We start from the raw sequence: 144,179 nt of genomic DNA on the forward strand, positions 1-144,179 counted from the left end.
TTTCAGGAGGGAAGTTTCTGGAGCTTCTACATTCGCCAAATCCCTCACTCCTCTAACCATGTGTGGAGATGAGACTAGGAAATATAAGTAAGGGGACATTCATGGGATGAAACCGTACCAGCCCAAAGAGAATTTTTCCATTGGCGGTAGGCGTGGCTGGCCACAATGGGAACAAGATGGAAACCACCCTGAGACAGCCAAGCCAGAGCTGAGTGAGCAGAGCAGACAGTCAGCATAGGAGTGGGTTAGGTTATCTTCAAATGGAGCTGGCAGTCAAGAGCCCAGTCAACAGTCAGTCTGAGTCACAATGCACAGGTAAGACAGACAAGGCAGTGGGTCTGAACAAGGTAGGCAGTTCAGAAACCAGAAGCTCAACTTTGGCCAAAAGGCAGAGAGGCAGTGTGGAATCAGGAAACCCAGTCTCCTGGGTATTGAGGATTAGTTTCCAGGTCACGGGGGCACTTATTTATTCACTCACACAAAAAAATAGGTCCACTAGGGGCCAGGCACCCTGCTAGACCCTGGGATACCATAGGAAAGAAAGAAAAAAAGAACACGGTGCCTTGTCTTCATGCACTATGTGCAAGGAAATTGCCCAGATTCCAGAAAATTCTGGTCTGTAATCCCTCTTACTTCAAAGATACTTCCTGTGACCAGTGTCTATTGAACTTCACTTTGTGAATTACACACTTTAAAAGAGTGAATTTTATGGTATGTGAATTATATCTCAATTAAAAAAATAAAAAAAACCTAGCTGGGGCGCCTGGGTGGCTCAGTCAGTTGAGCGTTCGACTTTGGCTCAGGTCGTGATCTCATGGTTTGTGGGTTCGAGCCCCATGTCAGGCTCTCTGCTGACAGCTTGGACCCTGGAGCCTGCTTCAGACCCTGTGTCTCTCTCTACCACTACCCCATTTGCTCTCTCTCTCTCTCAAAAATAAATAATAAACATTAAAAAATTAAAAAACAAAAACAAGAAAAATAAAAAACCCAGCCCTGTCACTTTCTATCTGTGTGACAGGAACCAAGTTATTGAATCTCAGTCTCCTCATCTGTAAAGTGGGGATAGTAAGGACACTTATCTTACAAGGTTGTTGCAAGAGTTAAATAACTTATTACATGTAAAGGGCTTATAAGAGTGCTTGACACATGTCAAGTGCCAGATAATTTTGACTTTTGTTAGTATTAGGAGAAGGAGGAAAATCTTTTACTTAGTTTGTAGCATGCAGCAAATAAAATTATATTATTAACATTTCCCATAAGAACAACTAATCTCGGTAAATACCATTTTATTATTTTTTTTTAATTTTGGACATTTATTCATTTTTGAGAAACAGAGAGAGACAGAGTGCAAAGAGGGGTGGGGCAGAGAGAGAGAGGGAGGCACAGAATCCCATGCAGGCTCCAGGCTCTGAGCTGTCAGCACAGAACCCAGCGTGGGGCTCGAACTCATGAACCGTGAGATCATGACCTGAGCCGAAGTCGGACGCTCAACTGACTGAGCCACCCAGGCGCCCCCATAAATACCATTTTAAATGATGCATCCTGTTTCCTCAACCACTCCTTTCCTGCTGGATCTTGAGTTTGTTTCAAGTTAATAGCTGTTTAAGTTAGGCTGCCATAAGCGTGTTTGTGTGCAAAGGTTCGTTTTCTAATCATTCCCTTAAAGTAGATGATCAGAAATGGCATTACCTCTCATGACATCTTAGAGATTCTGTACAGGGACTGCCAGAGCCTTGTTGAGAAAGCTCCTTCTAACATACTCACACCACCCGTGAGTGAGACCACCTGTTTCACTGCACCTTCACCCACACTCACTGATCTCCTTTCTTACACTCTTTGCTAATTGTACCCCACTATTCTTTCGAATTGCACTCAGCTCATTGTTACTGAGCTCAATGTATTATTTTCCAACACTCTTTTGAGTTTTGTTTCTGTTTTTGTTTTTGACCATTTTTCCATCTAGGTCTTAGGAAAACTAAAAACTTAAGGTTTTTTCTTAGACCTCCAGGCACACCTTATACACTATATATCTTGCTATTTCATAAAATATAGTTTGAATAGAAAAAAAAAACCTCCTTGGTATAAAAATGAGCTGAGTGCAGCTTGTTGTCATTCATCACTTAGGTAGGTTAGATTCTCCAATAATTACAAGTAACTCTTCTTCTTAAAAATCAAGTTCTGATTTCTACTTTTCTGCCACTCTTCTTCATTAGGAAGTGGCTCTTGAACGATTAGACAATGCCTTGTTGATGAGAAATTCTAATCATCAAGAAGTAAATTTTGAGATCATAGATGGTCTTGTATTTTAATGAAAGGGCTACCTGGGGCAAAGAAACTGTTGTTGTTTTTATAGAAGCATTTTTCAGAAGGCATTCTGCCTTCAGTACAAAGTATCCAGGTCAAGATTCAAGAACTGCACCACTCAAAGTCCATGCCCCCATGACCTTGACCTCTCTCTCTTTTAATTTCATAGCTGCCTTCCCAGGAATCATCCTAAAATGTGAGGTGAATACCCTCACCTTTAATCACTCTTGAAATAAACCTCATTTGGCCTGGCAGCTGCAATTTTAAAGAGCTTGCATGTTTTCATACTGTTTTATCACTGCAAAACTGAAATGTGTGAATAGCAAACCTCTCTAATACAGCTGCACCCTTTTGGTTGAAACCTTTGCTGTGTTTTATTGAGCAAGGACTGTTTAGCAAATCACAGGACTGTTATGAGCTATGATACACAGTTCGATACCATGTAGCATATCCATGGACTTCTAAAGGCAAAGCTATCTTCAAAAAAGCAGAGGGCCCCTGAGTTTGTTTGGAAAGAAATATAATTAACTCTTAACACAAGACAGCATTTAACAGGGGGACAGGCTTTGAGAGCCGGGTGTGTTTCCTGTAAATGGTGGTCCATTTTATAAAAGCAAAAACACTATTTTGTTGGAGCTGAAGCTCTGCTAATGGATTTTCCTCCAGAGTTGCCTTTTTGGTTTTGTTTTGCTTTGTTTTGTTCGTTTCATACCTAGTCTATCCTTATTGAGGATATAGTGTAGAAGTGGGTAGGGCTGATGGGGGGCGGGCACTGATGGGGTGTACTTTGTTCTAACGACAAAGGTAAGATTGTCAGAGTAGTTGTATAGACTAAATGAAAATTCAATGTACTCCTTTTTCAGTAGTTGGAGAGGATGGTAGGACTGAATTTGAAATTACTTAGATATTGATTATAGCCCTTGATGTAAAGGAATGGATACTGTTCGTTTAAAAAACAGATGTAGCATCTAGAAACAAAGAAGTCATAATTCTGCTCATTTGGCCTACATATCTGACAACAGCAGGCCCAGCACTGTGCTACGTTAGAATACGATGTTGAAACTCAGGTACCTACTTTGAAACATTCAAATCTATTTATTCCTTCCCCCCTTCTCTTTCTTCTTTCTTCTTTCTCTTCCTTCCCACCATCTTTCTTTCCTTCCTTCCCTTCCCTTTCAATACGAAAAAGGCAGTTATTACAGAACGGACAGAGGGCTCTGGGAGGGCAGGGGAGGGTGTTCCCATAAAACCTTCAACTCCTCAGACCTCCGGTTTGGTGAAATGGAAGTGAAATTACATAACACTTTAGGGGGATCTGAGAAGTAAATGAAATGTCTTCAAAGCAGCCCATGCTTTGATTCAACATTTTGTCGAATCAAATTCAAATGTTGAATGATCGACTCAACATTTTGTCTTGCTAGACAGAAACAGGGAGAAGGGGTTTCTAGGCACACTGAGTGTCCTATGTAAAAGGTAGCAACATAGAAGCTTTTGTTTAGAACCGTTAATGTTTCCTTACAGTCTTTGCCCAACAATGAGATGGTGAAGGTAAACATGAAGAAGTAAACTACTCTTGGGGCTTTGTTCTCCCTGCCGAGGAGCTTCCAATGGGATCACGGAGAAGGAGTTCCAAAGGGAAGGGGTATGACTGTGTGCCCTGGAGATAAATGAGAATAAAGCCAGGATGACCAGTGGGAGCCTGTTAGAACAGAGAGAGCCAACGGAGACTAAGTTAGGAAATATCACAAGGGATAGAGATTTGTGGATATTTCAGGAAAAAAGCTAAATGAGCCTTGCATAAAATAGGTGTTCCAGAAATCTTACTTCCAAAAAAGGCATGACCACCACTATGTGCTGAGCGTCAGAGTCCCCACTGACCCCCTCACTTTCAGTGTCCCCTCATCCGCAGGAGGGACTGAGAAATGCGAAAAGGTTATTCCTGTTCTGGTTGGTTCACTAGCTCAGCTGAGAAAGGATGGTTCCCAAATTCCACTTTTATTACAAGCCTGGTGTACAATGTATCCACGTCACAGATGAGGAATCGGAGGCTCAGAGAGGTTTGGTAACCTGGCTGAGGTCACACAATTAGTATGTGACAGCAGCAGAATTCAGAGTCAAATTTGTGTGACTCCAAGTGTTAAAACTCTTCCATCAGAGGATACCACTTGAGCATTTGTCAAACTTTGGTTCTCAACATTGTCTCAACATCAAAATCGTTAGAGTTTTTGTTTTTGTTTTTGGGTTTTAGTAGAGCTACCTAGGTACCAACATAGATTTACCAAGTCAGAAATTCCTGGGGAAATAGTAGGTCCATCCATGGTTTGTTTTTTGTTTTTGGTTTTTTTTTTTTTTTTTTTTTTTTTTTTTTAGATATCTTGAGAGAGTCTGATGTGGAAGCTGAGTTGAGAAGTTACTTGATGAAGATAAGAATAAAGTTTTGCCCACAGCAGAAAGTTAAGTGGAATGAAGGAATTCATATCTTTGTGTATTGGCTGGGAGAATTATGGATTAAGCTTCTGTCTAGGCTTTGTGTCACCCTTCAAACGGATCATACAGTATAAGAAACAGTGAACTACAGTAGGGTCGGAAAAATTAAGTCTCACACCCTCTCATCCCAGATTAACTGATAAGTAGATGGGGTACGTAGTACGCCAATAATTTTCAACGCGGATATGAATTGATAGATGGGAAAGGAAGTCAACATTTCAAAGAGAAAAACAGAAATGTGTGTGTGTGTGTGTGTGTGTGTGTGTGTGTGTGTGTGTAAATTTCCTCTATATCAAGGATCCAAGCTAAAAGGTGTGCACGTGGAGTCACGATCTTTCCCTTCTCTCTATCCAACTTCACTTGCTTATCGTCTGCTCAACCTCTATGAATGAACTGAAAGGAAGCCCTACCTGACCTCCATGTTGTCATGCCGTTCTATGATGTTCTCTCTCAGTGTCCTGTGTCTACTGCTATCGTGGCCTTAAACACACTGTATTACAACCATTGCTTGCATTACTAGTATCTGTCTCCTCTGTAAGGTCCCTGAGAGGGACCTTATTCAACCTTATTCTTACGCAGCCCTATATCCTCAGACCCTAATACAGCATAGCATAGAGTAAACAGAAATATTTGTGGAATTAGTGAATAAAAGACTGGAGGGAGAAAGGCAAAGGAAGGAGAGAGGCAGAGGAGAGAGAGAGAAGGTAGAAGAGAAGAAAGAAGGAAAATGGGAAGAAGGAAACTAGAAATTTCCTTGGGGGATGATCAACACAAGTTCTCTCCAACCTCAGTGGCTGAAAGGTTAAAAAGTATGGTGCAGGGGCGCCTGGGTGGCGCAGTCAGTTAAGCGTCCGACTTCAGCCAGGTCACGATCTCGCGGTCCGGGAGTTCGAGCCCCGCGTCCGGCTCTGGGCTGATGGCTCAGAGCCTGGAGCCTGTTTCCGATTCTGTGTCTCCCTCTCTCTCTGCCCCTCCCCCGTTCATGCTCTGTCTCTCTCTGTCCCAAAAATAAATAAACGTTGAAAAAAAAAAAAGTATGGTGCGAAATAACTACTGTAATAATTAAAGATAAATAAGCAATAGGCAAATAAATTGCCTCAGATCCCTAGGAATGTAATAAAATTGAAATTCCTTACAAGGTTTCCTTTATTATTGCATATGAATTACCTTTTATTTCAGCTAAATAATTTATAGACATCAATGGGTAAGAAAGGGCAACAATGCCCCCCCCCCCCAGGCCAAAGGCAAGCAGCCTGGGAAGGAACCAAGATTCCCTTCCTATTGGCAGAGTGCTCAGGGAGATCCAAGGGGGAATGACTAAGGTAAAAGGCAGGCTTGGTCCCAGAATGGTAATTTGAAGGCTGAGGGCAGAGGGCACACAATAAAGTACACAAGAAGCTTTTTTTTTTTTTTCACATTTCTTGTTCACTTCTAGAGGACTAAATGCAGTTTAGTAACCCATAAAATGTAGTTTCAGTGATTGCAATTGGGCCACAGCACCCAATGTGCCCCCCAAACCTAAATAAAATAGAACAAAAATATTCCATGTGGGTTCTGTTATAAGCGTGTAATATTTACTTTTAATATTAGAATTCAGTACACTTAGAGTGGATAAAATCCCTGGGTCTACGTCCACTGAATCCTCTGACTACCAGAGTGGCTGACATAGAGCAGTGAATGAATGAATGAATGAATGAATGAACACATATGCCTATACGTTTCGTTAACATGAAACTAAGCTGTACAGATAAGTGCACTTGTTTACTGACAGGTAAAATGCTTCAGCTGGCTAACAGGCATCCACAACATCTCAATTGGAAGACTTCGTGCTGAGCCTTCTGTTCTCAGCATCATTGTTTATTATGCCTTCTTATTAAGAGGTTAAAACAGCAAAATAGTATTAACAGTAATTAGCCTCGGAAATGAGAGTAAGCCCAAGCACAATTTAATGCTTACTAACAGCCCATGATGAAAACAGGAATCATCAGAAATAAGCAACCCATTAAGCTGACAGTGTAATTGTAAACTGCCAGGCATTAGTCAGCCAATAGACTTTAGCTCTGCCATTCATGTGTAGAGAATATTCCAGTGTTTCACTGCCTCGAATCTCCTACACGATCTTTGCTCCCTTGAGCTCAGCACATGACGTTACCATGTACTTCACTAAGGAAATACAGGTTGGCAAGAATGGCCTTGCCTCCTAACTGTGCTCTACAAATGCCCCTGAGTCTCGTAAGTCGTCTTTTCATCTTCCCCTTGGTCCCAGAGGAAGATGAGTTCCCTCCTTTGACTGAGCTGCCGTGTGGATCTCATTCATTCCTCTGCAACCTCCTTACGAAGACGCAAAGCCTCTCACACAGCGTTATAACCATACTTTCAGCCCGTTGGGCTCTATTTGCTCATTCCTCAACACTGCCTAGGCTTTCTGCATCCTTAAGTCTTTCTGTCTCCTTTGCCTTGCCTAGTCATTTTCTCTCCTTCTCAAACTTTCCAAATGAGAAGCTAACAACTGAGCTCCTCTTCCACCCCACCTTTTAAAAAAAGTTTATTCATTTGTTTTGAAACAGAGACAGCATGAGAGGGGGAGGGGCAGAGAGAGGGAGAGAGAGAGGATCCCAAGTAGGCTCCGTGCGGCCAGTGCAGAGCCCAAGGCGGGGCTCAAACTCAAGACACTGTGAGATCATGACCTGAGCCGAAATCTAGAGTCAGATGCTTGACAGACTGAGCCACCCCAGCTCCCCTAACACCCCTTCTAGTCTACCGCTCAATTCATGGCATCCTGGTCTTATACCCACCATCCCACCAAAACTACAATGATATATATTGTCAAGGACTTCCAAGTCAATAGGCCAGTGGACTGATTACTCAGTGTTTATTTTTATTAACCTCACCCTCCACGGCTACCGCTGTTGCCTTTCCTCTAGCAGTGCAGCATTCCGGAAAGGTACATCATACAATCTGCCTCTCGCACACTACTCTTCCAGGTAGAGTGACTCACCCATCTATATTGACAAAATTTCTGCCTATGCGCTTTCAAGCTAAATTCTAATTCATTTGTTTATACTGTTGCCTTCCTTTTCAGTTTATGAGATTCTTGCAAGCAGGGAGAAAGTGTGATTTATTTTTGTCCCACAAGTGCCTGGCTCAATACTAGGGCACATGGAAGGGGACCCACAAAATTTTAATGAAAGAAGAAAGACAGGGAGGGAGAGAAGAAAAGCGTATAGTTATCTAAATGTATCCAGAGGAGGCAGGTAAATTTATTAATTTATAATGTCTGCACAGAAATGCAAAGAAATAAAGTACTCTCCTATATCAGAGATGGCTCTGTGTTTTAAAGATCATAGAATTTCAGGGCACTGGGTTACCTTAAAGATTATCTTTGAGCAAAGAAGGAGAAGGACGGGAAGTAAAAGCTATTTGTCAAAACCCACACAACTAATTAGTGGAAAAACTAAATCAGGAATCCACAACTCCAAATCCAATGCTCTTTTTATTATGCCATATATTTACTTACTTAAAAATTAATTGGTTAGTCAACTAATTAATAAATATTTTTTTAAATGATTGAAAGCTTACTAAGTATCAGGATTGTCCCAAGGATTCAAAGAGTAAAGCAATTGTGGTCCCTGTTCTCATAAGGACAGACAATATACCAACACAAGTAATAAGATGTCAGACAATCACTGTTAAGAAGAAAAATAAAGCAATGTAAAAGGCTAAGTAGTGACTGGGGAGGCAGTATATATTTTTTCAGATGGGCTGGTAATAAAAAGCTTCTCTGAGGAAGATGATATTTGAACACAGAATCGAATTATGTTTCGAATAATTTAAGAGGCGCGCCATGCAAAAAGATCGGGAAAATGCGGGAATAAAGGCCCTAAGATGCGAATGATCTGGGTGTGACTGCAAGAGAGTCATGGCAGCTAGAAGTGAAGGACGATGCCAGTGACTCTGACAAGGCTCAGGTCACAGAACGTCTTGGAGGCCGCAGCAGACATTTGGATGTTCCACTCCTATTGCAGGTTTGGTGTCGGGGATAATGCAGTTAGCTTTCTATTTTAAAACCAGGCTAGCTGTTGGGGGAAGAGACGAGAAGCAGGCAAGAGAAGTAGAGAGATCAGGGAGGAGGCTATTGTAAGAGTCCTTGTGAGAGATTAGGGCATGGGTGGGGCTGCAGAGCTGAACAGGTCACAGGTGGATGCATTTTGAAGGGACAGCTGACTTACTACTCTCTTAGATCGTTTGGATGGAGGATGGAGGAAGATGGGGAATCAGGAAGGATTTCTAGGGGTTGATCCAGAGAAACCAAATGCACGGTGGTGCCAGTCACTGAGAGGAGGAAGAACAGAGGAACAACAGGGTTGGTGGGCATGGAAGGCAATCGTCAATTCTCTTTGGGACATGGGCAGGTTGAGGGGTTTTTGGACATTTAATCAACAGGTCGTTGTACCTCTTCTATCTATTGCTGCTGAGAGTGGCTCAGTTTTGCGGGTGTTTTTAACATTTTCCTCCACGTTATTGACTCATCGAAAGGGCTCAGAAAATGAAAGCTGGCTTTCCAGAAGTACTCTGCCAAACGAAGCCAGGGAAATAAGATGTATTCAAAAACAAGCCTCGGATCAACATCTACAAATTAGTTCACACCTCAGATTACGATAAAGGTAACCCCGCAGTGTAAAACACACAGTCACTTTTGGCTCCCTTGAGCCAGGCAAAGGCTGCTCTATGGGGGCTGGTCCCCTGTGCCTCCTTTCTCAGCCCTGGGGCAGCCACCAGCCCACCACGTGCTCCCTGTGGATTTCCCGACGGGAGGGAGTCAGGCTCTGTCCAGAATCCCTTTCAGCTTTCCAGGCGTAAGTTGGACACCTGTCGTCTGTGTCTCCCCAACAGAGGATCCGTTTCATGGTTCTCTGAGGGGCCCCCTGAAGTCCATTTCTAGACTAGGGTTTGGATGACAGAAACCCCACCATCCCACTACTAAAGTGAAAGTGAAGGAGGATGGGGACTAGCAGCAGGCTACACATTCAAAAAAAAAAAAAAAAAAAAGGACCTTTACCAATCTCATAGCCACAATCCCTTGCCAACACCCCCTCTCATCTCCAAACTTTTTTTATAACCCTGGTTTAACCTCAGTGGCCAAAGGTTTTGGATAGGTTCTCTTTCAGATCATTTCCATTGTAAACATTGTAAAGGAGAGCAGCTTTACACCCAGTTAGATATCCAATACCTATTTGTATCAATGCTTCCAAGAACCTGTGTATGCGTGAACTGTTGTAGGAGACGCATCTCCACAGGAAGTGAGGGAGAGAGCCGCTGTCTGGTCCTTCAGAGATCGGGTCCCAATGAGAGTTATCTTTTCTTGTATGCCTTTTATGATCTGCTTCCCTTTCCTTGATTCGCCCAGTAATTGCCAACTTTCATCAACCGATTTTCAGTAGGTGAAAAAACTCAGCACAAATATACCTCCTCCCCAAAAGCATTCAGTTATAAAGGCGGTCTATAAAGTGGCATCGTTTCCATTTAGGTCTGTGTTTTCGTTGGTTTGTTGGCTTCAAGGTCATCTCTGTACCTGTTCCCTTTTGCCCGTGTAATAGCTGGAATAATCTTGCCCTCTTGTGGTGAAGTCCAAGTTCTGCAGAGTAGGAGACATGCTGTCCAGCTTGTGGACCATTTCCCATCTATGTTTTGCTCCCTAGAGGGTGTTTGAATCTGCCTTATTCAGAGTGAGTCTAAAGTTGAGTGGTCTGAGTGCTATCAGTGACTTTTAAGTCTACATACTTCAAGTAGGTTTTACCACGTGAAACAGCTTGTCTGAAATTAATGTTAACATTCAATCTCAATTTCAAAGCCGTCAGACACATTTGCAGTTTATCTTCTTATTGCTGGCAACGTAAGACATTAAAAAGTAAGCCATTCTCCATGTTCACTAACTGCTTTACTTTTTTTCATTAAACTTTTCATTTTGAGGTAATTATAAGTTAACTTGCAGTTAGAAGAAATGATGCAGAGAAATCTTCTGTACCCTTTACTCAGTTTCCAGCAAAGGTAACATCTTAGAAAACTATGGGGTAATATCATAACCTGGATTATTAAGATTGCTGCCGTTAGAATACAGAAAATTTCTGCCACAAAGATACCTCATTTTGCCCTTTTAGAACCACAAGGATTGACCTCCTCCCCCACCCACTCTGTGGAAGCCATTAATCTTTCTACATTTCTGTAATTTTGTCATTTCAAGAATGTGACTATATAACTGGAATCATATATATATATATATAGCATGTAAGCTTTTGGAACCAGCTTTTTTTCCCACTCAGCATAATCACCCAGAAAATCATCCAGATTGTTGTGCAGACCAGTCTGTTCCTTTTTATTGCTGAGTAGTATTCCCTGATATGGCTATACCACCATTTCTCCAACTATTTACCTAGTGAAGGACGCCTGGCATGTTTCCAGTTTGGGACTGTCGAAAATAAAGCTGCTATAAGCATCTCTGTGCAGATTTTTGTGTGAACATAAATTTTTTATGTCTTTTGAGACTGCACCTTCTGGACTGTAGGGTAGGTAGACGTTTAGCTTTTTAAGAAACTACCAAACCGGTTTTCAAAGTGGCTGTACCATTTCACCTTCCCACTGGCAAAGTCTGAGTGGTCCTTTCTATGCATCCTTGCCAGCATTTGATATTGGCACTATTTTTTATTTTAGCCACTTTGATAGGTGGTCAATGATATCACATTGTGGTTTAAATTTGCAATTAACTGATGGCAAATGGTGTTGAATTGACAGGGTCTTTACAGGGAAAAAGTTGTAAATTTTGATGAAGTCAGATTTAGCACTTTTTACCTTTGATGCACCATGCTTTTGGTGTCGAGTCCAAGAACTCAAAGGTTTTCTCCCATTTTTTTTCCCTAAAAAAATTATATGGTTTTACGTTTCACATTTAAGCCTGTGATTCATTTTGAGTTAATTTTTGTATGACATCTGAGACTTAGGTCGAGGTCCACCGTTTTGGGCTATACATATCGGATTGCTCCAGCCCCATTTGTGGAAAAGGCTATCCTTCCTCCACTGAATGCCATCCGTGCCTTTGTCAAAAGTCAGTTGGGCAGGGGTATAATCAACAAGTGAAAAGATAACTCACAAAATGGGAGAAAATATATGCGAATCGTATATTTAAAAAATGTTCGTTTATTTTCCAGACGGAGGGAGGGAGAGAGAGAGCAAGCGGGGGTGGGGCAGAGAGACAGAGGAAAGAATCCCAAACAGGCTCTGAGCTGTCAGTGCAGAGCTAGGGTGGAGCCTGACATGGGGGTCAAACTCACAAACCTCGAGATCGTGATCTGAGCCAAACCAAGAGTGGGATGCTTAACTGACTGAGCCACGCAGATGCCCTGCAACTCACATATTTGATAAGAGGTTAATATCCAGAATATATAAAGAACTCCTACAACTCAATAGCAGAAAACTAAATAGTCTGGTTAAAAAAATGGGTGAAGGACTTGAATAGACATTTCTCCAGAGAAAACATACAAATGACCAAAAAGCACATGAAAAGAGGCTCAACATCACTAGTGATTAAGAAAATACAGAACAGGGGCGCCTGGGTGGTGCAGTCGGTTAAGCGTCCGACTTCAGCCAGGTCACGATCTCGCGGTCCGTGAGTTCGAGCCCCGCGTCAGGCTCTGGGCTGATGGCTCGGAGCCTGGAGCCTGTTTCCGATTCTGTGTCTCCCTCTCTCTCTGCCCCTACCCCGTTCATGCTCTGTCTCTCTCTGTCCCCAAAAAAATAAATAAACGTTGAAAAAAAAAAAAAGAAAAGAAAATACAGAACAAAACCACAATGCAATACTACTTCACATCCATCAGTATGATTGTTATTAAAAAAAAAATTAAAAGAAGTTGAATGTGTGTGCGTGTTTTGGTTTTTGTTTTATCGTTGTTGGCAAGGATGTGGAGGAATTGGAAGTCTTGTCCACTGTCAGCACCAGATGAGATTGGAAAAATGGTGCAGCCTTTATGGAAGGGAATATGCAAGTTCCTCAAAAAATTACAAATAGAATTAGCCTCTTCTGGGTGTATGCACAGGACTGAAAGCGGGAACTCAAGCAGATATGTGTGTACCCACATTCCCAGCAGCATTATGTGCAATAAGCAAAAGGTAGAAGCAATCTAAGTGCCCCCCAAAAAACGTACCCATCTCTAAACTTTGAGGATTTTCACCAATTTCTTTCCTCCCAGCTGCTTGTTGTTATCTTTTGTTTCAAGACTTCCAGACAAATTCAATAGTCTCTGTCACTGTTAGTCAGTAACTTGAAAAACAAAAATCTGGGGTGCCTGGTGGCTCAGTCGGTTGAACATCCAACTCACGATTTCAGCTCTAGCCATGATCCCAGGGTTGTGGGATCGAGTCCTGCATTGGGCTCTGTGCTAATAGTGGAACCTGCTTAAGATTGTCTCTCTCTCTGTCTCCCTCTGCCCCTCTCCCCAGCTTGCGCTCTCTCTCTCAAAAAAAAAAAAAAAAAAAAACAAAACCTTCCACAACCAATTAGCAAATAACTTCTGAAATGTATTTGTCCTTAAGAAAAAAAATAGAGAATTATATGCATCTTAATTTTATTTTTAGTTTCCTACAGTCTAGGGTCACCTGGGTGGCTCAGTTGGTTAAGCGCCTGACTTTGGCTCAGGTCCTGATCTCACAGTTTGAGTTCAAGCCCCGCATCAGGATCTCTGCCATCAGTGCAGAGCCCGCTTCAGATCCTCTGTCTCCCTCTCTGTCTGTCCCTCCCCCGTGCATGCACACGCCCTTGCGTGCTCGTGCTCCCTCTCTCAAAATAAATAAACACTTAAAATAAGCAAACAAACAAATTAATTAATTAATGTCTACAGTCTATATACACAGAGCGTTAGACTGGACAAGGCAACAGCCAAAAGGTCAGTCTCCTGAGCCAAGCTGTCTGTGTCTGAAATGCAACTCCTCCACGCACTAGTTTCATAGTCTTTCCTTTCTTTTTAGTTTATTTTTAAGTTTAGTTATTTTTTGAGAGAGACAGAGAGCATGAGCTGGGGAGGGGCAGAGAGAGACAGAGAGAGAGAGAGAGAAAGACAGAGAGAGAATCCCAAGCAGGCTCTGCAGGGTCAGTGCAGAGCCCCATATGGGGCTCACGATCTCATTTTCGAGCTCACAAAACTGAGATCACGACCTGAGCCGAACCAAGAGTTGGATGCTTAACTGGCTGAGCCACCCAAGTGCCCCACCTTTCTTTTTAAAATCGAGGAACTCTTAGTACATCCCTTATGAAGCTACTGAGAGAACTAAACGCCACTTCCCAATCGCAAACCCTTCCCTCCCTTCAAAAGCTACCACTATCCTCGTTTTTATTGTAACCTTGTTCTTGTTTTTAAAATGGTTATATCACTAAATGCACGTATATAGGCACTGCAGTTTCATTTTGCCCCTTTGAAGATTATGTTTCTTTTGTCTCTTTTAATTAAATGCTTTATTTTATAGTTTTAGATGCACAGAAAAATTGCAAAGGGAGTAGAGAGAGTTCCCATACGTCTTGCACCCACTTACCCTGCTGTCAACATCTTGCATTAATGATACATTTGTCACAACTAAGGAGCCAACACTGGTGCGTTGCACGGGTCATTCAGATTTCCTTCATTTTTACCTAAGATCCTTTTTCTGTTCTAAGATCCTATCCAGAAGCCACATTACAGTGTGTTATGATGTGTCCTTAGGCTCCTCTTGATTGTCACAGTTTCTCCAACATTTCCTTGCTTTGGGTGACATGACAGTTTTAACGATTACTGGTCAGGTATTTTGTAGAAGGTTTATCTTATGTTTTTCTCATGATTCTCCCGGAGTTATAGGTGGTGGGGAGGAAGACCACAGAGATAAAAATCACCATTCTCATTACCATACATCTAGTAGATATACTATCAACCTTACTCATCACTGATGATGGTAACCTTGGTCACCTGGCCGAGGCAATAATTGTCAGGTTTCTCCACTGTGCAAGTATTCTTTCCCACTTTCCGGACTGTGCTCTTTGAAACGAAGTCATTCCAGTAGCCCCTACTTACAGAATACACTCTACATCCTTGAGCGCAGAGTATCTACATGATATATTTGAAATTCTCCCCCATGTTATTTTTGCCTTGTCTCTCCCATTCATTCATTCATTCATTCATTCATGTGTGTATTTATATCCATTTGGATTCATGAAGATGTATTTTATACTTTGAGTTATAATCTGAGACTTCTTTATTTTCGGTATCAGATTATTCCAGCTTTGACCTTGAGAAGCTCTTCCAGTAGGCTCCTGCTTCCTTTTGACAGACCCCCCCCACCATCTTTGTGGGGTTTCTGTTGTTGCTGTTGCTGTTTTAGCGCTTCCCTATTTTTTGGCACCACGGGCTCATCTCATGTATTTCCTGCCCCAGTCCTAGAATCAATCATTTCTCCAAGATTCCCTAGATCCTTTTATTGGAAAAAGGTATTAAAAACCAACACCTAGGTATTGAGTATGCTCATTGCTAGTGTGCTATTATGGCTCCAAGGCCCTCTCAGCTCACAGGGTAAGGTACTCTATGTGTATATACTACTCCATGTACTAAGTTTATCTATAAATATGTCTATGAGTATCCATCTGTATCAATATTAATGTAAACTAGAGTTCCAGCTCCAATTTTTTACTACATGGATTATTCTAGCCTTATCCCTGCTTGCCTATAAACTTGCACTCCAATAGTGAGACAACTGGCTCTTCTGGGGATTTCTTTACTCATCGATTCCATAAATAATTTTGATCGCCTACAACATGCCTACTATTGCCTACACTCTGCTCTAATTAGAAAAGATAGAGCTGTGAACAAAACAGACACATTTTTTTTCCCTTGTGAAGCTTATGTTCTAGTAGCCAATGGAAGTAAATATAAATCCACTTTAGAGGGCACATCTTCAGCCCAGGCTTCAGATTCCACATTTCTTACTTGCTTGCTAGCTCAGTGACATCTTTTTAAAGACTAGTTTTTATCTTATCCAATGCTGTTTTCAGCAAGAGGGTTGTCCAGAGAATCTGATCTGCCATGTTGCCAGAAATCAGCAATTATTTTAAGAAGTTAATTTCTAAATTTTTTTAAATGTTTATTTATTTTTGAGAGAGAGAGAGAGCGCGCACAAGTTGGGAGGGGCAAGGGAGAGGGAGATCAGAATCCGAAGCAGGCTCTAGGCTCTGAGCTGTCAGCACAGACCCCAATGCGGGGCTCAAACTCACAAACTGGGAGATCATGACCTGAGCTGAAGTCGGAGGCTTCACTTGCTGAGCCACTCAGTCACCTCAAGAAGTGAATTTCTTTTGAAGCTCATTTTATGAAATAACCTCTGGATTTTAAGATCAACATATATTTAGATGTATTTACTACCTAATATGATATGTTAATTTCTGTGTTTTTCCTTCTCTCATTTCCGTGTATGCGGCCTTTTCATTACTCTCTTGGAGGCATTCACAATGCCTAAAATAAAAGTAATATTAGTGGAGCAAAATAAAAAGAGGAAGCAAGAGAAAGAGTTTGTACTGTTAGGTGGAGGGTGTGTATAGTTTTATTCTAAAACAGTTTTGGTGGGGGGCCTGGGCGGCTCAGACGGTTAAGCGTCCGACTTTGGCTCAGGTCATGATCTCACAGTCCATGAGTTCAAGCCCTGCGTCAGGCTCTGTGCTGGCAGCTCAGGGCCTGAAGTCTGCTTCGGATTGTTTATCTCCCTCTCTTTCTGCCCCTCCCCTGCCCCTGCTCACATTCTGTCTGTCTGTCTGTCTCTCTCTCAAAAATAAACATTAAAAAAAAATAAAATAAAGCAGGCTTTTGGTAATCAGAAGGGAAAGTCTTAAGGAAACTCAGAGATTGCATCATAGCAGAAGAATGGGAAAAAGAATAGGGAAAGAACCAAATCACTTTGCTCTCTCTGTCTCCCTGACCCTGGAGAGGAAAAGTAAGTGACCTGGGGGGTGAGGGAAATGGAGGAGGGTCACTTGGGGAATTTTGGAGGCAGTACCAGGAGCCTGTTCTGCTGGTAGCTTGGGCCAGTGAGGCCTCTGGTCAGTTGCCTACCTAATGCCCATGGAATCTAGTGGAACATTTCCCCTACCCCAAGGCTTTGCTAAAGCCTACCCAGACTGTTCTCAATGTGTGAATTACCACCACCCTTTTTTCAACGGCACATGACATGTGAAGTCAAACGAAGAGTGGGGCCCTCGATACCTAAATGAACAGTGGGAATGTCAAAATGGAACAGACCATGAGTGACCGGGTGGAACTGGAGATACACATATGTATGCTATTTAACATACATACAGAGTATATGTGTGTGTGTGTGTATGTGTGTGTGCATATACACACAAGAGCACACACACTCACACATACACCTTTTTCTTCATTTAGTCATAGAGTAGAGATGTGTACCATCTAAGTGTACCCATTTTTACTTTATTTTATGTTAGGAAACGTTATTTTTTAAATTTATTTATTTATTTACTTATTTATCTATTTATTTATTTATTTTTGAGAGAGAGTGTGCGTGTGCACAAGCTGGGGAGGGGCAAAGGGAGAGGGAGAGAGAGAGAATCCCAGCAGGCTCTATACCCAGCACAGAGCCAGACCCTCCATCTCAAGACCGTGAGATCATGACCTGAGCCAAAATCAAGAGTCAGGCGCTTCACCGACTGAGCCACCCAGGTGGCCCAGTATGTTAGGAAGCTTTAAACCAATTTTGCAGCCATGTGTTATTTGAATGAGAGTGAGGACAGACCTGGAAGTTCAAAACTAGTGTGCTTTCTACACCGTGTTCTGAGCCGACCAGGGAAGTCCCGTGGCAGGCATTTCCTAAGATGGACAAAAATCCACATCCTTTAGAAACATCCTTAACTGATTTATTTATAATCGTAGTCTTTAAGGTCAATTCTTATGACAAACTACACACTGAACCTTTTGAGGAGCCGGGAGGTTCCTGGTAACACAGGCCCACGTGCAGGCAGCAATCCCAGCATCAGAGTCAAGGGCAGCGGGGGCAATCCGTTAAAATGGAAGCAAGGGACTTTCACAGGAAAGATGTGAAATTTCAGATTCAATAAAAGCCAACCTGCTGCCGTGTCTACTTTTGCTAAGCATGGGATAAAAATATCAAGTGAACATCAACAAACCCAAACACCTCATCCATCTCTGTCCTCAGAGAAATACCAGCAACACCGCAATCCCTCTAGGGAAATGTCTGACCAGAGAAGGCAGGACTCCAGGCAGCCAGGAGGACGGGAAGGAGGCTTGGAGATCAGCCCAAAGATTGTTTTTGGAGATGTCTCCGACAATTTTAATTGTCTGCCTTTGAGTCAGATATCTGCAAATGCTTCCAAAATATGAGCATCTTAAAAGGAATCTCTACAGCACCTTTTCATCGCAGTAGAAGAAAATGTGTGGCCAATTTAAGAAGCATTTTACATGCAGAGCTCTCAGCTTACCAGGTGAGACGATTACTTCTTTAGTTATCCACTTAAACTTAAGATAGTAAGAAATGTTAGAGGAGTTTCACTAGAGATAGAGGATTTAGGAGCTCCAAAGACACGCAGGGGACAAACCACTGATCATACATCCTTTCCATGTGTATCAAATGCTTAACACATGCAATGCACTCTTTCCGTAACTATTTGTACTCTTCTTTCCTGCTTGAGAACAGAGGATTTACATGTAAACAGTTTGCAGTAATAGGCATTTGTACCCAATGTAATGAAAGAACAGAAGGCCTAATTAATTCTGCGGAGAATAGACTTGGATTGGGGGTATCAGGTAAAGCTTTCTTTAAAACATTAGTTTCTTTTTTTAGGGGTGCCTGGGTGACCCGATCGGTTGAGCGTCCGACTTCGGCTCAGGTCATGATCTCGCAGTTCATGAGTTCGAGCCCCACGACGGGCTCTGTGCTGACAGCTCAGAGCCTGGAGCCTGCTTCAAATTCTGTTTCCCTCTCTCTGCTCCCCCCCGCCCCCCGCCTCCACTCACGCTCTGTCCCTCTCTCTCTCAAAACAAAAATGAATAAACATTAAAAAAAATTTTTAATAAAAAAAAAGAAACATTCGTTTCTTTTTTAAGATAACTTTAAGGGGTCTTTATTTCCTGCCTGGATTTTTCTCATTTTTCATATCCAACTTATCTTCTGTTAATTCCCATCTACCAGGGCTAATTACCACCCCAATCTAAGAGACTAATGCCATAAACACCCTCAGTTGATCATAGCTCAGCCAATTCAACCATACCTTTTACTTTAGTCTGCTGGAACCACTCATCTGACTAGACCAAACGCGGATCTTAATTATTACTCATATATTGTATTTAAAGATGTATCCCAAGTGTCAGACATGCAGATGGCTGCGACGTACTCCACCCTGCAAGAGTAATCTTCTTCTTTAAGACATAAATAAAAATTCCCCATGTTACACACAGTGGAAAACTCATTGTCTCCAAAGTTCCGAAGAAGAAGGGGCCTTAAATTCTCCTAGCCACATTTTGTGCCCGTCTATTGCTGAATTCTCGACACCCCACCCCCATCCCATATCCTGTTCACACTGACCCTTCCCCTCATCAAGTCAACTCACAAGTAGGCCTTGCTTCTTGAAGTTCCTAAAGTGCCACCAAAAGTGTGAGCACACAAGGAATCGACATCTCAGTGCAGCAGGACAGTCAGCCCCAAATCCACATCATCCACCCGCCCCTTAAAATTGTCTTCTGCGTCCCTCCACCAGGATCGACAATTCTCTCCCCCTCCCCCCCTTCCCTCTCTGGGATCCTCCTCCTTCACCACCCTCCTCCTACCCCTCCTCTCTCTCCCTTTCCTTTGTTTCTCACTATTTCCTTGGGAAAAACTAAGTTGTAGGAGTCCTGAAGCCTGTACTATCCAAAGGGCCCATTTAGGGCAAGCATTACAAACTTAGGAATACAAAATTCTATACAGCATCTCAGAAAGGATCATGCAAATGGAGTGCCCTGAAATCTACACTTCATTAGCTCCTGTCCCTTTCCACGCTGCTGACACTCCTTCCTCCTCTGGTGGTCCCCAACACTTCAATTCATGCTGTTTTTCTTATAAAGAGCCAAGAGGGATCAGCTTTCGTACCCTGAAAATGTTAGAATGTATTTTGCTAAAGCACATAGTTTCCTCTCCAAATATTTCACACCGTACCACTTTTGAACGAGCATGCTTAACTTGTGCTTAGCTAGCATATGAATTCTAAATCCTGGGTCCTCCATCCCTCGGTCTACTTAGCAGTCACTCTTCGGGGAGCCCTGATGGCTCACTCGGTTGGGCGTCCGACTTTGGCTCAGGTCACGATCTCACGGTCCATGAGTTCTAGCCCCACATGAGGCTCTGTGTGGACAGCTCGGAGCCTGGAGCCTGCTTCGGTTTCTGTGTCTCCCTCTCTCTCTGCCCCTCCCCCGCTCACACTCTGTCTCTCTCTCTCTCTCTCTCAAAAATAAATAAACATAAATTAAAAAAAATAAAAATAAAGAAGTCACTCTTCCCCTCCACCCGTGTCCACCACCACTATTCTAGCCACGACGTATCAGTTTCAGATTTCACCTGGAACACAGCTCCCCCAGATTGAAGGGCTATTCTCAGTCACACGTGTGAATAAACTGAGTGACAACTGATGTGTTCTCCAGTCTTTGGTTGAACACAGGGATGCGTTTATGGAAAAGAGGCCCAACCCGCTTTTGTGGAAGATGAAACAGAAAGGACATTACGCTGGGTGAGATACCACGGTGTCATCGGCCAATTCTAAAACTGTTTTTTAATATGCTGTATTTTAGGGCAGACACTGAACTTCAACCAGTGGGAAGAGGTGGAATGTATCTAGAAGGATGTGTGGCAAAAGGAGACTCTGAGGGAAACCTGCATACACAGAGGCAGGTAAATTACCGACAGTGAGGCCGGGCCTCAGAGCATCTCACGAAGAGGGTTCTCTGGTCTGTACCTTACTGCTTATCTTTTTTTTTTTTAATTTTTTTTTAATGTTTGTTTATTTTTGAGACAGAGAGAGACAGAGCATGAACAGGGGAAGGTCAGAGAGAGAGACAGAGAGAGGGAGACACAGAATCCGAAGCAGGCTCCAGGCTCTGAGCTGTCAGCACAGAGCCCGATGCGGGGCTTGAACTCACAAACCGCGAGATCATGACCTGAGCCAAAGTCGGACACTTAACCAACTGAGCCATCCAGACGCCCCCCTTACTGCTTATCTTAATAAGAACAGTAACAAAACGGCTATCAATTATCAAGAACTTACTTCCAGCAGAAACTGTGGTAAGTGCTTTGTCCAATACATGTAATTGTCATAAAGGTTCTGAGAGGGAGATTGGGGAGGGTTACATGAATCTTCCCGAGTCAGATACATGGTAAGTGAAGGATGAAAAATTTAAACCTCAAGTCGGCTTCACTTGCAAACTATATAATATTTTGGTTTAAAGATATGGAATTGGGGCACTTGCCTGGTTCTGTCAGTGGAGCATGTAGCTCTTGATCTCAAGGCTGTGATTTTGAGCTCCCACTGGGTGTAGAGATTACTTAAAAATATTTTTTTTTAAAAAGGAGAAAACATAAGGAATTGCTGTTTTTGTAGGTCAAAAGTAGTCAATTGACAATTTCATATATTCAATTTCATCATAATACCTAGCTCTTAGCTTAGAGGTCTGTCAAAAGTCTGACAATCATTGCTTATGTCAAACGAAGACTTTTTAGGTCAGCACAGTTTTCCTGGAAAGAGCCAGACAGGCCGCATTTTTGGCTTTGCAGCCCATTCGGCCTTGGTGGCTCGATCCAGCCCTGTAGCTATAGTATGAAAGCAGCCGTAAAGAACAGAAGGATGCGGCTGTGTTCCAATTAAACCTCCTATACAAATACGAGCTGCACAGTTTGCCAACCTCCCCCCGCTGCCCCGAAGTCTAGAAGAATGATTTCCCAGGTGTTCTTAATGAGATTAGAGCAAGAGAAGCATCACTTGATCTAACCGAGAAACTCCAATGAATGTGGAGAGCTTAAAGAGATAAGGACACAATACTTCCTATGTTCTTGGAGATCTGCTCTTTACAGCTTCCAGGCACGTTATTCAAAGAGAGCAAACCCGGGATGTCTGGGTGGCTCAGTTGGTTGAGCATCCGACTCTTGATTTGGGCTCAGGTCATGATCTCAAGGTTGGTAGGAGTGGGCCCCACTTTGGGCTCCATGCTGTGTAGGGAGCCTGCTTGGGCTTCTCTCTCCCCCTCTCTCTCTCCCTTCTCCTCCCCTCTCTAAAATAAAAATTAAAACAAATTCAATTCAATTCAATGCAATTCAATTAAAAAAGAGAGAGCAAACCTAGTACTGAACCCATCACCCCATCCTGGCTGTATTAAAACAAACTCAACCTTCGAGAGGAGGGCTGCTGCAAAGGGAATTCACAGAGGTGAAGTGAGAGACCTCTAAGGGCAGACTTCTAGTCCTGCTATTAGAGATGGAAGAGAAATAGGGCACCTCATCCCCTAGTCACCAAACTACAGAAATGCAAGTTCAGAGCTTCTATGAGAAAGGAGAAAAACATGCTGAGAGAGTCAATGGTGACATGGGGAGCGTGGCATAAATCCCTTTGAATTTAGGGCTTACAAGAATATGAAGATTGAGGCCTGTTTTCCACATGGTGAATGTGGAAAGGCAGAAAAATGCTGGTGTGTTAGAGAAGAGACCTGGTATGTTAGAGGGTCAGTAGTAGAGCAAATTACATGCCCACCATTTAGTGACGCAAGGTGCATGAATTCCCAGGGGTCAAGGAGTGACACAGAAAACAGTCAAGCATGAGGGGCGCCTGGGTGGCTCAGTCAGTTGAGCGTCCGACTTCAGCTCAGGTCATGATCTCATGGCTTGTGAGTTTGAGCCCCGCAAAGCGCTCTGTGCTGATGGTTCGGAGCCTGGAGCCTGCTTCAGATTCTGTGTCTCCGTCTCTCTCTGCCCCTCCCCTGCTCACGCTCTGTCTCTCTCTGTCTCTCAAAAATAAATACATATTTTTTAAAATTTTAGGAAAAAAAAGAAAATAGTCAAGCATGAGCTGACTATTCAAAAGCGTAAGCACTGGAATGGATGAGGTATACCAAGGGGTTGGGGCTTAATCTAGGGTATATGTTGTCTATGTAAGGGAGCGACAGAAAATACCAGCAATCCTATCACAGATACCACTCTGCGCATCTTCCCATAATTTCTCCTTTCTCTGCGCGAATCCTGAAAAAGGCGTAAGTAGAAAACTGTATAGGGAATAAAGGATGAAAAATCAGACCGTGTCCCCCTTTCCACAGGAATCCCCAAACCAAAGGTCAGTGCTTCATTGCTGGGGAGGGGGCAAGTTTTCAATTGGATATGAGATTGAAATTTTGGACGTATTGCATTTTTTAAGGCCCTAAGGTCAGAGTCACCAACAATGGCTGTTTGAAGAGTTGAAACCAACTGAAAATAAGTGAGGATACCTAAAATGATACCTGAAGTTTGGAAGGGAGATCAGAAATCAGAATGTCTGAAAGAAGAAGTGGGAGAAAACGAAAACCGTCTTCTGTTTTTGACCCCAGTGACTTCAGCCTACTTCATAAACTGGTCACATCTGCTGTCAGTATTAATCCTGGACATGTGCATGTTCATGAAAGCAGAGAATAATATTTGTAGAAAAGGTAATGGGATATTTTCGCCAAGGGGTGGCCAGGATGTGGGATGGATATGGGGCTAAGGGGAGGAGTGTGAGCTTAAGCAAGGGAAATTTTTACTCATTTAAGAGTTGAAAAGACAGAGGGTGAGCCTGCGGGGATACACAGAAGACACCAAGCACACTGGTAAAGACCATTTTCCATACTGTCTTAAGGCAAAAGCTAGTTCATCTCAGGAAAAGGAGGATGGGCAGACCGCAGAGGCCTGCCATGAGGAGCAAGCTCTTTGGCTGTGATTTTGTACACATAGACTTACCCCAGAGAAAATAGCCAAGAAGGCTACTACATGGTTAAGAAATTGTGGTGGCAGAGGATACCAGGTTTGGCTAACAAGGCCTGTGAGTGTTTAACCCATAAAGCAAGATCAGGGGCCCCAAATTGGTACCACAGGGAGAGGGCTGAAAAAAGATGCACAGTCTCCAAGAAGGCCATCTTTCCGGTGTCATTGGAGGATAATGAATAACGAGAATCCTCGCTAAGGAAGAGCTAAGCGCTCCCAGTTTGGTGAATTGAGAAGTGCGTTAAGACTTCTTGGTCCCGCGGTCTTCGCCAGCAGCGAGATTTGGCATTTTCTGTGAACCAGACGTGGAAGCTTGGTTTGCCGTTATCCGATTTTTCCTTACGAAAGTCCTTTTTTCCATCATTGTATATCGTATACGGTGAAGACAGATAATTTATCATTTGGTTTATGGGTCGCTAGAGCATGAACTACTTTCAGGCCTGAGGGACAAGTTAGCACATCACACAAGGGTCCTGAATTTTAAGCCAGCTGTGATAACTGGACGAGATTCTGGTGTGCTCTCCATGTGGAGAACGTGTTCATGAGGAGGAAGAACGGCCTCTGCGGATGTTAGGCAGCCAGGGGGATGGGTAGATAGTTTGGACTATCCAGCCAAAGACTATTCACCATGCCCTCCCCCTTGACCTCTTCTATCACTGAGACTGGAAAGCTAAAACACCTACTTTCTCAGACCTGCTTACCACTTGGCATGACCAAGTAACCCAGAGCTGGCCAGTGAGGTGTGAGTGGAAGTTACTCTTGAGACTTCTAGGAAATATGATCGGTTTTTAAGGATCAGACCTAGCTGCCATTCTCTCTAGCCCTTCCTTCTTTTTTTGCTGGTCCCTCCTTTTTTCTTCTTCTTAGACTATGTGCACCGTACCTGGAGGTGTAGCAGCCATTTTACAGCAGTGAGGTGAAATTCAAGAACAATGAAATGGGAAGAAAGAAGGAGCCCCTATGACATTATTAAGCTGGTGCTCCAAATCCACACTCCTTACTTATTACTCCTTACTTACTCCTTACTAATTACACACTACTTACTTATTATATAAAATAAAATCTTATTTGGTGTTTGAATTTTCTGCCATTTGGATCTGCATTAATTCTTAACTGATACAATGTCATGAAATGCTCTATAGTCATAAAGTACATGTTGTAGAAAGAAGAGTATTCATCAACATATGCTAATAGATTTAATTTTTTTTAAGTCCTGTGATCAAATGGTTTGGGAAACAAGTTAGATCAGATTAAACAGCTCGCTTCCTTTAAGGACGTCTAACATCCTGCTTTTACCAAGCTTAACCACAGGACTCCATTTCATTGTCCATCTCAATGCATTAGGTTCACTAACATAAACGTTGGGAAATTCAGTTGTATAAAATACCAATAATCTAGAAAATAGCTAATAACATTTCTAAGTGAAAAAAAAAACAGATAATAGAATGTATTTCTGTGCATAAGGTATGTCTAGTGAATAATTTTACCTACCTACTTATTTTAATTTTCCAAACCTTCTAAATAAATTTTAATTATTATACATTATTTGCATAATCAGAAAAACATAATACATTTTTGCTGGGTGGAACTCTGTTTACTTATGTGGAATAGATGGGAACACGTTAAGCTCTGGCGAATGGTATTAAGCAACAGAGTTGCATTCCTGCAATTTACCCACCTGGAAAGTATGACTATTCTAAGATTGCCTCACAGTTCAGTAAAGCACTCCTGTTTGCTTAAAACCCTGCTGCCTCATCACGTGACCAGCTGGGGCGATGGGCAGGCGAGGGCATAAGGGGTGGGGCCTGGAGTCCTCTGGTTGCTCCTGAGAAGGGAGAAACTCCAGCTCATACTAGTCTATGGCACTAGCAGAAGTATTCCAAGGAAAAGATAGAAACTCTTCAGTTTAAAGAGAATCTTAAGAAGATTCTCAAATGAGTTCCAATTGGCCAAGCTCTTAGTGAGTATGGATGGACTCTTTCAGTTCTGTCAAAACAGTAAAAAAAAAAAAAAAATCTATCTATATAGATAGATATAGATATAGATTATTTATTTATTTATTTATTTTTGAGAAACAAAGCATGAACAGGGGAGGGGCAGAGAGAGAGGGAGACACAGAATCAGAAGCAGGCTCCAGGCTCTGAGCTGTCAGCCCAAGAGCCTGATGTAGGGCTCGAACCCAAGAACTGTGAGATCATGACCTGAGCCGAAGTTGGATGCTTAACCAACTGAGCCACCCAGGAGCCCCTAAAACAGTAAAAATAAATTAAGAAATAAGTTAAAGAATATTAAAACCACCAGAATATTATTCCTGCTACATGTAAAAGTGACTATATAAAGTTGTGGTGAGGTCAAAACTAATTTATTACAAAAAATAGTGATTATTTGTAACTTATTTGGACAATGATGCTTTTCTAGGAAATTTGGCAAATGCAAAAAAGAAATACGAATATCGATTATCAAATCATTTTGCTGCAAGGGACATTAGAAACTTGAATGGGATCTGAGAATTATATGGAAACAATGTATGGATATCAATTGCCTCATTTCAATAGTTGTATTGTGGCTATATGGGAAATGTCCTTGTTTGTAGGAACTCCACACTAATATATTTGGGGATGATGGAATATCAATTTGAAAACTCCCTCTTGTCCAGAGGGGGACAAGTTCTCTTTATTCTCTACAAGTATTTGTTTTCCTTGACACTTTTACAGATGTTTGTTGTGCTGATTTCAAAATGTAAAGTATGTATTTTTAAATGATGATAAAGGAAATAAATATCCTAAACTTTATTCTTTAATCTTTTGCACTTTCCTCCAAGCTACATTGCTGTGGAAAGGCATTCTTTCAGTGTCGTTCTTTCTAATCGGCACCTGACAGCATCTACATTCTACTCAGAAGCTGAAAACACTTTGTTATTTGAGCACTATTTCCACCAATTAAAATAATCTATGCTCAGGGGCGCCTGGGTGGCTCAGTCGGTTGAATGACTTCGGCTCAGGTCATGATCTCACGGCTTGTGAGATCGAGCCCCACGTCGGGCTCTGTGCTGACAGCTCAGAGCCTGGAGTCTGCTTTGGATTCTGTGTCCCTCTCTTGCTGTGCCCCTGCCTCACTCATGCTCTATCTCTCTTTCTCTCAAGAATAAATAAAACATTTAAAAAATTTTTAAATAATCTATGCTCAAAAGAATATTAAATGCTACTACCTCATAATCCCTCATAGTTTCCAAGGCAATTTCACAGGCCTTACTTACACCACTGGGTTCACACCAGACTGGTAGCCCATTTGGAGGAACTGCAAGAGAGCAGGTCCCTAGTTCCACAAATCCTAGCTATGTGACTTGAGAATATTAACTAAACTCTCTGAGCCCCTGCTTCATTAACAAAACCTCCTAAATAGTAAAGGTACTATTTACAAAAATTATGCTTTCTATGTTGAAGACTTAATGAAGCATAAGTCACTAAGTCAAGATACAACTCATAACCAAGGATCATTCATTTATTCAGCCAACAGTCATGGCATAGGATAGATGCCAGGCACTGTTCTAGGCAGAGGAGACATAGCTGTGACCTATAGCTTTGGGTTTGTTATTGTGGAGTTCATAGTCTAGTGGGAGCAGAGAGAGGGGGTACAATTAAATGTGATGGCCTAGAGTAGTTGGGGGTAAGGTAAGCAATGACTTCAGGTAAAGGTAGCCACAAGACGAGTTAAAACTTCAGTAATGTGGGGCGCCTGGGTGGCGCAGTCGGTTAAGCGTCCGACTTCAGCCAGGTCACGATCTCGCGGTCCGGGAGTTCGAGCCCCGCGTCAGGCTCTGGGCTGATGGCTCAGAGCCTGGAGCCTGTTTCTGATTCTGTGTCTCCCTCTCTCTCTGCCCCTCCCCCGTTCATGCTCTGTCTCTCTCTGTCCCAAAAATAAATAAACGTTGAAAAAAAAAATTAAAAAAAAAAAAAAAAAACTTCAGTAATGTGACGCATCTGTCCTAAGATCTGGACAAGCAGAGCTTCCAATGCTGCCCATCAAGGACTGCCCTCAGAGGGGAAAGATTGCTTTGGGGAAATACAGCAGCGCATGCCAAGGGGGACAGCTTTCTGTCAGCACCCTGTGATCTCAGTGATAGACTTCAGAGTTTGTGAACCATAATCTCCTTGTACTAGTCAGAGTTCTTGAGAGTAACAGGATAGATATTTGATAGGTAGATAGATGGATAGATACATAGATAGATAGATAGATAGAGATTTGTTATAAGGAACTAGCTCACACAATTATGGAGGTGAAAAATTCCCACAATCTGCCATCTGCAAACTGAAGACCCAGGAAAGCTGGTAGTTAATTAAGTCTGAGTCTGAAGGTCTGAGAACCAAGAGAACTAATGATGTAAACCCCAAGGGCAAGAGAAGAGGAAATGAGATGTCGCAGCTCAGGAAGTCAGGAAGGAATAAAAGAGGAAAATTCCTCCTTCCTCCCTCTTTTGTTCTCTTTAGGCCCTCCGCAGATTAGATGATGCCCACCCACAATGGGGAGGACAATCTTCTTGACTGAGTCCACCAGGTCAAATGCAAATCTCATCTGAAAATGCCCTCGAGGCACACTCAGAAACAATGTTTAATCTCGGCACCCCATAGTGCACTCAAGTTGATACATAAAATAGCAGTCACACACCTCCACGCCTGTTCTTGCGGCCCATTCATGGAGGAACCATATCAGGGTGAACAAAAGTACTCCAGTTTAAGTATCATACCCTCTGGCTCGAATACAAGAGATTCTGTTAAAGCATGACCCCTAGGCTTCTTGAGGGAATTTTTTTATTTTTTTTTTATTTTTTTTATTTTTTTTATATATATGAAATTTATTGACAAATTGGTTTCCATACAACACCCAGTGCTCATCCCAAAAGGTGCCCTTTTAAAGCTTGTTTAATGCTATGGTACTGGACGGGACGGGGTGGGGGGTTGGGGGGGGGAGATGTAGTACCTTTTTTTTTTTTTAAGGCTAACATTTTATGAGAACATTTCTTCTGACACCAGTTCTTTCCTATTCTCCAAACTCAAAAATTATACTTCCTTTTAAAGACTGTATTAGAGCAATTATTCTCAAGTGTGATTAAGGAGCTAAGAAAAGAGAAAACGAAGTTCTCGTGGCAACATGTAGGTAGGCAACATTACATTTGAATTCCCATGACCCACAAAGAAGCAAGAAGGGAAAGAAAAGAGAAGTGATTCCAACTCTAAGACCTCCAACCCCCTATCTTAACAGTCAAGGATTGTCTACCAACGTGGACCATTGGTTTCGTTGCCATTTATTTTGAGCATTCACATCAGGAAAAGTTTTATCACTGGATTAGTGCTTCAATATTGTTTAACTGAGAAGTTTTCATGACTCAAAAATGGAAAACTCTCAAATTAGAAAGCCTCATTTGCATGTATGTATCTGTCCATTGGTGCTATAAATGATTTCTCAAGTCAACATTCACATTCCAAGCTAGGATTGCTCTCAAAGAATTCTGAAATGTTTTCTATATTTGGTAGAACTGTATCAGAAACCAAAATATGCACATTTACTTTTGAAAGAACATACCATGCTTTACATGTAATTATAGCTCCCAATTCCCTTTACATTTTTTTCCACAGGCCAAAAAAAAAATGCATTCAAACCATAGTTGACACAGGCCATTTGGCCTCAGACCAAAAAATTCCCAAAATCCTGTGGTTTCCTAGGAAAATGAGGTGTCAGTCACAGATGGTCTAGTTCAGAGGGCTGGGTATGCCAAGCATCCCCATGATGAGACGGAACTGGAGCCAAGATTTTTATCTTCTCCCTCCACATCTAAATCTCCAACCTTGAGGAGCATTGGAGCACACAGAGCAGGTGTTGAGTAAATATTCCAGAATTAACAAAATGTGCAGAGCCGGCTAACTGTCTCCCAGTACTACGTCCTTCTTCTTTTTTGTTCCTGAGTATTAGCTGAGCAAATCGTTGCCCATCTACAGACTGCTTCTCCCATGAAGGCGGAGTCACATACCTAAGTGCTGGCAAATGGAGTATGAGTGGGAGTCCTCCCCGAAAGGAAGGTGCATGCATGCCCTCTACAACTCTTTCCCTCTTCCTTTGGATTGAACAACTTTGACCATACAGAGGACAAATTCGAGGGGGGTCATAAAGCCACAAGATCTAGCCTCTTGGTTCCTTGAAAGACATCATGGAGCAAAGCCACCTGCTTCTGTGTTGTTACAGGAGAGAGAAAAAAAGCCTCTATTTTCTTTGAGCCACTGTATTTTTCAGTTTCTTCGTGACACCAGTTCAGTTTGTATCCCTACTGATACCCAAAGCAATTAATTTTTTTAAAAAATTTATTTATTTTTGAGAGAGAGAGAGAGAGAGAGAGAGAGAGAGAAAGAGTAAGCAGGGGAGGGGCAGAGAGTGAGGGAGAGGGTCAAACTCCCAAACCGTGAGATTGTGACCTAAGCCAAAACCAAGAGTCAGTCGCTTAACTGACTGAGCCACCCAGACGCCCCCCAAATCAATTAATTTGACATATATTCAGTCATCTGCATTCTTTGTGCCACTGTGCTCTGCTCACTGGGGAATGAAAATGATGAAAAAGTATAGTTCTTGCCCTCGAGGAGATTAAAAACTGTAGAAAAAGGTGTGTACACGAGTAACTTACAAGCAAGGAAGGACAGAGTAGTGCTTCAGAAAGAGAGCACAGTGTCCCGCCAGCCTCTCAAAGTGCCAGTCAACAGTGTATCTTATCAGCACGAGCCATCCTCCCCCACAATAAGAACAGTGAAGCTTATTTTCACCCCTCTTTCCTACTCGTTTCAGATCCTTTCTTCCTTCACTGAGTACCCGGAGGCTTTGTGCTACTATAAGCCTCCCTGAAAAGCCCCATCACTTTTGGATAATACCGTATGTCCATACTTCCATCAAAAATGCGTATCAAATGTCCTTGCTCCTTAGGTTCTTACCACCTGGATGACTTTTTTTTTTTTTAAGTTTATTTATTTTGAGAGTGAGCGTGCGTGCGCGAGTAGAGGAGGGACAGAGAGAGAGGGAGAGAGACAGAATCCCAAGCAGGCTCTGTGCTGTCAGTGCAGAGCTCGAGATGGGACTCGAACTCAAAAACCATGAGATCATGACCTGAGACATCGTCAAGAGCCCGACGCTAATGACTGAGACACCCAGGTACTCCCTGGGTGACTTTTTAAAAAGTCATTAGGGGCCAGGTAAAGGCAAAGTGGGTTGCTTCTTCTCTAAAATGATAACATTTTTAAAGCGCTTCCTGCATTCCAGCTGCTATTCTTTATATGTAACTCACTTAAGATGCACTCAAGCCCCAAGCACCTGGGTGGCTCAGTCATTAAGCATCTAACTTCAGCTCAGGTCACGATCTCATGGCTCCGGAGGTCCCGTGAGCACAAGCCCCGCTCTGGGTGAGCCCCACTTCTCTTTCTCTCTGTGTCTCTCTCTCCCTCTGCCTTTCATGGAATTCTCTCTCTCTCTGCCCCTTGTTCACTTGCACTCCCTCTCTCTCTCAAAAAAACAAAAAAAAAAGTTAAAAAAAAAAAAAGATACACCCCCTGAAGTCACTTCTGTTAGGAAGGGAACCGAGGCTCAGAGAGTTGCAGCAACTTACCTAAACTTACACAGCAAATAAGTGGTCAATATTTGAACCCAGGCAGTCTGATTCCTGAGCTTCTAGAATCTGTGTTCTGAACCCGCACATTACATGACTTTTAGGATTTTATCTGTCATCTTTGGAAAATAAGCCTCTTTGAGTGCTAAGCAGTGTGGTAACAGGAGTTAAAGCTGCCTTGGCAGGACCATCGGGAACGAGGATTTAATGTAGAAAGGTCCCCACATCAGCCCCAGTAAATAAGAGCTTATCAATTATGTGTCAAACCAAGTCCACTGGCCGCTTCGTAAGGTTAAATGAAGAGTCTTAAGGAGACAAAAGACCATTTCCATCATCTTGACGACTTCCTACCTGAAGACACCTGCAGTCTGTCTGTCCGTTCTATGATGGCCTGATGATTCTTTGAGGAAAGAGTGAGCTCTTTTAAATAGGAAGAGAATAAGGTTGGGTACTGTTCTCTAGGGTGGTAGTATTTCCCAAAGTGAAGGATGTTTTGATCACGTCCTCTTTACTCCCCTGGTGAGGAAAGGATTCCCTCCCTAGGATCATGGGGGTGACCAGAGGCGTGACACCTGACACTGGAGAGATGAGATCCCAGCAGTTTTGTAGTCATATCTCCATAGCCTGGGGGAGGAGGACACTGTGTGCCACTCAGGGGTTTCACTTGGGGACAGAACGTAAGCAGGGATTGTGAAAGGCAGGCTTTGCAGTAACAAGAGTGTGAGGTGACCCCTGGCTCCCACGGAAGGTTGAGATTGGCTTGTTGTATCTTACAGGTAGTCAGGGAACTGGAGTCTGAGGTTGAGGGACAAGCAGGCACTGTGCCTGGTCACTGTGATAAGGAGGGTTGTTTGACCAAGAACGTTATCCACAGGCTAGAGTAAGGGAGGGGAGCTTGTGGTTAGGCCATTCAAGGCCCTCCAATTTCAGATGTCAAAGCAGCACATAACATAAAATCTCGGCTTCGGGCTTTAGACCACAAGAAGGGAGGGGAGTCATGGGGGTAGTGAGATGTATTCAGGCAGCTCACATACGTGCCCATCATCACATTTCTTTTGTTTAATTTTATTTATGTATATTTTCATCATGATGAGTATACTCTTTAATCCCTATTCCCTGTTTCATCCATCCCCCTCACTCTCCTCCCCTCTGGTAACCATCAGTTTCTTCTCACTAGTTAAGAGTCTGTTGCCCGGTTTGTCTCTGTCTTTTTTCCTTTATTTTGTTTCTTAAATTCCACATAGGGGTGAGATCATACAGTATTTGCTAATATTCCCTTGTGACAGTAACACAGCAAGCCAGGTACCTGTTTCTCAGGTGACTAAGAGCTAAAACTCAGAAGCATCTGACTTTCGATTTTGGCTCGGGTCACCATCTCACAGTTGGTGAGATCAAGCCCCACATCGGGCTCTACACCGACAACATGAAGCCTGCTTGGGAACGTCCCTCTCCCACTCTCTCTCTCTCTCTCCCAAAATAAAACTAAGTAAATATTAAAAAAAAAAAAAGAACCATTTAAAAAAATAAAATAAAATAAATAAAACAAAATAAAATTCAGGAGCGCCTGGGTGGCTCAGTCAGCTAAGCATCTGACTTCCGCTTGGGTCATGATCTTACAGTTAATGAGTTCGAGCCCCATGTCGGGCTCTGTGCTGACAGCTCCGAGCCTGGAGCCTGCTTTGGATTCTGTGTCTCCGTCTCTCTCTGTCCCTCCCCTGCTCATGCTCTGTCTCTCTGTCTCTCAAAAATAATAAATAAATAAATAAATAAATAAATGTTGAAAAAAATTTTAATAAAATAAAATTCAGAAATAGTTTCCTTGTCAGAGCATTAATATTTCCAGTGGGTGATACTGATTTTCCACTTATGTGATAGAGTTGCCTTTTAAAGTAAGTATAAATTTAAAATGTAAGCATTAGGGGTGCCTGAGTGGCTCAGTTGGTTAAGCATCCAACTTTTGATTTCAGTTCAGGTCATAATCTCATGGTTTGTGGGTTCAAGCCCCACATTGGGCTCTGTGCTGACTGCGGAGCCTGCCTGGGATTCTCTGTTTCCCTCTCTCTCTGCCCTTCTCCTGCTTGCTCTCGCTCTCTCTCTCAAAATAAATTAATAAACATTTAAAAAAATTAATAAAATGCAAGCATTAAAGGAATATTGAATAAATGATACTATTGGCAATAATACAGATGGAAGGAGATTTACTGAGCAAAGCCCCGACCTCTGGGAAAGACTTCTGTAAGGGACATGAGTTTCCCGGTTCTTCTGCTCTGGGCACAGTGCTTGTAACTCTTAACATTAATTGAATACATCAAGCTCGGGTATTAACACTATCTGAGAATGGTTTGGGCTTTGTTATTGCTGTCATTTTAATTCGAGACATTTAATGACTAAAGACCACCAAAAAAGTTTAGTTGCAAAGACCAGAACCCATGCTATGGAATCAGTTAAACACGGTTTACCAAATGGCACATACACAGGCAAACAGTGCCAGTAACAACATCATCTCGTGTTTTCACCATCCCAGGATAGAAATGGAGACGAGTTTGGAGCAACAGAGGTCGAGTCTATGTCCTGGCTCTAGTCCTGTTGTCCTTTAGGCTACATTTCGTTTTGCTTCTTTGTCGGATGTCTTAGGTGCTCTGTTTCTTGTTTCAAAAACGCTGCAGCACAGTGCACCGATGGGAGGAGGAACTCTGGAGCTAGGCAGCCCTGGGTTCAAATCCTCACTCGGACACCTGCTTCCCTGGTAGCTTTGGGCAAATCACTTAACCTTTCTGCCCCTGATTTTCCTCTCCTATAAAATGAGGCCTCTACCTCATTGGAAGAGGTGCTGCAAATTCTAGAACTAATTCTGGAAAAAGGCCCACCAGGGTGCCCAGCAGCGCCGGAAGCTCCTGAGAGCTAGCGAATGCAGCCAACTGTTCTAGGTTTGGGATTTAAAGTACAGTGCTTCTCTGCCTGGACTTGAGCTGACATCAGGTGCTTTACTCGCTATATTTCTCTTATTTGCTGCCACAGGCACACGACATCCAAGGACCCTGTAGAATGGTGTCTCTTCCTTTGCCAATGCTTCCTAGCAAAATGCCTGTTTGAAAAATACCTGGTCTGGTTACAGTGGCAAAGAGAGGATTCCTATGAACCAGCTTGGCTGTAGACGGAAGAAAGTCTCTCTCCTGGACTTTTATCCAGTATTCGCAAAGCAAGAAGCTTGTGGAGGGACCACAGAAAGGTTTGAGACTGGAAAAAATTTTCTTGGTGCCAACACGCAAACATAAAAATCTTAAATCCAAACTGTTTAGCTGAAAAGCTACAAAATGCCCTATTTTGCTGTAGTGGGTTGAATGGCGGCCCCCAAGATATCAGAATCTCCAGAAGTCTATAAATGTGACCTTATCTAGAGAAAATGGTCTGTGCAGATGTGATTAACTCCAGGGTTCTGAGATAATCCTGAATTATCTAGGTGGGCCTTAAATGCCATCACTAGTGTCCTTATAAGAGGCATACAGAAGGAGATTATACACCCAGAGAAGAGAACTAAGTGAAACTGCAGGGGAAAGATTGGAGTGGTGTGGCCACAAGTCACAGAATGCTGGCTGCCTACAGAAGCTGAAAGAGGCAAAGAATGGCTGCTTCTCTAAAGTCTCCAAAGGGAGCATGACCCTTGGCAGCATTCAACTTTATAAAAAAAACCTTTCATGAATTTTATACCCAAAAGAATGTGTGATATGCAAAGTGGGTGCATTTTAATATATTGGATATGGTGAAGAATGAAGCCTTCGAAATAAAAGAACGTTCCCCGATTTGTGGGTCCCTGTTTTGTCAGAACTTCTCTTGCCACATCTCCCAGGATAAGTAATTAGGATTAAAGGCTATTTTATTACTGAACTACAGATCCATTGCCCTCCCTCTTGAATACCAAAATCAAGCACAAAGCTAGAGAAAAAATAAATGTGCTTTGTAGGTGGATAACTTTTTTTTGTCCAGCTTTACCATTAATTGGCATTTTTTTATAAGGATTCTGTCCTAGCTGTAAAATGCATTTAGGTAATCCCAGTTGGAATAGCTCGGGCTTTGACTATAACTCAGAATAGGTGTTTGCTTTCTACAAGCTGTTGTTCTCCGGGAAATCTTCCGGATTGGAAGGTTTAATGTTTTCCCTGAAATACTTAGAAGACAAAATAATTGAACATTGACAGGCATAGTGGTATTAGGCAGAACATTCTGGATGAGCAGTCTGTGAACTTGGGTGCATTTGGCTGTGTGAGCTCAGCACCAGCTAACCCTCCTGAATATAGTCCTTTATCTAGAAACCCGGGGGCTGGCAACCTGACCTTTAAAGATACCTTCCCTTTCTAAAAGTCTGCCTCTAGTGCATCAGAAAAATGTCAAAATCAGATTGACATCACATCTGGCTGGTGATAATGGAGGATTGTTCTCTTGTACTTTTTTGTACAGCTTGAAAGTTTAACAGTATGCACTCTTCCCCTTCAAACCCAGAAAACAATAACAGTAAAGGGGTGCCTTAAGTTGCATTCAATTTGTATCCATATTCTAAAATGAAAGCCTGGGCTCTGGTTTCTTTGCTTCGGTGCTTTTCTACCATCAAAGTCACCTCTTTTGCATCGAGTGAGTCCCAGACCTGGTTTAATAGTCACTTGAAGATGGGACTGGTTGCATAAAATGAGTTCTCTTCTTGACTCTACATTACTCCTCTCGAGAGTCACGGAGTCACCGGGGCTGCGAAGGGCACTTTACAATATGGCTTATTAAGGTCTCTATCGTGATGAAATGGAGCGAGCCAGCACTGAAACACACTTTCTAGTAAGATCCGCCTTTCATACAGCAACGTCTTTTTAACTGAGATGAATTCTCAGTCTCCCTTTGACTGGTGAGCTGGTCCAAGGAAAATTGTTTTGACTCAAGATGCATTCTAAATAACTACAAATCTTTTTTATTCTTATCAAACCCTTGCACGTGGACTCCTATTCAGGTAGAGACTAATCCACAAGGTTTGCCAGCTTACCTTTGGAGAGGTAATTTACCTTTCTAAAGACTTCCAGTTTTATCATCACAGTTTCACCTCTGAGTATAAGGAAGGGAAGGCTCACCCAGCTGATAATTCAAACTCCGCATATTCAGCTTTATGTCCTTCTATTCCTTCCCTCTCACTGAGGTAGTCTGGAAAAACAAACCCTCAAACATCTTCAAAAGCTGTCACAGATCTTTGTTGTAGCATAAACTGCTCTTAAAAGTCCTGTTGCCATGGGGATAGATTCCTCTCATATCTTTCTTTTCAACTAAAGCCTGACTGGAATATTTTTAGCAGTGAACAGTAAAGTATGTTTATTAAAAGTTGCTATTAATTTGTGCAAACAAATTTCTGTGGGTTTAAAGCAACTGTGAATCACACATATCCATGTTGGCTAGATTTTTTTTTTTTTTTAATCTGAGTTCCTAGATCATTTTCCTTATGTGAGTGATTTCCTTCCAAAACTAATTACTAAAGGAAGCAGGGCAAGGTGAGAAGAGAAGCAGCCAAGCAAAGTGAGAAAAAAAGAGGGAGAAAAAAAAAGGTTAAGCATTTTTCTTGGGATCAGAGAAATCTCGGTCATGCAATGATGTTTGTGTTTTTTATTTTGTTTTGTTTTTTGGGTATTTTTTCATTGCTCTGAGAGAAACCAATTCACTGACTTAAGAGACTTGCTTCAGGAGAGAACCAGGTTTCTTAGTGAATCATGACTGACCCTGGCCTTGGACCAGCTCAGTGGTTTCCAGGCTGCACCTGGAGGAGTGTGGAGGGCTCTGAGCATGTGCCTTAGGGGAGGCCTGGGGTCCCCATTCTGCAGCTTTTATCTGTTAAGTATACCAACTCACCCAAATTTTGGCTAGAAAGAAGCAGGATTGGGGATGGGTATTGTTTAAGAATTGAAAAATGGGACTGGTTGATAGCAGCTATAATGGTAGCTATAATAATAAAATGTGTTTTTACATTTTACGATGCCTGGACCCATCAATGCTTTACATCAACATCCATGGCTTCTAGGCCTCACAACCACATTGAAGGACACACTATTGTTTCCTGTTTACAGATGAAATCGATGGCTTCACACACAGGAGTTTCCTTCTCTTTCTTATTTTCTACTCAGAATACGCAAGCCATGAATGAGTAAATTGCAAGAAATCCACTTCCATGACCGGCGCCTCTATTTTCCCACCCAGTTAATTTTTTTCTCAACTCCAAACCCCTTACGTATCTTACTCTTTCTCCCTCTCATAGCTTATGATATATAAAGACTTGTTCTGGACTTGTTCAGAGAGCCATTTCCTAGATTAATTCCCCTCACTAAGTATGAATCAGTGACCTCAAACAGACTGTCCTATTTATTCAACACTCATTCATTCCAAAAAGATGTCTACTGAGCCTTCTATATGGCAGACACAGAGACAAGCCTCATCCCCATGGGGTTTCTGATCTGGGCCCCTGGAGTACTACACACAGTCTTTTGAACATCATATGAAGAGCTTTAATATTGATTTAGAAGAGCAAAATGATCAAGTCCAAAGTTCTCCTTCATACTTCCCCAGCAGGCTCTCGGGTTCTCCCCACAGAGTTGAACAATTGGGACACTTAATGAGCCATTGATCATGTAGGTCAGTCACCAAGCTGCATTGTGATCCAAAACAGCCTCCAGAAGCAAAAAGAGTTTTGAAGTAATTGGATTTCTCAAACCATGGGAAGGAAATACTGAAACTGCGACAATGTTTCTCAGCACCCCTTGTCCTGGAGCCACATCTCTCCTGTTCTGTCTGCTGTACTTCTCTTACCCAAGATCCCTAGAAAATTCTTTCCTTGGCTCAGTCCCGTCTCACCCTCCTCTTGCCCCGTGTCCTCTGGATTCTTCACCAAGAAAGCCCGAATAACCAGCTTAACATGGTAGGAAACTCCCCTAAAAGCAGGAGATGCGGGAAAGAGGGAGAGAAGACCCAGGTGATGAAGAGAACAAAGACAAAAGGACAAATACTTGAGACAGGCAGAGTTTGCTATTATTCCTCAAAAACTCCCAACTGCTTTGGGGCACTGGCTGGTTCAGGCAGTTTAGCATCTGACCTCTGCTTTCAGCTCAGGTCATGATCTCACAGGTCCTTGAGATCCAGCCCCCAGTCGGGCTCTGCATGCTGAGCATGGAGTCTGCTTGGGATTCTCTCTCTCCCTCTCTCTCTGCCCTCCCTGCTAGCACTCTTTCAAAATGAATAAATAAACTAAAAAAAAAAAAAAAGGGAAAAGAAAAAAAAAAGAACTCCCAGTTATCTTCATGTTAATACTCTGCTAGTGGCAAAAAGCAACACTAGCTTGATAATAGCCAGACCTCTGGGATCCTGTAAGTCTTCTTTAACATATGAAAATTCTTTTTGGAACTTCCCTTATCTCTACTTCCCACCCCCAACTAAAAAGCATATAATCAATCACTCCTCTCAGCCCAGTGCATCGCTTTCGGTGCGTGGGTCCCATCCCCATGCTTTAATAAGAACACCTTTTTGCACTGATAACAGCTCAAGAGTTCTTTCTTAACTTTCGCTTCCTTCCAGGCCCCCATCACATCACAGCTACATCTGTGAGTTAATTGTGCCACTACATCAGGGAAGTACAGAAGGTTTCTGCCCACCTTCTCGTATGATACGTTCTGGAGATAGACATTCCCACCAGTCTGATCTCTATTTTTTTCTTCCTGGGAGAAGATAGATTGATAGATAGATAGATGATGGAGGGATAGATAGATCTACTGATAGATCAAACCCAGGAGGAGAAATATATGTTTATATTTAATATATTTATTATTAAACATATTAATGATAATATAATAATTATTACCTGTAAGTATATATTTATATATAATATACAAAATAAATATTTCTATATCGAATCTCTATCTCTACATAGATCTTTCTATAGAGATACAGATATATATGTAAATATATAGAATAGATAGAAACTGATATGTGTAGAAATAGAGAGAGAGAGAGAGAGAGAGAAATAAATGTAGACCTGTAGATAGAGACATAGAGATGATCTGCTTCCAAATTCTACTCAACGACCTCTCTCTCTTAAACACACACACAAACACAAGCAGCCCTCTGGTACATGGCCTTGATATGAAATAACATCTCTTGAGATGCTATCTCTTTTCCATTTTAAAGGTGCCAGCCAGCTCTGCAGTCCTGAGCACTTCATTTATGAAATGACCTTCAGTATGATGAGGGAGCGTGGGGACGGCTGAGGACAAAGTACAAGCTAGAGCACTCCCCCCCCCGCCCCCCCCCCCCCCCCCCCCCCGCCCCTTACCTCCCACCAGGTGGGACGTGTGTTATTTCCTCAGGCACTGCTGGCTGCCCAAGGACAAAGGAAAGGAAAAAAAAAACAAAACACAAGTGGCCAATTGCTAGAGACCACAATCATACAGGACGTGGGTCTTCATAAGTTTACAAGTTATCTTAGTAAATCACAAGAAAAAGGCAATCTTATCAATAGCCTAATCTCCAGAAGCCTGTAGTCTGTTTCCTGGAGCTCCTCCATAGTAATATGGGGAACAAAGACAAGAAAGAAATGGCAGGTAAAATTAAATTTCCTTATAACCTTGCAGCCCACTGACAAATACTTAAGGCAAATACAGAGTAGAACATTTCTCCAGAAACCCCCTGCTGCCTTAATGTTCACGCCTTACTAGAGGAAAAACAACCTTAGCTTGACAATAGCAAGGCCTCAGGCATCTTAAGAGTCCTCTTTAACACATCAAAGTTTTGGAGCACCTGGGTGGCTCAGTCAGTTAAGTGTCCCACTTGGGCTCAGGTCATGATCTCATGGTTTCTAGGTTAGGGCTCTGTGCTGACCTCTCAGAGCCTGGAGCTTGCTTGGGATTCTGTGTCTCCTCTCTCTGCCCCTCCCCAGCTCATGATCTGTCTCTTACTGTCTTTCAAAAATAAATGTTAAAAAAAATTTTTTAACATATCAAAGTCCCTTTGGAGGCTTCCCTTTTGACTTTACCTCCCCAACTCCATAGTATGAAACCCGCCATTCTTCACAACCACAGTACAGCTCTTCCTGCCCATGGGTCCAGTCTCTTTTTGTGCCAAAATCACCTTTTTGCCCCAAAGCCATCTTCAAGAATTCTTTCTTCGTCATCGGCTCCAGACCCCCCACTATCACCCCAAAACTTCATCAAGTAGATCATAAAATAACAAAAATGTGAATGGAGAATGGCCTGAAACTCTTTCCCAGTTCTAGTAACTAAGTATTCGGAAAGGCAAATAAAGTTCCAGAATGGAAAAATACAATCAATCAATCAATCAATAAGCCATGATTATTATTAGCAATGATCCAGAAATAACAAATCCATAATCTTGACACTTGTAAGTATGAAGGGTTAATTAACGGTATTGAAACCAATCCCTTCAACTTCTAGATAAGGAAATGGAGAAGACCAGAAAAGTAAAATGCCTTGCTCAAGGTCACACAGCTGGTAAGGGACAAAGCCAGGACTCAATTATGGCCCAGAGTTCCACAAAAATGTTATCTCACAGCTCCAAGCTCATCTGGAATTAGTGTCACTTTGTCTCAGTGAAACATTCCACCAAGGGGGTCTTATTTCTGGCAGCTAGTTACATGTGATGAAGCATTCTAAAAGGGATATGAATTGTGTTTCATCATGTGATTAACTAATCCTGATTAATTAATTAAACAAGGGTTTTCTCCAGAAACACCTCCGCCATGAGACCTTTTCCACCCCCCCCTTACCTTCCAAGTCTTAATCCCCGTTGCCTGTATCATAGTAAAAGCCGACTTCATTCAGATTAAGTTCATCCAAGTCAAGAACTAAGTGCCAGTGTTAATATTTTCAAAACTCAGTTTGAAAACACTTAAACAGAGAACTTCGAATGGGAAAGACTGATATTTTACATTATTTACTTTTATAGCTAACAAAAGCTATAATCCTGAAACCCAGATGCAATTGTACCTTGATGTGAAAATATAAAAACAGAAAGAGAAATACAAATGGTCTATTTTACAAAAAACTTAAACCGGTTATATTGAATTGTGTCTGTCTTGATGAAACAATCTCTAGGAAGACTTTTTTCAGACCTAGCTCTGCCACCAGTAGGCATGCGAACTTGGACAATCCAATCCTCCAGGCGTCCCAGTTTTCTCTGTACGTTAAGAGAAGAGAGGCATAGGGCTGATGATCTCTCAGTTTCCTCCCAAACTTAAAATGCTGTCAGGGGGTCTAAGCACTCTATAATGAGCAGGGAAAAACTTGGACCTTATATGTACTCAAATGCTAACATGTAAAACCTAACAACATAAATCTTGAATATTTTAAGGTTCTTTACTCTGGTGGAAAAACTGGGACCTTGTATGTACTCAAATGCTAAAATGTAAAACCTAACTGAATATAAATCTTGAATATTTTAAGGTTCTTTACTATGGCAAAGTAGTTTTTTGTGTTGGAAAATCCTCAAATCTATATCTCTTTTATCACAAACAGTGAGTATATATGTCCAAAAGTATAACAAACCACTAGAAAAAAAAATGTGTCTGTCAGAACAGTTATCTGCCCTCAGGCTCACTGCTTTTCAAAGCAAAGCCCTCAGAGAACTCCATTAGTATTTCCTGGGGGTACCTGTTAACCTGCAGAATCTCAACCTGCCCCTTCCTTGACCTAAATAATCAAAATGTTGCCTGGCCATTTTAATAAGCTCTCCAGGTTATTCTTTTGCATACTAACATTTGAGAAACACTGGCCAGCCTCCAAGGAGAAATAATTTCCCTGCAAACAGCAAAATTTGAGATCTTATGTCCTTTCCCATTTTCTGATCATAGTGAATAAAGGAATGAGAAAGAGAAGAGAGAAAAAGATAAGGGAGGGAGGCAAAGATGGGTGGGGGGACAAAAACAGAGAATGTGCCAAGTTAAAGTGAGATTTATGCAGACCTTGCCTTTCAAAAACTTAGGAACAAACAGAAGATCCCACAATAATGGAAATATGTCAAAGGGACACGGGCGTCAACTGAAAGAACTCCATGGCCAGAGAGGAGACAATATAAGCAATAAAATAAGTAGTGTTGGATTAGTATAACCCAAAGTATATAATAAAGATCCATGAATCATATTAATATAAATAAAGGGAGAATGAAAGAAAGAAAGAAAGAAAGAAAGAAGAAAGAAAGAAAGACAGAAAGAAAGAAAGAAAGAAGAAAGAAAGAAGAAAGAAAGAAAGAAAGAAAGAATGACAGAAAGAAAGAATGACAGAAAGAAAGAAAGAAAGAAAGAAAGAAACAAGAAAGAAAGAAAGAAAGAAAGAAGAAAGGAAGGAAGGAAGGAAGGAAAGAAGGAAAGAAAGAGGGAAGAAAGAAAGAAAGAAGGAAAGAAAGAGGGAAGAAAGAAAGAAAGAAGAAAGGAAGGAAGGAAGGAAGGAAGAAAGAAAGAAAAAAAAGAAAGAAGAAAGAAAGAAAGAATGACAGAAAGAAAGAAAGAAAGAATAACAGAAAGAAAGAAAGAAAGAAAGAAAGAAAGAAAGAAAGAAAAGAAGGAAGAAAGGAATCTCCCATGTAGAAGAATTTCAAATAATTTGTGTTGATATTCCACTCTCAGCTTGGTGGAGCATAACTTCACACTCTTTATGGGTGAAGCACACATAGTAATTTCCTTCTACAAAATACATTATGGAAAAGATGAAAAAGAAAGAGTCACTTTACCGTGGAGAAAGCTGACAAACACGACCTCAGCCAGACGATCCAGGTCAACATCAAGATTGATAAACCATGTGGATAGTATGTATCCTTGACATGATGTAATAAAAATGGCACTTTACCTCTGTGGTTGTCCTCCTAATAACCCATGATCACAGTCTCATCACGAGAAAAACAACAGACATATCCCAGCTGAGGAACATTTTATAAAATACCTTACTCCCCCAAATGTTCCAGGTCATTAACAACATGGAAAGGCTGAAAAACTGTCACAAGCAAGAGGAGCCTAAGAAAACGTGAGGACAAAATGTAATGTGATGTCCTAGATAGGAGCTTGGCAAAGACTAAGGAATTCTGAATAAAGTATGGTTTTTGGTTAATAAGAACATTTTAATATTGGTCCATTAATTATAACAATCAAGTATAAAATGTTAATAATAGGAGAAACTGAGTGTGAGTGCATGAGAATTCTCTGTATCATCTTCACAATTTCCCTGTAAATTTCCTACAATTTCCCTATACATCTTTATTGTGTTCTAAAAAATAAAGTTTATTTTTAAAAGTGATTTAAATGAATCAGACTCTAAACGTGAAGGAATTTTAAGAATAGTTAATTAATTTTTGTGTGTTCTTAAAGAGCTCCTCCAGTGGGAACAGCCTAAGAATTTTATACCAGAAGGAAAGAAAAAAAGCTTATGAACAGCGATAATGCCTCCTCAACCTGAAAAGCAGGAAAGGATAATAAATTGCAAAAATCAGATAAAAGTATCTCCTTTATATTAGCCACCATATTGCAAGCGCGTTTAAAATCAGCAATGCATAACGTTCATTTCCTTGACATTTGTCTCCCAAAGAGTTGACAGTGTTTGAGTGTCAATTAAAAAATGATTCATGTGAAATTTTTATTAAACCAAATTTACTGTGAAATTACTGCCCAGATAATACTTTATTTCGATTTTATTGAGTTCCTTCGTAATCGCTGAGCCTTTTAGTTAGAGCTTTCAAGTATAGCAAATGCCTTAGAAAGCCAATTTTTAAGTTGCAATTACCATACCCTAATGGGATCACATAGCATTTTCCTTCGCTCGGATGTGGCACACAGTAGGCACCTGATAAGATAATAAATGAATAAAATTGCTTCTTATTGTTTCTTTCAGCAATTTAATTCTTCTTTTTGTCCATTTCAGGCTCTCATGTTTATCAACATCAACCTAAGAAGGTTAGGGATGCATTAATTTATTAAATATTTGGTGCATACCTACTGGGAGCAAGGTGCTAGAAATACCCTGCTAACCAGAAATACAAGCATTCCTTGTCTCCATTTAAGTCTGGGCTGGTGGGAGAGACAGATACTAAGCAAATAGTGACATAAAGACAACTAAATAAGATTTTGGTGGCTACTACAAAGGTAAATATACAGCTTACTACAAATGCGTATGAAAGAAGGCCTAGCCTAGGTGGGGGCCTCAGGGAAGACCACCAGAAGAACATTTATATTTAGACTTAGAGAAAGGAGAGAGAGGGTAAGCGGTGGATGGAGGATATTATGAGCAAAAGGAATATTTCTGCATGCAAATTATAGGGCTTTGGGCAATCCCTTGAACATATTTCTTTCTCTGCACAATTGGGACAGTAACAGTGCCTGTGCCATAGCGTTCTAAGGAGGAATGAATTAGACATTATTTGCAAAGTGCTTAACACTGTACCTAGGACATTGGTGAGTACTTAATAAATATTTTCTGGTGGCCATAACAGTGTGGAGCCACATTTCCCTAGTTCGAATCCTGGGTGTGCCACTTAACTAACTGCGTGACCTTGGACAAGACCGTGGTCCCCTGGTGTCCTGCAGCTCCCCTTCCAGGATGACAGTAGGTTCCTGCCCATTGGGTTGTTGGGAGGATCCCATGAGTTCTTACGTGAAGCATGACTCACTTCTTGGTGCACAGTATGCGCTACAGGAATGTTAGCTTATATTACGAACAAAGAAACATCTCAACAGTCCAACCAAGCATTTAGAAATTATTCTATGGCTTTTAAGAAAATTGAGACTCAAAAAAGACAAGTGCCGGGGCGCCTGGGTGGCGCAGTCGGTTAAGCGTCCGACTTCAGCCAGGTCACGATCTCGCGGTCCGTGAGTTCGAGCCCCGCGTCGGGCTCTGGGCTGATGGCTCAGAGCCTGGAGCCTGTTTCCGATTCTGTGTCTCCCTCTCTCTCTGCCCCTCCCCCGTTCATGCTCTGTCTCTCTCTGTCCCAAAAATAAATAAATGTTGAAAAAAAAAATTAAAAAAATAAAAAAAATAAAAAAAATAAAAAAAGACAAGTGCCTGCCCATGTTTACCTAGCTAACCGCTTCCACGATCTGAAACTCGAACCCACAATTTCTGATTCTAACCTCACTCCACGAGGCCTCCTCAAGCTCCAGTAAGAGTTGCCTTCTTGGAATCTCAGGGAAGAACCCTTGATGTAATAATACAACCATTGGTAAGTGTCCCTTGGTTCTTTCCAAATCCATAAAAAGGCATTTTCTGATGAGTGTCTGAGCTGTGAAGAAAGAGGTGGGGATTCTTGTCCCTCTGGATTACTTGTGTCAGGATATTTTACCTAGAGCGCTAAGGAAATTATCCTTATTAACAGGAAGGAAGTCTGAGTTTTGAATCTGGGCAATAAGATGTGCGGAGAAAAAATGCTTTGAATCGCTCTTCATCTTTTAAGGACAAACGAGAGCTTTTCTGCTTACAAAATAAGTTGCCAAGATAGCCTTATGGAATGAACCTCTGGTGCCAAAATGCTGCTAGGAAAATAACCCTGCAGAGCTGGGATGCCTGCACTCCAGGTCTGTCTGATCCCAAATCCCTTGGTCTGTCCACCACACCACTCCCACCAACACCTGCTGCCCCAGAGGTCATTTGCAATTGCTCTTTTTCAAGCCCCCCAAAAAGGGACAAAGAACTATAGGAGCGGCTGGTCAGAGGCACCAAAATGCTCAGAACTTGGGGTTAAAGATGCCTTTAGGATTCATTTGGTGTATCTCTGAGAGGGAACCTTGTCGTTCACATTTTCACAGACTGAACAATTTCAGATCTGGGGGAAACAAGTCACTAAGGCCAAACAAAATCCTTAATATTCAGCCTCATCTTTCTATTCTCTTTTGGTTTGGTTTCCACGGCAACTCATATTTATTGGGCAATTCGGTGTGTATTTGCTGAAGGCAGGTGATTGCTTTTGCTCAGCCCAGCAGCGGGGCGGGGGGGGGGGGGGAGGCAATCTGGAGAGAGGTCATTTAGAAGAAGGCATCTTGTTTTATTTGGGGGCAATTCGCAGGCTACATTCTTTAAAAATGACTAAATTCACTTCTTAAACTTTGTGGTAGGCATGATCTGAAAGATGAATTAAACCAAAATCAATTACAAGAAAAGAAGAGGAGGAGAGAGAAAAACAGGGAGAGAAGATGAGAGGAATGGGGGGAGGGAAGGAGGAAGGAATAAACACAAGTGAGGTGCGTGCATTTCCTCTGGTGACACCAGCTAAATTCTAGCCATTTTGTCTACATGCACACTTCTCTCCTCTTTCTGCACTCTGATTTCTGCTCCTGTCACTGTAGCAAAGCAGAAAAGAGAGGCCAGATGACTTAACAGGGAAGCCATGTGCCACTGTCACCACAACGCCTGGACGTCAGTTGCACAGAGTTAGAAAAGCCACCTTTCCCTGGGGCGCCTAAGTCGGTTAAGCGTCCAAGTCTTTATTTCAGCCCGGGTCATGATCTCCCAGTTAGTGAGTTCGAGCTCCACATTGGGCTCTGTGCTGACAATGCAGAGCCTGCTTGGGATTCTCTCTCTCTCTCTCTCTCTCTCTCTCTCTCTCTCTCTCTATCTCTCTCTCTCTCTCCTCCCTCTCTCTCTCTCCAAAATAGATAAATAAACATTAAAAAAAAAAAAAAGCCGCCTTCCCACTTAGGTGCATCCAGTTTTCTGCTTCTCTGCCTGAGGGGTTCCTCCGTCCTAAGCGAGGATTTCTCTACCTGTGAGCAGGACAGCCCAAAAGCACAGAGGATTTCATGTCATTCCTGGAGGTAACCCTCTCTCAATGAAGGGTGGCTGTCTGTGGATAGAAACTCCATCTTGACACAAGCCTTGGTGGAATGCTTCTGAGGGGCATTGTACATCGTTCCTCAAATGGCCCCAAGTAGGATTAGGCAGGAGTTTCTCTTGCTTCCCTGCCTCATTTTCCCTTCTTCTTCACTTGTGTATCTCAGAGCTGGTTCCCAAATAAACAGTTTCTCCCAAGGCCTCGTGTCAAAGTCTGCTTTTAGGTGAGTTGGACCTAAAGTACTAGGGTATTCCCTTCCTGGCATTAAGGTACAGGGGAAATAATATTAGTAATTAAATTAATGTTAGTAATTATTAGTATTGATAATTAAAGCAAAAGGAAGTTGATATTTCTGAGGGTTGCTGCTGCCCCAATGACTCATTCTGGGTTCCATCAGAGACATAGAACCGCCCTGGGTTTCCACGTAGAAGAGTGTTACTGCAGGGAATTGGAGGCCCATTGTACGACCCTTGGACGAGCTGGAGAGTCAAAGGTCAGGAAAGCTCCAGCCGGAAGCCTGTGATCCTCGGGCATGCACATGAAAAACACCACAAACTTTATGTCCGTCATCTGGCCAGACATCGTCTTATCAGTGTCACTGGAGGAAAACAGCTTCTCTTTTCTTTCACCTTTCAAATTTTGTAGGGGTTGGAAGATTCTCACCTGGAACCATAAGAGGAAAAGAATCCTAGAGGATTCCGGGTCTCTGCCCTGCATTGCCGAGGGGAATGTAGAAAAGGAAGTGGTCATGCTAAGATTATAGCAGATAATTCAGCACACACAGGTAGGATGCCCTGGTGAGGTCAGAAGCTTGACCTCGGGCAGTGCTGGATAAACCCAGATCCTTGCTACTCATTTTCTTCTTTTCTAGACTCCATGAGGACCACCACATATCATATCATTTTTAAAAAATGTTTATTGGGGCGCCTAGGTGGCGCAGTCGGTTGAGCGTCCGACTTCAGCCAGGTCACGATCTCGCGGTCCGTGAGTTCGAGCCCCGCGTCGGGCTCTGGGCTGATGGCTCAGAGCCTGGAGCCTGTTTCCGATTCTGTGTCTCCCTCTCTCTCTGCCCCTCCCCCGTTCATGCTCTGTCTCTCTCTCTGTCCCAAAAATAAATAAATAAACGTTGAGAAAAAAATTTTTTAAAAAAATGTTTATTTATTTATTTTGAGACAGGGATAGAGAGTGAGTCGGGAAGGGGCAGAGAGAGAGGGAGAGAGAGAATCCAAAGCAGGCTTTGCACTGGGGCTCGATCCCACCAACCGTGGGGCTCAATCCCGCCAACCGTGAGATCAGGATCTGAGCTGAAACCAAGAGTTGGACGCTTAATCAACTGAACCACCAGGTGCCCCAATGCAGAGAGGTTCGAGTTCAACCAGTTAAATCAGAGACTTCTAGAACAATAAGCCTGTATTAAACTTATATAACTAGTCACCCTGACTTGTCAGATGTCCCTAGCTAGGCTACAAAACATCTTAGCCTTTACAAAACCTCTTCCAAATATGCAATCGTTTTCACCACTTTACCCCACTACAGCCCCCATGATCCCGAGTGCCTGAATCTTGCTCTTCCTCCTGGGTTCTCTATTTGAGCTAAATCACTGTGCTGAGACACTTGCGCATAGGCTTTCCGTCATCTACTAAGAGCTGACTCTTTAAGCTTTCCTCGGAATGGCCCCATCTGCAAGTGGGTTGAAAACGCAACTTTCGGTATCATGTAGAGAATAGATCATTGCTATGACTGGTTGAAACCTGACTGTTTCTTGGTTTCATCCTTATGACAGATGCCAGGACAGGTCACCTGCTCCTGCATATTTCCTTCCTCTTTCCTTACAATACACTTTCTTTGTTCTTCCCCCATCTTGGTCACCTGTCTCAGGAGGCAGCCCTCAAGGCAGCAGAACACACAGCAGGGGGGCCAAGGAGGATGCCCCTGGACAACACTTGCCAGAACATTCCAAGGACCCACACGAGACCAAAGTCCCCTTTCTCATCCCCTGTGTACCACCTTAGTGAGAGAGACAGGGGGAGATGGAGAATCTCTGAGAGCCTGAGCTTTGCATTCTGAGGGATCCAGGAAATTTCTGGATGGAGCGTTTTACATTACTCAGCTGGGCTCAACTTAAACCAGATTGGACATTTAATTAGTTTGTTTTCTCACTTCCTAGCATATAAGCATTCAGGAGAGAAAAACTAATTAGTAATGAACCAAATTAATTTACGGGATTTTTTTCTGCACAACCAATTTGGAGTGTGAGTTGCTTTTTTTTTTTTCTAAAACGCTCAAAATTTGCATTTCTTTTCAAGGAGTCCACAGCACCTCTGAGAGCAAAGACTCCTACTCTATATTCATAGCTTCAGAAATACCAATCACTTCTGATTTTACATCTTGGCAAAATCTGTATTCTCAGTCCTTGTGTATAATTTATATACTGAAACTACCAGCAAGGCACCTTAGCGGAGATGGTCCGTAAGCAATCTCAAGCTCGGTGAATGCCCGCTGGACCCTGTCCTGTCTTCTCTCCCTAACTTCCAGTTCCAGTTTTACCTTGCCCTTGCTCTCATGAACATGACATTTCTACATCCCAGTGTCCCGTGCTCACAGAATCAAAGGCACCTTTGTCTCCCCCCTTTCTCATTCGTCCCAAGCTGCATCCAGTGCCAGGTGGGTCTAGGTTTTACCCCTTACTTCTCCATTCCAATTTTTACATTACTACCACACATCAAGATAATGCCCCCCAATGTACAAGTTTCTGCTCATGAGCTCAGCGTCTATACTCTTCGGTCCCTCTCCAGCACTCTCGGGTGATGCTTCCTGAAGCTGTAATTTCATTATATCTTTTCTCTGCTCGAGGCTTCCCTTTTTCTTGACCTGGACATGCCAGGAACCCCAGGTCTTCATTTCAGTTGCTTGGTGCTCCTCTACAAAGATGTTCCTGGAGTCCTGAATCCATTTTTTTTTTTTAATTTTTTTTTTCAACGTTTATTTATTTTTTGGGACAGAGAGAGACAGAGCATGAACGGGGGAGGGGCAGAGAGAGAGAGAGACACAGAATCGGAAACAGGCTCCAGGCTCTGAGCCATCAGCCCAGAGCCCGACGCGGGGCTCGAACTCACGGACCGCGAGATCGCGACCTGGCTGAAGTCAGACGCTTAACCGACTGCGCCACCCAGGCGCCCCAACTGAATCCATTTTTTTAAGCCCAAGTCATCCTCTTGACTCCCTCACCCAAGCCTCTCCCCTTGCCTGCTCCTCCTCCTCGATCCATATCTCAACTAATCACACCAAGAGCTTCCTGGTTGTCAATGTAGAGTTATCAGTCTTCTCTGCCTCTTCCTCCTCTCACATCCGCAAATGCAACAGATCACGAGATCATGGGGGATCCTCTTACCAAATGCCCTGAGGATATCACAGCGTTTATACATATATCTTCCGATTCCAGCTCCTGTCATTGCTCCTGGCTCTCATCACCCAGCTTTCCAGTTTATCCTTCATGATGTCTACAGACTCGTCTTCCTCAATGATATATCTTATCATGTCACTTTCTTGCCCAAAACATTTTGTCCTTCCCATCCAGTAAAGTCCAAGAATTCTTAGCACGACATGGCAGGTACAGTATTATCTTGCCCTGTCCCTACCCAACAGCCTCTTCTTCAACTGTGTTCCCCTCAACACCCCATGGTCCACTCTCCCACACTAGGGTTGTCAGACTTAGCAAGATAATAATAATAATAATAATAATAATAAATACAAATACAGAATGCCCACTTAGACAGCAATGCCTGAAAATATTTATACAAAAAGTTTATCTGAAATTCAGATTTGACTGGGTGTCTTTCACTTATCTTGTGACACTGTCCCATAGTCTTCTCCAAATATGCCCCACGTTTACAAACCCATGCGATCTCATCTGTAATGGTGGTTCTTTTCAAGTGGAATTCTTTGCCCTTATCTCCTATCTATCCTATGGATCTCTTACCAATAGAAGAGATCCAGCTCCTCTCCCTCCTGGGGCATAGACCTCATCTAAAGCTCTGCAGTGGGGTAAACCTGAGAGTCCCCTCTCCTTTTTCTTAAGGTGCCCTTTATTAAAGAGAGAAAGTTTTGTGATGTAGCTCAAGGGGATATGAGTGGGAGGCAGAAATGCTTGTCTAGCATGATAATGCCAAGTTACCTCACTTTTCAAAAAAAAAAAGAGTAAAAATTTCATCATAAAAGGGACTCCGATTTCTTTGGGAGAGGCATGGCAGAGAATGAATTCTTCTAGTGCCAAGCTTTGTTTGGAAATAGGGAAATAGTGGAATCCCTGTCCACCTTGCCTGGGGTGGGGGTGGAAAAGAAGCCAGCAAACCTTGAGATGAAGCCCATCTTTTCTTGTGAAAAAATATGGGCATTCTATGGCTAAGGCTGCTAAATTTGTGAGACGCCAGAAGGACCTGAGGAGACTGAGATTTGATCAAGGAGGAATGGGATCAACATATGGGGAAGGGAGAGTGGACCTGAGGGGAAGTATAGGGGAAGACATTAGGCACTGGAAGACCCTCTGAAGTCCTGGGACAGCCCTGATTGAGGCCAGCTTCCTCCCCATCTGTTCTTATCTTGAACAGTCTGAGGACAATTGCAGAAATCTCTTCAGGGACGGAATCCAGTACATGTTCACTTTCAGGCAAAGTTGATGAGTGCCCCCCCTCTCCTGGTCACAGGCTGACAAGCCACCTGTTCAAGGTGGGCTACTGGGGTTACTCGGAGCATCTCCATACAGACAGTGACCCAGCAGGAAAAAGGGTTAGTTTGGTCTTAGCTTGAACCTGCCTCCAAGAATGTCTTCTTACCTAAAAGTGCCTACTACATCCATTCATTCTTCCAGGACTAGATAAATGTCACCTTTTCTGTGTCTTCCCTAACCACGACAATCCCTTGCACAAACTAGCAAGGCATTCTTCATAGATTTAAAACTCTCAACTTCTCAGGGTGCCTGAGTGGCTCGGTTGGTTAAGCAGCTGACTCTTGATTTCAGATCAGGTCATGATCTCATGGTTTGTGAGTTCAAGCCCCACATCAGGCTCCAAACTGACAGTGCAGAGGCTACTTGGGATTCTCTTTCTGTCCCTCCCTCCCTCTCTCTCTCTCTCAAAATAAATAAATTAACTAAACCCCCCCCCCCAAAAAAAAACCTCTCATCTTCTCTACTCTTTAGTAGTGAAGGTAAATTCATATGGACCTGGATTAAGTCTAGTCCATTCATCCTTTTATCCTAAGCACTGGGTGCTATCTTATGCATAATAAATGTTGAATATTCACTGGATGAATGAATGAATTTATTCTGATTTTTATTATAGCTATTTGTCTTTCCTCCTACTTGAAAAATATGCTGTCTCTTGTTCTCCTCCCCACCTTCCCTGCACTTAAGACACTTTTGTGTGTGTGCCCACTGTCAGCTTTTGGTAGTATTTAATCAGTTGAATTAGGATCTGAAGGTAGTTTATAAAAATGATTAGTTTGATTCTAAACATATAAGTGATGTCACATGAGGTGATGATATTACCGTGAAGACAATTACAAGATGCTGCTGTACAAGTGTAATGTTCAATGTACTGGAAAAAGGTTGCAGCGCTGATTTTTACAAAATACTATTTCTTAATTATCACATAGGTAAACATCTGCCTCGTCCATGCCTGAATGGTTGCAAATTCTGGATTGGTGGGTTCACATCAATGGGGCTCCATTGAATTCAAGAGACTTGAGCAATGTGGAATTAATTGTAGTTGCCAAAAGATATTCTTAAAATTACATCGGTGTGTACAAAACTCTACTAATTATAAAAGCTTCAGGAACAGCCAAGTATTTTCCAGGTTGTTGACCTCTTCACATCCTTCCTGGTTTGAAAAATTATCTTGGCCCCACCAAATGAAATACTCTCCGGTAAGAGCATGGTATGCGTATGTTCCATTAGTGTGCATGCTATATTGCTAAATCAATATGTGTTTTGCTCAAGGTCCTTTTCTCCTGTTTTCAGATATTTTAACTTAAGAAGAAATAGCCACGCCTGGTAAACTTGCACGGAAGATTGAATTTTATTTATTTATTTATTTATTTATTTATTTATTTATTTAGAGAGAAAGAGCACAAGCAAATGAGGGACAGAGACGGAGAGGGTGAGAGAGTGTGGAACCCCACACGGGGCTCAAGCTCACCCAGTGTGAGGCTTGAACCCATGAACTGTGGTGAGATCATGACCTGGGCCAAAGTCAAGAGGTGGATACTCAACCAGCTGAGCCACCCAGGCATCCCTAGCCCCAGCTATTTTTTCTAGTGATGTCGAGTGTGCAAGTAGTAAAGTCCATCTCCAAAAACAGCAAACTTATCTCTGCATCATTTAAAAATTATTAGGCTTTGAAGTATCTTCAACAGCATTGTAATAATTCTTCTTTAATTTTTCGCATTGGGTACTTTCAAGGAGGGAGAGAAGAAGATAGGGAGAAAAAAGAGGCAACCTCAGAGTCAGTCACTGAGGTGGAATTCTTCACCTACCTATGGCTCATGGCTCATTCAGACAACAGTAGAAAGACATGCCTTTCCATAGGGCTCAGGAATCCTTAAAATACAGAAACCTTCACGGTATCAGTGCCATGACTTAACTTCCAAAAAGAATTCCTTGTTTTCCGTAACAGTTATTCGAGAACATCATCATCATCACTATTATTATTGATCTTACTAATAATAACTAATATTAAGTGAACCCTTCCCCCAGAGAGTGTTTAAAATATTCCAGGTGCAGAGAACTAAGCATTTTGCTTGAGTTATCTCATCTAATCCTCTCAGCCCACCCGGTTTTATTGTTTGTTTGTTTGTTTGTTTTTTCCCACCTGTTGATGAGAACATTAGTAAGGTTAAGGAAACTGCCCAGGGCTCCACTGTAAGTGAGATACCTTGGAGTAAAGCCCAGGTCTGTCTGAACAAAGATTCTGTGCTCATAACCTTTACATTTTAAGAGCTCAGCAGCAAGTTACCCCATCTCTATGCCATTTAGGGAATGATGAGAAGCACTGGATTGGTTAAGAGTTCAGATACTTTGGGGGCTCCTGGGTGGTTCAGTTGGTTGAGCGTCCGACTTCGGCTCAGGTCATGATCTCACGGTTCATGGGTTCGAGCCCTGTGTCAGGCTCTGTGCTGACAGCTCAGAGCCTGGAGCCTGCTTCGGATTCTGTGTCTCCTTCTCTCTCTGTTCCTCCCCTGCTCATGCTCTGTCTTTTTCTCTCTCACAAATAAATAAAGATTAAAAAAATTTTTTTAATTGAAAAAAAAGACTTCAGATACTTTGACATGCAGTCAGAGTTAGGAGGCAGGGGGGTGGAGGTCCAGTACCCAAGACTAGATTATCTTTAAGAGTAAAACAAACAGGGGCGCCTGGGTGGCGCAGTCGGTTAAGCGTCCGACTTCAGCCAGGTCACGATCTCGCGGTCAGTGAGGTCGAGCCCCGCGTCGGGCTCTGGGCTGATGGCTCAGAGCCTGGAGCCTGTTTCCGATTCTGTGTCTCCCTCTCTCTCTGCCCCTCGCCCGTTCATGCTCTGTCTCTCTCTGTCCCAAAAATAAATAAACGTTGAAAAAAAAAATAAAAAAAAAAAAAAGAGTAAAACAAACAGGGGCACCTGGGTGGCTCAGATGGTTGAGTGTCTGACCTCAGCTCAGGTCATGATCTCACAGTTCATGGGTTTGAGCCCCACATCAGGCTCTGTGCTGACAGCTCAGAGGCTGGAGCCTACTTCACATTCTGTGTCTCTCTCTCTGCCCCTCCCCTCTTGTGCCCTCTTTCTCTCAAAACTAAATAAATAAACATCAAAAAAATAAGATAAAACAAAAACCAACCAACAAACAAAAAAACACTGTGTAAATGATTTTTCTTTTCTTTCTTTTTTTTTTTTAGAATTGTTAGTTCTAGTTCATTGAGTAAACAAAGGTTTTTAGGTGTTAAAAAAGAATATGCCAGAAACAGGCTTACTAAAATTAGTTTATACACTGCAGTATTTCAAAAATCATTTTACAGAGCAAGTCAGAAAAAGGTGCCCTCTCACTTTTTACTAAAAACCCAGTATATGAAAATTCTTCATCTAGCTTGGATCACAGGGTTTCGGAATATTTCATTATTCTGCACACGTCCTACAAAAATAATTATACTTGCCACAACAAGCAATATTAAGGAGCTCTGTGTTTGTGAAGAATCCTGTTTGACGTCTTTTAAATAAACCAAAGAAGAAAAAAGAAAACCACCCTCGAAGTACCTCTGTTGCACATTTACTTTTTTGTGACTTAAACTTGAGTAAACAAAATAAAACATGGAGGGAAAAAAAAACCTCACAAACATGTTTGGTTACCATTGTTTTTATAATACAAGTACTGACTGGAATTGTTAGCTAAACATACCTACAGATCCACATTTTGATATTTCCAGTAGCAGAAAGTTTCCTTATAACTTGTCACCTGAAATTAATTGCTGATAGAGTTTTTCGAAGTTATACAATTTATTTAGTTTCCTAATACAGAATTTCAGATGGCTTCAAACACCAATAGCTCAAAGGTTCTGGGGAAGAATCAGTTTACAGAAGTGCCACCTAGATATTATTGTTAAGGTACGCATTCTCAGGATCCAGTAACATTAACAAACAGGCAAGAATAAACTATTTGCACATTATGTTCTGGTATTAACGCTTAGCTGCCAAAGATGATCACATGGGAACAGGGTCCTTTTCTGAAAAATTCTTTGACGCATAAAGGATTCTTTGAAAAAGAACAGATGCCCAAATGTGACACCTTATTCATTAATCATGGCAAAAAAATAAAACAAAATAAAGCATAAACCAAGATTTTTACACCAAAGACACTTTGCTCTATACTTTTTTTGCTCTTGAAAGTCACTATCAGAACAGGTAAATCATTTGGAGATCAAGGGGAATCTGCTAGTCCTTCCATATGACGAGTTTTTTGCTGTGAATGCTCATCTGGAGTTTCACGCTCCGAGACCATGGCATAGGTTAAAAGTCTAACGACAATGTGCTCTGGGTAACGTAACTTCTTGGACAAGCCTAGTTTTAAATTCCATGCTATGAAAGATTATATCCACTGGGATATAAGCTCCATGAGGTCACAGATTTTTTTTTTTTTTAACCTTTTCTTCACTGATGTAGCCCCGACATCTAAGATACTTGGCCCTTTTGGTACTTACTAAATCTTCTGGGAATGATAGCAATGCCCCAATATATTTAGGCTCTCATAACAGAATATATGCGGAACATACTAAAATCAAGGTCTCATTGAGGCATCAGCTTGGTCTTAAAGCCATGGGCACTGAAAGGCCACAAAATTTTGCATAAACCAGAGCTTTGTCCAAATAGCAAGTTATGTGTCCCAGAGCATTTACGCCATTTTCTGTGTAACTTGCCTACTCCATGGGCAACGATAGGAAGTGGGAAATGTGAAAGGCCCACATAATCCACTTCAGGAAGGACATCAAAATTTCTTCCCCATCTCAGCCCATCACTTAATAATATAACATCACTGGAACCAGGAACATCTCACCTCTCAGCTCACATGTCCGTATACCCTAGCCTGTCATGCCCAGGGCATTTTGGAAAAAGGTATAGAGGCTCAATTTGTTCTTTTCTTTCATTCCCTGTTCCTCCACTGCTAGAACTTTCTAAGAAATTCTATAGAATTTGACAAGGATCCAAGAAATATTTGGCCTGGCCCAGAATTTGGGGCAGAAACCTTTATTTCTCAGAGACATCAGTTCAGATGTAATATCTTTCAGAAGCCTACCCCAATTCTTTGTAAGCTAGTTTAGTCCGCGAATCTCATTTTACCTCGAACCTGTTCCAGAGCACCAAATTATATTGAAATCATCAGTGCGTTGCTGCTTCTCCCACTAAACTGTAAGCTTCCTAAGAGGCCATGTCTTATTGAGCCCTCGCATTTGTCATGGTGGCACAGCGCCTAAAAACAGTAGGTGCCCAGTCAGTGCTTCCTGAATTCCATACCTGTCGCAACTATCAACTTGAAAGACTGTATGATGAAGATGGAATATTGTTGCTGGAAACGTTCCTCTCCTACAATCGAAGGCACTGTTTGGAAAACATAGCTTGATATTCTGTTTCAGAGAGGATGCCATTTCCGTTTTAAGAAACTTGTCCACAATCTCATGATGCACCAGAGTTGGTCAGGACCTTGGTTCCAGGTTCCAGAAATCCAAATAGAGTACTTATTATAATGATAATATGTCTCATAGAGCCCCCAGATAGGAGCAGAATGAGGCTAAACTTTGAGAATACACATAATGGGGACTCAGACCATCAGGAAACTTGAGTCTGGTCTCTGTTCTTCTCTGACCAGCATTTTTTGCTTTTCTGGACCACATGGAGCAAAACATGACTGCAGTATCTTCAAAATGTACATTTTTTATGCGCCAAGAACCCCAAAAGATTAACTTCTGTTCTGGTTCCTGGTCCTACCGGGAATGACTCCAAATTGCTCACCTTCGTGAAGTGCTCACCTTAAACCAACAAAATGCAGCTGCTGGTGGGGTTCAAAAATATGGCCAGGCTGTTGGGCAGACAATCTCATAGGCGTCCACCACACTTTCAAATTCATTAGTTTCTAAGAAAAACATATAATCAAAATGGGCTATTTCAAATGTATCAATGGTCATCTCTATAAAATATAAAGTCTTCAAAGCAATAATCTGCAAATTTATTTTTCGTAATCCATGGTACCACTAAAAAATTTCCAAAGAAATAAGATTGCTTTGTTTTAAAAATAAACTTATTTTATTATATGATAATGTTGACAGTTTACATAAACAACACCATTTAGAACATGCAAAACAATTATAAAATTACATTTTAAAAAGATACGAAAATCTTTGAAGTTCTTTCTTGATATGGGACCTACTAAATTTCAAGAGACACCATTTACATTTTAGAATCAAAACAAAATTCCTAAGCCTGGGTTGGCTTAAGAGAGTCCATTGGTCAACCAACAACAATTCAGGGTAGGAACCTTTATAGCACTGTGTTTTTGTTTTTAAATACTATTAACAAGCATTTGTTTCAAGCACTTTGGCATCAAAGAACACCGAGAAAAAGCAAGGGCATAAATGAGCCCAAAAGACTTTTGAGAATAAAGCATATGCAACATGAATCAGTTGGATATAATCCTGTTTCAAGGATGGCTATTAAGTCGGAAGAAAAATTGACTTAGAAGATGATTAGTTGTTTGGCTTAGTTCTTAATACATTTGAGCTATTTCTGTGAAGGCAGCCTCATTCTCAAAACACAATGTGTGATAGAAGGTGATATACAACTTCACCTTTTGTCTAAATTCTCCACTTCACTTTGTGTATGAAGTCTACACTGCAAAGTAAAATTTGAAAAGATTCTGGAAAAAAAGAAGCTGCTTGGCTAACATCACAACAGCCAAAGTACAGCAATTTGGGGACATCTTCTATTGGTTTTCGTAAATTACCCACCCGATCAATGTAGAAAGTTTCAGTTTCTATGGAATATTGGCTAAATGGAGATTTAGCTTTTTCAGTGTTTTTTTTTCTTTTTAATTGCTTTTATATATATAGAAAGAGAGAGAAAGAGTGCAAGCTGGGGAGAAGGGCTGAGGGAGAGAGAGAGAGAGAGAGAGAGAGAGAGAGAGAGAATCTCAAGCAGGCTCCATGCTCAGTGTGGAGCCTGACATGGGGCTTGATCCCACAACCTTGGGATCATGACCTGAGCTGAAATCAAGACTCGAAAGCTCATTGTCTGAGCCACTTAGGTGCCCCTAGCTTTTTCAGTTTTAAAAGAGTCTTTATTAAATATGCTATGGAGTTGAAGGAACATCTGGCGAGATGGTCCCAAGTAGTCGATTCTTATGGTCGTGATTTCATCGCAACAACATCCATCTGAGAGCCATCAAGAAGAAGAAAAATGAGGATATGGTCACGAGCCATGTCTGCTGGGCTCTGCTGTGCTGTCACTGACCACTGCCCTGGAATAAACAACCTCTTCCAGTGCTATCATTTATCCCTTAGTGAGTGCAAACACTTACCTGTTTATTTTTTGTTTTCCTTCGCTATTCATTACCCTAGCTACGGGGAAAACCTGTTTGCTTTACTAATGTAGGAATTTATTCATGTCAATGAGAATTTACAAAAGAGCAAAGAAACATAATAGAGGTCAACGCTATAGAAAACACGATGGTAACAGTAATATAAATCCAGGACTCTGCCTTCTGAGTATCTGCAGAAAAATAGCCCCGGCATCTTAGAGTCTTGGGGAAACACAGTTTAGTATAAAGTCCTGAGCTATATTAGTGAGTTAAGCTGCACCCACTCAGATCAACAAAAATGACAGTTAAGAACACAAACTGAAATTGGGTAAATCTTGGCTCCAATTCTAGCTCCACCAATTCTGAACTGTATAAATCAGGGTTATATTATTTAACTTTTTTGTGTCTGTTTCCACATGTGGGAAATGAGGATCATGATAGATGTCTCATAGGTTCTTGAAAGGCTTAGAAGAAATGATATACTTGAAACTCTTGGCCCATGGTAAGTGCTGGCTAAATGGCAGCTTTATGATTAATCCAATTCCTAAAATCTAAACTCCTTTTCACTTCTATTTTTTATTCGACTAGTAATCCTGGTAACAAAACTTTAAGTGGAAGTTTATTAAAATGTCTTAAGTGAGCGCTTTTTCCCAATTCCGAAACAATACTGAAATTACTTATTATTACAAAAATAGTAAAAAACACAGACTAACATTACAAACAAAAAGTAAATACATTATTTAAAATTCATTTCTCCTGACTGTTTTCCTGAGACACATTCTGTCCATTTTCGAATGAGCAAGGCATTTTGCAGCTTGCACCAGCCTGGAGAAATAAGGGAAAAGAGAGCACGCTAGTTAATACAAATGGATCATGCAAATTAAAAGAAAAAAAAAAATCTAGAGCCAATAGTTTTGTTTTCCATTCATTAATGATTAGCGTCATCCTGTAATAAGTTAGGGGAACATACGATTTCTCGATAAGCATTTACTATACCCCACACATCCGCTGGGTGTTTGGGGCGGAAGGAGATGCTTTACGCTGCTGGCAGAGCTAGGGAAAGTCACTGCTCCCTCTTGCTGGCTATGAACAAGGAAGCATGTGGCTCCCATTGCTACTGCCATGACTTAAGGGGAACCGGCCAAGGATGAAGCCAACTCTTCGGTGAGCGAGCAGAAAAACAGAAATAAAGTTTCCCCGTGTGGGAGCCTCTCGTTCACCGAAGTGTGCAGAGTACCGTTCCTCCGGACTGCCAGTTCACATGAGCCAACGCATTTCCTTCATTTGAAGTCCTTTCGATTGGGTTTGACGCTATCACAGCCAAACTACCCTAGCCGATTGTACGAGCGCCGTGATCCATTTGCCCCCTTGGAGCCATTCTTTGTCCTGCTCTGAGCTCCCCGGGGGGGGGGGGGGGGGCTGACACATCACAAGGGCCCCCTTGTCCCCTGGATCTTCATTGGGTTTGGCTAATGGGAGGCACCTGCTGAAGATCTGAAGCAGGTGGTGAGACAGTTTGGGGAGTTTTTTTCTTCATTTGCTCCTCTTCCTTGTTGAGGTTCCGGCAGTGACTACTTCTAACCGCAGGTACAGCTCCTACAGAGTATAGGCCCTCTGGTGGCCAGCCTCTCAGGACCAAGGTAACCTTCCCCGGGCCCTTCCAGGCAGGGGAGGGGAGCAGCCTCCTGCCAATGTTAGGCTCCAGGAGCCTTGAAGTTCCTGTGGGTCCCTCAACCCTGCCCTCCCAGTCCCTCAATAAATCTCGCTGTTCGATCCTGCTGGGATCCTAACTGATGTAACGTTGAAAGGGCTTACAACAGCGTTTGGCATATGGTAAATGCTATGTAAATGTGGTTATGATTAAAACGCAGCTATTATTTTTTTTCTTCAGTGTGAGATATTTAAGCTACAATACCTCTTCCTTGTGCCCAAAAGCAAGGAAGAAAAAAATATAAAATCACCACCACAACCATGTACAATTAGAAAGCAGGTTGATTTCAGTAAACTAGAAAAAGTGTATAAAAGTCCTCTTTCTGCATGCCTGTCAATATGGTAACATGCAAAAGAAAGATATGCGAGTCTTTCATGTGGCTTCAGATTCTATGAAAAAATGTATTTACTTTCAGATGTTTCTAAGCATAATTAAATTCGAATCATTGATTTACTACATCAAGTTAAGCCCAGTCTCACCAGGTAACTGTCACATGAATAGTTTCTCGCCTACCAAATTTATCATACTTACCATTAAGCAATACTAGTTTCTTGAATATCTTCATTTATTGGAGTTATATCTTTACCAAGAGTTTCCATTTCTTCTTCCTTCTTTCTTCTTTTGCGACGCCTCCGAAGAGGGCTTGGAAGATAAGGTGTTAGAAGTTAGTATGGACCTGTTAATTCATATGAACACAAAATTAACCATCAAGAGGGCCTCTGATCTATTTCCAGATGGTTAAAAATTTGTAGGTTCATTTTTTTCTTAACTATGTTAAGTTCTCTTTTAACCTGTCTCTTTTTCTAGGCTCCCATGATAGCCACAGTAGGCAAAAGGGTGAATAGAGTTACCTAAATAGAAAGAATAGGGCACCTGGCTGTTGATGGAGCTTGGTTAGCACAAGAAAAATGTTCAGGACACGTCATTTTACAAAACAGACTAATAAGCATTGTGTAGTATGTGAATAAGAAATAACACAAATTGGAAACAGACATAAGAAAACCAAGAGGGTGAAGATAGCCTCAGGATTTGTTAATTAAGCTTATAGATACATTAAAACATGTGTTAGACCTTCTGGGTTACAGTCCAGTTTCTTAAAGTATAATGCAAAATTGGTGTCATAATTAATTTTCTCAGATCTGTCCAAATCTGCTGTTATAAAAGCTCTTTTTTTTTTTTTTTTTTGCCATTTGGAAGGTAAAAAAAATTTTTAAATACCCTGCAATTTTATAGCTACAAGGAATCTTACAGATTACCTGGTTTAATCTTTCTGTTTTACAAAAAAAATAAAATTCAAGTTTAAAGATGTTAGGAAATTTGTCCAGGGTCCCAAAGATATTGAATAGCAGAGTTGGGCTAAAAATCCAAGACTCTAGACTCCTAGTAGCTATGCTGAAGTTTTTCTGTGAAGAAAGGAGTCACAAGACACCCTCTTTGGTGTGCCCAGTAGCCCAAAAGTAAAGGGAGAAGTTCAGGAGGCTCAACTAGCTTCGGAAGACAAGAACACAGCACGTTAAGAAAGGTCTTTTTAGCATACTGTGTTGGAGTCCCCATCTGATACAAATTTTGATAGCTTCACGAAAGAAACTAACTTAAGAAGTATATCAAAACACTGTCTCAGAGAAAAAAATCAAGGTGTTTCTTGATTTCCAAAGTTGTGGTACATCATGAAAAGTAAAAACAAGAAAACCAGTGCAATCATCTTTTGTAAATAAAATCCATTATTTTACGGTGGCCAAGGGGGAAAAAAAATGTTTTTGTGTGTTTGTCTCTACCTTCCTAAGTTACTGGGTCATGATACAATGTAAGGTAATAAAAGTCTTAGTTTGCCTACTAACAAACCCACATAAACATGATTGACTTTAAGACCCCATAGCTGGGGCGCCTGGATGGTGCAGTCGGTTAAGCGTCCGACTTCAGCCAGGTCACAATCTCACGGTCCGTGAGTTCGAGCCCCGCGTCAGGCTCTGTGCTGATGGCTCAGAGCCTGGAGCCTGTTTCAGATTCTGTGTCTCCCTCTCTCTCTGCCCCTCCCCCGTTCATGCTCTGTCTCTCTCTGTCCCAAAAATAAATAAACGTTGAAAAAAAAAAAAAAAGACTACATAGCTGGCTTTTTTATTAAGATGTAGTTGAAACATAACATTGGATTAATTTCAGGTGTACAATGATTACATATATATATATATATACACACACACATATATATATATACACAAATACATATTACATATATTGCAAAATGATCAACACAGTAAGCTTAGTTAACATCTGTCAGCACACACAGCTACAAAATTTTTCTTCTTGTGATGAGAACTTTTAAGATCTACTCTCTTAGCAACTTTCAAATATACAATACAGTGTTGTTAGCTACAGTCGCCATGCGGCACATGACATCCCTAGGACCTATTTATCTTATCCTCCAGCTGGAAGTTTGTACCTTTGATCACCTTCATACTTTTTGCCTACCTCCTTCTTCTTCTTCTTCTTCTTTTAGTGAAGAGTTTTATACATATTTTATTTTTAAAAAATGTTTTTAATGTTTGTTTATTTTTGAGACAGAGAGAGACAGAGCATGAACAGGGGAAGGTCAGAGAGAGAGAGAGAGAGAGAGAGGGAGACACAGAATCCGAAGCAGGCTCCAGGCTCTGAGCTGTCAGCACAGAGCCCGACTCGGGGCTCGAACCCACAAACTGCGAGATCACGACCTGAGCCGAAGTCGGACGCTTAACCGACTGAGCCACCCAGGCGCCCCCACATTTTATTTTCAATGATAATACTTATGTTCAGTAAAATGACAAACGCCGTATATCATGTGTTTCATTGTAAGTAGACACTTCGCTGTAAGCGATTTATTTCAATCATAACAAAAAGGAAAGAAGAAAGATCGGAAGGAGGGAAAGAAGGCAAGAAGAAAAGAAATCGCAAAATAAAAATTTCTCAGATTTCCTTAAAATGATACTAAAAAAAAAAAAATACTTACTGACAGCATGTGCAGACACCGACCACCAAGATGATAAAAATCACCATAACTACTATCAGACAAATCACCAAAATCTGCCCTCTGTCTCCTCTGAGGTAAAACAAGTCAACTCGCTCACATCTTGCCCCAGCGTAGCCTTCATCACAGCTGTGAAAATAAAACAACAAGGGAAACCATGCAAGACTTTTAAGAACCTCTACTATTTCTTTTTTTGAAGGAACTAACACTGTTGTCATTTACTGGAATTAATAAAGGGCTCAGTTCCTTTAAAAAAAAAATTTTTTTTTTCAAATAAAGCTGGATACCGCTGTGTTCACAAGTAATTTCACTTTCTTTGCTTCGCTGAAAGCCTGTCATCACTTGAACATTCGCAACATGGCTAATTTAAACAAACAGAGGTAATCACAATTTACTAAAACTTACTTTAAAATTTTAGGTTCTGAGTTGGAAAGAGAGGAGATGGCAAAAATCCCTCCGTGGTGCCCCCCAAGCGCTTAAATACCACCATGACAAGGAACTCAAAATCCCCACGACCGCCCATGTCGTTGGAGGGCAGTCAATGTGCCCAAGTCCTCCTGCTCCAAACTGTTAGAAATTATACTGTTTCATGTGATCACACGCGGTAACGTGTGTGAACGTTCATAGACCGATAGCTTATGAACTACATAGAAAGCTCCGTAAATGTTCTTCCACAGGATTCCTTTCTCTCTCTTAACTGCCACCCACCAGTTCTGATTCTTCTGCTCACAGTGGCCACAGATTACGTGATGCTCTTCACCCCTCCAACTAAAACCCTCCCAAAATACAATAGGTCTTGTCCTCTCCAGCTCCTTTATTTGATGCTCAAAGGCCCGTTTTCAGACGTGCATACCGTTCCCTCCACTGTCCTGTAAATGGCCCCTTTCTCTGCGGCCCTCATAAAGCGCAGTGGCCACAAGTCAAGGAATCTCCAAGAGTGACTTTCACTTTCCTCAATCTCTCAACGTTTTATCAATACAGTCTTAGGATTTACTCTAACCCGGCAGATTCCCTTTGTCCAAGCCAAGGCTTGTCTGAGCAACACTCAGCTAAAGGCTCAGTGATTTGGGGACTATCCACAGTATTCTCTGAATCCCATTAGACGCTTAAAAGGTACGTAAGAAGTTTGAGGACGCTGCAAAACTGAAATCATATGTTGTAACATCAGTACCTTTGCATTAACAAATATCTTCCCTTTTTTCTCCTCAGACTCATTCAAAACAAAAGAGATAGTGGTCATATACATAATTGCTTAAATCCCCAAAAGATGAAATTCTCCTTCTTAAAAAGATTTCTGTGTTACCTCGGTTGTTTATTTATTTAGCTATTGTTTTATTTTGTTCTCTTTTTTTTTTTTTTTTTTTGTTTTTGTTTTTGCAAGAAAGGATCTACTGCCAGATCATTTTCTGGTTCGTGTTTGACAAGAGCAGTGCAGTCAATTCCCACAAAGCCTATCCTGCACAAGGAAGGAGATCCCATAATGCCAACATTATCGCTGATATAATGCTTGAGACAACAGCACGAAGAAACATCTGGCTTGGTCACATCCATACAGAAAGGTGACGATCAGTGCAAGCTGTAGAGAAACGATACCTGATGGCGTCTATTGCAAGAAAACCCCCGCATATGTGAGGAAAATTCCTTCCTGGCAAGGTCAAAATAACAGGAAGAGAGCTTAGAATGATCTTGAAACATCAAAAATCTCTTGCACATAGAACTGGAACTCATGGGGGGAATCACTTTTTATTGCATGTGTGGGAGGGAGATTTTTTTTTTAAAGAGGTTTTTTTTTTTTTTTAAGGTCATAATGAAAATCTTACAAATATATAGAGTCTCTTCCAATTAGCTTAAGGGTTTCTCTAACACATTCACTAAATCTGGCATTTTTAAACAATCAATTTGCCCATAAAATACACAGAAATGACTTGCTGCTCTTTTAGAATGTTTTTTGTCTTTTTTTTTTTTTTTTAATTATTATTATGGCTCTGGGTTCAGTGGTGTAGCCGTGCTTTAATTGAATTTCTCAGTAAGTAGGATTTCCTGCAAAAGCTATAACCCAATGAGGCCAGGCCAGAAGGCCAACCTTTGCACAGGCAGTTACCATGGCTCTCATGTTATTTCACTTCTCATCAAACCAATAACATGTCAGCTAATGGTCATTTCAATGGGAAAAGAAGAGGCAAAGAGTACAAGATCCTAGCAGATGTTTATGAAACGCTGAGTAGCTGAATACATCAGTTTTTATTTAGTAAACATCTTATAGCATTTAAAATCACTTTTAAAGACACCCATGACCCTTCAGGATTCTGAAAAATCAGAGTTAGGATCACTGTCCTGAAATAATCACCAGACACGGTTGTAAGAGATTTGTAACTATTAAGTCAATTGATCCTTACAACAACCTCTGAGGTAGGTGTCGTTATTAACCCATTTGGAAGGTGGAGAAACTGAGAGTATAGAGAAATTCCGATTCAAGCTGTTTGACTCTCAAGTTGATGCCCCAAGCACATGAAATACTGCTTAAATGAACTGTACCACATAGATACATGAAGATATGTCTCTGGAAAGAAATCATTCCCATTCCAAGAAAATACTAAGAAGACTAAGGGGATTTGAGTTATTTGAGATGCACACTTTTTTTTTTTTTCATGTAAAAGCAGGAGTCCACACACTCCTGTAATTCCAAGCAAAAGGAGATACTTGTGCTTTTCCAAGCTGGCAGAGTCACCAATGGCAACACAGCTTTGCCCGAACCTGTGCTATGACCAGTCACCTAAAAGGTCAGGCCCAGGTCACATACACCCCGCTCCTCAGCCGAACAATGTATGGAACACCTACTCTGTGCTGGGTACGACAGAAAGCATTTTTGCTTAATGAATTCTCCTGCTTTATTTTCAACACTTGAGGGGGAGATATTATTACCCCCTTTTACAGATGATAAAACTGAGGCTCGGGAAGGGTAACTGACCTGTTGTTAGCAGTTCTTCTGGTACAAACAAAACCTTAACTTGGGTCTACCTGGCTTCAGAATCTGTGAGCTGGCTTCTCTGCTCTTCTGCTTGCTATTGATTCTGCACCATTTTACCACGAAGAAGCTGTTCCCGGCTCAGAGTAAGGCCTTGGTGCTGTCAGCGTAGCATTCGGTGCGCCATGCTAGAGGGACTTCTTCATTTATTCGCCACTCATGTCCTGAGCACCTATTAGAATTCTGACACTGCGCTTGGCCCTGGGACACAAAAACGAATACGCCCCGAGACCCGCCTCTGGGTGCTCGCAGACACGGAAGGGACACTCACAGGGACCAACAGCTATGCTCCAGAGGAAAAGAGCTTTCATGGAAGGGAGACTAGATCTCAGAGACAGGACGTCTAACACACCTGAGAAGAGGGAAGTCAGTGCAGGGATCCAGGAGGAGCTGAGGTCTGAGCTGCACCCAAAACATCAGTGCGAATAAGCTTTCCAGACTAGCAGAGCTTGTGTGATAAACCGTGGAAAGGAACGTGGGATTTCAGAGGAACAGCTGGGAATATGGTGAGAGATGTGGCTAGAAAGGTAAGCCGGAATCAGAGGAGCTGTGGAGACCGTGGAAGTGAGTTTTAGCCTCACACTGAAGGGGACAAGCTGTGTATCGATCTTAGGCAGGGAGATTACATATTGCGGTTTTCATTTTAGAAGGCAGCAGGATTAAAGGACAATAAATCTGCAGACGTAGGGACAGGTTAGATAAATGTACTGGGTTAAAGGGCATTAATATTTTCAAAACGCAATATATTCTTCTAAGCCAGTGAGCAATTAGAGGAAATTAAAAAAAAAAAAACAAAACTCTATTCTTTCCCAACACACAGCGTACACACACACACGTTTCCCTTATTTCCTTACGTTAGCAATTCTTATCCCCTCAAAGTATTGTCCAGTATATTTATTTTTAAATTAAATTTAATTATAATTAAATTTTTATGAAGTCCATGACCCTTAAATGTTCCACTAAATTAGGGTTCCGAATCACTGTTTTGAGACACTTATGAAAAAAAAATGTATACCGAGGGAACGACACAAAAACATAAACATTCTATAAACTTTAGGTCAAAATTATACTTAAACAATCACCTTGCTCATCTTTCAGAAAAGGTCTCAGAGAACACCTAGATATCTCTTTAGATATCCTAGAAGGATATCTCTTTAGAAGAAAATAGAGAGAGGCTATCCTCTCTAGACATCCTAGAAGGATATCTCTTTAGAAGAAAATAAATATTTTGTAAGTGCAAAAAAGTTGTTTGTGCCTGAATAAAAACTAAACTTGGAATCAGTCTACTAAGAGGCAGAAAGAGCACTTTTCTTCCAATTCCCTTCTGTAATAAACAGGCTTTGCAAATAAATCTCTGCTTAGAAGCAGGACTAATTTCCTTGTACTTAATTGACACCTGCAAAAGTAACTTTTAATTTGGCAGAAAATCCTTCATATTTACATTAACTGCAAACCACCTAACACGTTCCAGAAGAATTTGCTTCCATTCGAACCACCTGGGAGATGAATGGAGCTGAAAAGCATCCTTAACACTGGACACAAAGTTCTGCTTGCTTGCGTAGGGCAACAGAGGACACAGCCTGGGAGCCGATCCGGGCTCTTGCAGGCTCCTATTTCAGAAGGAAAGTGTGTGTCAGTTTCTCCATAAGTGGCTGCAGAAAGGGTCCCTAAACAAATGGCCGAGGGCAGGGCCAGGGGAGCTGTGTCCTGACACAGAGGGCTCGGTTAGCTCAGACTTCCCAGCCCTGTCAAGTCCACGGCCAGCACTGCTCTGCAGCCCTCTGCCTGCTGGCTCAGGGGTCCACTTACACGCAGGAGGGCGTCTGCTCGGCCACCACGAAGCGACATCTCCCTTTGATGCAGTAGTGCTTGTATTGCTTGGGGCACCGAGAGAAGTGGCCTTTCCGCTTCGATTGCATGGTGGTAGCTGACAAATGAGAAAAAGCCCAATAAATCAACTCACTTTAGATACACATTTATTTCTACGTGGAATCATATTCCCCTCTTTGCTGCAGGTTTTTCTATAAGAGATACTCCTATAGAGTATCCCTTTCTCTCAACACTGGGATAAAAGCCAGACTTTTGTGGTCCCCAAATAGCTCTATCAATAGGGTGATGGGGATCTTGGTGGGAATGTTTCATATTTAATTTTTTTAAAATGTTTATTTATTATTGAGAGACAGAGAGAGACAGAGCATGAGCATGGGAGGGGCACAGAGAGAGGGAGACACAGAATCCGAAGCAGGCTCCAGGCTCTGAGCTGTCAGCACAGAGCCCGACACGGGGCTCGAACCCACCAACTGTGAGATCATGAGACGAGCTGAAGTCGGATGCTTAACCAACTGAGCCACCCTGATGCCCTGGGAATGTTTCATATTTTAACAAAGATTGGTGCCCAACCTACCTCTTAGAAACCTTGGTGTTGTTTAAAGGGGGAAGCATAGTTGTTGTGAGAGAAGGCTATTCTTTCTGTGAAGGTTATCGGAGCCATGGGGCACATGGCATTAAAAAAAAGAAAAGGCCTTTTTTCCCCTTCCTTTCCTTTCCCTTCCTTTCCCTTCCCTTCCCTTCCCTTCCCTTCCCTTCCCTTCCCTTCCCTTCCCTTAAACATGCATGTAGCAGTAACCAAGTGCTAGATACTGGTCATCTTCTCTCTCTCTCTCTCTCTCTCTATATATATATATATACACACACACACACATATATGTAACTATCATAACTATAACTATATATATAGTATATAGTACTTATATATATATATATCTACTATATATAGTACTACTATATATAGTTATAATAGTTATATACATAATAGTTAATATATAGTAACTTATTTAATGCTCGTAACAGCCTTGTGAGGTAAGCATCATTCTTATCTGCTATTTATGGATGAACAAAGCACAACACATTGAGGCTAAGTCATCTTCCAAGATCACACAGCTAGGAAGTGTCGAACTGAGACTCAGACCCAACAGGTCTTGCCCCGGAGTCCATGCTCTTGACCTCTCCACTCTGGCACTCTGCCAAGTCAGCCGTTCAGCAGGTAGCTGTCATCTGCTCTCAGCCTGATGCATCCAGAAGTCACGCTTGCCTAATGGGAGATTCTCCCTCTCATTTAACCCCTCAATGGTTTCTCTTGCTCTAAAGAAAGAGGAAGATACTGGAAGCCTCATATGCCGGATTTTGATCCTGCTCTGACTTCCTTGTCTTACCATTTAGAGTTTTCATTGCCTAATTTTTCAACTAGGGACGGTGATACGTAAGTTTCTCCCATCCGTGCATGTAGAAGGTTTTAATAAGTAAGGGTTGACAAGAGTAACGGTACAGAAATACTGACTTGCTGTTTCATGTGCTGATTCACACCGGACATGTGCCCACACCCAGAGCCAACAGCTAACTAGCCAGCTCCAGCCCAGGGTTGGACTTTTTCACATTCATGCTATGACCAACAGCTTACAGACTCAGCCACCTGTGAAGCCAGAAGGACCGTGATGTTCACTTCAGAAGGGCATTTCACACTCACCTGGCATCTGAGTGATATTAATAGTAATGACTGCTAAACTTCTTAATTAGTATCATAAAATGAGCACAAAAAATCCCCAGGGCAACCAGAGGGAGGGATTGCCAAGAACTTCGGATGATCTATACACAGCAAATTCCCGCAATGCCAGGTCACAAAGTTTCAATTCCCACAATGCCAGGTCACAAAGCTTCAGGGGGTGGCAGGATGTTGCTGAGGAACTGGCTGACCTGGTTTTGGATGGTGACTTGATTACCAGCTAGGCTGACAGCTTCTACACGCCAGACATTTGCTCCCACGCATACCGGTCAACGGGACTCTTACCGAAATTTCTTCCGGAAATAACTCCAGAGTGTCTCAAAAACAAAGATCTGTAGGTTTTGGCAAATAAATGTATTGGCCAACTTTCATGCCTACTTTCTATTTCCAGAGCCCTGTAGTGAGCACTGGAAAACATCAAAAGAATGAAGCATATCTTGTCTATCTAAATTAGAACAATAGAACAACAACAAAAAAAGGCAACAAAATAAGCAACCGACCCGTAAAAACAACCATAGTAACCGCAAAGATAGTTGTGGCACACTGGAAACAGGGGAAGGAAAGAACATCAGATGAGGAAGGAAAAATCGTGTCTTATTTTCAGCTCTGCCTGTCCTTCGCTGGATGGGTCCCGGCAAGCTTATGAAGCTGTCTGAGCCTCAGTTTCCTCACCTGTAGATGATAGCATCTACCTCAAAGGGTTGTTGAGGAACTCAAATAAAGAGTGCATGCACAAGTTCCTAGCAGAGTACCCTGCACAATAAAGTCCTCAGTCAATGAGTTGATTCTAGAATCTTCAAGATCTTAGCAATTCCAAGAGAAATGTTGTATCATTACAAAGAGCACTTATCTAATTAAAGAAAAAGTTCTGGGAAATGGTTTTTGTTTTTTTGGTTTTTTTTGCTTGTTTGTTTGTTTTAGGAGGAGGCAAGCAATCTATTTAGCTATGGAGAATGCTAGGAGCAAAAACTCAAGGTCAGGAACATGCAAGCCTCATCATGTGGGGAGTGGGAGGCAGATTTAATGGAAATGGAGGGAAACAGCCAACGGGGTCTGTGAATGGAAGTTAGAGTCATCAAATGGCAGTAGGCTGAAGTGTTTACATTTGAACTACAAGGCAAAGGAGAGCTGAAGATGGTTCTCGTGAATTAAATGGTATATGTAAAAACTACATTTTTCAGTGTATTAGGTAGGAATCTGCAGGCTGAGTTAGAGTAGGAAGATGCCAAGAGCAAGGAGAAAACCAAGGCATGCCTGAGCCATGCAAATCTATGTCGTGTGGGCCTGTGGGAGGGGAACCGAGGTCTAGGAGATGAATTTAAGAAGCAGTAAGACTTAGTCACGGATCTGCTGTGATCCAGAAAGGTCCTTCCTACTTTGCAAAGCATACCTGACTTTAAATATAAGCCATATGGCTCTGTATCCTGAGCTTTACTAATTTCTCTAGTGGTTATGTCCCTTTAAATGTAGCTGCCCTTTTAATAAACATCATACAGAGCATGATCCCAAAAAGTGCCTTAACCGGCAGCTGCTGGGTGCAGGGATTTGACCAGCCTCAGCCCATCCAAGCAGCACAGATCCATGCCAGGGAAACGGTTGCCAGGCACTGTTCGGATCATTCCCAGAGCTCTCTCCTTTGCCAAATAAACATGATCTTAAATATTCCCAGAATTATTTGGATTTGAAAACCCTTCCATGCCACCACGCAGAAAATGTCCAGTGATTTCTCTATGGAAGTTTAAAACGTGGAAAAAAAAATAATACATCACACACACTGCCCCCTCCCCAAAACAGATGGGATCATCTCAGTTCTCTGATGGAAATGAGAAGGCTTATCAGCATACCCCCTTTCAAAATGCACCTAAAATTCCAGTTGCTTTCGTCTAATATTCATCAAGGTCACATTATCTGAAAATTGAACAACTGTGAAATCTAACATTTTCTGCCTATCACGAGACCCGATGACATAGGGTAGAGGATGGCAAAATCTGTCCTTCCATTCCAGAGATGCTTATCAAGAAGGAAAAGTTAATCCTATGACAAAAGAATGATTAGTCCCATGTACTGTGTTTCTCTGTTGAGAAGTGAATCGCCTGGTCCGGAAAATGCGACATGAAAATTCCCCTGATAATGGGGGTGCTGGAACTTAGTCGTTCTTCCCCCCCCCCCCCCCCCCCCCCGCCGGCCACCCTTACTCTTTTCTAACCCCTGTTTCCAAAACCAAAGCATTCTCTGGGATTGAGTCTTTCCCACAAAATCGCACTGGAAAACTACACCCACTAGCAGGCCAGGTTGCAACACGATCTCCTAAGTGAATGGGCCCCACATTACTTGTGGGGTAATGTATCTCAATCTCTTCTTGAGATGCCATATTCCGAAGATGCTAAAGCCAGTTAAATAAGGAACTACTAGGGTTACTGCAGATAGGTGTACGTCAAAACCTAATTCTAAGCGAGAACGTCTTTCTTCCATCATATGGGCAGACAGACAAGAAGTGGTCATCTTTCTTGAATCCTATGAATAGTTCGATGAGACGTGAGATTCTCTTGGGCCAAACTAAATTGGAGGAATATAGCACACACTCAAATGACTTAGTTTAAATGTGGAATTTTCCTCAGATGGATGAATGGTTTGATTAAACAGTATGGCTCTCTAGTCTTTCTTGTACATAACTCTTATTCTCAAACCAAAACAGGCCTTGTGATGCTTTTATGCTTAAAACCCCTCAGAATTGGGGCACCTGTGTGGCTCTGTCCGTTAAATGCCCAACTCTGGATTTTGGCTCAGGTCACGATCTCACAGTTTGTGAATTTGAGCCTTGCATCTAGCTCTGTGCTGACGGCACGGAGCCTTCTTGGGATTTTTCTCTTTACCCCTCCCCTGCTCGTGCTGGCTCTGTCTCTCTCATTCAAAATAAATAAATAAACTAAAAAAAAAAAAAAAAACTCCTCAGAATTGACACATTAGGTTTATTTTTCATAAAACGTTCACTTACTTATTCTAGTTGTGCTTGTTACAAATTTATTTAATGATTTCATAAATATTAATATCAGCAGCTCTTCTAAAATCAACTCTAAGGGTAATATGCAATTATTATAAAATTACAATATACAATTATTTCATGTAATTCTCATTACAATGTGGATAACCTCATAGTATCTCTAACCCCCTAGTTAAATACATAGTTAAATCTCTGTGCGAGAGATTAAAAGGAGGTGCTAAATTTTGAGATAAAAGTCCCATAAGTGTTAACAAAGACAGAGAGGAAGTGAAACAAATACCTATAAATTTATCTTCCCATATAGCTATCTGACCTTAAAAAGGGAACAGGTAGGGGTGCCTGGGTGGCTCAGTCAGTTGAGCATCTGATTTTGGCTCAGGTCAGGATCTCACAGCTCATGAGTTCGAGCCCCACGTTGGGCTCAGTGCTGATAGCTCAGAGCCTGGAACCTGCTTCGGATTCTGTATCCCCCTTTCTCTCTGCCCCTCCCCCTGCTCATGCTCTGTCTTTCTGTCTCTCAAAAATGAATAAACAATTTTTAAAAAGGGAACAGCTAATGCACAGAAGAGTTTAAGTAGTCACAGAAAAATTTGAAGAAAAATTTCTTCCTACTCCATGAAGTAGAACCTAAGCCTTTAATCTAGTCCTTGGCTTCCTGGCAACTTCTCAATATGAGTTTCCTCACTTTACAACTGTGTTAAGCCAGGAGGTGAGGAAGAAATTTTTTATTTTCTAAGTTAATTTTCCGTCGTATCTTGCCCACTCTCTCCCTGAGACAGGGGAAGATAAATTCACAATGCCCTTGAAGAAGTGCAAAATTTGAAAATTTCTCTTATTTGAGGATTACCATTTGGTTTCATATCCAATGCCATTCCCTACAGAAATGTAAAAGAGTTCGTTACTCCAGGAAAATAAAAATAGATCTCACAGATGTTCTTGCTAACCCTCCAGTGTTACTAGAATATGTTCATATAGGGGGCTAATCAGAATGGGTCAGCATGCGTTTTAAGCAGGAGGATTAGGCCAATGATTTCTCAGCTTACAGGAGTGGGCCCTCACTTAGAGCTGTCCTTTTTCAATGCTGATTCGAAGGGGTACATGCACCCCAATGTTTATAGCAGCACTATCAGCAATAGCCAAAGTATGGAAAGAGCCCAAATGTCCATCGACTGACGAATGGACAAAGAAGATGTGGTGTGTATATACAATGGAATATTACTCAGCGATCAAAAAGAATGAAATCTTGCCATTTGCAACAATGTGGTTGGAACTATAGGGTATTATGCTAAGTAAAGTAAGTCAGAGAAAGATAAATACCATATAATTTCACTCATGTAGAATTTTAAGAAACAAAATATATGAACATAAGGGAAGGGAAGGAAAAATAAGATAAGAGAGGCAAACTATAAGAGACTCCTAAATACAGGGAACAAACTGAGTGCTGCTGGAGGGGTGTTGGGGGGGGATGGGCTAAATGGGTGAGGCTCATTAAGGAGGGCACTTGTTGGGATGGGCACTGGGTGTTGTATGTAAGTGATGAATCACTAAATTCTTACACTATATCTTAAGTAACTTGGATTTAAATAAAATTAAAAATAAAAAAATAATAATAATAAAACAAAACAAAAAAGAGCTGCCCTTTTTCATGCCATCCCTCTAAAGGAAGAAAAAAGAGTTTAGTGTAGATGTGTGTGTATATTTGCATGTTAAAAATTATTCATAGCTGAGGGGCAAACAAAGAACAATGAACGGGAAGAAAACTTGTGTTTCTTTTGTTTTTCACGAGTGCATGTTTTGGAACTCTTATGTATATAATGCCCCCTTTGCTCAGTCTCCTTTGCTGGTTCTTCCCTATATCCCCCAACCTCTAAATTTTGCAATGCATTGGGACTCAGGGCTTTTACACTCCTTTCTGGGCATTTCCTGGTTTTAAACACCGTTATGGTAACAATTCCCAAATTTATGTTTCCATCCCCAATCTCTTCCTTCAGTGTCCAACTGTCCAACCAACACTTGGTTGCCTAACTGGCATTTCAAATGAACACTTCCAAAGGGAACACCTGATTTTCTCCCTCAGGTCTGGTCTTTCTCCATCTCAGTATATGATACTTTCTTTGTTATTCAGGCCAAATATTTTACAGCCACTTTGACTTCTTTCTCTTCTACTATGCATCCAATTCATCAGAAAACTCTATTGGCTGTATTTAAAATGTATGCAGAATCGTCCCTCTATTTCTACTAGCCTGGTCTAAGCCTGACATCATCTTTAGGCTGGACGCAGTCTCCATGGCAACAACATCTAACTAGTCTCCCTGCTTCTATCCTGTCCACTCTTAACTGTCTAGTCTGCACACAGACACCAGAGTGATGCTATTAAAACTCAAACCTGAAGGCTTTATAATCCCTGGCAAGGCTCTGCATGACATTACTCATTACCTCTCTTTCTGCATTACCTCTCTGACCTCATCTTTGACTATGTTGTTCATTGTTTCATCCTTGGTACCGGGGACAGAGCCTGCTGCAAAAGTATTGGTAGGAATGAACAAATTCCTTACTCAAGATAGAAAAGGACAAACTAAAAGTGAAATGCTTATAGATTGGGGCTATTTGACAATAAAAGAATAAAATCATTTATAAATAAAATAACTCCTGTGGTGTCTGGATAGCTCTGGTTGACTGCCTGATGCTTGATTTTAGCTCAGGTCATGATCCCAGGGGTGTGGGATTGAGCCCTGTGTTGGGATATATACTGGGTGTGGAGCCTGCTTAAGATTCTCTCTCTCTCTCTCTCTCTCTCTCTGCCCCTCCTCTGCTTGCATGCCTGCGTGCTCTCTCTCTAAAAAAATTAAAAGATAAAAAATGAAAAAATTGAAAGAAAAAAAAAGACCAACTCCTAAAGATGATCTGAACTATTCCTTCATTTTATAGATTACAAATTGATGTCTGAAAGCTTAAGTGACTCACCCACGGCCACACAGTCAATAAGGACAATCTTCTCCTACTCCATATTAATTCCTTTTTAAGAATGTTTTGCCCTTGGGGCGCCTGAGTCGCTCAGTCGGTTAAGCGTCCGACTTCGGCTCAGCTCATGATCTCACAGTTCGTGAGTTCAAGCCCCACATCGGGCTCTGGGCTGACAGCTCAGAGCCTGGAGCCTGCTTCAGATTCTGTGTCTCCCTCTGTCTGCCCCTCTGCTGCTTGCACTCTGTCTTTCACATTGCCTCAAAAATAAGTAAACATTTAAAATATTTTTTTTTTAAAAAGAACATTTTGCCCTTATTTGGGCTTTACTTTCAAGGACTATTTTTCAGAATTTCCTTCACATATTCAGCATTCTGACCTTCCCCCACGATCTAGGAGTTTAGCATTGTGATTAACAATGGGGTCAGTCTCTCCAAATTCATGTCAGGCTACTCTGCTTACTGTGTGACCTTCAATGAGCTAAAATTCTTCTGCACAGGATAGAAACAATAGACTGACAAGGCAACCTATAACTGCTATGGGAAATAGTACGGAGTTTGTTAAAAAAATTAAAAACAGAACTACCATACGATTGAGCAATCCTACCTCTGGGTATTTATCCAGAAGAACAGAAATCAGAATCTCGAAGAAACACACATACTCCTATGTTTATTGCAGCACTATTCAATCCACAATAGCCAAGATGTGGAAACAACTTAAATATCCATCAACACATGAATGGATAAATAGAATGTGGTTTACGTAAGCCACGGAATACTATTCAGTCTTAAAAAAGAAGGAAATCTTGCCATTTGCAACAACATGATTGGACCTTGAAAGATTTATGCAAAGTGAAATAAGTCAGTTATAGAAGGACAAATACTACATGATTCCACTTATTAAAGAAAAAAAAATCTAAACAGCTGAATCCACAGAAGCTGAGAGTAGAATGGTGGTTGCCAGGGGCCAGGGAGGAGGGGGGGGTGGGAATGAGGAGTCATTATTCACTGGGTATAAAGTCTGGGTCATGCAAGATGAATAATTTCTAGAGAGGTGCTGTACAGCATCTTGCCCATAGTTAACGATCTTGGGTTGTACACTTAAAATTTTGTTAAAAGAGTAGATCTCATGTTAAATAGTCTCACTAAAATAAAAAAAAAAAAGGAAACACATTTAGGATAATGATGAGGCAAGTTTTTTAGAACTGTCAGTCACTGGATCATGCAATAACCCCCAAGGGAAATGTGAAAATGCCATCATTGGAGATATTTAAAACCCAACTGAAGAAAAGCACACAAACACATAACACTGGCCTTGTTCTTCTCTCTACGCCAGTGAAAAGACCCACACAAGCATGATCCACAGCCTGGAGGCACTTTCCAGACCACCCATTAGCGTGAGGGAAGAAAGCAGAAGACTGGGCTGGAACTGATGGCTCACGTCACGGTGACTTGCTCAGCGTGTTCCCAGCTCAGTTATGACTTCTCCAGGGTGCTAGGACAGGAGCACTTACACCAGGTCACTACCCTCCGAGCTCCAAAACGTTTCCAGGGAATACAGGAATCTCTCTCCCACCTACTTTTAGAATTGGCCTGTGTTGCGTTGTGTTGGGTTGTGTTTTGATTTGATTTGTTTTGTTTTGAATCAGAAACAACCCTGGAGAAGAACAGACCATTGCATCTATAAAGGACAGACAGAACCTTAAAGTAGGAGTCAGCAAACTATGGCGCAAGGGCCAAATCTGGCTCACAGCCTGTTTCTCTAAATAAAGTTTTATTGAAACATATCCAACGCCACTCATTTGCAAAGTGTCAATGGCTGCTTTCACAGTGCAGTGGCCAATTTTGAGTAGCTGCAAAAAAACGCTGCATGGTCCACAAAACCTAAAATACTTATTACCTGACCCTTTACTAAGGCTCACCTTTGCTTTAGACTAACAACTTTGAGAATACTGATTGAAGCACCTCTAGGGCAAAAATATGCAAAAGTCATTGCCTTCTTCCCTTCTTTTAAGTTATGGAATAGAAGGAAGTTAATTTGAATAGAATATGCCAACTTTGTATGCATCCAGTCCAAAATATCCCATGCCAGAGTCTGGAGCATACACCTGCAATACCTAAAATAATGTAATGATTAAAAATGGAAGCACTAGAATCAGAAAGACCTGCATGAATCCCAGATTTGCAATTTACCTGCTGGGTAGCCTTTGGCAAGTTACTTAATCTTTCTGGACTTCACCTTGAAATAAAGTCAAAAATATGATCCAGCTCAGAGGGCTCTCGCGAGGAGTGAACGCATTACTGTATATAAAGCACTTGGCAGAGAGCCTGGTCCATTATATATGCTCACAAAACTAACCAGTCTTATGATTAGTGTAGTATTAAAAATTAAAACTTAGGGAAATCAACGTTCCAAGACTGAACATGAGGCTGGTAAAACACAAAGGCACTGTGTGTTAAGCCTTACCTGCGCAGTTTTCCCCAGGATCTCCACAGAGTAGGCCATCCCTTTCAGGACTTCTGGTTGCATTCCCATCTGCCACGACACAGTGGAGGATCACTAGACCTTCAAGTTCAAAACAGAATCAAACAAGCATGAAAACTTGAAAATTTCCTCAATGCAAAATACTCTATCGAAGCCATGACCCATTTATGAAAATAACAAGCCTGTGCCTTCCATTCCCAAGGCATTCTCCCACAGGAAGGGGGGTGGTACACAGGCCAGCACGTCTCGTTTTTTAAGCTCAATGCCAAAGACAGAATTTAAAAGCCAGCAACACTTGCAACTAAGTATGCATCTTAAGTGAAGAGATTTGGCCATAGCTTGTGAGGGAGACATCACAGAGGCGGAGAAATAAGACTTCTCAGCCGCTGCACAAATACACTGATGAATTTCCAGGGAGAACGAATGACGAACCCATGTGGCAACGTACTTTCTCCATTCCAAACAGACTCAGTGTTTCTCTGGTATTAACTAATGTTTGTACTTCCTTCTTGGGATATGTGACCTAGATATTCAATTTGTGGGAATTATTTGAAAGTTTGAGTTTCCCTCAGCTAAGTATCTCTGTTGTTGAGAAGGACAGGTCTCATGAAAATATATGGGGGAGAGAGGAATACTGTGTTGTGGTTAGCACAGTTTAGGATACAATGTGCAGATTGTATTTAAACAAGTCAAATGTGAAAAGTCACTTATGAGATAATCTGGGAAATCAGACCCTGACTACACATTAGATAGTATTAAGGAATTGTTCTAGAGAACTTAAAGTGTGCTAATAATATTGTGGTTTAGGTCAAAGAACAGAGTCCATATCTCTTAAAGATATATATTTAAAAACTTATAAGTGAAATTAATGTATCCAACATTTATTTTAAAATAATCCAACAAGAGAAGATGGGTGCAAGGGGGAGGGAGAAACTTACAGATTAAACAAGATTGGCCACATATTGATAATTATGAAAGATGGGTGTTGGCTAAACCAAGGTTTATTATGCTCTTCTATCTACTTTTGTATAAATATATTTAAATATCTATAATAAGTTAGAGAGGGGAGGAGAAGGTAAGGGAGGGCAGATGGGAAAAGATAAGAGGGCTTGGGAGTTAGCTAGTCTTGAGTTCATGACCTTTTTTGCCACTTTACAACCATGTACCTTGGGCAAATTTCATAATCTCTCAATTTCCTCATTGCCACAGTGGAGATAATTATTATCTCTTCTCCAGAGCATTTCTGTGAGGATTCAATCAGGTAAGTATGCAAAGCACTTAACACAGTGCTGGCATGTGACCAATGATCACTTAAATTACTCATTATCATGTAACTGGCAGGAATCAAATAACTTGCCCACTGGGTGTATTGACATTTATCCATCTAGCCAATGGTTTCTAAGCTATGCATCTTCTTTAATTCAACCCAATTCAACAGACATCCATGAGCATTTAGAAACACCCAGGCAGATAGGACATGCTCTACCTTCAAAGTGTTCCAAAGCTAGCAAGGCAAGTAATCAGCCAACCAATTAACCATAATAAGAAGTGAGAGTATTATACCAGAGGACAATAGTATCTAGCAAGTTCAAAGGCCAAAAGAGTTTTCAAAAAGAATCAATATAGAGACTTTTTTCTAATTGTCTAATTAGAAAAGTTACAAAAAAAAGGTTGTAACTAGCATTTGAAATAGTGAATAAAAATGGAAAATCAAATCCACTGGTGATGGATACATTGGTACTACTTTTCTGGAGGACAATTTAGTGCTCTACATTCTAAAAGCAAAAAACTCAAAAAATATACAAATGCTTAAATCCAGTCATTTCATTTCTAGTAATCTTTCCTAAGGAAATAATTGAAGATACATAAAAAGATTTAGCTGTAAAAATTCTCTATGACATAGATTATAAAAAATTGGAAATTCCCTAAATATCTAACAAGATAGAGTTGATTAAATACACAGAACTATTTTCATGCAATAAAATACTATTCAGGCATAATTCAAATAGTAATAGAACATTTTGATATATTCCTAAATACGAGAAATAGGCTATAGAATAATAATGCAGTATGATCTGTGTGTTTCTCTGCATCTGTGTGATGAATGTAAAAAATGTTTATATTGATAGATACTCAAAAGGTAGGTAATTAAGTACATAGAGTTGCTCACACTGGTTAGGAGACTTCTGACTTAATTTTCCTTATTTTCATTTTTCAATTTCCTACTAGCATATTTTATCTGTGACAACAACAAAAAAAGGAGTAGCTCCCAAACTAAAAAAAACAAACAAACAATTTGGCCACCGAATTTCTAGAGTTTTCATATCTTTTATCCCAACACCTGCCACCCTCCTTTCACACTTATAACAAACCAGAAACATACAATCATTTAGCGCTTTCCAAGCACAGGGATTGTATATTTACGCATCTTTGTAACCCTGGTAACTAACACAGAACACAATAGATACTCCACAAATGTTGAAAGAATGAATAATCCATCTGTAAATGAAGAAAACAACTTTCAGATTCAAAGATCCCAGGATCCATTTCTAGTAGAAAATTTCAATCCATGTCTTTATTATTATAAAATAGGTTTAATTCATTTTTAAAATCCCATACATGGGCTTTCTGCATGGGCAGAATCAGGAAGCCTTAATTCTGGTGTTAATCTATTTTAATGGTGGGAATTTTACTAAAAACCTCTAAATCTTATAGAGATTCAACCTCTGCAAACTGGAGATGACACCATCTCCTCGAGGTTATTGTAAAAATTAAATTAAGTAACATAAGGGGAATCTGGGTGGCTCAGTTGGTTAAGTGTCCAACTTCCACTCAGGTCACGATCTCGCGGTTTGTGGGTTCGAGCCTGGCGTCGGGCTCTGGGCTGACAGCTCGGAGCCTGGAGCCTGCTGCGGATTCTGTGTCTCCTTCTCCTCCTGCCCCTCCCCAACTCATGTTCTATATCTCTTTCTTTCTCTCTCTCTCAAAAATAAATAAAAATTTTAAAAAATTGAAATAACATATGAGAAGGCACATGGCTTGGCACCTAGTATACAGTTTTTAGTCTACTTGCGCTTTCTTCTACCACGTATAATTTAACCCATCGTTCTCCACTTCCACCTAACAGTGGAAGCCCTGATTCCACTGAAACGCTGCCCAGCGCCTTCAAACATTCTGGCAGGCTGGGGCCTGTGCCCAGACTCTCTTCTGTTCCGACTCACTCCACACGCTGGCGTCAGCTGGTGAAGGGATGCCACCACTGGGGACAGCCCTGGAGAGGACCCCCCAGGGAGGATCCATGCCCAGGCAAACCAAACACCAAGCACAAGGCACTGGAGTCGCATGTGCTATGCCACTGCTCACCCACAATCTTCAGGCCACCGTCACAAGCTGGTGGCCACGAACCAGATCCGCTCCCAGGAATCATGTTCTCAGTCTGCATAGTCTTAAAAAATTGAATCATGGCAGTTCGCAGCAAACCTGGATTTTTCTACTTCCGCCGAAAAAGCAGAAGGGCTGGCAACACAGGTCTGAAACACCTTCTGGGCATCGACTAGCCGGAGTCAAGCAGCAGGTGACCCGTTTAATGCCACGGACCCCATCAGACGTGGCCGCACTCATTTATTTTAACTGCCTACATCTTGACAGGCATTTCAGTTTGTGATCTATACGAAGTGACTCAGAAATCAGAGATATGCGCACAAAACCATTTTGCTCAATACTGAAGGCAGCTTCAAAGACAAAAGACACTCTTGTTCCATCCATAATGCAACAAATATTTACTAAGTACTATGTGTTTTGCACTGGCACAAGACACTGAGGGTTCAAAGATAACAGATACTGTCATTAACCTGAAGGAGCTCTCATTCTGGTGAGGAAGAGAGACACAGAAATCTTTAAGGGTCGTGCATGTAGCAAGGACAACAACAGAGGTAACACAGGATGGAGAATCGGCTCTACCTAGCTGCAAAGACTTGATAGAACAGGTGAGGCTTGTGGTGAGTTTTAAGAAGGAAGAAATGATTGTTCTAAACATCAACCAGTAACTTCTAGAAAGAAAAAAATTGTGTAAGCAAGATGACATAATCATTGATGTTATTTGTTTCTGCAGGAGACAGTACTTACATGGTAATAGTGATGTAAACACTGATTATTTAAATCCATTACATCAAAAACTGTCATAAAATCAAGGCCAGTAATTAGCCCACCTACACCATGTGGGGAGACTGTTGCGATGAATCAGTATCTTTGCTGTGCTGGTTTTTCAATGTTCTCAGCGGCATCCCTAATGGTAACCCCACTGAAATTATGGGAGAGGAGAAATTCAGTAGGGAAAGTTTAAGTTGACAAGCCAAGAAATAGCATTACAAGCAAGTTATTTAGCATGAGGGAGGTAAATGCGGAAGAGACACTTCAAATAGACAAAAGTGGTTGCTTCCAGGAGGCAGAGAGGCAGGAAGCTTTGGTGCAAAGATCTGCTGTTTGTTTTTGGTTTGTTTTGTTTTGTGTGTTTTGTTTTTGTTTTTTAAGTTTTTATGCTATTTTTGGTTATAAACCTTTTAGTACTCTTGGGGCTTTTAAAAATCTATGTATATTTATTATACATAACTTAATTAAAATATTTATTATACATATTATGATGATTTATTATACATACTAATTAAAATAAAATTAATTTTTAAGTAGGCTTCATGGCCAGTGTGGAGCCCAATGAGGGGCCACCCAGGAGCCCTAACCTAAAATTAATTTTAAAGAAAAGGACACATAAAGTTGTAATTGACCAAGGCATTCTGAACAAAAGGGACAACTTGTAAGAAGACACAATATGCATAACCCAACTTATTCTGGTTTGTCTGGTGGGGATTGTGATTGGAGAGAAGGCTGGGGGGGGGCGGGTAGGTAATAACAAATGACCATATTAATTACTTTGGATTCTTAGGCACCTAAGTTGGGGTCACTGAAAACCTTTAAGTGAGAAACAACAGAATTATTTTTTTGGTTTGGAAAGGTTACTTTAACACCAGTACTTTAACACAAAGGTGGCAGCAGTGGGTATGGAGAAGAAGAAATGAATCTGCGAGACTCAGTCACAAAGTAAAATAGAGAAGACTCGGTGACTGGCAGTGAGAAAAAAAGAAGTCTAGAGTGACTGGAGTTTGTGGCTTGAGTGATTCGCTGGATTGCTGTACCAAGCAGGTATGAGGGATGCCAAAAGACAAACATTAGGAAGAAACATTAATGCATAGAAAGTATGCAAATAATTGCAGATGACTCTTCAAAGATGTCAAACTGAGAAAGAGAGGGAAAAGATCAGTCAATATATAAAGACAAAAAGAGGGTTGTTTTTGGTTTAAGTTTTGTTTTTTTTTTTACATTTTATTTATTTTTGAGAGAGAGACAGAGCACAAGTGGAGGAGAGGCGGAGAGGCGGAGAGAGAGGGAGACACAGAATCCGAAGCAGGATCCAGCCTCTGAGCTGTCAGCACAGAGCCCGATGCGGGGCTCGAACCCACAAACCGTGAGACCATGACCTGAGCCGAAGTCGGATGGTCAACGACTGAGCCACCTAGGGGCCCCGGTTGTTTTCGGTTTTATTGTGAGAGAAAAATTGATAGAAAGATGCCAAAGGTATAGGAAAGAGGCAAAGAAAGGACTATTAGTAGAGGCAAAAAAGATTTACAATGCTTAGCCTGAAAGGCAGGGCTTCTTCCGCAACGTATAATCCTTGGCAGTCAAAGGTAGCAATTTGGCAAATATAACTTTACTCTGAGTAAATGAAAAGTCTTTAGAAAATAAGAGCTTAAAGGTATTTTACATGCTATACATCTCACCTCACTGTTCAAAGGAATCCAAGTTCTGGTTTAAATGGATGCAAAACATCCAAAGGTTTCTCAACTTTCACACTGGATAATTCTGTGTTATGGGAGGCTGTGCATTCTAGGATGATTAGTCCTGCCTTTTATCTCCTAAATTCCCGTAGCATCCCACCCCTTCCCCGCCCCCTACTTCTGAGTTGTCACAATCAAAAAATTTCCAGACATTGCCTAATGTTCCTGGAAGGAAAATTGACCTGGTTGAGAACCATTGCAATCTCTCCAACCTGTTTTAATATTTTTTCTCTAAAATACAGCTTTCATTTTGAATGTGTTGTTTTAATATAAATCAGTCACACAACCTTGAAGGCTCGAATTTTGGCTTCTTAAAAATTTTCTTAAGGAGAGTTCCATTATCTTACGGAAAGATCATTGAACTCAGTCATTAATTCACTATGTGACCTTGAGCTAATTAACAACCTCTCCTGAACTTTTCCCTCAAGAAAAATTAGAATCATAGGTTCTCTGCCCATCCAATAATCTAGTTCATTAAAATTAAATGAAATAATAGAGTAAAAGAATTTGTTTAAAACAACATGTTATTAAAATAATCCCTATTTGCATCAGAGAAAGTATGGATTCTACTTTAGAGAAAATGAAAGAAAATATCGTACTCAGATGTGGAAAACATAACAAGATTTTCACTCAGAAGAGTCACAAATTTTGTTAAATTTCAGTTCCAGAATTAGTAAGAATTTTACACGTATTAAAATATCCTACCAACCAGCTAAAATCATCCTCTGGGAGAGTTCATCAAGTTGGCCTTTAAAATTTTAGTAGAGAGAGTATTCACTCTCTTCTAAGGCAGTCCACTTCAATGAGACCATCCATCCATTCTTTCAACTGCAGTCCTTCCTTCATTCAGAAAGATTATTGAGTGCCTTGGTGGCTCAGTTGGTTAAGTATCCGACTTTGGCTCAGGTCATGATCTCCTGGTTGGTGGGTTCGAGCCCTGCTTCCAGCTCTGTGCTAACAGCTCAGAGCCTGGAGCCTGCTTCTGATTCTGTGTCTTCCTCTCTTTCTGCCTCTCCCCTGCGCGCTCCCTCTCTCTCTCTCTCTCTCTCTCTCTCTCTCTCTCTCTTTTTCTCAAAAATAAACATTAAAAAAAATCTTTTTTAAAACGTTTATTAAGCACCTATGTCTTAAGCTCTATAAATGCTTCTTTATGTGAAGCTGGGTTTTGCCTTCCTGTAATTTTACTCTGCTCATTAGAATCACCTGGAATAAATCTACTCTTTCCCATGACAGATTCTCATCTATCTGAAACCAGCTATCAAGTCTCCCTGAAAGAATTTCTCTTCAGGCTAAACATCCTGGATCCTTCAAGTACATTTTCCCTGTCATCATCAAGACCCTTATAAGCCTTGCCACGGTCCTCTATATGTAAGGTCAAACCAAGGTGCCATTTCACATGGTCTGGCAAAGACCGAATACAATGGGGCTCTCAGCCCCCAAATTGAGGGCACCTTATTTCTGGTAATGCAGCCCCATAGCACGTTGGCCATTTTTGGCTGTCTGATTAAACACGGGGGTTTTAGTCTCCGTACAATTAAAGGAAACTGCTAAATCTCTTGTACTACTGGGAAATAGTATATTGATGGTCTATTTGTTCTTTTTTGTCATTGTCCTGTTTTGTTTCATATTTTACTTTTTACCTAAAAAATAGTTCTAAACTTTTTAGATGTCCCTTTTAAAACTGTATTAGATGTCACCTATCATTCATATATTTCACAGTCTTTTTCCTTTTTTATTCTTTCATCTAACCTACTTCATGTGGCCGGCAGAATTTCTGAAAGATGCATTAACGCGATAAAGACAAAACAAAACAAAATAACGTTAGATCGGTTGTTTGCAAAGTGACTGGAAATTGAGTATTTCTGGTGCTAGCTTTTAAATATCCACCGTACTCATAACATTAAAGATAAAAAAGAAAAGCACCCGATTCTACTTTCGTGCGTCAAAGCTCCATTTACAAGATGCTCAAATTAAAAATGACTGAATTTACTAAAAGTATTATCCCTGTCAGCCAGCACGGAGAATGAAGTCATTGGGAACAATATAAGCATTGAAAGAGACACAGCTTGACAAGAAGCATGACCCACTGTCTCATAGCTAACTGCTAAATGCTGAGGTAAGTTATACGCCAGCTGGGTCAACTATTTCAAAAAATCAAATGTGACCAACCTAAACAGTCATGTGCGTTGTATTTGCCTCATCTCTGAGCTGAATTTTCCATTTTTAGAGCCAAGTGCATTTTATATTTTAAAAATAAAAAATATAACATTATCACAAAATGGCCATTCATCTGTATTCTGATGATGTAGGACAACTTCAAATCCAATGATTTCTTACGACATCATATATATCTGATTTTAGGATTTGAACCACACTCCATGTCCCACTAGAAAGTCCAACTGTAGGGGTGCCTGGATGGCTCAGTCAGTTTAAGTGTCTGACTTCAGCTCAGGTCATGATCTCACAGTTGGGGAGCTCGAGTCCTGCTTCTGGAGAGCCCGTGCCCTGCTTTGGGTGAGCCCTGCTTTAGGGAAGCCCCACTTCTCTCTCTCTTTCTGCCCCTCATGGAATTCGCCCTCTCTCTCTCTCTCTCTCTCTCTGCCCCTCACTCACTTTCACCCTCTTTTCCTCTCGAAAGACAGAGAGAAAGAAAGAAGGAAGGAAAGAAAGAAAGAAAGAAAGAAAGAAAGAAAGAAAGAAAAAGAAAGAGAATCCAACTGTAAGTCAGAGGAGAACTTATCAATCTACGAATGTAAGCAGAAACTGGAAGAATATTTCATAGTCAAATCCCTAAAATTCTATTTATATTAGAAAGGAGCAGTACAGATTAATGGGGAAAGAGTAAGTTTGGAGTCAAATGGCACTGCATTTGAATCCTGGATACACCTTCTCATCACTAGCTTTGTGATTATGATTAAGACACTGAACATTGAACTTCAGGGTCTCCATCTGTAAACTGTAAGTAACTTACATGGTAGAGATAGAGCTATGTGCTTAAAGAAAAACAAATTATGAATTATTAACCTTGGTAACGCCTGGCACAGGGTAGGTACTCCACATGGTGGCAGCTATAAAGACCTGAAGTAAAAAAGAGAATTCTAATTACTCTGGTAAAACAGTAAATTATCATTCTCATAAGTGGATATTGACATTTTTCTACACCTATGCTGTGATTTGATCCATGTATAAAACATGGTTATGAAATAAAGTACAAAAGATACATACACATATATGTATGCATACCACACCACATTCCTACAGTGTAATTATACGTATGTACTTAGTGAGGCAAAACTGTATGTTGGCCTTCCCCCCGCACTGTTCCTTTCCAGAATTTTTAATTGATGAATAGAAATATGGCATCTTCTACTTGTATGCTTCTTTGTATTCTCAGGACACTTCTGCTCCTGACTTATCACACTGTTTATGTCTGATGGGATTACTGATTCAGTTGGTTGGTTAAGTGATTCAGTGATACAAAAACAATAGATAAAGGCAGATCCTTGGGATGGTACTGTCTAACAACCAAGTGGATTATAAATCATATCTCTAATTAAAAAAAATAAAGTTCATACAGTCTTCGAAGTTTTAATCAACATTCAGAGTAAAAGCTATCAGGATCTGGGGGATTTTCTCATTGTATCTTCGTTGCCAAGAAGAAAAACAGAATCCTGAGTATGCATACTATACAGAGAGAATTTTCTAAGGTGAAAAAAGAAATAATGTTTAACATGCAGTCGAAAAAACTATTAGGGAATGGAATGATGTTTATCACCGTGGGCTTGTGGTTGACTGAGACAAAAACTGAAATAGGTGAAGTTTGACATTAGTGTTCTCTTCCAGCATGTTTTGTTAACTACCTCTTTTTCCATTGTTGTTTTGCCCTCCTATAAACCAGAATCTCTGTCCTGGCCTGAAATTCCTCCAAATAGAGGATAGCTTTTAAATATAATTTCTTTTCCAAATGTATTTGTTTTCAGTGCAGATCTACAAGGAGAGAAATGGCTTAACTCAAATACTCTAAAATCAAGTGCTTCAACCTGAGTCTTCTAGAAAGCAAAGCCTGAGATACAAATGAAGGGATTATGACTTTATTTGGGAGGTACATGCTCTGGGGTCATGATAATGGAAAAAAAAAAAAGGAAATGAAGCAAAGAAGAAGGCAAAGCAATGAATGCAATGTGTGTACTCATCACACTGATGCAGCTCCAAGTTGCACCACAAAAAGACACTGAAATTTGCTCAGACAACATGTTCACTCATACATAAGCTATACAAAGCATTTTTAAAGAATGCATCTTGAAGTAGATCATGGAAAAAAGAATGAAGGAGAAATTTATCTGCCTCAATCACTTTCATCACCCATTTCCTGGACAAAATTCCCTATAATGAGTGCTAACTCCTTCCATCTCTGGCCCTTGCTGAATGAGAGGCCAGAACTGATGTCCAGGGACATGGTGTTATCCAAGTCCAAAAACAGGGAAACCTAGGTGTGCCTGGGTGGCTCAGATAGGTAAGCATCTGACTTTTGTTTTCAGCTCAAGTCACGATCTCATGGTTCATGAGTTTGAGTCCCGCATCGGGTTCTACACTGACAATGTGGAGCCTGCTTGGGGTTCTCTATTTCCCTCTCTCTCTGCCTCTCTCTCTCTCTCTCTCTCTCTATCTCAAAAATAAATAAATAAACATTAAAAAAAAAAACACAAACGCTTACTTTAAAAGAAAAAAGAACGGCAGTCTGCTACGGGTAGGGAGTTGAGCAGAGACAAGGGAAATAGTCGAAGACTCTTAAGAGGGGTGTAACATCTGCGTCCCAGGACAGTGAGGATTTGGGGCATCAGGACATCTCACGGAAAGACATGTTCTAAGATAAGGATGTATTTTTCCAAGATCTCTCAAATCACCTGGAAAACTGCATATGCTATAAAACTCAAGGACAGGTTTCTGGATTTTCAGAGCTAGGAAGAGAAGCAGTGATAGGACGGAAAAAAATAAGGGGGTCCTCACAAATACTTTATGTTCATTCAAAATTAAGAAACTAAAATATAAACTCTTTCCTTCTCCAATGTAAAATTTTACCCCAAATGGCAGAAACAGTATCTTGTTATTTAAGAAAGGCTAAGGAATGATGGATAACACTTTTTTGATAAGAGTACTCCACAATCTCATATTTTAAAGCCCAGAGAGGGAAATAATTTAACAACCTGTCACACATAAACTAACTAATATATCTGAAAACTGTCAACACTACAATAATGCCTTTGCCAGTAAATCAACCTTTTTTTTTCTCACCATGACCATTATTAAATCTGTGACAATGACTAAATTGAATGGGAGCCCCATAATAACCTAGAGCTAGTTTCTTAGAAATCATCAGTTGTCAAAACTTGACTTTTTGATTCCCATTCCTTTATGATAAGACCATTCCAGACAGTCAGACATTATAATACTTTAAATGAAAAGCTCTTGGCTCACTGAATTTCCATAGTAGTTCATAGAGAGGAGGCGAAAGGAACCAACCAAAAGAACAATTTGTTATCAGGGAGGATTATCCGATTGCAAAATGAGGAGAAAATGTGGAGTTGGCTTCTGGATTTAGTGATAACACAGTCTCTGACCCATGACGAAACAGTCATCAAACTTTAATAATGGTAAGGAAAAGAACATAGAATTTTAGAGTAGATGCTTACCCAACCTGAAAAAGCCCCAGAATTTAGGGTCTTAAAAATGCGTTAGGGAAAGCCAATCCAACTTAACATTAATAAATTATTTTCTTTACCAATAAAACTATTTGCAGAGACCAAAAGTATAAAGAAAGAAAGAAATATTAGGCCATATAGTTTAAGTGTCAGGCATATAGAAAACAGATTCTATTGGAACCCCCAAAAAGAGGCAATGTGTTAAGCTGGAGAAATCATAGGGAAAAGTTTCAGAGATTGGGAACTAAACTGAATCAAAGGCAATGACATAGAAATGAGTGTAGTGTGTTTGGGAGATAATGAGTAAAGCTGTCCAGCTGGAGGGAAGAATTCCACCAAGGGTATTAAGAACAAGGGCCTTCTTGATGTGCATGGTGTGACTGTGCAATAATTCAATTGATTTCCTTGTGTGACCTAGGAAAATAAGATGCATTAAGACATGGTCACACCACATATTTCCAGACGAAGCTTTGTAGTGTCTGTTCACCACATCCTGAAAGACAGATTCCCAACAGAAGGATCTGACCAGTCTAGAAAACCACTTAAGAAGTATTTAATAGTGGTGAATGCTGATGGATAGACACCAGTAAGAAAAAGGGACAGGTTTCCTTTGGTGGGCTTCTGCAGAGGCAAATGGGAAGCATAGCTTATTCTTGGGTATAGTTTCTTCTCGCATCTAAATCACACATTCAATCACTGTTTGTACCCTCCATTACAATTGTCAGGTATCTAAAAGTGATTACAGGATTTTCACATAGATGTTTCCTAACAAAGGATGGCAATGTTAGACATGTGTCTCCTGAAAGAATCACAGTTGAAACTTTTGTCAATATAATTTATCAGTTAAAGTTATGCCAGAGGTTTTGGGTTTTCTTTCTTTTCTTTCTTTCTTTCTTTTTTTTTTTTTTTTTTTTGCATTCATAATCAGATCCCCACTGATAAATCACTGTGCTAATAAATGGTAAAATAGAAGATCAAAATAGCCTGGGCATGGGACTGGTTCTAAATCCCAAAATATCCTCTTATTACATCATGTGACGAGTACATGATACCCACATGACATCACTGATGATGTTAACCTTGATATGTCCATTCATGAGAAGACAGGTCGCTGAATACAGTTTAGGAAGGAAAAACTCAAGCTACTTTTCAAAATTCAACACCATTGGTTCACAAGGCTCCGAGTGTCCCGCCTCTTCTCTTCTCAGAGGGGTCCTCTGACAGTGTCTTGATTTAAAACCCTATCTTCCAAACTCCAAAGCATTCCCAAAGTGCAGTAACACGACGTATGTTCACAGAGACACAGGAACCCTTGCTGGTCATTTGACACACTTCCTACCTAACTCGGGAATCATTTTTACACAACTTCCATAAGTGTAAGCAGACCATAAACATGTCCAGGCATGGGAAGCCACCACATCCCAAGCAGCTGATTCCACTTTTTTCAAAGCTCCACACGAGAGAAAATTAAGGTGAGAGATGTCTTCCTGGAATTTTAGTTCATTAATCCAAGTTGTGCCCTCTGAACTGCACAGAGGAAACCTTTGTTGAGACAACTTTTCAGTGGGGTGAAATCGGCTCTCATAAGCCAAACTTTTGTCTTTTCTACCCACCATTTCAACTTCTATCCTCTCAGTCATGTGTGTGTGTGGGGGGGGGGGGTCTTCAGTTACCACCAGTGTCTTGTCTCGGACTTTGTAAGAGCACCAGTGATTTCCTCATAGCTCACCGACCGGTGGCATCTTCTTGATCCTCAGCCTCCTCCACCTCCACAGTATTTGATATGGTTGACCTTCCCAAATCTTCCATCTAAAATCCACGCCCATTCTTGGCTTCCTGACTTGTCCTTCCTTTTTCACTCAACTCTGCCAACCCTTTTCCTGTCTCCCACACCACAAAAATTGGTGCCACCCGCACTCTACTCTCAGTCTTTTTTTTCCCCAAATGTTTTTATTGTGGTAAAACACACATAACATAAAATTCTTTATCTTAGCCATCTTTAAGTGTTCAGCCCAGTGCTACTACACATATTCATACCCATTGTACAACCATAACCGCCATCCCTCTCTAGAACTTTTTTCATCTTGCAAAACTGAAATGCTTTACCTAGTAAATAATGCCTCCCCATTCTCGCCTCTTCCAGCCCCTGGCAACCACCATTCTACTTTCTATCGCTACGATTTTGCCTTGGTATTCTTTTTCACAATGCCAGACAATATCACAAAATACCCATGGACTCAGTATTTAAATAAATATTGGCTGAGAATTTATCATGTGCTAGGCACTGTGGTAGATCCTGAAATTACAATCAGCTAAATAATTACTTTATGGTTTTAGCCGTATTTTCCGACCAGGTGACTGTCCAAACTAGGTAGCCATTAGAATTTCCTATAAAGCCTCTTTTTTTTTTTGTACTAAACTTTTTATTTCATAATAATGTTGGGTTTATAGACTAGTTGCAAATACAGAGCATTCCTATACCCCTGTACTCCCCTCACCCACTTTTCTTTCTTCTAATGTCATCATTCGAGGTGGTATATTTATCAAAATGAAGAACTAACATTGGCATATTACTGTTAACTAAACTGAAGACTTCGTTCTAAAGCCACCAATTTTCCATTAATGTGCTTTCTCTCTGTCAAGCTTCCTGGTCTCCTGTGGTCTGTTACCGGTTCTCATTCTTTCTGTGCTTTGTTTTGCTAGTTTTATGATTTCATTGACAAAGTTGATGTGTACTGGTCAGGTATCTTGTAGAATTCCCTTCAATGTTGGGTTTGACTGGTATTTTTGTAATGATTGGACCGGGATTATGGATTTTAGGAACAACACTAAAGAGAGGTGTTCCCCTCATCACATTATACGAAAGATACATGATATCTATATGACATCATTAACCCTGTTATGTTAATCCTGGCCACTTAGTTAAAGTAGCATTTGCCAGATTTTTACACTGTAAAGATACCATTTTCTTTCTCCTGTTTATACTCTATTCTTTGGGAACAAGTCACTAAAACTAGCCTACACTCAAAAGGAGCAAGGAATTAATCTCTACTCCCTACTTGGGGGAAAATCTACATATATTATTTGCAATTATTCCATAAGAAATACTTGGGGTTTTTTTCTCCTGGAAAGTCTTTAAAAATTTAGTTTCATAGGGACATCTCTACCAGACTTTAATAGGTCTAGGAAGAGGACTGATAATTTGTACTTTTTACATTTCTTGGGAGAACAATCAGATTTGGGATCCACTGCTCTAACTTGAAGTCAATTTCCAAATTTCCAAATGCTCATAAGTAAGACATTTGAATGTCTCAAAAGCATTTCACATCCCCACCAAAAAAACAAAAAACAAACAAACAAAACCCCCAAAAAACAAAAAGCAGCTTTATTTCACATATGGCATCATAAATTCTTTTTCTCTCTCAGGTTAGCAGTCTTGGAGACAACTTTAATTCATTCCTCTTTCCCCTTTCTTACCTACACGTGACTTGTCATTATGTCTCATAAATTCTTACTTAAAAGTATTTATTGAATTTATTCTTTTCTCTCCGATGCCTGGCCCAGACTTTCTAGGCTACTTCCTAGCCTAGAACAGTAGCTTCTGCTTTGCCTCTTATTAACCTCTCCTCATCTGATCCATTCTGCAAATGAAAAGCAATCTTAAAACCACTGCATTCCCTGTATTAATCCCCTATTGAAAATACTACAATAGCTACCCATTATCCATTATTATTACACTCCCAAGAAGGAGGCCTTCTGACATGAGTTAGGCACTAAATGACATCTTTAATGTTAGAGAATGAAGCTGTCATAGAAAACGGGGGTGGGGGAGCCAGTGAGAAGAATAAATAAACTCAAGACTTTGTTCTAACTCCACCAATTTTCCATTAATGTGCTTTCACTCTGTCAAGAGCTAGGCACATTAAGCTCATTCACTTCTGTTTTTCTCTAAACGTTCTATGGTCAGGAGTTAACGCTCTTGAATCGGTCCTCTTGGATTAGCCTCTTTCACCAAATGCGTTCGCTACTCTAAGATGGGCCTGGGGCTACCTCATGATTATAAGCCACCCTCAGCCATGGAAAGCCTAGCAGTACATGGTTAGGAATGAGAAACAAACCACTCAGGTCAGCCTCTAATCTGGACTTAAACAGGGACGACGAGGTCAGCTGTTCACCAAGCTACAGGGCATGCTACTGCATGGCATTTGGCATCCAATGGCATCTGGATGTTTCCATAGTATTCAAACAAGTTCCCCAGGTAGGAGACCATGTGACATTTTAAAGTTAAAGTCTTAACATATAACTAGATGCATGTATTTATCTAAATTACAAAATCTTCTGGCTCTAATTCTTAGAAAATCCTGCAAAAATGGCACTGCATCAAGAATATTCTAACCTGGAATATTCTCATCCTGGAAACCAGGTCCTTATCCAGTCAACATTTCCCTCAATACCAAACAAAATTACCTCTTTGTTCTAGACATTTGGGTCTGCTCACTCTCTGCTGCACCCACAAAGAAAAGGTAATTATTAATTTGTCCACTTTCTAATTTTTCTCCCATTGTTTCCTCCACCATCATCATGGAAAAACTAACGCAGGTCCCTATTTCCTTCATGCTTTTTTTTCCCCAATCCCTCCAGCCCCTAACAGATTCTCCTTCTCTGAGGTCATATTTAGGTTTTACTATGTAATTTGAACATTATTAGGTATTCATTTCTGATGAACATTTTTCCCATTATAATGCAAACTCTTTGTGGAGAGACAATGAGATACTTAGACCATTCTCTTTAATGCTAAACACAGTATTAGACACATTTTATAATGCTATTAGACACACACTAGCAAAAAATTTTAGATTATGTCTTCTTTATTATTACATAGTTTAGAAATAAAGAGTACTTTCCAACAGCCCCCCCCCCAACACTATGCCATGGGCAAGAGACCCTTGCGTTTGGATAAGTTCATGTTTTGCTGGTGGTGACAGTCAATACCAAAATTTCATGAGCAAATCTCATTCTATCAGGTCAGCTTACTCAGTAAAACCAGGCAGAGCTTCCATCCAAGTGAAGAATTACCTAAAATAAGTCATTGTTCTCAAATTCAGAGACAGTAAAGATGAAATATAAAGAGTTATTGGAAGACATAAAGGGTTCTTTGTTTTTGGATATAGAAGCTAGTGTGTGTGTGTGTGTGTGTGTACACAAAGTTTACATCACGATCTTTGTGATTCACTATGAGAAACTACTGGTCTAGGAGGACTCCTTGATGGGCACTCAGATTCATTTACTGAACAAATGTTTATTGAGCACTTACTATGTACAGTCATTGTTCTAGGCTCTAGGAATACAGATGTGAACAAATCACACAAAAATCTCTGCCATGATGGAACTTACATTCCAATGGAACTGTTTAAAGCACTATTGAAAGCATGGTTTTGATGGAGCAGATTCCTGTTTTTTTCCCCTTTGCTTCCAGTGGTGAATATTGCAGCAATTTCCTCTGATCAAAGCACAAACACTAATATTTCAATTGGCTTACAAAACACAATGATTCCATTTCTCCTCTTCAGTCAATACCTATGAAATAACTTATCTACATTTTCACAAAGTTGGGAGAATATTAGTAACATACTGAACATTTAGTAGCCAATTGTTCTGCTAAAATCTTTTCTTGAATTATCTCATTTTATCTTCAAAACAATCCTGTATCCCTAGATGGCAGACATCATTATCACTATCATTCTATAGATGAGATGATGCAGCACAAGGAGATTAAATAACTTCCTCAATGTTACAAGACAATATTGTAGAACAACAATATTTATGCATGGCTGTTTACCCTTTATAACCTGAAAAAAATTATTTTGTCACAAGAGCACTCCCTAAAATAATTTCTAGTTATTTTTCCATTTTTCTGATTTTCTAGAAACAAATTTTGACACTGTGCTATCATCCATTTTGCCAAGATGAGTTTTATTTCTTTTTAATTAAGGCAATTAGTTGTATAATTCAAATAAGTGGCATAACCCCATTTTGATGAAAGTACCTAAAATATTAAAAAAGATCTCCTAAATATTTCATGTTTCTTTGCTGGTGCAGGATGACTTTTGGGTCTAGTTCAACCTTAAGATGTTGGGATTCAGTGTCAATGCCAGGCGAGTGCTGTAAAGCTTTTCATGGCATAAAACTAGGATCAAATTTGGCAGATGAAGAAGAATCTATGGAGACATTTTTAGAAAGCAGACATGCATTTGGCTTTTGCAGGATTATTTTTTTACATTTGTTCCTTTCTAACAAAGCAGTCAAATAGAACTCTTGAGAATTTTTGTCTAGTTCCTATTTCATAACTAGTGGGAGAAGGAATTTTCTCAGTAAAGATAAGAGACGGTTTCCCTATCAACTGGTAGACCTGGATTACATGAAAGAAGTACCCCAAATCAAAATACCCACAATTTTAAAAATACACAGATTATAATTAATCATTTCTTCTGTAATTTCCTATTATCTATTATAATAGCCCATGTTCATCCAGAATTTACTATGTTCTGGGCACATTTTAAGTGCTTTATGCTCTAGCTAATTGAACCATACAATAGCCTTGGTTCTGTCACTATTGGCCTTTATTGATGAAGACACTGAGGCCCGGGGGTTTAAAAGATCTTCCCGAGGTTAAGGAGTTGGTAAGTCACCGCACCAGGGGGTCATGTCCAGACATCGCCCATCCCAGAGTCTACACTCTTGACCACAACACCATACTGCCTCAGGATATGTTCTTTTTAGCCATTCTTAGCCATAGGCCTGCGATTCAATTGGGAACATTATTCCCACCAACTGTTCACCATCAGCTAGGATGGCCTGGGCCTAAAATATAAGCGGGCAGGTTTCCTGGCTGGGATAAAGAGCCAGGAACCCACGAAGCTGAGGTGTATCCAGAGCTGGGGATGCCACAAATACATGGGCAGGTGGCAAGGGAAAGCAAAGATGGTAGAAAACGGTTAGGATGAAGTTCAATGCTTCCTCTGCAATGCAATGAGATATCATTGTCCCATCTCCCCTCTGTTTACCTCCTTCAGCAACAAGTATTTACCGACTACAATCCAGGCACCATTACTGGATCTTCCATAGGTCACGTTCATAGAGCCAGAATCTTAGACCAGTTACTTAATGCCTTTGTGCTTCATATCCTCCTGTATGAATGGGAATGGGAACGATGTGTAGCTTGTGTGTTAGATGGGTAGCGTCATACGGATACAATGGGTCATTAGGTTCTAGACTAGCGCCGGGCGTGCATACCACATAACTGCCCTCTGGTTGTTTTTGGTGTAAAGATCAAATGAGACGAGGACACGAAAATGCTTCTTCAATTGTAAACGTCCCCAAAATGTAAAGGGTTACGTGGAGATTCCATCGCCAAAGGTCAAGCAGGTATCTGCTTGTGTCATCAGCAACGTGTTGGGTAGGGCACTCTAGGAGACGGGACCAGTCAAGTGTCAGACACACAGAATGGCATTTCAGTGGGAAGGTGGTCATGAAAAAGTCAAAGGTGAATCCTCCTAAAGGGGCCTCATTCAGCTCTGATGACAGTTTCTTGGCCTTCCCACTAGGCTTCCAGGAGTAGGAGGCAGAGGCAGGCTGTCCTCTCCTGCTCTGGAAAGGCCTGGACTATGTGACTCACCTCAAGACAGGGGAACGTGGGCCTGTCACTCCCGACAAATGATGGCTGTGAGATATTTACATACAATGTTAGATCACGTAAGGATTCCTCCACACTAACAACTCAGACTGCAGTCGGCCTGCACAGCAAATCTATCTCAACTTCCATAGGCTCCACCAAACGTTTTTATTCCATTTAATACCAAGCAGAAGCCATGAATATAGCAACTCGGTTACACCCAGTCGATGCAACGTATGTGTGTTAAGAAAAGTCATCATCAGACGAGAGCGCAAATTACCTCACACCTCACAGGATTCAAAGGGCATTTTTAAGTGACCCATTGGACAACACCCTAAATCCAATGCCCTTCTGCTTCCCCCTTTAAACACTGTATTTATTTATCTATCTATCTATCTGAGAGCGAGAGAGAGAAGGGGATAGCAACAAAGGCAGAAAGAGGGAGAGAATCTTAAGCAACCTCTATGCTCAGCACGGAGCCGGACACAGAGCTCAGTCCCGCAACCCTAGGGTCATGACTCAAGCAGAAATTGTCTGATGCTCAACCAACTGAGCCCCCGAGGCACCCCTAAACATTATTTTAATGTTTATTTATTTTTTTTTAATTTTTTTTAACATTTATTTATTTTTGAGAGACAGAGAGAGACAGAGCAGGAGCAGGGGAGGGGCAGAGAGAGAGAGAGGGAGACACAGAATCTGAAGCGGGCTCCAGGCTCTGAGCCATCAGCACAGAGCCCAATGTGGGGCTTGAACTCACAAACCATGAGATCATGACCTGAGCCGAAGTCGGACGCTTAACCAACTGAGCCACCCAGACTCCCCTAATGTTCATTTATTTTTGAGAGAGAGAGAGAGAGACAGAGAGAGAGAGAGAGGCAGACAGTGGAGCCGAAGCAGGCTCCGTGCAGGCTCCATACTGTCAGCACAGAGCCTGACGTGGGGCTCGAACTCACAAACCTTGAGATCATGACCTGAGCCAAAGTCAGACTCTCGACCTACTGAGCCCCCCCAGGTGCCCCTAAACACTTGTTTTAAAAACTCCTATTTTGGGGCGCCTGGGTGGCGCAGTCTGTTAAGCGTCCGACTTCAGCCAGGTCACGATCTCGCGGTCTGTGAGTTCGAGCCCCGCGTCAGGCTCTGGGCTGATGACTCAGAGCCTGGAGCCTGTTTCCGATTCTGTGTCTCCCTCTCTCTCTGCCCCTCCCCCGTTCATGCTCTGTCTCTCTCTGTCCCAAAAATAAATAAACGTTGAAAAAAAAATTAAAAAAAAAAAACTCTTATTTTGACTGATGAGATCTGCCCTTGAAGCAAACATGTGAGAGACCTATAGCATTTCTGAGCCGCCCGTACAGCACGTAAGAAACAGAAGTAAACTTCCTACTGGCAGAACACAAGTCCTTTTGTGAAAGCATCTCTAGCGCTGCTGGAAGCAAGTCCCAAGTAAAAAGAGACGAAGAGACAAGTCTTTCTGCATCTCTGGATTGTGCACGTGTTTTGCCAACAAGAAATGGAAGAGCTTTCTTTACCGAATCTGCCGTTTTTTCAGTGACTGGGCATTGTCACCAACAGACACTTGTATTCACCCACCCAAGTAACTAATATGTTTTGAGCTCCTACTATGTGCCAGGTGCTCTTTATGCACCCTCCCCCCAAAGTAAATAAGGCTACATGAATGAATAAATCCATGACTTTGGAAAGGGGGAAATGTTGTATTAATAATATACTATCAACTCAGGCACATTTCAATAAAAAGCCTGAACACAAACATTTGTTATACTTTTCATCACTGTTTTGGACTCAGTGCCTCTACTCTACAGGTCAGCCAAATAACATGCTACATATTCTCAAAAAATGTAAAGAATGAGCAAAAGTACTTCGTGGCTATTTGAGTGGACTTTGCTGACAATCAAAGTAGGTTATTGCCTAACTGATCTGAATTAAGAGGAAATCCCCCCTCTCTCTCCAACCATCTAAAAAACCCTCTGACTGCTTCAAATTTTAGCAATTAGAGAGTCATCTGAGCTACCAAGATTCCTTCTTTAAGATACTAATATGCCTGGGAAAGCTAGCTGTTAGTAGCATTACAAAGCATACCCATTTTAATCAGATTGCTTTCCTCTTACATATTACTTCGGAGCCCTCCTGACCTTGATACACTGGTCTATGGATTCTTTGCAGATCCAGGAGTCTGTCATAACAATTTTGGAAGCGTATCAGGACCATGGCTTAGACCCAACTGCATGCAGCCTAGATTCTGGCTTGTCTGGACCCTTCTGGGAAGACGCTAAGTCCTAATGGAGACGTTTACAAGCCAAGCTGGTGGTGCCGAGAGCTGATTCAAGGTACAAGCTTGGTTCCCCGTGCCTCTGACTGTCCGCCTGACTGTCCTCTTCGTGACACTCATGTCTATGTCCTGGCACGAGCGGACTACAGTAAAAGAGCGAGAAAAAACAAGATGAGGTTCTCACGCTGCGTTCTCTGAGGACTTGAGGAAAACGGGGGTGCTGGGACGAGTGGTGTCAGCAGAGACTCTGGGACAGACGTAGGTACTCTCTATCCTCAGGGCCTTTGACTTCAGCACAGACACTGGCAGGCCAAAGCAGCAGCAGGGGCACCTCCTGTGGGCATGACAAAGCAGGCCTGCCGTGGTGGGATCTTCCAGAATTATTTGGGAATTTCCACACAACAACTGAGAATGGGGCAATAGCAAAAATCAATTAGCAACAGCTGCTTATGTGCAAAACCTGGGAGTCTGAAGAGGAAAAAAAAAAAAAAAAAACACTCCTCCCGTTCTTCTAAACCGGAAGTACGACTTAAGAGGAAAAGCCCAAAATCTTACAGCACTCAGGGCTTCAGTTACTGCATCTGTTTAATGGGAATTTTGCTTGCTGTCACCTACCTGCTCTATAACTTGGAAGGTAGGTAAATGGCATGAACGCCCGTATTCTCAAGCAGAACTGAAACCAACTTACCAACTTACAAACACTAATGTGTTTGATTCTAATGAGGAGGGGAACATATTTTTAATTTTAAAACTCAATTTTTAAAAGGTAACTTTTTTTTTTACCTTTTTCACTGGTTATGATTTCAGTTTTTTGTTATTTTTTTAAGTTTGTTTATTTATTTATTTATTTATTTATTTAGAGGGGAGGGGATGAGAGAGAGAGGGGTAGGGAGAGTCCCAAGCAGGCTCCATGCTGAGAGTGAGGAGCCAGAGACACACTCAGGGCTCGATCCCACAGAACCAGGAGATCATGACCTGAGCCGAAATCAAGAGTGGGACTGATTAACCGACTGAGTCACCCAGGCGCCCCTCAGTTTTAGTTTTACACGGAAATTGGATGAGAGGAAGGAATTCAAAAACAGAATTTAAAAAGGAATAGTTTGATTGCTTTGAGATAAAAAAAGAATACTTTAAGCACAGTTGTTGCCTCTTTCCCAAAGAAATTTCTTTCTCAAAGAAATATGCATCCATGATTCTCTCTGTTATTACAAAGTTTGCATGAAACAAAGATCCCTTTACAAAGTGACTGGAAGTTAAACAGTGTTGTACAAAGAATTCTCTTAAACTTCCCAGTGGAAATGTTAGTTAAAGATGAGTACAATGTCATGTTGCTAAGGACCGTAGGCTCATCTAAAGCAACCCCTTCATTTTACAAATGAAAAAAACAATGTCCAGAAAGCTGTCATTTATAGACATCTCAGAGTCACAGGATGGCCCAGCTGGAACCAGGTCTCATGTCTGCTCCAGGCCAGTTCTCAAGGCACTTCCCACAGTCACACACACACACACAGAGGTCTCAAGGCACTTTCCACAGTCACACACACACACACACACACACACACACGTTAGTGCAGCACACAGTGCATTGCTCACATTTTGTTCAAAAAGTAAATAACATGGACATATGATTTAAATTAGGGACGAGACTGAAAAGTTAAGCTAAGCGTGTGCGAGAGAACTAGAATCACTTTACGGGAACGCTGACGCCAACCACTTATATCCTTCGGAATTTTGCAAGCAGTGGAGCTTAGGGGATCTGGAGCCTAGATTCAGTTCCCTAAACTGAACATTCAACAGGGCAGATGTACAACCAGGTTATCCTGAGGGTACAACAGCACCGGAGTAGAGTTTTGTTGTTGCTGTTGTTTCCATTTCTGCCTTGCGACATGTTTTGAGGAAAAAATAAAGCACGATGTGATAGTACAGGGGGAAGAATGTCTATCAACCCGTCCTACCATAACCTTTCTGCTGGCACAGTGCGCTCACCTAGGCCTTGCTTCACTCACCCCTGGATTTTGCCTGTCAGACAATCAGGTCCTCCGGCCCACAGCTCCCCCATTTCGACCCACACCGCACCTTCTATCATTGGCCTCTCTTCCCTATTTTCAAATGTTACCCAAGCATCGAAGCACCCACTCATGTCCTTTACCACAGCTTTTTCCCCTACTCCGTCTGTCACTGGTGAGCCAGCCCTTCCCTGGTTTTATGAATTTTTCTCTTACTGTTTCCTACCGGTGGGTCTGGCATTCCCAAATTCAGCATAACATCTTGAAGGCAAGACTCATGTCTTAGGAATCTCTTGAGCCCTCTTCCCACCCCTATCTCCATATACTCTGACATCTGGCTGATGGTAACAGATTCTCAGTCAATACTCTGTTGGACAGTCCAGACAAGGTGGAGGAAGAAAACACCTGCTTCATCTGAGTGATGCCGTCCAAAGCATCAGCACCGTTTCCTGAGCCTAACTCCCTACCCCCATTGCTCTTCTTCAGACTCCACATGGTGCCCTGATCACATGGTTACCGACTTCTTCCTCTGCTGGGTTTCTTAAATCAGTCAGTCCCTTCTCTCTAATCACGGCCCTAAGTCAGATGCACTTCCAACCAAGGTCGTGACACCTAGCCACCTCTCTTACTCCAAGGACCACAGCCAAATCAAAGTGTCCATATAGATTCCACCTCTTTCCCCTCCACGTGAGAAATGGACCCCTCCAGTCCTTCCCAGGCTTGAAGGCAGGAGTGATAATCATGTAGACACTTCAGTTATAGAGACGTCCCCCATCCCCACCACCCTTCCTCACCAGCAAAGCACCCAGTGCTCCTGAGCCTAACAGCCCAAGTGTAATTTTTCTCAACGAAGAAAAGTTTTCCCTCCCCACTTTCTTCTGAAAATAGGAAATAATATATTCCAAGCAAAACACCTCTGCCTTTCTTAGATAGTGTCCTCGGCAGAATATGCCATTTCCCTATCAGCAGCAGGAGACTGAGGTCTCAGAAGTTGTCTCCTTTTCTCCTCCAGCCCCTCCCAACTGCCCTGACAAGATCTGGGTGTCAGAATCTATGCCCGGCTCTCCAGGAGCCATCCCCCTAAGTCTCTAACTCTCGCACACGCCCAGGGCGCGCACACACCTGCTAAACTGCTCACCACCTTGCTCGGTCCTCTGCTTCCCTCCAAAGGTCCTTCTCCGGCCGGTCTTTCCTGCTCCTTCTTTGCTGGATTGGCCTCCCACGCGCCTCACTCGAGGGAGGTCAAGGCGCCCCCACTGCCCCGACGGCACTTGAGCTCACGTCTGCAGCCCCAGCAGCCGGGCCCACGGGATCCTTCCACCCTCCGGAAACCCCGACAGGTGCAGCCTTAGGTGCCAAGTGCCCAAGCCTTAACCCAGCGCTAGCCGGATGGTCCCGGTGCTCCGACAGGCCCCTGAGCTGCAGCCCCCAGTGCGCCCTGGGGTCCAGATGCCCGCGCGGATCAGGGTTCGCCCTCCCGGCCACTCCACCCCAGACTTTCCTCCTGGGGTTCCAGTGCCCGGCGCGCCACTTACCCAGGGCGAGGGCCAGGAGCAGTGGCAGGGAGCTGGCGCCGCCGGCCGGGGCGGCCCGGTCCATCAACCCCACGCTGCGGGGCCGGGCAGCCCCTGGCCGAGTCCCCCGCCTCCTCCTGCGCCCCTTCCCGGGCCGCGGGCGCCCGAGGGCGGGCCTGCAAACTACTCTCGGGCCAGCAGGAAACGAAACTACTCCCCAGGCTGGCACCCCGGCCACAGGGCGGGCAAACACCCGGGGCGGGCGGCCGGCCGGCTCCGGGAGTGGGGCTGGGAGGAGGGAGCCTCCTATTTATCCTCGCTCTTTCTGCACACACCCCGCCAGCGAGGCGCGGGACTCGGTCGCGGTAGCCTCCACTTTGTTCCCACCCAAATTACCCCACACCCACGCTCGAGGACACATGCGGGCTGCCCTGGGGCCAGCTCACCCACTCCCCCTGCTGGGTCGCACCTGGCTCTCGGTTTCCCTCCCCCCTGGGGCGTAAGCCAGGTAGGTGGGGAGCAGAGAAGAATGCTCCCGGAGGGTGGCCCACTTGCTGGGCCGGCAGGCAGCACTGAGGGACGCGGGCTCTCGACTTCTGGAACGCCCTGGAGCCCCACGCGCGCCCTGAATGCTAGTCTCCCTTATTTCAACCAATTGCTGGGGTCTCCGGAGGGACCAGAGCCAACATTCGCTGTGGTTAACCGCAGGCCTTTGGCAATCTGCAAGCCTTTCTCTCACATGGATCCTGTGTTGCGTGTCTGGAAGTTTGGCTCACCGAGAGCTACTTTGGAAATTTCGTTCTGTTCTCTTCTGTGCCCAGTGACTCCTTTATTCATTGTATTTTCATTCACTGTATTGGATCTATTTAAAAAACGCTTTTTGCCTGGGCTCCTCCCGCACTCGCTCCCTCACCACACCCTCTCTTTATGGAGACGTGGAATCCGATGGTTTCGCACCAATCATTTTCTGGAACAGAAAGGCATCCTTACCGCCACATCCAGTGTTACCTTATGTGATTAAATATATTTGCCTGCAAAATAACTAAAGGGCACAGCTGTTTTCATGCTGATCTGTATTCATCTTGCAAGATCGCTATGTAATCACGCCCCCTCAGTACAGAAGTCCTAGTTCTATAGTATCCAAAGTCCAATAAACATTCATTAGCCTATGAAATGCAGTTCCGATGGCCGTCCCCCCGCATTGTTTAAATTAAACAAATTATAATGCACGTGTCTTCCACAAGTGACATTTCATTTCAAAACCAATTCCCATGATTTCAGTGCTCCGGGCAACTGATATATCCAGAGGAATAAAAATCAGCTGTTCATTTTCAGAATCCCATTCTAGCCCCCACACGACAGCTCATAAAGCATTGATAGGACAGGCATGGGGGTTAAAGAAATCCAAGGTTGTGAGAAAGAAAGTTACCCCATCTCGAATACAAAGGGTAGGTGCACAGGAGGCTAGGGATTTGCCCTCATCTCCCTCCCTCTCTTTTCTTTTCTGATCGTCTCTCCTTCCTCCAGGGCCCTATGTTGAAGCATCTTTCACTGTCGAGGAGCTGTCCTGCTATCCCCAACAGAACATAACTATTTTATTTTCCTTTTCCATAGATACTAATAAAAAATAAAGCACACCAAAACAATAAAAAAGGTTAAATGCCTGTCGAGTATTGTAGAGTGCCTGGCCTTGGTGTAAGTATTCATCATTCATACCATTCAAATGGTAAATTAACTTTTTCAGGCCTCTAGAGTATGAAAGAGTGTAATTTAATACACAGATCAATTAATAGCCTTCCCTAAGGGTTTTATGTAATGCTGGAAATAAAATAAGCACTCTGGAGAATATGCCTTCCAAATTTCCTGGCACTGGAGGTCCAATCTCTTCAAGGTCAAGCCACTTTCCTTTTCCTTCCTTCCTTCCTTCTTTCCTACCTTTCTTCACCTCCTTCTTACCTCTCTTCCTCCTCCTTCCCTTCCTTCCTCCCCACTCTCTCTCAATTCATTCACTCGGTGGAGGAAGGTCAATCTGTGATCCAGCCATAAACTTTGTTTTTTTGTTTTGTTTTGTTTTATTTTTTTCAATATATGAAATTTATTGTCAAATTGGTTTCCATACAACACCCAGTGCTCATCCCAACAGGTGCCCTCCTCAATACCCATCACCCACCCTCCCCTCCCTCCCACCCCCCTTCAACCCTCAGTTTGTTCTCAGTTTTTAACAGTCTCTTATGCTTTCAGCCATAAACTTTGGAAGAGTAGAAGGTAAGAACTGACCTTTCTGTGGCCTCCCGCGGGTAGCTGAGGTGTGTCTGAATGTTTCAGATTGTAAACTGAGCTTAAGATTGTAAACTAAGGATGGAAGGAGAGTCCCACCAGAGTCACAAGGTAGGATTTGTATCCCCACTGTCCCCGGCCACGTGACTGCTTAGTGGTGTCTTTCCTGTGCCAGCTTTAGGCTGGTAAAACCAGCCCTCCCAAATCTGGTATGAGGCTTGAGTGGATTCCTTTGGAGGGCCTTTATGCTAGAATCTTCTCCTACACAGATCAGCCTCCAGCTGGGACACTCCTCCCACCTCTGGATAGGACAATGTAAGCTTGTGATTATTTGTGGGCACAACATACAAGCCACAGGTGGTGGTGGAAAAGAAAATGTGGGAATGTATTCTTTCTAGGTCAGCCTGTATTCTCCCAATTATCGCTTTAAGGCATTCAGTAGTATAGGATGACTTCCTAATGGCTACTAACCTTATTTAATCCAGTAAGAGTGGGCGACTGAAAAGAAATATGAACGGTGAAAAACGTTTTAAAAAATAATATTCCGTTGTAATGATAAACATTTTGCATTGTAGTTCGTTGAAAATTAGTAGTATGATCTATGTAGAGAGCTTTTAAATATTCCATTTGAAGTCACTGAACTAGTCTCTAAGGAAAACCAGTGAAAAATCACTGCCTAAAAGTTGCGTTCAAGTGATTTTGTTTTACAATCTAGTGTTTCTGGAAGGAGAGGATTGTTATTTTTATTTTTTTCTTATCTATTGTATTGTACCTTCCTGTTCAGTCTTTCAAGGATCTTTTTTTTAAGCTTTTTTTAAATTTTAGTGCCAGTTAGGTATTAATTAATACCTAATACCAGTTAGGTCATTAATACCAGTATAGGTATTAATATAAGGTGTCATATCAGTTGCAGGTGCACAATACAGTGATTCAACACTTCTACTCATTACTCAGTGCTCATTATGATAAGGGCGCGCTCTAACCCCTATTACCTATTTCATCCATCCCCCCCCTTCCTAGGGATGCTGTTTTTTTAAATGTATATGCCTCAATCTGTTTGACTTGCCATATTTTCAAAATGGCAGCTTAATACAAACTGAATAAAATCTAAGATATAATCTTCTCTGTGATATTGTATCTATTAGTTTCAGCCCATCATTATGATCTTTGTCTTTACCCATTCGTACATACACCAAAAAGATAAATGCTGATTTTTTTTTTTTTAACCTGGGCTTTTGTGCTGGCCCTAGTGTAGACAAAGTAAGCAAGTGCCTAAGTGGTATGATTTTAAGCTATAATATGGCAAGGCCCTAGACATCCCAACCTAGTAAAACCTTCCACGGTGGCTTCATCCACTCCTACGCGGTCCCAGACACTCTGGCTAGGACAACAGGGGTGGGCTATTATGTACAATTGGTTTTTGAGTATGTTAGGTCTGTGCAAATTGGAGCTGGAGGCCTGGGTCGCAAATTACTCACCTTTCTCAGCCCAGTGTCCTCATCTGTAAAATGGGATGGTAACGATTTGCAATCCTTATGATTCACAATGATGTATATCTCTAAGGCAAGAATCTCGCATACTAGAAGTTATTCAGGGCATTAGGGGTGTCATATTATTATCAAAATCTGTTTGTAGGTCCGTAGAAAGTAGGAACTGGCTTCTTTCACTAGCCATCTCTTGCTAACAGTTGTGCTGGAGGGAAGGAAACAGTACCCAGCAAAACCCTGATGGGAAAGTAATGCTGAGCCTAAAATTCCAGGGATTTGGGCACTAATTCTCCCTCTTCATCCTCCCTCAGACCTTTCTGACCTTCTCCTCCCTCCTTTTCATTCCTCCTCTTTAGAGACCAAGATGACATAGAACCCAAGGTATAATAATTTATTAAACAGTAAATTGAAAGTACTATGTTTTGAAGGTCCAAATAAATGAGCTATCTAGTTTTCCAACCAAAGAAATAAATTTTTAATCTTTTAAGTCAAAGAAATTAATGTTCAATTAGTTTTTCACAAGTAAGTAGAAGATAAATCCCCCCAGGCTTTAGAAGCTCATTCCCTCTCCTTCCTCCAACTTTTTGAGAAAGAAAAAAAGAGAGAGTAAGAAGTAGGAAGCAACAAAACAGGGAAGTAGGGGAGACTTAAGCTTGAAATAATTCTTTAACATGATCAATATAGTTTAGTGGCTCTTATGATTCCCACAGACAATTCAGTTATGTCCTAACCTCAAAATCCCTTGAGTTTGTTTTTCAGAGGAAACCATGCGTGCTCTTTTAATGATAGCTTTAAATTGTTTTCACATTTCTCATAGCATAATTTTTTTTTTCTGAAATGTTTCCTTAGCCCTGTAATGTATACCTGCTCTCTGTCCATTGATACAGTATTTTAAAAATGTTATAACCGATGTAAAATGTTGTCAAATGACTTCGCAGAAAATTTGGTATCGTGCCTGCAGAGTATTCTGCTATTTTGGTCTTCTGTTTGCTTGATGAATTAAAAGTTTTTATTGTCCCTCCTGATAACTACAGGAGGTCTTTAATAATTTAGTCTTCAGCATTACCACCTAATGGTGGTCCACACCAATAATTATTTTTGAGATTCAAAGAACTGTAATCCAAAGAAAACAAAGCAAACATCTCTGTTTAAATTTGTTGTGATTGGATTTTGTGCCCTGGGGAAAGAGAAGAATGGATTTGGGTGGACATAGAGCCTCTGCCCCAGCTAGCAAATGAGATGAAAGGGAATACATGGGTGAATACATTGATCTTCATTATCTACTACCAGAGAAAATAACACTCTTGCTAACCTTGGTTCTTGGCTGAAATTTTAATCAAATAATGTGTATAAAAATGCTCTGACAACTAGTTATACACAAGGGTCAAGTATCATGGTGATTTCTCATTTTAGCTTCATGCACTGAAAAAAATACATATTGAAAATGTAAATATTTACCCTTAACAGTCATGACTAATTTAGAATGTATCCATCCTAAGCTGCATATTTTTTGATACTTTGACGTCAGGATGTATCCCTGCTGCTGTCGGGCAGCAGTTACAATGAAATCGCCATGGCTTGTGAGCAGTTTCAAAGGCTTAGAAGAAAATTCTGTGGAGCAAAGGGGAACACCCTTTTAAGTAATGCTACATCACCAACATTTTTAAAGGCATAAGGGAAAATAATGTGTGAAAAGACAAAAATGCCAAAGATTCAGAGTTGAACATGGTTAGGAAACGTAGGACTTGGAATTGAAAAAGCCTTAGAAATATATTAACCAATTTATTTCACTTATTATGTGTTCCTTGTTGTGCACATCTAATGTTGACATATATGTATCAATACTCATGTATTAATGTGATTAATCCTGAGGTTTATGTATATATACCTCAACTAGGGAAAAATTAAAATTCTAAGTAATAAGAAAGTATACGGGGTGTCTGGGTGGCTCAGGTCATGACTCATGGTTTGTGAGTTGTGAGTTTGAACGTGAGCTCCGCATCTGTCTCTCTGCTGCTTTGGATTCTCTCTCTCTCTCTCTCTCTCTCAAAAATAGATAAACATTATAAAAAAAAGAAAGGATGGGTTATAGTTTAAATTTTTTAATTCAAAAACCTTCTTAACTGTTATAAAATAATATGCATCTTATCAATGGGATTTTACATTAGACAAAATATGGCATTTTGAACTCAAAATTATAAACTCCTCTATCTCCTGGTCTGGGGCAGCACAGTTTCAGCAGACATGCTGGTGACTCAGCTGTGTGATTTCAGGGGCCTCCAATATAAACACTCAACTGCCCTTCTCTGGTTTGCTAAAACTCCCATTGACTAAAATTATTTTTTCCAGTGAATAAAGTTCCCACAGGGGCTTATGAAAACTTCAGAGTTGTTACCTGAGAGAGATAACATGTTGAGATGTTAATACCATTTGCCATCATCTTGGTGTCAATGAACAAATTTAGTGTAAAAGGTGAGATGTGACAAGCAGTTTCTGATTGCTACATAAGGCATCATTAAAGACTGCTGGCCGGGATGCGAGTCTCAAAATTAAGTCAGCTTGCCGTGGCAAGGGAATAAGAGAAGGGAGAAAGATCCCAGTGAAAGCTCAGGGAAGGGAAATCCCAGGCAGTCTGCTTCCCCTCCATTTTGTTTATGGTCCACTTTGGCCTCCAGTCCTCCACTAGCAGAAAGATCTGTAGAATTTCATTGGACGTGCAAACCTAGGTGCCTCCCCACTCGACCTGGGGTAGAGCTGAACCTGGGGAGAGCAGGCCTTTTTCCTGTGCCTCCTATTCACACAGGTAAAATCTGGTTAAGATGAGCACCATGATGGTGCAACTATCTGCTACTAATTTTATAAAACCTCAATGGAGATAATATACAAAGAATCTATTTGCTGTATTTTCTCATTTAATTTTCATCATAACTCTGCGAGGTGTTACTTCCCTCATTGTAAAGATGAAAAAGTAAGGCTAAAGTAAATTAGATGATTTGCTTAGGGATGCATCCATGGGATGTGATATAACTAAGTCTCGCTCTCAGAGCCTATCATTTAGAACTCCAGACTTTTCTAACATAAGGTCAGGCCTCTCTGCTGGTTTTGAAGCTGTGAAGGTAAAGTCAAGTCATAGGGGACATAATACAGGTAATTACATACATGCGTTCTGGGGATGGTGCCATATATCCTGAAGATGGAATCTTCCAGGCCCTTGACAAACTTTCCTTCTTCACGTGAGCCTGGATGTGGGAGGTGTGCATTGGTGGGATGGCATCCTACTGCTGCAACCACAATAGAAGAGAATTTAACCTTTTTGGAAACTTAGACCAACTTTATAGACTGTAGCAAAAAGGTAGGACTCTGAAAAGCTGGATGAATCTGGGATAGAGCTGTTCTAAATCCGGACAGCTAAAATTCAGAGGACCTTCCAGGAATAATCTCAATGACTAATTCTTCCTCTATTAAGATGCGAAATTGCTGAAAAACCTGTAAGAAAAATCTAGAAAGTTGATTATGTCCTCCAGCTTCTTAATTAGTTCTCAAGACAAATAAATGTACTATAAAAACTTAAATGTGGAAACAAAGGAAAGAATATTAAGTGTGAACAAACCCCTAGTCAACTGAATTGTTAGAGTAATTAGTTCATCATTTGATTACTCCATTGGTTATTTTTCCTGGAGAATTTACGATGAACCAAGCGTAGCGAAACTAAAAGATGATATACCCATCTCTTCAGTGCCTTTTCTCTAGGTCACATCCTGATCCTGTCCTCTGACTTTTATCAGACAGTTTTCAAGAGAAGGTGAGGAGACCAAGCACAGGATCAAGAGAGCCATTTCCCTTAGATAGAGGGCAAAGCTAGTCTAGTCTGTCTACCTCCTTTACCCTGTACCATATCCTGGTCCTGCAATATCTGAAAGTCTTCTTTCTCCAAACTAGAATATAGTACCATGAAGGAAACAGCAGCAATGATCCCTCACTCCTCCATCTAAACACTTCACCTCTTAGCACAGCGGCTCAATTGTCAATCTCTGGAGACTCCATTATATCTTATTCCTCCCTTGGGATGAAGTACAGAGGGGTAAAGAGAGCACCCCCCAGAGATTAATGTAAGTGGCCAACACTCAATCCATGAGAGTTACAATAGACTCCATGAGAAAGAGAATTTGGGAAGGTTTTTAGACAACACTGTCTTATATGTGCTAATGTTATAAGTACGAAAAGTAAGTTAAAACGTTCAAGTGAGGAGAACTGCAGTCTTGAACTCTAAATCTTAAGGAAGGATACAACTTTAGTTCGAATCTCAGCACTGTCCCTTATCAGCTCTGTGACTCTGGGCTAGCCACTTAACTTTTCCACGCCCAAAGTTTTGCATCTCTAAATTGAAACTTATAGCAGGTTTAATGAGGGAGAGTTCCTATAAGACATGCAGCATGGTGGCTGCACACAGTAAGTACTCAGTATTAACTGAGTATCATGATGATGATACTCAAGATGGCTTCCAAGTTATCCCAAGATGTGGTGCAATTATAGCGATCATTGGTACGGGATATTAGAAAGAAGATTTGTTAGAAGGTAGAGATTTATACCTCTGCGGGAATCTCAGGTCCTGAAAACAGAGCTTCTGAAGCATGGCGGAAAGTTTTAATGGTAAGGAAAGGGGGAGATAGAGGCATACAAGTAACATTATTGTGAGACTATCTTGCAAACAACTGGCCAGATAGAGAATATTTTCCTAACCCGTATAATGGCAAAATTGTTCAAAAGAATTTTTTTTTCTGCTCTCATCCCTATGTTCCAGTTCATCAAACAGATACTGAATGCTTACCTTGTACCAGTCATATGTTAGGAAGTCCTGGGATTACCCAAATAAACACATCAGATACGAGGGTGGTCGGCCTGTAGCATCTTTGACCCCACTCTGGGCAAGGTGAATATTCCTGTCCACCCTAGTTATTCCATAGGCCCCCTTTACAGGTAGGGGAGAAATGGCTTTTTTCAGTTAAGAGGACATAAGTGCCACATCCCTCTGCCAGAGTGACAGTAACAATGAACACTTAGTGATACTTATCGTATACCAGCCACCATTCTAAGTATTTTATGTACACTAAGTTTTTAATGCTCACTGACTATATCTTGAATGATCAACTATTGCCCTCCTCCTTTCTGATAAGGGAATGAGGACACAGAAGTTAAAGAAGTTGTCCAAAATCACAGAGCTGGTTTGTGGCAGAGCTATGCTGTCATATATTCAAATTCTGAATCTTGAGCACGTTCCTCAACTCCAATGACCCAGAATAGTAAACCACTGACTATGACTTTAAGCAGCTCAAATAGCAGTGGCGGGTAAAGTCAATCCTTCAGCCACCTGCTGGAAGTCTCATTCGGGAATCACAGCGTATCTAATGAGTTCCTCACTTGACTTCCTGAAAAAATTGTATCTCTTCAATATACAGAGGAAGAGACGGGGGTAGGGGGCCAGGATTGCTGTTTTGTATGTAATTCTAACTCACAAGGTGAAATTGGTTGTAAAGTTAAAGGCAGAATAAAACATAGGAGAGAAATGACAATGCAACCCTAGAATGAGTCATGGCCACACGGAGAAAGGCTGGAGTCAGCTATGCAGCCTCAACTGAAAGAAGACAGGCTTTCAAAGGCATGTTGGAGACAAATAGGCATATTCAGAGGGCTTGAGGAGTTAAAAAGAGTGAATGCTTGAGAAGAATTATAAGTTCTCAAAAAACACGACTCCAATCACGTAATTATTAACAATTCCAGTTAAGAATTCTATGAAAGCTGGAGGGGAAGTCACATGGCCAAGTGCAGATAAGAATGGTTGTCACATGGCTCAGTTGGTTAAGCATGGTACTCTCCGTGTTGGATCAGGTCACGATCTCACTCTTCGTGGGTTGGAGCCCCAAGTTGGGCTCTGCACTGACAGAGGGCAGAGCCTGCTTGGTACTCTCTCTCTGCCCCTCCCCGGCTCATTCTCTCTCTCTCTCAAAATAAATAAATAGACTTAAAAAGAAAAAAGAACAACTGTCACAGACCCATGAAAATAGCATCTGAAGAAGCTGAGATACATGAAAATGATTTGGGAGCATGGAAAGTTTGCCCTAATTATGTTCACAATGAAAATAGCAAATGGGCGCACGACCAATTTACTCTGTGCCAATGCTGCAACATACATGGGATGCACGTGCACATTATTTTTAGCTCCCCCCCCCTTTTTTAAACGTTTATTTACTTTTGAGAGAGAGAGAGAGAGAGAGAGAGAGAGAGACAGAGTGTGAGTGGGGAAGGGGAAGAGAGAGAGGGAGATACAGAATCTGAAGCAGGCTCCAGGCTCTGAGCTATCCGCACAGAGCCCCATGCGGGGCCTGAACTCACAGACCGCAAGATCATGACCTGAGCTGAAGTTGGACGCTCACCCAACTAAGCCACACAGGCGCCCCTATTTTTAGCTTTTTAAAAAATTGTGTATCAGTGTTACGTTAGCCCGGGTGTACAACATAGTGATTCGACAAGTCTCTACCTTACACTATGCTCACCACAAGCACACGCACATTTTTACAAGTTTTTACTTTGGGTGTGATTTAATTATTCTGCCAAGGAGAACAAAAGAGGCAGGAAGAGTGCTTGAAAAGGGATCAAAATCTGAGATGAGTGCAGAATTTCCTTCTTTCTAAAGGCTGGATGGTATTCCACTGCATGTACATGCCGCATTTTCTTTGTCCATTTATCGGTCGATGGACAATTAGGTTCTTTCCACATCTTGGCTATTGTGAATAGTGACACAGTAAACATAGACAGGAGTGCTAATATCTCTTCGAGGTCTTGATTTCAATTCTTTTGCACTAATACCCAGAAGTGGGATTGCAGGATCATATAGTAGTTCTAGTTTTAGTTTTTGGAGGAACTCCCATATTATTTTCCATACTGGCTGCACCATTTTATAGTCTACCCACAGTGTGCAAGGGTTCCAATTTTTCCACATCCTTGACAGCAATTGTTGTCTTTTTTTTTTTTCATATAATAACCATACTGACAGGTGGGAGTTTCTGCCATATGCAACAACATGGATATCCCTTGAGGACATTATGCTAAGTGAAATAAGCTAGTCACATAGAGACAAATATCACATGATTCCATTTATACGAGATGTCTAAAATAGTCAAACTCATAGAATCAAGGAGTAGAGTGGTGATGGCCAGGGGCCAGGATGAAGGAGAAATGAGGAGTTACTAATCTACCAGCATAAAGCTTCAGTTAATCATGATAGATAAACTCTGGAAGTTGGTTTTACAACACTGTCCCTACAGCCAACGACAATATATTGTATGCTTGAAATTTTGTTACGAGGGTAGATCTCATGTTGTCTTCTTACTGCAATAAAATAAAATGTAAAAAGAAAAAAAAACGGGGATGTCTGGGTGGCTCAGTCAGTGAAGCACCCAACTCTTGTTTTCTGCTCAGATCACGATCTGTCTGGTGGTTCGTGAGATCAAGGCCCGAGTTGGGCCATGCTAACAACATAGAGCCTGCTTGGGATTCTCTTTCTCCCTCTGCCCCTCCTCTGCTCATGCTCACACACACACTCTCTCTCTCTCTCTCTCAAAATAAATAAACTTAAACAGGAAAGAAAGAAAAGAGAGAGAGAAAGAAAGAAAGAAAGAAAGAAAGAGAAAGAAAGAAAGAAAGAAAGAAAGAGAGAAAGAAAGAAAAGAATCCAAAGCCAATATAGAGATTTTAAAAGAGTCCCAAATCCTTTGATGAATTCAAGTGTTTTGATTCATATGAATTACATTCTTAGACACAGGGGTCTGGGAGGGGAGAGGATGAGCTATTAGCAATCTATGTGAAATCAGTTCCAAAAGACTGAAGATAAGGAAACATACTTATTAGCGATCCCAAAAGGGAAGAAGGTGATAGGTTGCTAAACTTAACCAGACTGGCAAGGATTCTTGCCTCTGTTTCATAAATCACAGTTCTTTCTGGGGTGGTTAGCCTTAAGCAGAGAGGACATAGGCAAGGATGAAGGTGGGGGCAGGTAGCTTGCATGAGAGATTTCTTCAAATATTTGAAGAGATGTCACATAGAAACCAAATTATATTCGTACTGTTCAGTCCCAGTGAACATTCTAATGAGAGAATAGATTCCTTTGGGAAATAATGAGTTTCCTGGCACTGGAAAGGGGCATGCTGTGTATTGAAAAGGAAATTCAGATAGTTTCATCTCACTACTAACCTGGAGATCCTGAGGCCCCAAGGTGAGATGGCCCTAAAAGCTTTTTTTCAGCCATAAAATGCAAATACAACATGTCAAGATTTCTTCTTCCAACACGGTTTAATATGACCAGATGGTCACTAAGAAACTATTTCTGCTTAAATCTGCCGTGAAACTAGACATTTAAAAAATCATTTAAAAAGCAAATTAGCATATAAATGGCGAAGGATTCCCCATATTCTAGACTATCTTGAAATTGCAATTTAATTTAAGACCCATCCTTTTGGTTTATGGCCCATAATATTTATATGCTCACTTGCTCCCAGAGAAATAAAAAATAAATGCTGAAATGTATTTCTTACAAATCATGGTCTATTTGGTCTCCTACGTGATACAATTGAACCACTTCTGCATTCGTAGCCTATCAACAAGTCCAAAGTAACGTCAATCACCCGATCATGTAAATGTGAGTTACATAGGTTAGATTTTGACACAGCCCAAGCCACCATCTTTAAGCTATCTGGAATATATTTGTAAGGAGGCCTGAGGGTACAAAATGGAGATTTATGCAGCAGTAGAAACAAACATAGACTGCACCAAAACACAGCCACCATTCCCATGAGCAGAGAAACCTAAAGGAAGGCTTCTTTGTAACTACAGCCAATGCCCTAAGAAGAAGAGTGAGACTTGAAATGCAGTCTAGACAGTAAAGCTGTTATTGAGTCTTCCAGCTGTGATGACAAATGACGTTTGTAAATCTTAATAACTTCTAAGTGCTGTATCCCTTTCTTTGGGCAAACTGTCAAAATGGTAAACCCAGCAAAAAAAAATCCCAAGTGAGTACCCAAGTTTAACTCTCTGCCTTCAAAGTTTCGTAGTGTGAGATCTTCGTTTTTCATTATGTACCTTTGCATTTCTTTAGCATCCTTTTCACCCCAACAACAAGAAAGCATCCCTTGCCCTTGCTGTCTCTTGTTGTCTTTGTTTTTATAAATAAGGCATAAGGAAGTTTTATAAGGCAAGCCTCGGCATTCGAGCCAGAGTCAAGGTCTTTACCGCCAAATCCAATACATAATCTGGCACGCTATATCTTGCCACTTAGAGCTGACAACTTCCTGGATAAGACCCATTTCAAGTCAACCTGGACCTGCAAATTGGCATCGCCTATCATTCCAGGGACAACAAGGAAATTACGCCCCTCTTTCATAAATCCGCTTAGCAGAAAATGGTATGGGAAAGAAATTAAAACATTTATTATAAAAACCTTCCCTCAGCCCTCTCAATTTTTACATTTCCATCACCTCTCCCAGCTTAAGGATATATTTATACTGAAGTTATTTCAATGATCTGCTTTATTATCACCTAAAATACTGGTTCCCCATGCATCAAAACGATAGCTCCTGCAAACAATAAACGTCTCTCGTGGCTTCACAGAGAAAATGTTTCCACAAGTCTTTTGTCCAGAGAAGAGGTTCAAGCTGTCTGCGCCTTCTTAATGGCCACTTATGTGATGCCCCACTCAGGAAGAAAGAAATAAAATAACTAAAGATGGAAAATATTATCTCGTCTCCCCCACCACTTCATAGCCTGATTTCCCGCTTCATTTCCAATCCTATTGCATTAACTCAGACCCTTATCATCTCATGCCTGGAATAATCTTCTGACTTTCCCAGCCCCACTATTGCTTCAGTCCCCTCATACATAAAGTGGAGAATAATAATGATTTCTCTTTCATTGGATGGCTGTGGAAAATAAATGAGTAAATAAACGGCAAGTGTGTAGACGGTATCCGGCACATAATAGGCACTCAGTAAATGTCAACCCCATGCAAAATTGCATCCTCTATACTGTTCAACTGATAATTCTGCGATAAAAATCTGGATACATCCAGAATCCACCACTTCCCATCTCTTTTCGTCGTTACCTTTCCAGTCCAGACCACCTGCATCGCTTGCCTAGATTATTCCAACGGCCCCTTTGCGACTCTTTCTGATTCTGCTCTGGACCCTACCCTGCAGTCTGTGCCTCGCTCAGTGGCTGAGTGGTCTCTTTGAATTTTAAGTTGGATCATGTCGCCCTCTGCTCACTCTTGCTCATTCTCTCTCTCTTTTTTCTCTCTCTTCTCCCTTTGTCTCTCAGTCTCTCCCTAACGGCTGTTCATCTCATTACAATATAAACCTAAGTAAGTCCTCATGGTGGTCAACAAGGCCTTGCAGCACCCATGGCCCCTTTTGATGACTTCCTTCACCTCATCCCCACCTACACTCTTCCTAGTTTACTTAACTCCAGCCCCTCAGGCCTCCAAGATTCTTCACACAAGTCAGGCCTGCTCCCGGGGAACCAAGAGGTCCTGCTGCAGGCGACACCTTCTCTGTCCATCAATCTGCATTATTTTCTCCAGTTACTTCAAATGTCTGACAACCCCCTCCCCCCCCACCATTTGGAAACGCAACTCTTCCTCCACCCAGTACTACAGATCCCCTTAACCTACCCTGTATTTTCCCGTAGCACATACAGCCTTTTAATGTACTCTGTGGTGTACTTAGTGATAATACCAGTTGTTTCCCACCAGTAGAAAGTAAACCCCACAGGGACAGAGGCTTTTATCTCTTAGTTTATCGATACATACCTAATGCCTGGAAAAATGCCTGGTGTGCAACCTGTTCAAAACATATCTATCCTATAAAACAGTGAATAAATAAATGAGTAGACACGTTACCACCCCGCTGAATCCCCTTCAGGATTTCCCTACTGCCAGAGGTTGGTCCAGACTTCTCAGCCAGAATAGGAGGCTCTGGCCATCGGGTCCCTCCCCATTCCTCCAGCCCTACTCTGAGAGCTCACCACAGTGACACTGAAGCACGTGCACTACGTGTGGTTTCCTGGTCATACAGCTGAACGTATGCTGCTGACCCGAATGTCTGTGCTGTCTTATCTCCCTGGCAGTATCTCCTACCTTTCACGATGTCCCCTCAACTGTGACGCTTCTCTTGACTCTCCAGTCCCAAGTAGAATGAATTCCTCCCCCTTTTGTGCCCCTGGTATATCCCGAGAGAGTTCTATCTCACAGCAAAGACACTGGATTGGTTTCCTTTGTTTCCATAGCTATTCTTCTTGACTACATTACAAGTGACCTGAGGGCAGAGAACCTACTCATTTACCCAGCATTTTTCCCAGTGCAAACAAGGTCATATGAGTCACAGATACTCAATAGATATTGTGATATATTCATAGGAAGGAGTGAAAAATGTCCATTGGGTTCTGCTTATTCTAATACGTCTAATAGCAGAGCGTAGGTTAGAAAGCAAAGCACCTCCAGGTCAGCCATTCTGCCTCTCTGCTTCGAACTCCAGACTAGTGTTGATGCTTTTAAGGAAGATAAGGGAGGTGAGGCAGAGAGTACTGAACGTGGACGGAAGGTAGGGGTCCAACCAGGAGCACACAGGGAACCTGGGGTACAGCCTTCACACCTGCTGATGGAGGCATGGTGGCCAAGGGAGGGTCCTACTGCACCACCCAGATCTCTGGATCTTTCCTGAATTGCATTAACTCCAGGCTGTTTCTCTTAAAGTATAGGGGTTAAGGGGTGGACCATCACAAAGGATGGGGATTACTTGCAAGGAGCTTCCAATAATGGCAACTAAATACAATGCTGAGGCAGGAACAGATGAGAAGCCAGAGAGGGAGAAAAGGAGAGAGAAAGAAGAACAGAAAAAGAAAAAAGAAAAGAAATGCTGCTTCTTCCTCCATCAAAACCACCCTTACAATGAATGCCCTGTGTGTCATTAGCCCAAACCTCAACCCACAACCTTTCAGTGGGGGCAGTCCCTGAGCACTCGCCCCATAAAACTTTCTCTGGTGCTGCCCTTTCACTACTGCTCTCAAGTACCCTCCTCTTTCCCCACTGATGATAAACCCTCTTTTGGTTCAGGCATTTTTCCTTGTTTTGTTATCTGTTCCTTGGGCCAGGGTCACATAACACGCTGACTAAGGTTAATTACTTCATTAATTCCCCTACTTCCCCGACGCGCAGTATTACTTTTATCACCTTCTGTTCAAAGATGAGTTGAACTCATTACTAGGATTTTGTGCATGAAGGTCAGTTAAACTTCAAATTGCAGGCCAAGAGACAGGGAGTAAGAAAAACCCACAGGGCTGCTGCTGAAAGTTCTCTCCAAAATGTGGTCTGTGCTCTCAGTTTATCTTGCTGAGCATATTATAACCCACCCTGGGTACAGCTCTGTTTCCTCCAGCCCAAGCTTTCCAGCAAAATACACATCTGCAGTGTAAATAGACCAGGGGAATCTTCTGCCCTCTTCCCAGGGTACTTCCTTCATGCTCACATCCATTCAATTAATTCGTTCAACAATCAGGGGAGGGAAGGAAGTACCCGCTATGCGCCAGGTACATTGCAAGGCTTTGGGAATATCATATTATACAAGACTCTGCTCTCAGAATGTGTAGTGTGATTAAAGAACAGAAAAATACATCAAAGGTTTGTGTAAAGTATGATAAATAGAGTAATAGTGATAATAACAAGAACAACAATGGTTGCTGAAATTAATTAAATTTGTACTACGTTCCAGCCACACAGGACTTTTCCCATATTATTAACTCTTCATGTATTAAGTCAGACAGCCCTATAAGGGCAGATACTATTGTTCTCCATTTTGCAGGTCAGGAAAGTGAAGTAATTTGTCCAACCAGCTGATAAAGGACCAAGCCCTGATTTAAACCCAGACACATATCCTGAGGCACGTTAGGCAGATTGAGTTACCGGGTCTTCATTCTTTAACCCCACCCTGAGTATACATCTACACCTGCAACCTCTATTCCTGCCTTGTTGGCCAGCACTCCTGTGGCACACACTGAGTACTTTCTATGTGCCATACACAGCTGGATATCCAAGAAGCCTGCAAAAAACTCACAGCTTAAGTGGAGCACAGAGCCGTGTAAATGTGCAGTAGCAAAACGGTACACTCGGAAAAGTACACTTCTTCTGTACTCGGATACAGAAGAAGCACTGGGCAGGGAGTAGACCTGTTATCCATGGTAAGGATTAGGGAAGGCTTCTCATAGAAGGAGTCTGTGCAGCCAGAAGTAGGAAAAAAATTCTTGGAAGACATTAAAGGCCGAGGTAATCCCACATCCCTTTTCTGTAGGAAAGTCTCTCCTTTTTCAAAACCACCCCCGAATTTTTCTTCAAGAAGTCTGCACCTTAATTTTTGTGATGGTGAATTGTGTCGACTTGACCAGGCCACGGGGTGCTCATATACTTAGTTAACCATTTTTCTAGGTGTGTCTGTGTGGGCGGTTCTGGATGAGATTAACATTTGAATTGATTTGAGTAGACTTGAGTAGACTTGAGTAGACTTGAGTAAAGTCTACTTGACTTGAGTAAAGCAGATTGCCCTCCCTAATGTGGGTGGACCTCATCCAACCCATTAGTGGCCTAAATAGAACACAAAGTGGGATAAGGGAGAATTTGCTCTTGGCCTGGCAGTTTTTGAGCTGGGATGTCTGTCTTCTCCTGCACTCAGACCGGAACTACATCATGGACTCTCTGGGTTCTCCAGCTTGCAGACATCAAGATGATGGGACTCCTTGACCTCCACAATTACATGAACCAAGTCCTTAAAATAAAGACCCCTGGTTCTGTTTCTCTGGAGAACAGACGAATATAATCCTATTCTGATCAGCTTTTTCATGTATGTCCTTGGCAGGCATATGTCTTTGATCAGCACATCAAGAATGCAGATGCTGTGATATGGGAGTGTCTCCACATGAATGAACATGGTGAATCTTTGTAGGGAGAAATCACAGAATGCCATATCCTTCCCCTTTCTTCCACCCAGTAGCCATTCAATAGATGTGGCCACCTTGCTGACTGCACTGGGATTTCTAAGCACCTAGCAGCAGCAAGGAGGCTCATCCTTCTGTGGTTACATGCTCTCGCTAGCAACGTGGCTCATTAGCAGTTGTCATAAGGCAGGTTCAGGAAGATGTAGGCAGAACAGTTTTCTATTTAGGGCATCCTTTAGGGTTAGAAGACCACTAAGTCATACTCTGGCCAGATGCACCAAATTCTAGCCTATTAGTCTCGTCTCCATCATGGGCTTGAAAAGGCCCCAGAGGACTTGGACTTTTTGGAAGGAGAATCTATTCCTATTTAGAATATAAACGCTTAAAAAAAGGGAGGGGGGCTGAGCTTCACTCATTCTTGAGTCTTTGTGAATGGAACCCCAACATCCCTGCTCTCTCACACTAACCTCTGGATGTCTCTAATTTAAAAGGGAAGAATTAGAAGATGCTTTTGTTGTAGCAAATCCCCCCAGAACAGATTGCTGGAAAGGAGGTCTTTTGCATTCGCAGAAAGTCTCCATCTCAGGATATATTTAAGACTTGTATTCATTAATTTCCCATGCATGTTTGAGCATTCTCTGTGTACCAAACGTCGTTCTAGTCGATTGTGAATGTGACATTAAATGAGATGAAGTATTTGCCTCATAGGGGAATAAGGGACATCTACAATGAACTTAAGCAATTAATACAATCATGAACGATGTTAAGTGCTGTGAAGAAATTAAAGCAGCATTAGGGAATAGAGATTGACATCAGGTGGTAATGTGGGAGTGTGTGTGTGTGTGTGTGTGTGTGTGTGCTTTGGCTTTAAAAATTTTTTTTAATGTTTACTTATTTTGGAGAGAGGGAGAGAAAGCACAAGGGAGGGGCAGAGAGAGAGGAAGACACAGAATCCAAAGCAGGCTCCAGGCTCTGAACTGTCAGCACAGAGCCTCATGCAGGGCTCGAACTCACGAACTGTAAGATCATGACATGAACTGAAGTTGGACACTTAACCTACTGAGGCACCCACACACCCCTATTCTGACTTTTTTAGATAGGGTGCTCAGGGAAGGCTTCTCTCAGGAGCTGAAATCTGAAATGCAAACTATAGGGAAGAATATTTCAGGCAGAGAACACAGCAAACGTGAAGGCCTTGGGGTGGGAATGGTTTGGTGTTTATGAGGAATAAGTATGCCAATATGGCAGAAGCATAATGAGTAAGGGGAAGAATGACAGAAGATGAAGTCAGAAAGCAGTCATGGGCCAGATCACGGAATGTCCCATAAGACCATAGGGGACTTAGGGTTTCCTTCACAGTTTGATAGGAATCCATCACAGAAGAGAAACAACACGAGAATCTCATTTATCTCTTCGCAAGATCATTTTGACTACTGAATGTACAAGAGGTAGAAAGGTGGACTCCCAGAGACAAGTTAGAAATGAGAAGTCAGTCCAGGTGAGAATTTGATGGTGTGTTGGCCTAGGGTTAGTGAGATACTGTGATGTAATGGGATTTGGGATATATTTTAAAAGTAGAGCTGACAGGACTTGCTAATCGTTTGGATGACGGACAGGAGAGAGAAAAGCCAACTTTCAGAGGGAGGTTGGTATACCGTAAAGCTGAAGAAGTCCAAGTTTCAAGGCCACTCACCTGAAAGGACATTTTCCAGGCGTTTGAGATGGGCCCTAGAAATTTCATACTTGTAATTTTATAATCCTTTGTTTCAACAGGACCCCTAGGACTTCAGGGTCCAGAGAGTTTAATCTTCCTTAGTTCCGGGGTTTTAGCCTCAGTTACCAAGCAAAAAGGATAACATTAAGAAAGTGAAAAGGTTGTTCAAATTACACCCAAGGCACGCAACTTCTAGAGCTACACTAACCAAATAAAACTAGCACATCGCACAGTTGTATCATGGGATACAAGTATAAAGCAACGTTATGTTTTGTCTCCTCCAGTCCTTATTTTGTTATTGCTTTGTCATTATTGTTTGTTTTCCTTGTTCCTGGATGAACACTCAGAAGATGCTTGTTTTATACCATTACACATCTTTAAATATTTTAAAATGGGATTACTGAAAATTGGAAAGTCTCAATTCAAAATTGGAATGTCTGATCCTCATTCAAAGGTGAGACTTCTCCCTTCGTCCCCAACCAGGCCCTGCTGCCTATAACAAGGCTGAAGCTGGGAGGGAGAGTGTGGTTGGCTTCTTTTCTCCCTTTCTCTCAATTCTCCCTAGTCAGCCAACTGCTGCCTCTGATGCCTCTGAGGTTGGCGACAGGGATGTGGGAGAGTGAAAGGGAAGAAAGGGAAGGGAGGCAGGAAAGTTCTTCATTGGACCGGCACCATCATAAGCCAGCCTAGAACTGTCAAAGCCTGGAAGATAATTAGAGTTGCCCTTTCTAATGATGAGCACATTCACTTATTGTCCAGGAACCTTCCATTACTAGCGTGGTCTTTCTGAAGTTCCCTTGATTCTTTTGAGTACTTCTCTATTCTACCTTGTTGCCTAGATCCTAGGAGTCTGTGTCTTTAGTTTTCTCTTTGCTGAGCCCTGTTAGTCCATCCAGGGGGGTCTTTTCAAACTAAGATAACTCTAGTCCTACATTTCCACTGTGCAGAGTACCCTGTGTGCCCACAGCTGACCAAAAGGGAACATCCAGGTATCCTTTCACTGCAACCCTGAGGGTGCAGGCCAGTCCCAGGACACTGACCCATCAGCCCATCTGTCAGCAGCTACACTTTTGCCCTTTATATTTTCAGGTAGGATTCCCACATAGTCATGGTGAATCTCTCAGACTGCCAGCAACTCACAATGATCTCAGTAAGTTCTCAAGGACCTCCTTTGGCATCTCCCTTTGAGTTGAGATGAGTTGAGTTTTCTCTTGTTGAGAAAAGTCAACTAATTCTTGGACACCTATATTTTTCTATTTCAAATCAATGTTCTCTCTCACCACTCCCTTTGTTAGCTGATGCTTCTATTTTAATAGCCTGTTATGTAACCATTGCTCAGTCCAGTCTGACTTCAATGAATAGTGAAGAATAACCAAAGTTACCTTATCCAAATATTACAGATTCAGAGCTTGTTGTGTCACTTTAAATACTTCATCATATTTTATTTACATTCATTCCTATTCCACACTTACGACTTCAATAAATTTCTGTAATTTGTAATTCTTCAAATTCCAAACTAGGTAAGCTCATGTCAGTGAGGATGTTCAACCTGCCCTCCACACTAACAGTTGTCTCATTCGGTGACACACTAGGAAATCAAGCTTTTGTTTTACAGAGATTTTCTTTTCTTTTTTTTTTTTATTTAATGGGTATTTATTTATTTTGAGAGAGAGAGACAGAGACAGAGAGAGAGGGAGCAAGAGCAGGGGAGGGGCAGAGAGATGGAGAGAGAGAATCCTAAGCAGGCTCCCCACTGTCAGTGTAGACCCCGACACAGGTCTTGATCTCATGAACCATGAGATCATGACCTGATCTCATGATCATGATCATTACAGAGATTCTCTGGGTTCTCCCTGGAAACCTTCAGGGTCACCACTTCATTTCTCATCAGTCAAAACACAAGTTGGGACAATGGATTAAAGAAAATTTATATTCCTAGTTACCTTCCAAGCCGGAAATTCTCACACGTTACTGTGCATATGAACCTTCTGTGGAGTTTGAAGAGATTTCCTACCCCCAGGCCCCGATCTCAGAGCTGGTGCTCCAGTAGGTCTCAGGTGAGGCCCTGGAGGCAATCACCTCACAAGTGCCTGGTGATTCTGATGCAGGCGACGGATTCCGATTCTCAGAGCAAGCTAGGAGAGATCTGGACAGCATCTCTTTTCACGACAGCTTTCATAACACCTCCTTCCCAAGCGGGAGTTGCAAGTTACGATTTATGGTTTACAGCAAAATCATCCTATTGCATTTTCTCAGGATCCAGGAATGGGATCCCCCGGTATTGTAATTGGCCCTCGCTGGAGTCACACCCGTTAGAGTGACAACGTATGAAGCTTCCCCAGCCCCCTGCTTTGTATCTTGTCTCTTGATTCGGTTGTTCTCCTGAATTCTTTTTATCATCTTATCTTATTTCTCCCTATTTTTGTTTGCGAAACAGATTGCTGATTCTGGGACTACAACTGTTAAGGAGAGGGTGTTGGGATTCCTTTCATCTTTCACTGCCTTTAATTCCCATGGATACCTTTCTGAAGACCTGAGCCATTGCCAGAACTCTGTTACCATTTTTTTAAATGTTTTACTTATTTTTGAGACAGAGGTGGGGGGAGAGGCAGAGAGAGAGGGGTCGGAGGATCAAAAGGGGATTCTGCAGTGACAGCAGCCAGCCTAATGCAGGGTTTGAACTCACAAACTGTGAGATCATGACCTGAGCCGAAATTAGTTGCTCAATAGACTAAGCCACCCAGGAGCTCCTCCCTGTTACCTTTTTCCCCCTTAGTTTGTTTGTTTAGAGACAGAGAGAGAGTGACAGTGAGAGAGAGAGAGAGAGAAAGCACAAGCTGGGGAGGGGCAGAGAGAAGGAAAGACAGAATGCCAAGCAGGTTCTGAGCTATCAGGGTTCGAACTCACAAACCGTGAGATCATGAACTGACCCCAGATCAAGAGTCAGATGATTAACAGACTGCGCCACCCAGGCGCCCCTCCCAGTTACCTTTTTAATATCGAAGGACATTTGGACTGATGAGGCCATAGTTAGCTTGACCAATTGCTTGAGAGGGTTGAGAAGCTTAGCCTGAAGTAAACAGAGGAGAGCCACTTAGGGTCAAAGTTTCAGAAAGCTGTATTATGTCCTGTTAATGAATTTGTCTAGGCTTTGGCTAAAAAGAATAAGTATAATTCTGATTTATTCATAAAGTGAATTGGATTACACGAGTTAAAGAATTCTGATTCGAAATATCTGTAGTTCCCAAAGTGAGCTTCCCATGACTACTGATGAAGAGATGGGTTTCACCGCCACTTTGTCATTACCCTCAGAACCCTGTGTTCACCATTGGTTTTCGTTTTGAAACTGTAACACAAACAAATACCCATAATTATCATTTTGTACACTCGTACATCTTATTTTCATGTTTCCTCTTGATTTTCCTTTCTTTATCCGCACCTTTCTTCCATGACCATCCCCATCCCAACACACACACACACACATGCATGCACACATGCACACACATGCACACACAGCCCCAACACGATTCTGCCTGGCTTGGCCCTCCGCGATGAAGCCTCACAACTCTGCAGCAGACAGCAGTGGTCAGAGTGCCAGCATCACCTTACCAAGGAGTGTGGAAGCTCCCAGAACTGTCAGAAGGAGACCCGGTGCCAGACTTGTCAGAATGGCTTCCTGCTGGTAGAAAACCAGGGGTGCTAATAGGAGGAGAAAGTGATGGAAAGAGAAGAACTGACACTTAATTGGGGAAAAATGAAGGATTGGAGTGAGGCGTTCTCGAGAGATAGGAACGGGGTCCACCTAAGCTGCCCCAAACACTTGTTAGGCTTAGGGAAAGAATAAAAATAGAGACCCATATATCATATATCTAAATATTGCAAAAATATAACTCGAGCTAAAAAACTGTTCAAAACATATGTTCTATTCTCCCATCTTAACAGATACGCATTCGTAACAAAATAAACAGTTTTGTGAGGCCGTGCTTTGTATCTGGCTGAGGATGCTGGAGCTTAACTGCTATTGCACAAATCTGGGTGGTCTGTTATTAGTGGTGGCCCAGTGCAGGTGGCCTCGTGATGTCTGGTTGAGTAAATAGCCATATGTGATTTACACACGATTAATACGTTATGTATTTATATATTCAATCATTTCTATCACCCTAAGTTATATACTGAATCATGTATAAAAGATTAAAGTCTATGGGGCACCTGAGTGGCTCCGTCGGTTGAGCGTCCGACTTCGGCTCAGGTCATGATCTCGCGGTCTGTGAGTTCGAGCCCCGTGTCGGGCTCTGTGCTGACAGCTCAGAGCCTCGAGCCTGCTTCGGATTCTGTGTCTCCCCCTCTCTCTGCCCCTCCCCTGCTCATGCTCTGTCTCTCTCTGTCTCAAAAATAAATAAAAGCATTTTGAAAAAAATTTAAAAAAAAAGATTAAAGTCTATTCTCTAAGATTATTTCTCCTCGTTTACATTTATTCAGCAAAATCACTAGTTATCTTATTATAATCAAAATGACCCACATAATTGGGGCGCCTTGGTGGCTCAGTCGGTTAAGCATCCGACTTTGGCTTGGTCATGATCTCACAGTTGGTGAGTTTGAGCTCTGGGTCACTCTCTGCTGACGGCTCAGAGCCTGGAGCCTGCTTCTGTGTCTTCCTCTCTCTCTGCCCTTCCCCTGTTTGTGCTCTCTCTCTCTCCCTCTCAAAAAATAAATAATCAACATTAAAAATTTTTAATTATCCACATAATTTAATGGAAAACAATAAGGAGTTTCCTTAAAAAATTAAAAACTCATCTACCCTATGATTCAACAATTCCTCTTCTGGGCATACCCCCAAAGGTAATGAAAACAGGATCTCAAAGAGATATGTGCATGCCCATGTTTATTGCAGCACTATTCACAAGAACCAACAAAAAGAGTCTAAGCGCTCATCAAGAGATGAATGGATACAGAAGATGTGGTATATATACATACCACGGAATATTATTCAGGCACGAGAAAGGAGGGCATCCTGCCATTTGCAACAACATGGATGGACTTTGAAAACATCAGGCTAAGTGAAATAAGTCAGACGGAGAAAGACAAGTACTGGAGGATATCACTTATACGTGGAATCTAAAGAAACCAAACTCATAAAAAGAGAAGCAAAATGGTGGTGAGTATTTAACATGTGCTTCTTACGAATTTGCAAAAAAGAAAAAGGAAGAAAATCTAAAGTGAGTTTGAGACTTTTGACTAGGAGTTACGGAGTCTAAAGAGAATGTGGTTTGGCCCGAATAATCATATTATCAATAGGAGGTATTCGAGAGGCTCAGTTTTCTTCTGCCTCTCTGGCCTTCTGTCTAGCTGCTAGCACCTGCCCTGATTCCAAGAATAAAGCAGGAATTGAGTTAGACAGTGATGCCGTCACCTCCAGCCCAACAGTCTTATTACCATCCACGGCAGTATGACGGCTGGTGAAAGATTCGCAAGAGGCCCACATTAAACGTGGCACGGCTTCAGTCTGTGGCGTATGCCCTGCTTTGGATTTAAGAATAAGAAACAAGAAAGCTCCAAGTGCATTCTCTTCGGTAGGTTTGTTAAAATGCACCCCCCTCCACCGCTGGGTGCTCTGCATGGGCAAAACATTGAGTCTACAATGCCAGATGCTTCATCAGAGACGAGACTGTGTATTGCAGACCGAGTGTGTGTGTCACCCCAGAATTCCTATGTTGAAGCCCTAACCCCCAACGTGATGCTATTTGGAGATGCAGCCTTCGGGAGGTAATTAGGGTCAGATGAGATCATGAGGGTGGGCCCTCATGTTGGGATTAAAGCTCTTATGAGAAGAGACACAAGCGCTCATGCTCACTCACGCGCGTGTGCGCGCTCTCTCTCCCCCCACTCTCTCCCTCTCCGCTTCTCTTTCTCTGCTGTGTGAGGACACAACCACAAAGAGGCCACTTACAAGAAATCAAATCAGCGGGATCTGGATCTTGGATTTTCCAGCCTCCAGAACTGTGAGAAAATAAATGTCTGTTGTTCAAGCCACCCAGTCTGTGCTAATTCGTTCTGCCAGCCTGAGCTGACTAATACGTTATGAAATCATTATCATTAACTACACCGCGAGGGGATGTGTGGCAGCAGCAAGTTATAACACAAGACTTCGTAGTCCTGAACACACATAAATCCTCTCTCCATAACACAGATAGTTCTGGGGCATCACTTTTGTGATATTCCCACGGGGCCAATCGCATTTGAGTGAAATGAAGCACTCACGTGCACAGCACGTTTTGTGGGAGTTCAGCCTCTCTGTCACCTCTGCTGTGGTGTCTGAAATCCCCTCCCTTAGGGTCGCCCTTTAAGGGGCTTCCGGAAAACAGACATTTTTAAGCGGGTCATTCTAACGGAATAACCAAAAACCGTGTAACCGTTTCAGGGGGACGACCTGGACCCTGACAAAGCCGTTTCCGGTTCCTCATCGGGTTCTCCCAGCAGCTCCGTGAGGTAGGCAGGGCAAATAGTATTGTCCTTGCTGTCAGAACGAGTGTCACCCGAGAATGGATGAGTGACGGAACGTCAGATCTCATCCAAAATACTAGAAAAGCATAATCATCCCTCAGCTTCCTTGGAATCAGGGGAGCTAGTTGGGAAGTTACATACTCAGCTGGGATGAGCGCAGGTGGGCAGGACATTCCTGAGGGATCTTTGATTTAAGCCACCGGAGAACCATGATATGACATGAGCTAACACCCTGCCCATCATGGTATGCTGCTCACCCGGGGAAAGTGCCCTTACCTGAGCGGTGCAGAATTAACGTCGACGCGTTCATTTCTGGTTCTGATCTCCACGTTGGCCGAGTCCCTTCTCTTTGTTCTTATTACACCTCTTTGTGGATTCAACAGATTTTCATATGATATAGTGGACTTTAAGAATGCACATTGCAACTGCTGAGGCTCAGGTGGTTATGTCCTAACTTCTAGCATACGTGCATGTCTTCACACTCGCTGTTCCCTCTGTCTAACATGCCCTTCCCTCCTGTCCCTCCGCCACTACCACAACCACCACCGTGGCTGGCCTGGCAACTCTTCTTTCTTCAGAGTTAGTATGATAAGACACAAAGCTTATGTATTGATCAGAGCTGTACATAATCATTACGCATATGAAAAAGACCAGAAGTTAATTTACAAAGGTAGTAACAGGTGTCAAGTTAGGGTATATAAGTGATCTTTCTATGAGATCATGATAGTGACTTTATCATTTTAAAATACCATTCAGAGGTGCCTGGGTGGCTCAGTCGGTTAGGTGCGTTCTCTCCCTCTCAAAAATAAATAAACATTTAAAACATATTGTTCAGGGACGCCTGGGTGGCTCAGCCGGTTGGGCGTCCGACTTCGGCTCAGGTCATGATCTCACAGTTCATGAGTTTGAGCCCCGCGTCGGGCTCTGTGCTGACAACTCGGAGCCTGGAGCCTGCTTCGGATTCTGTGTCTCCCTCTCTCTCTGCCCCTCCTCTGTTCATGCTCTGTCTCTGTCTCAAAAATAAATAAACATTAAAAAAATTTTTAAATATTGTTCAGAATGTTTTCCTCTGGGAATTGCTCTCTCAAACTAATATGTACTAACTGGTAACTAACTTTATTCCTGTTGCACCAGAATTGTTGTTGTAACTTTATTCTCTCCTTCTGTAGCCTGTTAGAAAGAAAGGGCACACGGACTTTGGAGTTATGTAAATCCTGCTTCTGTCTCTTTCCAGCAGTGTATATTGAACCTCTCTGAGCTTGAGTTTTCTCATCTGTAGGACTGAAATAATAAGTCTTAGCTAGGAGGACCAGAGATAAATATGTAAAGCGGTTGGAACAGTGCCGGGCACATTGCTGGTATGTGACCCACGGTGGTTCTCACCTCCCTGAGAGAGCTTCTGTGACCAGCAGCATGTAATCGATCTCCAACTCCTCAATGTCCAACAGAAGGCCCGGCACAAAGTAGGTGCTCTAAAAATGTGTGTAGAATAAATAGTGAGCAAACAAATGAATGGATGTGGGGGGACGCAGTAATCTCATTGGTACGTCACCTACTAGAATACTGTTATCAATGTCCTCTAGCAAGAACACACCTGTGATTGGACAAGATGGGTCTATTATCTCCACAGCCGGGAAGAAAGTACACCTTGGGGAATGGGGGGCATCTCAGTAAGTATTAGGAAGGACTTATTATAGGAATCCGACTTTATTTTAAGACGCTTTTGGGGAGCGCTTAAGGAAATGGGGCTTTGCTTTAGATGGGGTGCTGTCGGGAAGTGGCTCTGATTGGACCTCTTGATAAACCTGATCTGGAGAAAGGGAAAGTAGAGGGAGGCTGACGCTGTGTCTGGTAAAGATCCAGCAGCCACTCGCCTCAGGCGGGGTGGGGGAACGTTGGGTCCTTTCTGTGGTTTGGACAAGGTTCATGATTTTGTAGCGTTCAGTTGTGATTATGGAGTGGTCTTGTTGTCTCGACCCATCAGACCCTTGTCTGATGCTGGTGTTCTACGAAATTACTCAGCAGGAGGGCACTGAAACCTTGCAATGGGTGCAGGCCTGTTCTCCATGCCAGGGCGGTGTTTCTTTTGCTCACTCTGGAAGGGCTTTGTGATTAACAAGACTTAATTGTTATTATTTTAGAAATTATTTAGCTTTTCATATTTATGATTATTTAATATTTAATATTATTTAACTTTTATCTATTATTTAACTTATTAAATCTTTAACAAGATTTAAATATTATCATTTCTTGTTGAAGTAGAGTTGACACACAGTGTTACATTAATTTCAGGCATACGACATAGCGATTCAACAAGTCTAACGAGATTTAATCCTAAGGCTTAGGGTCTATCCCTCTATGGAACATTTACCTAGTTTTCAATGACGACTAACCAAATCCCCATATTTAGGCAGGTGAATGTTTAGCTTTTACCAAGAAACTTCCATTTGCTGACTCCACTTGTTCAGGTTAAGGTTGGAAAAGTAAATGAGATTATAATACAGCGCAAAGAAACAAACCAGGGCTTTTTCATTTTCTTCTGTTTTATGAAGTTATTTGGTTACAGGCCCCAAAATGAAATAGAACCCAAGATTTTAAAAAAAATTTATGTTTATTTATTTATTTTGAGAGAGAGAGAGTGCGAAAGCGTGTGTGGGTGAGTGGGGGAGGGGCAGAGAGAGGGGGGAGAGAGAGGATCCCAAGGAGGCTCTGAGCTAGCAGTGTGGAGCCTGACTCAGGGCTCGAACCCACGAACCAAATCGTGAGATCATGACCGGAGCCTAAATCAAGAGTCGGACGCTTAACTGACTAGAGCCACCGAGGTGCTCAGACCCCAAGATTTAGAGCAAGGAATATAATGGTACAAGCAATAAAGGCCAGAAGTGAATGTTCTCAAAGCCAGCTCAACCTAGATGACATCAGCGTTATACCAAAACCTTCCCAGAGTAATGGGGTTAGTGGTATGCCAATCACTGCGTATAGCTTTTAGATCTTGCCAACAACATGAAAAATTATATTACCCTCATTTTACAGAAGGTGGAATCTGAGACTCAAAGATGTCAAGTGACCGTTTCAAGGTCTCACCGACAGTAAGTGACGAAGCTGGGAGCAGAACTCGACTACACAACGCCCGGACCCTGGCATCTCTTCATTCTGTTCCTCCCCAGAGCCACTGCCGAGTCTTCGATGATGTTAGCGTGGGAGTGAGACCTACCAGAAACAATCTAAAATTACAAGCCTGTGTGAGCCTGTGTGACTCAGTTAAGGGTCTGACTCTTGATTTGGGCTCAGGTCATGATCTCACAGTTCATGAGTTCGAGCCCCGCATGGGGCTCTGCGCTGACGGCATGGAGCCCGCTTGGGATTCTTTCTCTCCTTCTCTCTCTGCCTCTCTCTGTCTCTCTCTCTCTCAAAATAAATAAATAAAAACTTTTAAAATAATAATTAAAAAATAAAATAAAATGGCCAGTAAAAAACGTATAGTTTTGAGAATTGTCACCTGCAAGGAGACTACGTTAAGACGAAGATGGGTGATGTTATCACGACAATCGTAAAAATAAGGTGGTGAGCAAGACGGAACTAAAGGGGAGAGCGTTTCACTTGGGGTTTTGTTCGTTTGGCTTGTTTTCTGTGTGTGTTTGGTGATGACACAGATCCAGCACTGTCCCCACGGAGAAAGACGTGAAACGAGGTGGACATACTGCTTGGCCACTAGAAAGGAATGCCAGTGTAGGTTGTCCAGACAGCAGAAGGTGAGACAAATTTAGAAATGCAAGAGGCCTGTTAGAAAGATGGAAGAGGGGAGAATGTCGCTGAAAGGTAGCTTAGCCTGTTCAGGCCGCAATAACAAAATACCATGAACTGCCTGGTTTAGAAATGTATCTCGCACACTTATGGAGGCGGAGGTGACAGCGGGGGCCATCTGCCCCTCCCCCATCTTTCCAATGAACCATCACAAAAGACACAGAGGGACGAAGAGGCAGGAACGGGCAGAAAAGCCTTCTAACCGCAGGATGACCTGTGGAAAGGAAAGGGAGGAGGAAGCGGATTTGGACAGGGAGAGCCTCAGACTGCAAGGCACGCCTCTACCAGTCCAGTGGGTCATTTGGAACCCACTGGGCAGAAATGGCAAGGCCCTAGGGACCCCGCTGCTCTGTTCACTCCCCGACAGTGGGCTGCCCAGAAAAGGCGTGGCCTCCACTCCCAGGCTGTGGTAGACGCCGAGGGGGTTGCAGCTGGAGGCTTCCCTGCAGCTAGAAGGCAAGTTCCTCCCTGAGGAGAGAGCTGAGTGGCCCTTCTCTGTGGCTTTCTCAGAAGGTGCGTTCTGTTAAGGAGCTGGAGGTCTTCCTCAAGATCTGCCGCAGCCAAGGTGAAATACCTCCACGTACATTCCCTTCTTTGTCCCGGGTTCGCGTTCATCAAGAAGCATTCGCATGGCCCGTTCAGCTTAGTAGTGACCCCAGTACTGGAAAACAAGTCATTGAGGAAGCCAACTCAAAGTATCATAGCCCCCAGGGAGAGAGGTTGCCTGTTGAAATGAAGAGACCATCGGAGTTGCGTTACTACTGACCCACCCACCCCAAGGTGAGGAGACCAGTCCACAGCAAGGTTCATGCACTTGCCTACAAGCCCAGAAGGATGGAACAAAGTAGAAGCCAGATCCATTCTGTCCGCTTGCTCTCCTTGAGAAGCTTCAGGGGCGCTGGGGTGGCTCGCTTGGTTGAGCATCCGACTGGGGCTGGGATCATGATCTCATGGTTCGTGAGTTCAAGCCCCGCGTGGCGCTCTCTGCTGTCAGCCTGTCAGCACAGAGCCTGCTTAGGATCCTTTGTTTCCCGCACCCCACCCCCACTGCCTCTCCTCTGCTCAGGCTTGCTCTCTCTCTCTCAAAATATAAAAAATGAAACATAAATATATATGTTTATATATGTGTATATATACACACATATATAAGAAGCTTCAGAACACGTTAGACTGATCATTCTTGCATAACCAGATAGAAATTCTGTTTCTAAACATGAAAAGCTAAGTACCTGTTTTGGATGCTGTTAATCATATCAGTGCTTAACAACCCATGAGATCTCTCCAGAAACAGTCTGTTAAGTATTACTCACACATATCACACTCTGTATAATACCAGTCATTTTTAATGACTTTGAATTTTCAGCCCATTAATGTTGTTGCAGCTGAAACAGACCCATAGATGCCAAGATAAAATTCTTCCAAGGGTCCTATTTTAGTGAGGTTTCCTAGCTTTCGTGGGCTTCATATTTTTAAAACTTAGTAAAAAAAAAAAAATCTGTACTCCTAAATGTGAAATGTGGTTGTCTTGTTTGCCTTAGTGTTTGAGTCAACTTTGAGATCATAGAGACAGGGCCTGTATATTTTACAGCAGAAGTCCATAATGCATACACAGAAGAGATAAAAAATATCTAACTTTGAAATCAGTCCTTATGTCTAATATTTCCTAGACACTCCTAAGCCTTTCAGTTGCTTTTAGAAGACTAGTCATCTGTATCATAATGCATACTTTAAAAATTTATTAGAAAATACTGGTCATTTCTGATGATGGCCCCTTTAACAATACTTAAACCGTTTACTAGGTTTATCTGACTCTGTAGGCAAATAAGGAAGAGATAATCCCCATTTAAATGAGATGACATTTCTACTCTGTCTCCTAAGTCACTTCCACTCTCAATTACAGGCCAGGTAATTTTGCCATATTGGTAAAACCAATAGGCAGACATCGAAATATTGTATGAAGCAAGGGGCATGGAAATCCCATTTGGCGAGGGATATCCCAAGTTTTGATGCCCTATGATCCTTTAACCTTCCCCCACTGTGTCTATAACACTCCTGGGCTCCTGCTGACATCCTGGCCCAATTTCCCAGTTACCTTATTCTCCCATTCTGTGGACTTCTCTCCTCCAGATCTACCGCAGAAGGGAACCCCATTTTACAGTTTCTATCCTCCCCAATTCTTTCTTTCTTCTTTTCTGTAGCACTTACCAGAATTGAAAGTCATTATTAGTTGGGCATTTGTTCAACGGCTGTCTCCTGACAGGATTCTTGGATCTTTGAGGGCAGGGGCCGTGTTTTCCTTGTTTCCTGCTGTGTTCCGGGCCTCACACTAGGAGGCTGGTCCCTACCTGCATTTCTCTCTCCCCCTACAAAATATCAACATTAGTGTATTTTGTATATAATCTAATCTTCAGCTCAACATCATTGGAAAGTATCCGTTTTTTTTTAATAAATTTCTTTATGTTTATTTATTTTGGAGACAGAGATAGAGTGTGAACAGGGGAGAGGCAGAGAGAGAGAGACACAGAATCTGAAGCAGGCTCCAGGCTCTGAGCTATCGGCACAGATCCCAACTCAGGGCTTGAACTCACGAACTGTGAGATCATGACCTGAGCCAAAGTCCGATGCTTAACCAACAGAGCCACCCAAGTGCCCCGGAAATTATGAGTATTTTTTTTAATTGACTCCTTATGCAATGGTAACTTAGACTGATGTGTATACTTGAAAATTATATAATGTTGTTTTGTGCACGTATCTATTTTTAATACAAATTTTATTCAAGCACAGCATGCATACTGACAAGTATGTAAATCATAGATGTACAGCTCATGATTTCTCCAAAATGAGCCCACCCACATCCAGCATCCAGATCAAGAAACGGCACATTTCCAGCACCCCCTGTGAAGTCCCGCCTGTGCCTTCTCCCAGGCACGTCTCTCCCCGAGCAAGAGTAACCATTATCCTGAATTTTAACACCACACATTAATTTTGTCTGTTTTTGGAACTTTTCAAATCAAATCCTGTTGTACATACTCAGGATTCTCCCTTCTTTCCCTCACCACAATACCTGTGAGATCAGCTGTACTATTCTCTACAGTTCTAGTTTACTTACTCCTATTGTTGTACAGTATTCAATTTTATGAATATATCCTATTTTATCTTACTGTATTTGTTTACTTAACTGTACTATAATCAGACACATATACTATTTTGGTTATTACATATTAGCGTCTATATGAACATTCTCGTGCAAATCTTTCGGTGAACATACGTACACATTTTGATTTTCTATAGGGCGAGGAATGGAATTGTAGAGATGTGAGGGATTTCTTTGGGTGTATACCCAGATGTGAGACTCTGGGTCAGAGGGTATTTTCATGTGGAGTTTTACTAAGTACGACTACATTCCTCTCCAGAATGCCCGCACAAGCTGTCATTCCCGCCATAGTACATGAGAGTTGTATTTTCTCCACATCTTTGCCAGCACTGCATATTATCTAACTTTCTAACTGTTGACAAAATTATGGGGTGAAAACTTCTTTTTCTTTGCTATTCAATTAGCACTTTCTTTTTTTTTTTTTAATGTTTATTTTTTTAAGAGAGAGAGAGAGCACAAGTGGGGTGGGAGTACGGAGAGAGAGGGAGACACAAAATCCAAAGCAGGCTCCAGGCTCTGAGCTGTCAGCACAGCCTGATGTGGGGCTCAAACTCATGAACCGAACCGTGAGATCAGGATCTGAGCCAAAGTCGATGCTTAACCGACTGAGCCACCCAGGAGCCCCAATTAGCACTTTCTTGGCTAATAGTGAGGTGGAGCACTTCTCGATGTATTTATCAGCTGAATGAATTGCCTCTTCATAACCTCTGCCACTTTTCTTTTAAATTTTCTTCCTTCTTGTTGGTTTATAAATCAAAACCATAATGAGATAGTACCTTTCACCTGTATGAATTTCTTCAATATACTGAATATTAATCTCTTACCTGTATTGGAAATATTCCCTTCCAATCTGTTGCCCTAATGTTATTATCTTTGGGGTTCTTCATTATAAAAAAATATTTAAAATTGCTTTATTTAGTCAAATCCACTGGCTTGTTTTTTCATTTTATTTTTGGAGTGTTTTTTTCGGGGGGGGGGTTGTTTGTTTTGTTTTGCTTTGTTTTGTTTTGATTGCCTTTAGTGTTTGAACTTCTAAGGTTTTACTTAAGAACACTGAATCTACTTGAGGTCAACAAGAATTTTGTAGCCTTCTCTCTTATAATTAAATCTTGAATCCATTTCTTTAATGCTGTGTGAGAAATCCAACTATATTTCTCTCCATATAGGTAGCCACTTTGTCTTGATTTGTGTTACCATCCCTGATACGTAATAAATATCCACATAAAGGTGGCTCTGTTTCTGGACACTATTCCTGCATTGTTATCACACTAGTTACAAAACACAGCTAATCCGTGTTCTTTATTTTTTCTTAGTTTTTTGTGAACCGTATTCATCCATAAAAATTTTAGAATGACTCAAGTTTCCTTAAATAGATCATACTAGTATTATGATTGGGATTATATTGAATTTATAGATTAATCTGGGGAAAATTTATATATTTATAATATAGATTCACTAATCCATGAACATAGTCTTTCTCGACCTTTTATATCCTAAGTTTTCTAAAGATGCTTTAAAATAGTTATGTTATAAGGGAAGGGAAGCAAAAATAATCTAAAAACAGGGAGGGGACAAAACATAAGAGACTCTTAAATATGGAGAACCAACAGAGGGTTACTGGAGGGGTTGTGGGGGGGGGAGATGGGCTAAATGGGTAAAGGGCATTAAGGAATCTACTCCTGAAATCATTGTTGCACTGTATGTTAACTAACTGGGATGTAAATTAAAAAATAAATTAAATTTAAAAAATAAAAATAAATAAAAAGTAAAATAGTTGTGTTACATTATTATAGTACCTACTGTTATACTACAGAGAAATATACAAGTGTAAATAAAATGTTTTATTTAAAAGATATAAACATAAGTTGGTCCTATAAATTATAAATGGGATTGTGCCTGTTTGTGACCATAGAGGTGGTAAAAAGAAAACAAAGCAAAACAAAACAATGTAGACTAGAAAATTATGAAGTCAAGCAGACCAAGTGTTGGATTCCAGACTCTTAACTTACTGTCTGTAGAATTCAAGCAAATTACTTAATTTCCTGTGCCTCGATTCTTAATCTTCCAAATAGAAACAATACCCACGCATAAATGAGATAATATGAAAAGTGCCTGGTACATGGTGGGTATTCGAAAAATGCCAACTTCTCTTTTTTTGTTTTGACCTAGGAATCGGTCCCACAAAAACACTAACTCTGATTCTCCAGCATCTTTGATAAAGCTAGATGCGTCTTTAACACCACACCTACCGCCCCCTTAGTTTTCTCTCACTTCCCGAGTGAGAAAGTAAATTCATTTTGGTCTTAGAAGAAGCCACAGATTCATTTCTCTCTTCCCATATCTTCCTATGTCATTCAAACATTAAATCCTCAAGCCCTGAATACAGTTGACCATGATCTTAGGCAGGCGTGTGTCCCTAATGTACAAACATACAGTTGTCCTTTTACTCTACCCCTGAGATGAATCTCTGTGTGCTATGTTCTATTTTTTTAAAGTTTATTTATTTATTTTAAGGGGGCGAGAGACAGAGAGGAAGGGAGAGAGAGATTCCCAAGCAGGCTCCATGCTGTCAGTGCAGAGCCCAACGCAGGGCTGGATCCCACGAACTGTGAGATCATGACCCGATCTGAAACCAAGAATCAGACACTTAACTGATTGAGCCGCCCAGACATGCCTGTGTGTGCTGTGTTCTTAATCATACATGCATTTACATTCGGTATTTCATGTATATTTAAGTAAGTTTCCAGCTACTCTTTACCACATTGTCCTATTTAATTCTTGAATGTATTTTTCAAGTTGTAATTATATATTCATCTGAGTTTAAGCAGTTATTGTCTTTCTTCCTCAGTAGACCATAAGCTCATGAAAATAGGGCCTCCAATTGCTTCATTCATCATCGTACGCCCAGGTGCCTATCTTGGCCAGACTGTAGATTCAATAAATATGTGTTGAATGAATGAATGAGGTTTTTGATTAATTGATTATCTGGGTCTGAGGACTAATTTACTGTCAACCAGATGAAGAATTTCCTTCATCTGCAAACTTGACAAATTGACTCATGTTGCCTCTGCCTATCTGCATAAATCAGACACTTTGATTTTCAAGGTAGAGATTTTAAATGATGAAATTGCACAAGGAACACTAAATACCTTTGCTTCAACTGAAATTAATTCTTCTTCCATACCATTTTTCACATGTGACGCCTAACCATAAAGCATAATTCTATACACAGAGTAGGTATTCAATAACTCTTCTTAGATAAATCAATTGAATTATCAAAATTTAGACACTGTAGTCAAGATTACTATGAGGAATCGTAGAGCATAAAGAGAAAAAACTTTTGAACTTTTGGAAATGAAGAGGATACTACAGAAACTTATAATTCTGGGAAATGTCAATCAAAGGGAGCTCATGGGTCGTATTATGCCTTGTGAGACATTAATACAAACACTGTAAAATTCCCACCACATTTTCATAACACACACACACACACACACGTGCACTCAGGCTCGAAAGTTCCTCCACTCCTCCACTAAAGTTCACCTGGTTGTGGCACATGGATACCAGAGAACCAGATTTTTAGAAATCTTAATTGGGACAACTTATATTTGAAAGCCTGCGAGTGCCAGGTTACAGGGGCCTTATGAGTGCAACTGCACTGTTCCCCTGGGAATCTCTAAATTCTCACACCCTCTGAGTTATGGAGGTCACCATGGTGACATCTGTGTGCATCACTGTTTCAATGTAGATGGGCCACAGCTGCTAAGCCCTACTGGGGATCCATCACGCCCTGTCTGGCTGCATATTAAGTCACAGTCTTAGTCCACAATTTCTGAGAATCTCTGAACCCTTGAGCTCATCCCAGGAGAAATAATTAAAGTCACACTGACTTGAGTAGCATATGGGATAGCGTATGTCATTAACTATGTTATGGTTCCAGGGTGACAGTCATTTCAGAAGGCAACTGACTACACCTGAGAGGTGTGGCCTCTGTGAGTGGCCCAGAGGAAAATGCAGTGAGCACTAATGTCCAAGACTGAGTTATCTCAGCCAAGGAGGCTGGGCAAAGAGCCACGGTGCCAACGTATTAGCCATACATTTTGCTAGGGGTGATAGGTCTTTTCTGATTGCTATGACTTAAAGAAGTGTGGGCTATTCCTAGGCAAATGCCACTAAGATTGCCTAGTTCTGAAAATATCTAAACCCAACTGGGAAAATGTACACTATAAAGATATCCAAGTAGAGAAAAAGAGCCCTACGTGCTTTTCACAGGCTGCCAGTTCTAATCTACCAAATGATCTGCCATCACTAAATACACATATTGGGTAAGTTTTCGTTTCTAAGGTATGATCTTCTAAGTACCAAATTTAGTATACCCGAAGGCTTACCTGTTAAAATACTTGGGTATTGAAAAACCAGCCACCCCTTCCGGTACATATGTTCAGGTTGTGCACTGCACAAGTATGCCACATCTAAGGAGACACTATCCACATCATGCACACCAACTAATATTTGGAAGCATATGGACCAGTGTAGAGATTCAACTAACAAGCCAAGTCCTGTATCATCAGGCAAGACTGCATTCTACATTAACCCACACTGGCACAGACAGTCACACACATACTTGGAAGAGAAAGAAAGGGAAGGCTTGCTTAGGAACCCATGTGACTCTGACAGCAGGTCAGTGAGCCTGGAGTTAAAGACAGAACAGGTATGAGGGGTGTTCAGGATCTTGGGGAAACACGGAACAACAGCAGGAACTTGTACCAGCAGAGTCACGAAGGCAAACTGAGGCGGGTAAAGATCAAGAAAGTGAACACGAAAGGGTGATCTGCTGAGCGATATGAAGGTTCAGTTACTTGCCCAGGGAGTGACTGGCAGAGCCAGGGTTAGAACCCGGGTCCACGCTACACTGCCACAACACCGCTGCTTATGGCCGCTCACTCAGCAAGTTCTCCTGCTGATGTGACCCCTCGCTTGCTCATCTCTCATCTGGACAGTCCGTCCCCACTCCTCATCTTGCCCTGCTGAAATCCACTCCCCAGGACCTGGACAGACTAGAGCCCTCTTCCCAAAATCTGACCATGTCATTCTTCTTCTGAAAACCCTTCCAGGGCTCTCCACTCACTCCGGCAATGGCATGGCTGGCTCCCCTTGATTTGACTCCGACAGCCTCTGGAGCCTCATCTCATGTCCCCACCCCACCCCACCGCGTCCCCAACACACACACTAGGCAAGAGCCAATATTGAACACGTATGCTTCCCAGACTTCGTTCACACTGTTCCCTCTGCCAGGAATCCTTTGTACCCCAACCGGCCACAGCACCCGCCTTCAGAACTCAGCACAGGCTCTATCTCCCATCACAAGGATACCCTCTCTGACCTCCTAGCTTCGGGAGGCCCTGCTCTGAGTCCACATGGTACCTTGCACCTCTCACCACACTGACATTGCCCGGAACCCTCCTCACCTTTGGGGGGCCTTTCTCCCTCACTGGAATTGAGCTTAGGGCAGGGAACATGCCTGACTCATTTTTTTTCCCCTCCAACATCCATACAGGAACGCTGGCTGCTCAAGAAATGTTAGTTGAACCCTAAATTACATCCGTATAAATTCTTTGGGTGGCCCGTCAGGCTTTCAGCAAAGTTTCTTCCAGATACTAATCCTTTACACTTCCGGCTGGGGGTGTACCTCTGGCTGCAGCTTTTGGGAAAAGGGGGAAAGGGCTGTGGGAGTAGCAGGTGGACATTTAGTTAATTTCCAGTTTTCACTCCAGCCCTCTCATATGCTGATGTCCCTGGCCTCTCAATTTTTCTAAAGAGTAAACCCATACTTTCCTTTAAGGGTAAAAGGAGAGCAGGGATCCATCTACTCCACGTAGAGGTTTTTCTTTCTTTCTTTTTTTTTTTTTTAACACATTCCAAATTTATTTATTCTATAGCAGGATACCTATAGTCATGTTATTTATCCTCCAATATTTTTTTAAATTTATTGTCAACTTGGTTTCCATACAACACCCAGTGCTCATCCCAAAAGGTGCCCTCCTCAATACCCATCACCCACCCGCCCCTCCCTCCCACCCCCCATCAACCCTCAGTTTGTTCTCAGTTTTTAAGAGTCTCTTATGCTTTGGCTCTCTCCCACTCTGACCTCTTTTTTCACGTAGAGGTTTTCAACTGATGCCCCCTCTTTGCAACCTTCTGCCTGCCACAGTCTTCTGAGGTAACTAGTTCCTCCCATTTGTGAGCCCCACTGGGGTTCTCTGGAGTGAACAGGTTTCCTGGTCCTCAGCCTCCTCAGCAAGATGCTAAGTTGCAAGATCTGATACATTTTTACTTTTTTTTTTTTTAATTTATTTCCCACCCTTCCACCAAATGGAACCATCCAACCAAAAGTTGGATGAAAGAAGAAATACTGTTTCGTTCGCTACAAAGAATGCCTGGACGTACTGCTCTATCTTCTTATAGATAGATGATATAGATAGATGATAGATAAATGATATAGGTATTGTGACTGCTAACATAGTCTCTCTCTCTCTGTCTCTCACTCTCATTCTCTCTCACTCTCTCCTTATGAGTATATTATTGTTATACTTCTATGCTGTCATTTTAGCGCTATTTCAGGAGAGATCCAAGATAAATGCACATCTTCAATCCTCTGAATTTAATGAGAAGTCTACTCTTTTTTTCTTTATTGTTTATATTCTCTTGCAGCCTATTTCCCCCCAAAATCCAATGTGACCTTGTTGATGCTTAAGTCAGATCACAGTCTTCCTGAGCTCAGATCCCTCCAATGGCTTCCCGATTCGCTCTGAGTAAAATAAAAAATCCTTAAACTGTTTGCACAGTCCTGTAGTCTGGCTCCCTCCTCCCTCCCCACTACCTCTAAATTTATTCTCATCGCTACTTATGCACCGACCAACTCTGCTCCAGCCACCTCACCTCCTTGCTCCTCCCAGAATGCACAGAGCACATTCACACCGCGGGGCTTTTGTTCTTTCTGTTCCCCCTGCCTGCAATACCTTCCAG

At 41.8% G+C, this 144,179-nt stretch overlaps 1 protein-coding gene across 1 annotated transcript; it reads right to left on the bottom strand.

The window, feature by feature from the left end:
• Positions 1–61,630: 61,630 nt before the first annotated feature.
• On the bottom strand, positions 61,631–102,727 carry BTC (betacellulin). Its single transcript, XM_047092263.1, has 7 exons — positions 102,675–102,727; positions 100,693–100,811; positions 88,038–88,091; positions 79,108–79,206; positions 68,930–69,047; positions 64,078–64,224; positions 61,631–61,739 (listed from the first exon to the last, which is right to left on the bottom strand). The coding sequence occupies exons 1-7, from the start codon at positions 102,725–102,727 to the stop codon at positions 61,631–61,633; spliced, it is 699 nt and encodes a 232-aa protein (XP_046948219.1).
• Between the last annotated feature and the right edge of the window lie 41,452 nt (positions 102,728–144,179).

The sequence above is a fragment of the Lynx rufus genome, unplaced genomic scaffold, assembly GCF_022079265.1.
Source record: "Lynx rufus isolate CCGP_SWC_20201006 ecotype Redwood Valley unplaced genomic scaffold, mLynRuf1.p SCAF_3, whole genome shotgun sequence".
NCBI classification, from domain to species: Eukaryota; Metazoa; Chordata; class Mammalia; order Carnivora; family Felidae; genus Lynx; species Lynx rufus.

Bases quoted from the DNA above. Each gene is read 5' to 3' on its own strand.
- BTC (XM_047092263.1), bottom strand. From the start codon at position 102,727: ATGGGGGAGCTGTGGGCCGGAGGACCTGATTGTCTGACAGGCAAAATC. The intron at 79,207-88,037 runs GTTAATAATTCA...TTGAACTTGAAG, and splicing joins CTGTGCCAGGCGTTACCAAG to GTCTAGTGATCCTCCACTGT. The intron at 61,740-64,077 runs GTAAGTATTTTT...TTATCTTCCAAG, and splicing joins GGTGTCTGCACATGCTGTCA to CCCTCTTCGGAGGCGTCGCA.